Genomic DNA, 109047 nt, shown 5'->3' on the forward strand with positions numbered 1-109047 from the left:
ATGGACAAACGAGATAAAGACATTTTATTTCGTGAAGTATGGTGGTAGGAAAGTGCATGCAAAGTGGAATTCTTCTTACATAGCTTTCAAAAAAAAATCCTAAATGTCACAAGGGAATGGGAGTTGAACCAAACATCTGAAAAAAAGGCAACACAGTTGCTCTTTATTATTTAAAAAATATGAAAAAATAGCCCACTCTGATGTCAAACTGGAACTATTTTTTTAAGATTTAAAATTAGCATTGAACAGTCTGTTCTGGGAGCCCCTGGTTTTGGTACAACATTTTTTTCTGCCACAGACAGTACTGGTTTCACTAGCTTTGCTTTCCTTGCTTCAAGTACTGTAGCTGTTCAGTCAGGAATGTAAAACTAAAACGAACAACAGTGAGGAGGAATTATTAGGATTGTTTACAAATTTAGATTTGCATGAGGGAGTGGAGATGTTGACAGTTATACTTTAAGAATCAAGCTACTGCAGCTGGATAAACATTTATTGGATATCTCAAGGCCCTTCTCTCTCCCCACCCCCACAACAGAGAATGAAGCAAATGCAAGTCCAAGCTAATCTGAAAAATAATAGAACGGCTTTCAACAAAACCTATTTATCTATGAGGTCAAAAAGTCTCAGCCTAGTTACGCTCCTAGATAGGCTCTTCTTGACAATATCGTCATACTATCTAGGAGGCCAGGAGTTGTAGTGTTACAGACCACCCAGAATTATTGCTCCCACAAGGCGATGATAATGGTGGTATGATTTCACTGCCTGCAGACTTGAACTAACCTTTTAATAACTTGAGTAGCCATGGGAAACATACTGCATTGTTGTGTTTTACAGATCACTTTTCCTGGATGCCTTTTAGCTACCAATAAAACCATGTTGGTAGATGGAAAAAAATAAAGAAAAAATATTATGTACGTAAAGAAATAAAGAACTAAAGAAACAAGCTGGTATCAGTGTACAGAGCCTAAGCAAAGCTAGCTGTGATTAATAAATAGATTTTAGGTTTTTAGGCTTCAGTATGTTTGACGTACCAGAATTCTGTCAAACTTCTTATAAAAGTATAATATCTGATGTTTCTTATGATAAGAACATAACAGTCTGTTCTCTGGAATAAAATCTGAATGCATCCCAAATGCAAAGGACTCTCTGTTTTCTGAATCTCTTGGTAAAGCCTATAGGGCCTTTGGGTGCACCAGAAATGTAAGTCAGAGTACAATCTAGAGGGAATAACCACTTGTGAATGCTTTTCTGAACATGTGTTGAGGAAAGATCGTAGAAATGGCTTCCCATAAATCTATTTCAATTGCTGAACAATCTTCAAGCTGATGGACAGTCCCATACGTAGGTCTGATGTAAAATAAAGCAAGCAACGTTGAGAATGTTTTTTGCAGAGGTCAGATTTCTATTCCTGCTTCGTCTTAAGTCATTAGAAATTGTACTATATATTTGAATTGAAGCAGGTTTGGCTGAAGAAATAAGCAACTTCCATGGGGAAATGGCTGTGCACATGGAGATCTGTTTGTATGAGTGCTGATTTACATACTCACATACCAGTTTGCATAAGGAAAGGTATTTGGGCCCCGCTGTTCATAAATATTGCAAGGTGCATTTAAGTCTCATTTTCTTCATTACTGTTTGAAATAGTCTGCTACCATCTGACTAAAGCTGAAAAATAACATAATCTCTTTTGTCTTAATCTTCTTGCCCTCCATGCCCTCTCAACAAATCTACCAAGTTAGCTATGAATCATATTGCTTTGCTGATAAATCTTTGATGTCTACAAATAGATTACAGATACGGTTATCTTTCATTTTTCATAAAGTTGGGTGGATCACTGATAGCAAATACTTTAATCAACTTTCTTTCTCTCATTTTTTTAATGGTTGTGGTTTATGTTTGGAGTATTTTTCAATGCATTAGGATGTAGTGACTAACACCTGTATGCTTTTGGTAGGTATTGAGTAAGTGTTTGTTTCATTTGACACATTTTCAATTCTGAATGCTGAAGTCATATCTAGTACCAAATGGGAATGATGCCATCATTGTTTTCCCAAGAAGCTCCCAAACTTCTGACTGCAATTCTACTCTTTGAGCTGTAGTTCAGCATGAACACAACTACTTGCAAAAATACTAGCTTTAACTGGATTTCTTTTAGGCTCAAACAAGCCCTCTGTGATTGTACGACCATACCTGGTGTCATGAACCCCAGTGTATGAAGAGTTGCCTTAAAATCTGCTTTCTGGTGGCTATTAGCCTTGATACCTGGAAAAGCACATGTGGTGGACGAGGAGGCTATGAGTGCTCTGTTATTTCCCTCCTAGCTCCTTCAAGTGACTTTTGTACTGAAAGCTGTCAGAATTCAACCCCCTTCATCACCTTCAGTTATTATAAAGGTGAATATCAGACATCATACACCTCTCTGAACTAGCATCTTGGAGATATAGACAGATAAACATTAACTGCAGATTATCAATAATGTATCAATATGGCTAGAAACAGGTTTTATTTATATTAGAATACTGTAAACTAAAGCTGTCTTTCCACTGTCAGTGTGATCCACTTTGAACACAACAGATCTTTCTGTTTACCATTTTGCTATATATAAACCTTGTCATGGAAACAGAGATGTTTGTGTGATTTCTTTTTCACTTTATCGCATTAGTCATAGATTTGTGCGTTGGTGGTTTTTTTTTTTTTTCGTTACCCTGTTTGTTTTGTAAACCGCTGAGAAATGTCCCACTCCTGTTGTTGTTGTTAATTCTGTGTGCAGCGTGCCAGCAGAATGAGGTGTCACTGAAACACTCTTCCCATCTGAGTAGATGTGTTTCACAGCCAGAAGAGCACGGGGTGTGGTGAGCCGTTCTCAGCAGCCTGAGTCATGTAGCCCAGGAACAGGGCGCCTCCTCCTCCATTGATTTGGCAGCATGTAGCCCTTGTAACATCTCATAGAAAAAGACCTATAAAAATAGGAATAAGCTTGTGGTGCTTGTCCAGAGATGGATGGTTTGGGCTGTACTTCTCCTAGAACTGATCTCTAGAGAGAACTATAAGACTTTTTGTACTTCATTTACTGGATGAAGAGGGTCTTTAGTTGAAGAAAGCTCCAGTTACTTGGTCTTCTTTAAAAACTGGCCCAAGTGCTGTCCTTTGAGAAAAGGCAGGCTGTGACACAGTGCCATCTACACCCACAGTGATGATTCCCCAGTATCAGGCAGAGAATCATTGTCTCCAGTTTCTTTTCTTCTTTACTTTCCTCATCTCATCCAAATTCTGGGCAAAGAATCCCACTTTGCTTATCACATAACATGCACTGGCTGGAGGCACCTTGAAGCATCATGCGTTTCCTCTAGAGTTTTAGCCCTAACTTCATGGCCCTTCACAATTCAGCTGAATCTCCCTGTGCAGTTTGGTAATATCCAGTACAGCTGCATCTGGCAGAAAACCTGTGAATTATTCCTCTGTGTGAAGTATTCTCTATTGTTGATGTGTTGCTTGAAGTCTTAAGAAGTATCCATGTCTTCCAACTACTAGTGATACTGTTCCCTATGTATTTTCTTCCAAAGGGGAGAGCTTGAACAGCCTGTTCTGCAAAACAGCAAGAAACATCACTGTCTGAAGTGCCCTGGTAACTTGAATGCAGCTCTTGCTTGGACAGTGCAGACTTTGCATGTCCTGTGATCTGAAACGAAAACCTTTAAAACCTGTACTAGAAAAGCTGGTAAAAATACCCTAAGATGTGAAAGGAATTAAATAATTACTGGGAAGTGTTTCTCCATCGTTGCTTTCTCTGGACCAGCTGAGTTTCTGTTACCTTTTCTTTCTAATTTTGTAATAGGGCATAACTCCTAGAAAATACAGTAGATCCAGGAAAATTGCAGTTTTGAACTTGAGATGATTATCCGTGATCCTAGGGAAGTTTCTGATAAACTCATTCAACTTTTTTTTTTTTTGATGATGACTGTATTCTTTTTGCGCTGAGCAGGGAATGTATTTCAAGCACTCTCTATTGCTTTGCTGAAAGCTCTGAGCAAATTTGTTACTTAGGAGTTACTCAGATGGGTTTTGTGGTTAAAGCCACCCCCAGGACAGGTGGCGATCCCGTGTAGTGTCCTGGATGTCAGTGAGGAAGTAACTGCTGCTTTCACCTCTACACAGGAGGGCTCCTAGCCCTGGAAGAGCAGCTTATTTCTTTCATGCCTTGAAGCAGTACAAACACAGTGTACTTACGAGGTTGTTGTTGTTGTTGTTGTTTCTAATAGGAATTAGATAGAGCCCTTCATTAGAGTTACCTGCTCTGCTGTTGATTTCCAATCCAACAAAGCAGTCTGTGGCCACTCAATTCCTCTCAGAGACAGGATTCATTTCCAAGATGAGATGTGTTTTGTGGTGGGAGTCAATGAACTTCTAAGGGACACAGTGGCTTTCTCTATAGAATTGTCCCAAATAACTCAATGCTGGGCAAGGAATGCACTGATGTATGAACGTCCATTATGTTGCAGTGTAAATGTGCTGTGTCCTCTTCTTTTTGTGACGCATCAGTAGTCAGTATGTCCTCAGGGAAGAGAATACTGTCCTTGAATGAATGCAGTGAACCATAAAGTCCTACCTGTAGGTTTGTAGAAATTAACTTAGGTAGTGGGTATTGCGAGTCTTCCCACTGAACACTTAAACATCGAGAGTGGGCTTTTTAATGTTCTAGAAGCTATTATTTTTATTTATTTATTTAAGGGAGATTTTTGACATTTAATTAAACCACTGTGCAAGTGTAAATATATGAAGGATTTATTTCTTTGGGGGAAAAAAAAGAAAAAAGCATCCACTCTTGTGAACTATTTTAGCACTTTTTTTTCCCTCTGAAACCCTGGTTTTGTTCTGGAAAGGAGAGCTATTTTTATGTTCAGAAATCTGCTATTTCTCTTTTAACCATAAGAGATGCAAGCAGTGATCTCAGTTGACTTGAGAGTCAGATGAAAGTGTCCAAAACATGTGCAATGAAATGTTGTGCTAGGAAACAGCTTTCAAAATTTCATCTAATGATGGAAAACAATCTGTCTTGCCAAACCTTTCCCTACATGTTTAACAGGATTTTAGCTTTAAAAGTCTATTTCTTACTGAAAAGCAAAACAGCTGTACTTTGAATGCAAGGTGTTTTCACGTTTTGCTGTTTGGGAGACTTATATCCAAACTCTTCTGCAGTAAATGTAACCACTTGTTATGTTTCTCTGTTTACCAGATGTAGTATTTTTTTTTTCCTACTATTTGAATTTTGGTGATTTCAGTGTTTCAGCGGAGGCATATCAGTACCTGAAAATGGTCATGTAAACGTGAAAGCTGGATAAAAGACTTAAAGTTTCACCTGGTTTTTATGCAAGGTAGTAATTTGCTCATAAGAAGGTACACTTTAGGAAAATATGGAGAGAATGTGTTATTATTATTATTATTTTTAACACAATGTACTTATTTGCATGGATAAAAAAGTATCAACAGTGTCGAAGGCACAGTGAGTCTGTGTCTGGTAGTGTCCCTTTGTGCAGAAAATATACCTGCTGCACTGGTTCAGAGGTTACCATTAGTTCATGATGAGTTCCATGGTAAAAGGCTCTTCCCAGCATTAAAACAAAGATTTTTGCACAAACTTTGCTTGTGCATTTTGTGGATTTGCTTTGTGCATTGTGGATTTTATCTAGTGATTCCCCATGTTCAGCAACTCATGAATTTGCTAGTCTCGTAAGTGTCATAAATATTCTGCTCTGTGCTTTTGTTTTCAAGACAATAACTTCTCACACAGGACAACCACAGGGAATAAGGAGAGCAGATAAATGCTAAGATTAGAGATTGTCAGGCATTTCTTGGCTGAACAAAATCTAATTGAAATGTATTACTGTGCCAGAACATGCCTGGGACAAGTGAGATAGGGGAAGAAGCACTAGCAGAAAAAAGATTGCTTGTACTTGGGATATGAGAAACCAAGTACATGCAATGTCTGAGTCAAAGCAGAGATTTTTCACTCCAGGTCACTGAAGTTTGGCAAGATCAGATTTGAACATGGGGATCTCACCTCTCAGTGAAGTCCCCAGCATCTGCTGTTTTGTGCATTGTGATGGCCATTCCTGTTTGTGGAGAGGATTTGTGCCAGAATATCTGTACTCTGTAGGACTTGTGTTCCATGTGCTGTGGCATCAGAGAAAAAGAAAACAAACAAACAACGAGATAAAGACCTTTGTAGTTGCCACAGAAGAGGCTTTCTGTCCTTGATTTATTCTGGTTAGGGTTGAGTTGAACTGATCAGTAGATCTAGAGATGGCTTTGAGAGTTTTGAGAGTGATCTCAGTAGGAGTAAATGCTGCTCACCTGCTCTTCGGGAACTACTGGCTGGAGTAGTCTTGGTTGTTCTTCTGCCTGTGTGCAAGCGTACTTCTTTCCTGCAAGCCATGTAATCCTTCCAGTAACTGCCACTGGAAACTTCAAGGAAGAAATGTTTTTCCTCCTTGCTGGGAAATGAGTGAGATAGGGATTATTGTGCTAACGGTTTTCCAATAGACTGAACCTGAAGCTATGGAAGGGACAAGAATTAATGCAAGACAGACAATAAGGAAAATAGATGTTAAATAATAGCAACAAATTTTGTACAGAAGATAAATTTGTGGTTTGTCTCAACTGTGCCTTGAAAGACTTTGTCAGCTGTCCTTAATTGAGGAAAACAGTGGTGTGGAATTATAACAAAAATGTACCAACAACTAACTGTAGCTAAAAACTGTCCCAGATAAGCAGCCCAGAAGTGTTCGCCCCAGGCACTCCCCTACTATTTGCTTATTTTTTGGTTCACTGAGATGAATCACTTCTAGTAGCCTGAAGTTGTACCTTACTTGTAAGTTAGAGTAAATGCACTTATTACCCAGCCAGTTTTGAAGACTTGATTAAGGATGTAAGTGGGGTGACATTATGCTTTGCTGGTAGTGAAGGGACAGCTTGCAGGTAATGGTAGTGTCATTTGACTTCCGCAAGACACTGCTCTCTGAATCCTGGTATTTAGGAATGGAGCAGCAGGAGTATGGTGGTGCCTAAAGCCACCACCCTGTGGAAATACGGATCAAGGCTTTGCTGTACAGAAATTTCCTGTGAGTCGTGCTTCTAACATTTCCTAATAACATTAAAATTGTGTTGACATACTGGAAATCCCTCCTCCTTAACTATCTGCTGTGTGATTCTCACATATGCTGTTTGAGGGTCTCTGCTAATGGGGAAGGAGATCTTGACTTTGGTTAATCTTCACAGAAACTTTGAGGCTTGCTAAAGTACAGTCCTTATGTCACCTCGACTGACTTTCTTCTTTTAAGAGGTATGTTTTCAGGAAGAGATGTCCAGGACAAAATGTCCTCTTGGTTGTCTCACAAGCGTTGCTTTGATACTGTTGTGGAAAGTATAGACCTTGTGTTTGAATTCTGTAAGGAAAAATCACACAGACTTTGTGTTGTAGTTCAGTTTGTTCAGAAACCATCTCTTATGTTTACTAACTAGAAGGTCTCTGCTATACAGGGTTGGTTTTATAAAAGTATTAAATATTACATGTTTACACATTCGCAGGTGTGTTTTTTTTCCCCCTCCACAGACATCTGTTTCTAAACGTTTCTCTAGTGTCCATCACCACAGAGTCAAAACAGCACACAGACGTAAACAAATTATTTCTTGTGATACTGGCAGATGGATACTACTATTTCAGCTCAGTGGATAGGTTTCTTAGGATTAAGCAAGTTGCTCAAAGAAAGACAGTGAGAGAAGGCAGAAGCGTTATGTGTTGTGCTTGCACCCTCACTCCAGGCAGAGTGAGGCACAAATGAGCTATCTGTTCAGCTGTCGGGAACCCGCTCTGCTGTATGGCACTGTCTCCCTTCAAAACTTTAAAATATGTTAGAAGGCTAGACATCCATGGTATCCACAAAAAGACTTGGAAACAAATGTCTCTGTGTGCTTTGAGCCGTACTTATTTTAGAAATCTCAGCTTTGGAAACTTGTTTTGCGCAATTAGAGAAAGGCTCAGGTTTCAAAATGCAGCTCTCAGTCCTTTTGTCAATCTCTTGACTCTCTCTAGCTCTGAGGTTTGGTGTCAGCTTGTACGTAGCCATTATCAAACTGTGGAGAAGTCTTTTTGGTATGTGTGCAAGCCTTGGCAAAATGTCCTGCGACAGTAGGAGAGGTCTTCTAAGAGAAAGAGTTTGTATTTCTCTTCATATAATGCTTAGCTTCATTCCTATGCATTGCTACTACTTATATGATTTCTATACGCTTACTTGCGGAGCTGCAGTGCTTTTTGGGGTGTGTGTAACTATGGGCCATATGTTCTCTTTCCCAGTGTAACCGTGTGATGGTTCATAAACCATTTGCCTATTCAGCTTCTTATAACGAATTCTAGTTCAATTACAAATGATGCTGTACCTGAGAGATTCAGTTCTCTGCTGATGATAGCACCATTACTTTCCTGAATTATCTGGATAGTCCTTAAAGAAGTGTGTGGTACTGCCACTGGCCCAAGGCCACAGCTTAGTAGGTTAAGATTCATTCTTGCATCCATTCTGATCCATAATGTTGCGTGTCCCACCTCATGTGAGCTGGTCAGTCTGGAGGTACCTTGGAAGTTCATGTGCAGAAACTACTTATTGTTCTGAAGCTACAGATAAAGACAGTTTAAAGGACCTTTATAGGCTTTACACTGAGCTCCATGCACATTAGCAAGGACTTCAGAAGATCTGCACACAATTGAAGTGTAAAGGTCCAACAGCACAGCTTTGCACAGCTTTCATTGAGGTGCCTTGGACGGAGGGATTCATATCCATTCTCATCCCTAACGAGAGCAGATCACTCTGCCTAAGTTACATCTGTTTCGCTTTGTTCATGAGGGGAGTGCCTTTCATGTTACCTGGCTAGTCTGCAGACACAGTAGCATTAATGCTGCCTGGATTCCAGTAAATCTTTGGGTTTTACAGTGGGAAATGTAAAGATGTAGCTTCTCCAAGAAGCTATTCATGTAGTTGAAATTAACTGCTATGCTTCTGCTCTAAAAAGATTTTTCCAGTTACAAATATGGGTGAATGCAGTGTATTTGTAATACAGTGTAAGTTCTGTCTTATCACTGCCCTACAAGCAAAGAAAGCAAGTGGCAAATTCATAGTTCAGGTCAGCAAAGGTTTGTGTATGGACAGAGGGGCTCTCCAGCGTGGAAACAGTTTGTCATTAGTGACTGCCAGGGAGGCCAGCGGTTGTCCACAGGGAGGCAACATGCAAATGGCTGAAGGGAAGAGAAGGATTATGGTGGGGAGATCCCTGTAAATGAGCAGACAGTGACTGTTGCTGGCAGGGAACTTCAGGAATAGTCAGGTGCGCAAGCAGCAGTGGCTCCCACCTGGCCCCTGTATGGCATGTCACTGTCACGGGCACAGTTGTAGGGCTTAGGTCCTGCTGAGGGCGGCCAGATGTGCTGGGAGAGGTGCAAGCAAGCTTCCTGTGGCAGACAGCAGACACGAAGGTCATGTTGGCCCATCTCGCTTTTGCAGAAATATGTTTCTGGCCAGCACAAGGCTGCTTGCTTTGGCTTGAGTGTGTGGCAAAATGCATAACAAAATATTTAGGAAAAAAAGTAGGCGTGCACCTGAGCACAAATTCTTAAAGCTCTTACAACCTCATCCATCTAGAGTCCAGCTCTGCAAATGAAATCTTTTTGTATGCTACTGGCTTCTTGAGCATGCAGCCAGTTTTCTTGTGGGTTACATTTTCATATATTTAAGCTGTAGCTATATAGACCTTTATGTATACACTTGAATTCCTTTTCCCTCCATTGTATCGTTCCAGAGCTTGAGGGTATAGCAAAAAATGAACACGGAGAGGAGAGTGTTTCTTGGGCTGTGGGTTTTTATTTATTTATTTTTTACTCCTCAGGAGCCATATGAATCACTCATAACCACGAATAGACTTTGTAAATAATTTGGAAAAACATGCCTTCTGACCTATTTTAGTCCTCCAAGATGGCAAAAAAAATCCCTCAAAACTGCTAAAGTAATCTGGAGGTAGGAGGATTACTGTTTCCCCCTTGCATGCCACCACTGCTGCTCTGGAGACTTTTAAAAGCCCTGAGCGGCATGAAAGGTAGATGTGACATTGTGCAGGGAGCTGCAGATGGTAGGCGCTCACAGGCCCACAAGAGTAAACTTTCTGGGGGCAGCTGTTCTGTGTCACTGCTGTCACGTTGCTCTTTAACAGGAGGCAGCAGTACTGGGAGGGAGACAGTGCTGCGCAGAGCTGCTGTTTGTACAGGCAGCTTCACCCTCAGTCAGTGAATAAGGAGAGTTTGACAAGCATAAAGGGAATCTCGAAGTGCTAACGCATTAATTCATGCCTATGCTTGTTTCTCATAGTAGTACTCCACCATGGGACTGGCTTTTTGATATAACAACTTATAAATAGCAGACGCCAAGGCAGAGGGCTGTCTGGTTTGCCACCATTGCTTGGTGGGCCAGTACGAGCCTGAAAATCTGCTGGTCATCTGCTTTTTCCAAATACCATTGCTTTTCCAACTTCTGCTGCTCATAGGATGAGTATCAGGCTTTGGTGCTCAGAAATGGTGATCTGGTTGTTCATGACATCTATTTTGTTGTCTTTGAGCAATAAGGTGACATTTAAGACATCTCTGATAATGCTGTTCTGTCTCGTGTGTATTATACACATGCAAATGTGTAATACAAGCAGAAATGTAGGTATTCTTTTTTGTAAATTTGGCTGAAGCTTGACAGGTATGTTGGAAAAGCTTATCTCCCTTTAGAGTACAAAATTTGGGTGGCTGCTATGCTGCAGTCATGCCAAAGGGCTTTGCTGGCATTGCATATATAAACAGAGGTTTGGGATGAAACTTGCTTTTTGGGTTAACATTGCTGTTTCTTATTTTTCAGTACTTTATGTAGACTAAATCATGAAACAGAATAAGTAATGGACTGTCTGACTCTATTACCAGTGAAGAGCAGAGTTGTAGGAACTTCTTTGGTTTTGGCCAAAAGGAACATTTGTCTTTAATGTTCAGCATTAAAAATGACACTTGTGAATCCTTTCATTTTTGCTGGTTTGAGAAACAAGACAAACTGAAAAAAAAAGATACCAAGAAAGTTATCTGGCAAAGAGTAAGTTGATCATGAATTAAATTAATATTTCTGTATTGCTAGTACAAAGCTGATGCTTGACACAGTCATCAGAGACTAAATCTGTACTGACTGAAAGAAATCAACGTTTGGGCTTGTTCTTTGACCAAAAATTTGGTTCTATTCACTGAAAGGAATATTCCTGCCCCCTGACACTGTGAGGCAGGAGTCGTTCAAGAAATGTGTGTGTTCTCGTGCTATGTTATTATCGGCTATGTTATACCAATTCCTTTGTTACAGTTTTATTTAAGCTTTTGGTTCAGAACCAAGCTGTAAAATTTCGATAGGAATCTGAGGATATGAGGCAATTGATGAGGTCGTTATTTCTTCTTTCTATACTATAGGGGGAAAAAAAATCTGTTGGATTTTGTCTGAACTGAAACTAGAGGGGGGGATAAGCAACTCCTCTTGTATCCCGTTCCTGCTAAGAGTTGGTCGCTCAGAGGGAGGTACTCACCCTTCCAGCAGTTGGTTAGGTTCCTCACCCAGACACATTTATTTACCTCCTGGTGGATTATGCTTTAAATGTATATGAACACCAGGAAAGCATGACCTGAAATGTGGCTTGTAGTAAATTTTTCCATGAACGCAGTTCAGGAGAGCTTTCCTTCCAAAAGACGTTTATGAACTGTCTCTTCTATTCAAGGCAGAGCTGGCTTGTTGGTGGCTGTGCTTTATTATGTAACTTTATCTGGGAAATGGAAAATTGGGTTTTTCCTCCCTGAAATAACCTCTAAAATGCATCAGGAAAATGCTGCAGTTTCTCTGGGAGAACACTTGCGGGTGCCTCTCTCTGTTAGCCAGCTGGAGCGAGAGCACTGACACCACACTGTCATTTAAGCACCATAATGCTTAATATTTCTCTGAAATGCGTCTGATCCTTTATCATGAGGACCGATTGAAGTGAAACCATTACTGTAAACACAGAAAACATTCCACGACGTTCCAAAGTGCACATTTTTGGCAGCAGTAAGCTTTCTCCAGATAGTTGCCTGGGAATTTAGAAATTGGTCACATCTGAGTCTGTTTTGTGAACCTTCCTCAAATCTGCACCTGCCTCCCAGAGACATACAGAAGGAGAGAGCCTATAGATACTTTTGCTGATGTTTCATTAAAGGCAAATGGAAACAGCCACGTTTTAAGGTCTGGTTATAACATCTTGGGTGGCAAAACATCTTGTTATTTGTTGAAAGTGAACACTTGGGGAGTCAGTAGCGCTTTTTTTTTTTTTTTTTTTTTTTTTTTTTCTTACCCACCCCCCAGAATTACTGGGACTTTTTTTTCTTTTTTTCTGAATGAAACATAGAACTTTCTCCAGGTTACTTTTGTTGTGAAGAGAGGACAAATACTTAATTTGAATCACTGAGTGGGAAGAGGTCTCCTGGTGCTGTTTTTATCAGGCACTGGAACTGATACTGGAGTAAAGAGGGCAGCAGTGAGTTGCAAGTGAGTACAGGAAGGGTTGAAATAGAGCGTGCAGGTAACACAGCAGGAACCTCTTTTGAAAGACTGTTGAATTGTGCTAATAACACTGCTCCAACATCCACAAAGTATATGTTTGGTGGTGAAAGATAGACCATGGCAAATTTCCCTGCAAAATTATTAAAATATTTGTCCATCAAATGTAAAGAGTGATTTTATTTTATTTTTTTTTTTTTCCCAGTAGTAGTATTTGGCTAGTTGTCCTTTTAGATTCAGGTACAGAAACAGAATTTAAAGCTTACTTACAGATTTTCAAAGAGATTAATTATTATTCTAGTTCAGCAGCTCTGGAAATGCCCAAAAATTCTCTTAAGACCTGTATAGGCTTTTTATTACAGGACAATTTCATCCTGGACTGTGGCACTCTGAATTTGCTGTATTATTTAACTGTTATGAAAACATTTCAGGGTATTTGGTCTTGACCCTTTTTTAGTCCCAAGTACAACTTGTTTGATGTAAGTAGCCAGTTGCTGGTGGAAATGAATGCTTTGAAACAACAAGGTAGGGTTGAAAGATTTTTTGTTTCTTGGTGAAGCTTTTTGGTCAGCCAGAAAAAAACAGAGTGGTTAAGTCTGGGTTTAAATCTTTGGATGCAGAAGCTTTTATAGTCCCTCTGGCTTCAGTCAGAGCAAGCACACAGGTATAAACCTGTGAGGAATCAAGAATTTATACTCTTATTCCCAGTGTTAAGGGAGGTATCTCCCAGTCTGTTGTGTCCGTGTAGGCTTTATTAAATGATGCAAGTTCATATGTATTTACATACATGCACACACCCTAAAAAAACAAATGCGTTCTCTCCCATTCTTTGTGAAGACATCCTTTCAAAGCTGGCAGTGATGTAAAGGTGGAGCATCTACTCTTTTTTACTCTTTCTCATATCTGTTTTTTATTATCTGTTTCTAGTGGGAATAGAATATCTTAAAGACGTTCTCTACTTTCTCTATGTTGTGAACACTTCCAAATGGAATTTGGGATCGAGTCTCAGAGAAGGAAATATTGCTTTATAAATACAGAAGGCATCAGTACACCTGCATGACATTCCTTTAATAACAAGTTAGTTGTTTTATGTGCAAGTCAACAGTTGGATTGTATCAGCTGCTCTCCCTTTTTTCTGGCATGAACCTTTATGCTGAAAAAAAGGCTGAAGTTTTATAACAGGTAATGGAGTCTCTGTACAGCGTGGTCCATCTGCATGGCAACTTACAGCAATACCTTTATCCCTTCCCTTGCTCGTTCCCGTTCAAGTCTTCTGACAAAGGCCCAGCTTTATCTCAGAAGGTACAAATAGTATCTCGTTCACACCTCAACTAAAAAGTTGTTCCCATGGCAGCTTCAAAAGCCTCTGGGTTTATCAGTGGAAAAAATGCTTGGAAAGGAGAGATTTAGTACTTAAATTAGTTCTATCAGCACTTTTTTTTTTTTTTTTTTTTTTTGGCTGGGACTTGTTCTCACAGAACTTCAAGCTGGATTATTTGTATTAAACTTCCTGACTGAATTCCAAACAAGTCATCTTTCCCCACAACGCTGACCTTTAGTTCGAGGCCAGAATAATTTTAATTTGTTTCAAGTTTCCTTTATAAGCAAGAGAACAAGCAATAAAATCCAAGACCTGGTTAGCTAGCTGCATGGCAATATATTTTTTAATTCTAAGGAGGAAAAAAAATATAACAATAAATATGAATATTCCATACTGACATCCAAACTGGGCACTTCATGAAAGTGGTTAACTGCAACCTTCTGGGCATCCAGTCTGAAAGCTACAGAAAAATAATGGTTTTAAAGAAAAGTGTTAGGTAACTAACCTGTTTTTAACTAGGTTTATGCCCCAATGGAAGTGTTACGGGGCATATTTCAGGCTTCCATTTGCTGTTTCTGGCCGGGGGTGAAGCAGAGGTGATGTCTTGGGCTGTCATTTACTGAATGCATCAGGCCACCAGCTTGCACCAGTGCTGTCCCCGCTCTCCTGCACAGGCATCGGAGCCCCTATGTGGTGAGCTGGATCAGGTAATTGATCTGGCTGAATGCAACCTTTTTTTTTTTTTTTTTTTTCTTTGTTGGTTTAGTGTTAACCCAAATAAATTCCCTGATCTGCTCCATTGCATGGCTGCACAATGTGCCAGCACATGGGAAAAGGCCAAGGCCATGTGAGGATAGGAGCACGTGATGTGGAGGAAGCACACCACAGGTATTTTATAGCCATGACTAGATATGAGGACAGGCACTTGGTCCTGTGATGGCAAGGAGTAGCTGAGAAATAGGAAGGATTTGACTGAAGCAAATCTTGGAGGCGCCCTGTTAGGAAGGGGAGAGAGCAACATGGCTGCAGAGCAGGAGGTTTGAGGACCTGCAGTGGGATGGGCAGCTCAGATGCCTTTAAAATACCCAGATTTACTTGCTACTCAGCATAGGCCAGCATCATAGAGGAGAGATGCCACAAATAATGACCACTGGTGAATCCATGGTCACTAGCCATGTCTTTTGTAGGGTGTCCTTCTTAATCTTAATTTATTAGGATAAAAATGCATTTCCTGTGTGCACAGTTCATCGGCTGTTTTGTTCTCAGACTTGCTGCTGCCCATAAGTGGAAGTGTGCAGTCTTGACTTTTGCAGAGACTTGGCTTTTGTTCCGGACGCTTAGTCCCAAGTATTTATGGGACTGCAGAGAATGGTCGCAGAAGTGGGAACGTGAAATTTTTTTCAGCACTAGGTGGCTGTATGGAGTTCTGCAGCATCCTGTACAGAAATATTTAGTAAGCTGGGGAATGGACAAAAGCATAAACTTCTGCTTTTTCACACACCTTCAATAGGTTGTGTGGGTGTCTTTTCTTTAACGATGGAATATCAAAGAACGAGGACATTTTCTTTTTATGAACTGATCAATCAGTGGCTGCAGACACCTTCCTCTCTGTGGAGTCAAGGTAAGTATGGAGCCTATCAAAGAAGCTGATCCAGTCCAGGGGCTGGGCTGGGATTGCTGTGGTTGGCTGGTGTGGCTGCTGCTTTTTGCTTAAAGGATTGGATTTGAGCACTGAAGGGGGTGAGTGAGTGTGTGTGATTAAAATGTAAGTAAAATATCTGGTCCTGAGCTTTCCAAATGATCTTGTTGCTTGGAGGCCCTTTGGAGCTCCCAGTGGTCTCTGCACCTACGATTTCGGTAGGTCCCTGACTTCTGGTGATCCTCAAGTTGGTAGCAGAGCTGCTCTAGGCTTTGCTGAAGGACTTGCTGGTGGACCAAGCTTGGAGAGGATGAAGTTGTTGTAAGGCATAGCTGTGCCTGGTCTCCATTGTGCTAGGTGCTGTACGTGGGTAGCAAAGCGTTGGTTTGGACTCCCAAATGTTTTTTGTAACTCTGCATAAATGTTCAAGTGGTACTGCTTTGCAGCCTTGTTTCGTGCTTACCTTTGTTGTTTTAGAAGTTTTCAGCAACACTTCAGGTAGTGGCCAGCAATTTTCTAACCAACGTTATCTCTACTGGGCAGGGAAAGCAAAAGACTAGTTGGGTAAGTCATTGTGAACTGCTTGTGAATTTCTATAATTTATACCTAACAGTGTAAATCTCCAGCAGGTACACTACTGCTGCTAGGGGTGGCTTTGATAGATGTTTACATGTCAGTGTCAGACGTTGGTAGAGAAGTTCTTCCTGTAGCAAAAGTGCCATTATGTGAGGTCAAGGAGATTTTGGCAGTAGCAAAGATTTTGGTGGTTTTTACTCATAAACTTGTAATTGTACAGTTGCAAATATATAATCATTTTTAATCATTTAAATGATTTTAATCTTTTTCAAAAAATCATTAATATAATAATTTTTAATCATTAATCATTTAAATCATTTATTTTAAACAAACAAAGAAAGCTTTTTGCCCTCAGAAGTTGACTGTTGTGATTTCAGATGGAATAATGGATGGGTACAGGTGGTAGCCACTGAGCACTACCAAGCCTGATTGGCAGAGCTCTTGCAGACATCACAGCAGGTGAGGGTGTTAGGTAGGGTCTTAAAGGAAAATAATGAGAGAGGTAACTTTGCTGTTTCTTCAAAATGCCTATTCTTTATAATCGAGAGGCCGTGTTGGACAAAGCATGTGAAAACAAGCAGGCAGTAGCGGAGGGCATCCTGGTAGCTGACAGTGGGGTTTGAGCTCTATCACGACAACTTCGGAGTGGCTGCCGTGTGGTGTGAACCTCTAGCATTGGCCAGGAATGCATCAAAACTCAGGAGGGGAGTGGGGAAAAACATAAATACTGGCTGATACAATCCAAGCCACTCATACACATCTAAATTACTGCCTTGGAATATGTTTAATGGAAAAGTAGTTGGGCAAGAGTTTGGTTTTTGGGAAGAAAAAAAGTCGGTTCATTTTAGTGTCTAATTTTATACTGAAAGCAAACTTTCTTGTTTGCCCTCTGAAGTCAGCAGCAGTATGATGGGTCTCTGGGGGGGCAGCAGAGCTGGCCGGAAGCGGCCTGCCAGGGCTGCTCTGGGATTTGTTTTCTTTTGATTATGGGAAAAATAGCCCGAGATATTTCTGTGCATGCAGAGCATTCTTAATGACTGAAAAATCTGTTGTCAAGTAGGGACAAGGGGGAAGTGCCATCTTGAAAGACAACAAAAATGTGTTTGGATTAGGTCTGAAAACCCAAACAAATTTATTTTTAGTGACTTCCAGAAGCTTCTATTAGAAAAAAAAAAAAAAAAAGAGTTGCACGGCTAAACCTGGACTTGCTGCACTGGAGTTTAGTGGAGTTCACGGAGACATGCAGCAGCAGGCATGGGAAGAGGGTGTCTTCCACTGCCTCTGAGATATTAATTACTGATTTCCTTCACAATTTGTTAGGCAAGAAACATGGCAGAGGGGATGTTATACAACGTGGGGGATTTGATAAGGCTTTGTGCCAGCCTGTGGCTCCAGACAGCCATGTTAGAAAAGGAGGACAGACAGGATGTGCAGCTCTCCCATTTCCAATGGTGACTGGGTGGCTGGCTCTGCCGCCTGCAGAGGGAGGCTCTGGGAAGGATAGAGTATGCTCCACAGGGGTATCTGTTTTGAAATAACTTTGATATTTCCACTGGAAAAACATCCTCTGGTGCCATTCCCATGTCCTTCAAAGTCAGTGCACTTGGCACCATGTGGGAGGCTGAGCAGTGGCCATCTGCTCCTCAAACTGTGCCACTGGCCACGTCACCTCTGGCTCTCCCAACTTCTGTCTTTGATTTTTAGCTCAACTGACTGCAACTTTTTTTTATCTGAGACCCAAACCCCAGGACACACAGAAGGGTGCCTCTTGCTGTGCTCTTGAGGCTGTGTTTTGTTGCAGCAGGCTGCATGGTGGTATCTCTGAAAGCAGTCTCCAGAAGCAGTGCAGGAGTTTGGTCCTTGCTGTCTGCTGTAGCCTGGCAGAGCCTCTGTGCCATTCCTGCCTCCTCTGCTGCCTGTCCTTGAGCACATATCTGCAACTTGGATGGGGAGAATTTCCCCACTGGTAAAATGGGATATTTAGTAAACTTCAGCTGGAGAGGGAGTAAGAAAAATGTACAATGCCAGATAACAAAGCGTGAGGAAATGTACTTACGTATGTGCAAGAGTTGTTATCTCCTGCCTCCAAACAATGATGTTGGGATACATTTAAAATACTCTGTAACTCTTTGCTACTGAATCTCACCGTGGCCTATCTCAGTCTAAAATAAGGTATTTCCACATTACAGCCCTTCATCCTAGTTACACCTCTACATGTGGATATATGCTTTATATGTATGTTGAATATAGTATGTAGTATAAGCAGTAAGCTCATGTATATGGGTTTGGGGATATTGGGGGTGGGAGGTGCTACTAGGAGAAACAAAACCTTTGCTACTTCCACGGGCAGCTACAAAGGACTGTGCACTGATACCACCACAGAGATGCTGGATGAAGCATTAAGAGGCTTTGCTTTTCCTCTGCTGATAGGGACAGCAGCTGGTATGTTACTTACAGTCCTGCTCACCTCTTCTTCACTTATGTTCAATATGGAAGCATTGCAGAGACCCTGCAGCACCCTGTCTACAAATCTGCTTTTCATTCAGGCTATGTGTTCATATGCAAGGCTGCAGCTGAAGTGCTGGCTCAAAGAAAACAGCAGTCTTGGGTACTCCTGCTTCATGCTCCCTGATGGTGCCTGCTCAGCCTGCAAGTGAATTCCAGCTGCAGGAGATCCTTAGACCTGGGATATGAACAGCCACAAGACGTTTGGGAAAGAGCATATGGAAATTACTCACCGCAGTGCGGTATGTGCATCTTCGTATTATCTTCCAGCTTATCACCAAAATGATTTCAGCTCTGAGGATGTTATGATTAATGAAAAATAAAAAAATTCAAACCGAAGGTTACATCATGAAATCTAGCATGCTTTATCAAAGCATTATCTGGCAGTTGCCAGAGCAGTTGATTTAGCACATTTTCTGCTGTCTTACAGGACAAAACGAGAAACATTTAAAAGAAACTTATGTTTTCCTCCAGCTTCCTTCTTTTTGATTCAGTTAAGAAGATGCAGTTGTGCATCCTTTAAGGACTCTCACTTTGTTTCAGAGGCATTCACGAGCTCTTCCATTTAGACATTCTTGTTATTTTTTTCCCATTCTGACAGTGCTTTTGGAAAATAATTGGCCAATTGCATATTACCTGACAGTAAACATACTCACTGTTAAAACAGGTTTTCTAGTTTTTTTATATTTTTAGAGTATGTTTTTTGATCCAGAGCTTGGAAAATGTGCTGTGGATGAGAGGCTACCAGCTGATAGCAGGAAATGCGTTTTTTTGTTGTTTGTTTGTTTTTAAAAAGGTTACAAATTATCTCTCTCTCTCTCTCTATCTATATATATATATAGATATTAATAGAGAATAAAATAACCACTTATAACCAACTGAAGGCGGCTCTTACTACAGCTGAGAGTCTGTCACTTTGACCATTAAGTGTGGTATCTGGTGTGACAGAACAAGGAGCCAAAGAAATAGCAGGTATAGCTTTTATAGGTTGGGAATCTAGACAGCAAGGGATCTATTTGAAATGATATGACATTGCTAGAAACAATAGGATGTATCTAAAGTTAGCATACTGTTTGTTGAACTGAGACTTGCCATTTTGATAAAAAGGATCCTCATGTGACAGTGACCGTTGGCAAGTGCCAGAGTCCTGTCTCCAGCAGGGTGCCACCTTCCTCTTTTCCCTTTTTGGTAAATGCACTGTTGAGAAATGGGAAGTGAATAATGCAGGAAGCTTTGATGTCTCTTTTTTTTTTTTTTTTTTTTTCCTTTTTCTTTTTTCCTGTTCTTTTTCTGCTGTAGGGAGAAGTGAGAAAAAGGAAAAACATAGGCAGGCATGGAGGAGTGCTGCCACTGTCATTGTTTGGGAAGACCGTCAGCATTTCTTGCTGTAGGACACCAGTGCCCTTTTCTACCTCATGCCATTATAGAAGCTTAGTGGATTATTTTTTTTTTTTCCCCAGGATCTGTGTCCACTTGTAGAGGTAAGTGCAGTTAAATGCATGCCTTGCAGGTATCACAGGTAATTCTTGTTGCTCTCTCCCTATCGTTGAAACCAGCCATACACGCTGTTTTTTTTCTTCCCTATTCCTTTGCTGCATCCATCCTTATACATAGTGTGTGAACGTTGCGGACTTCAGGAAAAGGCACTAAGGTGAGACCAGAGTCATGCAACAGCTGACCTTCACAGAGCAAAATTTTTGCTTTATTACTTCCTTTGTTTCTGCACTTAATGCCTGAAGCTTTCAACTGCAGGTTTTAGGTGGAAAAGGACACAGGGAATATTTTTTTTTGTATTAATCTACCCTAATGCCCTATCTGCGGTGGGACGAGAGAGACTCACTTGGCTTGAACCAGCAGAGCTCTTTGCTTTTATCAGAGTCACATCCACCTGTACCAGCTGGGAGCTGTGTGTGTGTCACTGTTTCCTTGCTGTACCTGGAAGCACTGAGGAGTGCCTCTGCATTTGCACCAGAGCAGCCAGTAATTAACTGATTAGTTGGCTTTAATGTTCTTGCAATAGTTTCATGTGCCTTTTTTTTTTTTTTTTTTTTAAAATTTTTTTTGATAGTCCAGTTAGCCACTGGAATCATCACTAACTAATGCAGTACTTTTTCTCTGAGGTGATGACTTACCCAGATGTGTACCTACAAATGTGGGTTTTTGCAGATTCTTTTCATCCATGACACAAACCTCTGAGTTTGGTATTAAATGTATTTCTAGATAGACACGTATTTTATCATTTCTGGCTGAATAGCTTTCCATGTGGTTTCTTAGCTTTTATACAGTTTTTAGCTTGTACTTCTCCTATGCTGTGTGTGAATGTAGTGATGTATGCTAGCTGAGGTTGAGTATTTTCTTCTGATGGGACAGAAACTGACAGCACAAGAAAAATGCAGGTATAGCAGAACATGCCAGTTCCGATTATGTGCTCCTAAAAAATAATATGGCAACTGAAAAAAAAATATTTGCTGTCTCAGTGTTAAGTGAAGACTGGGTGAGCACTCGGTAGAATCTTAATTTTAAACAAGAGGAAAATATTTCTGGTCTTCTGGAGTTTTACCAAAAAATTGCGGTTAACTCCATAGCTTTAAAAATATGCAATTCAGATGTCTGGTGCTGATGCGTCCAGGGATGGTCGTTGAGGGATAGCCTGCAATTTCTTCCAGAAGCAAATGCTGTCTGCTTAATGGGTGACATTTCCATGTTTAGCTTGGGCACTCAGAGAAGGCTGATGTATTCTGCTCAACATCCAGCAGCTCTTGCTGACTTTTTCCATATCTTTCTGAATAGATAAGAAACTTTGAGGGAGGAAGTATGGGTGGTTCCCAAGCATGAGGCTGTAACACCAGCTGGGATCACAGTCTGACAGTCAGCGAAATTCAGCACATTTCAGTATGTTTCAGCAAGACTTCAAGTTGGGCAGCAAGAAGCTTGCAGATTGCTGCCACCCTAAATTGCGTTCAGAGTAACAAGGTCCAAACTTCTGGATGGGAAATTAGCTGTAATTACAGAATACTGTCCTTTACTTTTAAATTAATTTCATAAGTGAAGGTATCATCTGTTGGCATGTTCCAATGTTTAATGTAAACAAATCGATGATTGAAATGAGAATGTTATCGTAAAAAAAAAAACAACACCCCCCACAGATGTTGCCTTTGCAAGAAGACATGCCCGCCAAAAATGTGTGCAAACTGCAGTGCTTATATTAGATCCAAAGTTGTTTGCATCACTTTTAGCACAGCCCTAGTTCCTCATCTTTCTTGGTTTGCTAACCTCTGCTATCTTTTTGCTCCTCTTAGCTGGTGTGAAGGTAAAGGTATGGGCAGCCGTGATCCAGCCAGCTGGTGTCTCAAAAAGAAACCTGCAGCACTAAATGTGAGCAGCTGACTTTGCTGGTACCTGTCTGACTGGGCCACTTAGGAAATGCTGTAGCGGTGGGAATGAGCCTGCAATTCCAGCTTCCTCAATGCCACACCCAAGGGAATATTTAAGGTATTACACATATATAAGCTTTCTTTTTTTAAGCTCTGCTTTTGGGCCTTGTGGAAGGAAGGTGGTGTTGCACTTAAAGTCTTGTCCCAGCCTTACTCATTCTCACTTAGTCTTCACTTATTCCTTGGTCTATGCATTAGTGGGACTAAAAGAGTAACAGGGAGCTGTGCTGAGGACTCACTAGTCTAGCTCATGTATTCCTCATGGTTCCAAGCGGTAGCCAGTGTCTTTAGTTCAGTTTTGGGAGACTTGGCAAATCCTTCTTTGCCTTTATAGCTGCAAATTGCAAGCTGCAGACCTTCCCCTGCAGGGATGGCTGTTAAGGTGAAATGCAAGGCTAGCAAAGACCTCCTGAATAACCTGCATGCCAGCAGATGAGCTGCCATGCATCATGCAAGTTTCCAGTTACACATTGCCCTGTGGCTCAGATGCCACGCCAGGGAGACATGCCACTGCAGAGTTCTGTGGTGCTTCCCTCTGGGAGCTGGGTCCTGACTCATACTCTTCCTGCAGTGAATGTATATTCATTTTCCAGCATGTGTTTCCTGCAAGGAGGCCCGCAAGGGGCAGTTAGTATTTTTAACTATGCTTTTCTTTTCAACCAGGCTGGTTATGGGCTGGCATAAATACTTGCTGCATTAAGAATATGTCCTAGATTTTATTGACTATATTTGTGTCACCCACGTGATGATGTACTGTTAAAACACTTTATGAGCTGGACAGTCTCTGTGCTTTTTTTCTTCAAGGAGGGCATGAATTGCTCATGTTGAATGAATTTCTTGAAGTTGTGAGAAAATAGTGTGCATTTGAAGGCCTTATGGATGTGTAGTACATCTGTTTCAAAGCACAGGCTGTCTTCCTTAAAACAATTGTGGTGTTTGTAATTTCCCATTTTGACTATGCAAAAGAAAAAAGTTGCCCAAGTAGTCATTGTGTGAAACCCACCAGTAAACTTCACTTCCAAATATGAAGTCATGTGTACTTCACAAAAGCCAGTGTGGCTGAGCTGTAGGCAGGCCTCCTTTGAGGAGAGGGTGGCATTGCACTTGGAGTAGCTGCTTGTGAATATTTGGCTTGAGTCACTGGGGGAAAGATCATCCACAGGGTTGGGAGACTAAGCAGCTTAATTGAAAAGATACCTGCTAAATAGAAGTATGCAGAAAACAGGAAAAAACTTATGCTTAAACTCTTTCCCAGGCAACAACTTCTGGACATAGTTGGAGACAAGATACCAGTGCTGCCGATCCTTCAGCCTGACAGATGCTCTCACAGGACCACTGTGTACATGGTAAATGTGACCATCTGTGCTGTGAAGCTGGAGGCAAGAAATAGGCAGAGAGCTCCAAAAGGTAAAATATATTAAAAAACATATATATATATTTGATCCTATCAGAAAGTTGGCCATTGATTCATTGTTACTGTGACTTAGCAAGAAATTTGAGAGAATTCCTTGAAACCAGGGTCCTAGTGCTTAATGCTATGCAGGTTCATAGCCCAGGATAATACTACTCTTCTGGAATACTCCAAGAAATAATAGGAATCTTGAAAAGGAAGTGTTCCTCCATGCCGACTGGCCTACATGTGAACTAGCCAGACTGGTTAAAGCTTAATTAAAAATTGCCAGAGTGGCTAAATTCTTTTCTAAGTGCAGCTGCAAAACATTAGCTGTGGGCATATTTTAGACCTTAATTAGTAACACTTGCACTGGAGGACCAAAATCCTTCATGACTGCAGCTGCAATCAATTAATATCAGTTAGGCATTTTTATAGGCAATACAAGGGTCTCCTGAAAATGGTGTTAGAGCCCACCTAGATTAAAAAAAATACTTACATGTAATAAACTACAAAATCAAAGATAACTACAAAATGTCTTTATTGAAAAAAGCAGATTATAGCATCTAAGGTTAAATGAAACTTCTGACTTTAATATTAAATAACTTAGGATGATAGCAAGTAGCTTCTTCTTTAGATAAATAAATCTACATTTCCCAATTTTTTTCTTCAACAATCAAGGGAATCAAACACTGAAACACAAAACCACAAGTAATTCTAAAGACTAAAAGACAGAAGCACATTGGAAGGTTTTACAAGGATATATACAAAAATAGTTAAACTAATGTATATTTTCAGCATGTAAACTAGTTACATGATATACAAACAGGGAATTTATATATTTCCTAACAAAATAAAAATCAACGTTGGTCCAAGTTCTTGGAAGAAAACTATATTCTTTTAAAGAAAATGAAAATATTTCTCAAATGAAACTTAATTTAAGTCAAATTATACACTCTAGTTACGGCATTAGTTACAGGATGAATCACAAACTTTTAAACTTTTCTTGAAACACAAGAAAGCAGCTTTTGTCTCCTTTAGAGCTTTGGTTTACTTAACTACTCTGGAATTTCTGGTCTTAAAGAGCTCCTCTAACCGTGTTTTCCTTCTGAAGCTCCACCTTACAAAATATATACATACACACATACACACATGCACACAAGTGAAAAGAAAAGAAACCCAAACAACCCCTTTTTGAAAGCTCAATTATCTGAGTGCATTCTTCTGTTTTGTTTTCCAATTATCATTTTGGTCCTTTCTTTGGATCACATCCTCCAGTGCATGAGGAACTCTGAATTGCCTAGGACAGCGTTGTATTGTAGGGACTTTGTAAGACTGCCTTACCAAAATGGAAAGGTGTACTCCTGATGCAAATGAGATCAAGTTGTTATTGTTTTAACTTTATGGAAATATTCTGACAGTACAGAATGCAGAAAAGGCTTCTGATGAACAATCACATCATAAAATGAACTCCAGAAAGTTTACATCTGTGTTGAACTGATTTTATATAAGCATACTCCTTAAGAAAATAATTAAAAGAAGCTTTCTCATTTACATAATTCCCCAGACAGGATGTAAAATGTGAAGAAACTGTCACTAGCACTACAGATTGCAGCACACCATTGGTTTAGATTTGCTTTTATTTTTTTTCTGTTCTTTGATTGAAAAACTGGCAAATTTCATTCAACCTCCAGCTTTTATACTTAATGCTGGAAAAGCAAAGCTATACTTCATTAGCCAAAAACAAAATGGACCTGTCTGTAGAAACTGATGGAACAACAACTGCTGCTTTCTGGTTTTTAAACAAATTACTTATCCTATATTGAAACAGTCAGTAAAAACTTTCAGTATTTACTGTGATGATACTTAACACATTGGAACTGAGTAGAACTACAAGACTGACAAATTAATGTGAAATTAAATATTATTCTGTTCTAAGGCATGCTCGTTTTCAAAAAAGAAGAAAAGGTATTGTATGTACATGTTAGATAGTGTGCTGACCCTTGAAAAGTAATGTCAAACTGGAAACTTAACCTTGCCCCTGACTGGAGGCAAAGTGCTAAGGAAGGTGCTGGCAGAAGACTGGGCTAAATGCCAGCATCATCTCCTCCTCTGGCCACTGTGATTTTTAAGGTTTTGCTTTTACAATGGTAGAGCAAAGCATGGTTCGGTACAGCAAGTACTGTTATGGGACGGCTTGCTCACAGGAACAGACCCAAACCTTCTCTGTATTTTAATGATTGTTTTCTTAATTTGGATTCTTTAATATGTATCACAAAGACAAGTAAACATAAGTACCTCAGAGCTAGATGTGGGCTAAAGCAGCATCTTTAAATGGAAAAGTATTACATCGCATCTCAGGCTAAAAGTTTATCCTGAAGGTCTGCTCGGTTCCATTTCATATTGTTTGTAGTAACCTTAATGGAACTGACCTAATCATACAATCTAATTTAAGACAATTTTTTTTCCTTTTCTAGAATTTGCTGTTTGGGCAAGAGGCACATGTATTTCTGCTTCCCTCTGAGGCTGGTTTGGTGACTACAGACAAACAGGTAATACTTGCAAATGCAGAGAAAGTGTGCATGCAGCCAGTGCCCACTCTTTGGAGGGCAGGCCTCTTAGGTCAAACTGTAGGAATAGGGCACTAGTTGCATTGTAATTCCATTCAAAACACAGTTCTCACATTAAATATGTTAATTTTAAACATATATTAATAAGAAAATCACTTTTTAAAGGAGCATCTGACTTGCCAAGGAGCATTCAATAGAACAGGTTCATCTAGGCCAATGGAAGTTTGGCAGAAGTTCAGAAAACATACCTTTTGTTCCTTACTAACAGAAAAAAATAGTTCACAGGAATTTTTCCTGCCTCCTTGCTCTCCCCCACCCCCCCAAGGAAATTCCAGACTATCAAAAAGTTCTGTTAAAGGAGTTAATTATTCCACTTAGGAATTAGTGTCCATTGGATGCCCTTTGTACTGCTCAAGAGCACCACAAATGGCTTTCAAAAAATCAATGGAGCATAAGAAACTAAACTGCAATGGTGTTACCAAATAAGTCATTTCATCAGTCTGCATGCTGAATTTAACGTGACTATTTCTGAACAGATTGGTCAGATTCTCGATGTGTTGAAAACTGGCATGGAAATGTCCCAATTTACACATGCGGAGAATCTTGTCTGGTATTTCCACTTCCTTTGGAGCAGAAAAAAAAAAATATATTTTATTGTAATTTTGGATACAAAGACAGCAATGATGGATTTATTTAAAATATAAATTCAGGAAGGCTGGATCAATTCTCATGAGAATGCAAGGAATTTTTTTAAACATACAGATGTGTGATTTGCATGTAAATCATCAACACATGGTAGAAAACAAACCATAAAAAAGATTCATCTAACTTCCTATATGGAAGACATATATTTCCCCAGAGCTCTGAGGTTACTGTAAAAGCTTATGCAAAACATGAAAGTGTGTACATTCTATGTACACCTAATACTTGTTATAAAATACCAATGTTTCAATTGTCAGTGTCTAAATTATTATTTCTGCTAAACTGTATTTTGTTTTCCCGTGAACATAATCACCATAATCAGTTCAAAAGTATATCTAGAAAAGAACACAAAGCTGAAGAGATAATACAAAAAACACTGTCCCCCCCTTTTTACTAACATATCAACACACAATCATAAAGCAGTTGGTAACAAATTCTTGTATAAAACAAGTAGCATGAAGACAAGTATACCTTTGCATAGAAAGGGGCTGCTAACCCTATTAAACAAAAACAGGTTTAAAAGATTGTTTAGTAAGTGCCAAATCATCAAGTTGGTATGAATGCATTCTGAAACTGTGGCTAGACTTGTACACGACAAGCAATTACAGAGGTCTATAACTTCCTTCAATTGTTGTGAACTTGCATGTAGCAATCTTTTAGATATGTTTGTCTGTAATGTGTTTTTCATGAGATGCTTGACATATTTCTTTAGCAAGCAAAATAGTCTTTGGATGACTGTGAAACCATGTAGGATAAAGAGTTGGCCTGGTGCTTCTTCACAGAATGCCATTATTTAACCCCTGCTGAAAATTGCCATTGCTAAAAATGTTTGCTTGCTTCCTATTCACTACCATTGGGAATGTAGGTTTTTAAAACTGTGAGACTGTATTCTCTAAGACCAGAATTTGATGAAATGAGCTAAAATGCTAGTGTTGTTCTTATCATGCCTGCTGCAATATGATAAGGTGCTAACTTCTGGAAATTAATTCTGCACTCCTTACTTTGGTGAAACCTCCACTGAAGAAGAGTGAGTAGGGAGTGCAGAACAGCCCTTTATACCACTGTTTTTAGAATTGCTGCCACTTACAGTTACAACTTAGTGGCACATTATTTGTTCAAGTAGACGGTGTCTCAGTGAAAACGTCTAGATAAAAGAACACATATGTACAAGATCAGAAAGAACCCCTCACCTCTGATTTAAAAAATAAATAGCTGGTTTAGATGGTTATTACTGGGATATCATCTTTAAAGGAACAGGAAAGTCATTTAAGATTTCTGTCTTCTCTTTCAAACAGCTTACTGGTAATGGAAATGTCTTTCAGAGTTCTGTGACATGCATCGGATAGCTTGGAGGTGGATGTGATGGCAATTTAATATTAAGGCGCCTGATATGACAGCCATGACAGAGCAAGTGGCCTTCTAATGGGTAACAACGGTGGCCTTCCTCATCATTGAGCTGCAAGCCACAGTCCTAGAAGAAAAATTTAAATCCTGGGTTAGTGAGTGATTCAGGTAGGTTATCTCATATCAGTGTTGATCTGACTTCTGTAACTATGAGAGCTCCCTCCCATGCCTCCAAAAGCAGCAATCTCAAGAGTTTGTGGTAGACAGACCCTGACTATCTTGTATTAAACAAAATGCTGTTACTGAAATCTGCTAGGACAATCTCTAGAAGTACCCAGCCCAGTTGTCGCATTTTTCTTCTGTTGTTTCCCACTTATCTTCATCTATTAAATGTTGAAGCAAAACAGATAAAATTAGGCTAAGGACTAACCCTGATACACGCTCAACGTGGAACAGGTTAGGAAAAAAAAAACAAGGAGCTCATTCTACAACAAGGCAGTGAGCAGGAATTAGGGGAGTATAAGCAGAGAATGAGAAAGAGGAGTAAGGCCAGAAGGGGAGATAAGGCATATTTTACTTACGTATCAGGACTGAACTTTCATATTATTATTTTTTTTAAATCTAATTTGAATTAGAGAAAGACTTCAAGGCCCATGGTTTGTATTTTTGGTGGAGACACATAAGTATCTCTGGGACTGGCACATAACTACAGGGATGACATAAGTGAACAACAGCGTAGGAACAGAAATAAAAACAACAGAGTAAACAATGATGCTGCCTGCTGACAATTGTGTACACTGCAGCAGAGGTAATCCTGGTGCTCAGTTATCATTGCAACCTTGAGAACATTTGAAAGTTACAGTGGTTTTGTGCTTGGATTTGCTGTTTCAAGAGTTGTAAGTACTTAAAATTGTTACTGTGACCAATTCTGACAAATCAGGGATTCTGAATATGTAACTGAACACCTAACAGAAGAAAAAATGTGATCAAACTGGGCATATAGGTAATTTTAGTACTGAAAATCAATGCAGAGTTTTTAATTGGACTCAAAGTATGATTTTTCAGCTTTCATAGCTAATGTTAAAATCTTTATTTTTTTATAATGCTGAAATAAGAATGAAAACTTTTAAAGTAAGCTTTAAAACTGAAATGTTAGTTTAGAGAGGCTTTAATCAAAGCTTCTGCCAATTTCTATTTTCTATGTGTGAATATATGCTACATACTACCTTTATAGTCTATTATATTAAGATTTAAAATTCAGTTCCTCTTTATAATTTAAAAAATTCAGATATATTACAAGTATTTGGAATAGCTGTTGGGTACCTTTTCCCTGTCCAGAACTGGATTCCTTTTTCTGCAACAAGAAAGTCTACTTTCTCAGTGGATTTCAGTTCTAGAATGAGTCTATATTGATCTGCAAGCCGGCTTGAACTTCACAGCAAATTTTAAGCTGTTGCATAAGGAAGAGATGACATGGAAAAGCAGAAAAGTTTCTGAGCTGACTAGTGACTTTGCATGATCAACAGGTGGTGATGACAAATGGCATTTCATATAAATTCGGCCTTTAAAAAGAATCCATATGAATCCCTCAAAATACTGGTACTAACTGAATTAGCAATATTTGGAGACAGCAGTGACTCAGTGTGTACAGTTTGAGCCTAATTTGAGGATGTTAGGCAGTAACCTACCCCTGTTAACACACGGCTAACCCCCTGATTTCTGTACATAAATGCATTCTGCCATTCTGGGCAGATGTGGAGGCAGCTTGATTTCCTTCAAACTGGAAAGAGAATGGGGAAATGAACAATGAAACAGAACTGAAAATAACCCCCTATTTGGACATTCTAATATAACATCAATAGGCTGGGAGAGAAGGGGAGGGAGCTGTTGTTTTAGGTGAAGCCTGCACAAAGCAATAGATGAGGAAAGGAGGAGGAGAGAAATAGTTTTCCAAAACGCTGAAATTTCCTGTGCCAATTTTTCTGGAATATCAGCTACCTCTGCTGGAAGAAGACAACTAAGAGGATGGGCTCCTCCTCAGGTTTAGGTTCATGTACATTTTGAGAAGCCCTGAATTTTGCTATTTTCTCCCTCAATTGGAAATCTCTCTATAAAATCTTTCTGTGCAGGAGTGCACAGAAGACAGCATGGCTACATTTTTTGCTTCTGGTGCTTATGACAGGCCATGCTGGATGCTATCACAGTTACCACCTGCATGAATAATAGAATGTATTTATCAGATAGCCGTACCTACTGCAAAAGGGAAATTTTGGGTTGATCCCAAATTAAAGGGTTTGTCTCCTCCCTTATGGGATGCAGAGCTAGGACTGAGCGCAGCTCTCCTCCCTCCCTGTGAAGCAAGGTCACTAGTCCCAGAACCTGATCTGCCCCCCCAAATGTTTAAATGTTCTGCACAAAAAGAAATAGCAAGTCACTGGTACCCGTCTCTTTTATAGTAAAAAATCACTGTTCATCCAGCATGGAAAAACTCAGAACCCCTTCCCAGCATAGGGTAATGGTCTTTCCCTGCAAAGGCCATGTGGATTCAAGGCCCCTCAGACCACAGCCACGCAAACTGTATACAAAAAGATCAGGCAAAAAAAAGAACCAGCACTTCCCTCTTTGTTCTTTCCTCATCTACAAGTACAGAGAAAATTCCACTAAAACTAAACCCGGCCTTTGAAATTCATATACTGAGAGAAGAAAAAAGGAACTAATCTGGTGCTACTAGAGACGGCAGCACAACTGGCAGCCTATCTTGTACTCCTTCCTCTGACTCCTTTTGGGAGCTGTGGGGCAGAGCCCTGCCTGCCCAGGCGCGCAGGAACCAGCAAACACACTCTGGGGCGCGAGTCACGCACCGATCAGGAGGATGCTCGCTACTAGCAAAGCCTTGCCGTGGGGGAGCTGGGCAGAGGCACGCAGTGACGCTTACCTCGCAGTGATAGCACTCCACATGGTAGTCTTTGTCCATTGACACTACTCGAATCGTCTCCTCGGAGCCCTGTTGGGGAAAGCACAAAGAAGGTAAGAATGTGTTTTTAAGTGGTGTTTTCTCTATCTTCTTTCAGTGCCCAACTTATAGCTTTGGAAAGCTGCTTCCCAGGAGGATCCCCTCTCCTGCAGAGCAGGGCATGCTGAGGGTCTTGCCCCACTAGGCACAGCACTGCACCACTGCTTTTGCAGTTCAGCAGCAGCACGGGTATCTGACAGAGCTAAGCTGTAGAGGTCCTTTGGGAAGTGTAGCCAAAACTTCATGCTCAAGGGACAAATTTCTCTTGAGATCAAATCATTTTCCAAGGGCACCCAGGATTTGCACAGATTACCAGCCAAACAACATGACTTACTGATTGGGTCACTCTTCCCTATAGAAATCCTGACCTGATCTTTCCAGGACTTCTATTCCCCTCAAACCAGATGGTACACAAATATTTTGCACACACATGTGTCACTCTATGTACCCCATGGAGATTTACATACTAGTCCAGCAGGTAATTACGTGCACAGGCCAAAAACCTCAGCATGAGGGTGGATGTAGTGGAGTTGTGCAATACCTGGCTGAGCCCCAGGCCCTGCTGAGCAGCCCATACCCTTCTTCTAACCTCACAGACTTTCTCTGAGCCACTCTGATGCCTCTGAAGACAGAACTCATTAAATTTGCTGCCCTGCATTGTTTCCAGTTGCAGGCGTGGTCAGAGCATCAGATATGACGTAGCCTATGTCTAAGACAAGCTGTAGGCAAGTTAGCACCTGCACTGCTAGTTTTGATCTAACCTATGAGACCTCCATGGGAAAGAACATGGAGTCTATCCCGCTAACCATCAGATGAGTCAGCAGTAGGGCTGCTTTTTCTTCTCTTTTCTTTTTATTTACTTTTGTATCTAAATATATATATATTTGTATTTATATTTTATATGCTTTATATATATATATAATTTTGTAAGACACAAAACCAAGGGAAGTTTCCATAGGGCTTTTCTCCTTACACCCCACCAGCAGGGCAGGTAGTTCTGTCTCAGCCTTTATAAGGTTTTAAATTATGTGAGACTTTACCATTTAACAGAAAGAATTACAAACGGAAAATAACGTGCAGAGTGGTAGAGGTGGGCATGCTGAGAGGCTCTAGCCCTAAGCTTTACTGGGGCACAGCAGCTTACAGACAGCAAGCTCTGGCTCTATAAACATGCCAAAGAAGAGGAGTGAGATGCTGAGGCTCTTGCTTGTGAATGAGCTGGTCAGTGACCTCAACAATGGGAACTCAGAGGGTCCTACACAAACATCACTGCAGCAGGCAGAAAAGGATTGTCTTAACGTACAAATCTTACTGTATTAACGACACTGCCACAATGGGCTGAGGTTGCAAGCAGCAGTCATTCATCTGACTTTCCTTTTAGCCATCCTTTCTACCTGCTTTTCCACCCCTTCAAGCACTCTTATTACAGTGCCACCCCAGGATGACAGGCTATGTGGCCTTTTCACAGGGTCAGGGTAACCCCTCAGAAGTCTTTTCAAGCTTGGGCATCTTCACACATTCCATCAAAAATGCAAACATAGCTCAAACAGCAATTTTCCTTGTCTGCTAATGGGAGATTCTAAAAATAAACAGGGCTTTACTTCTTGGGTTGTTCTTGGAGCCCTGGTCAGGGCTTTCAATTAAACAAGATTTATAACAGCATAATCAAGACCTGGAAAGCACCCTAAAGATACAAAGTACTATGCTGCATAAGTGCTATGACTATTACAACCTCTGGGAATGTTTGGGAGTGACATTACTGCTGAACTGTATTTAATTTAGTATCTGACATACTACAGCCTCTGAAAGAGGGAGGAAAAGCATCTAATGTGTTTTTGCAAAGTGTTCATATGCCAACAGCTGTTTTCTCTAAAGAGTCTCTGCATGCTAACACGTACCTGTGCTGGTAGAATCGGCTGGTTACAGGAAGCACATTTTGGTGCGAAAACCCTAGGGTGCGAGAAGAAATTGTTCAAATTACATGCAAAGCCTCTCCAAAAAGTAGAACCAAGAGACCTATTCTAACCAGGCCCTCTCATTAGCAAAACGTAAATCCAGGCTTGGAAGCATCTCTAAATTTTTTTGGTCATATTTCGTGAAAAGGAAGTTTACAAAGGCAGATCTACCCCACCTTTACTGCATAGGTCTTCCTTCTAGGCATAGTCAGTCCAGCCCTACTCCCATATATGCCCTTTCTCTCAGCTTTCTTTACTCTTAAAGTTGTTCAAATTTTGCAGAGCACCTCACGACCCAAGGAATGTCACCAACTGACACACTAAGTGTGAAAGGGTCTGATCTGGGCTAGGACCTACTTAAACCAAATACATCAACTGGTTTTATCCAAAGCTGTATTTTATGACAGTTACTGGGCCAACATTTGCTCCATCCTCACCAAGCAGTCAGTTAAACCAATAGGGCTGAGTTTAAAGTGCAGAGCAGAAGGGAGTCCAAAAGCAATCACTTAACCACGAAACATTTTGTAAGGTGAGGCTAAAATCATTCTAACACTAGCTGCTAATTACACGTCTACTGTCCAGTCTAGGTTAATGTAACTTATACTCTCCAGTGATGCGCTACCAGAATCTAGACTTATTAAAGCCAGCAAAACCTAACATCATTGCACAATTAGCCATGTCTACTTCATGTTGGAAATCCTGAAAGCAGTAGAGAAGCAGGCACCAGAGGAATATATCCTCTGACATAACTTGATTTTCAACCTCATCTAGCCCCTGAATGTCACACTAGGCCCACAAAGTGACATTTAAAACTTTAAAACACTTTACAAATGCAAAATGTGAGAAGAGCACTGAGGGACATCACAGCAGACAGAAATAACCCTTTTTATCTGCTGCAACGCTTACAACTATACCAATAATTTAACTTGTATAATTTTTCCAAGCATGCACTGGATTTATTTACTTACGTATGGTAGTCTTTGACACAGTAAATATTGTTTTCCACATCTACAGTGAAGGGGACTCCATCCAAACACTCGTTACATACCACACAGCGGAAGCAGCCAGGATGGTATGACTTTCCAAGGGCCTGCAAGATCTTAAGAGGCAAAACAACAAAATAAGTGGATGCATGATTACATGAGATTCCCCCATCCACTGCTATGTCCGACTCTTAAAAATGACAGTAAGAAACACACTTCAGAATGAAATTACCACTCTGGAGATCTGTCAGCAAGGGGCCGTTTAAAACAATGAGCTTGCTTATTTCTGTGGGTTTCTATTAGGCTCCCAATGATGACAGAGAACTGTGAAAATCAGACTAAGTCCCATCACTTTTAGTTCTGCAGAGCCAATATTGCCCAATAGAAATTAAAAGTAGTTTCAGTGACTACTTCTTGGAAAAATCTGTTGCAGATACAAGTTAGTGAGATACAGAGTTAATTCACAAAATGTAACACGCTGTGACAGAGAGTCCAAAGGAGTCATTATTAAAATCTACAAAGTAAAACAATAAAACAAGCAAATAGATAGCCCTTTATTAACGCTCCTGTTCCACCACAGTTACTAACTAGCTATTTGTCACTGGGGCCCATCAGTTTCAGTTTAAATTCCATCTGTATCAATGGGTAATCAAAACTGCGCTGCCTTCTGCCATGCTGACCTTCCCTGCTGCATTTTAAAGGCTTTAAGGACAGGTTTACGCAGTCTCCTCTAGGTTGCTACAGAAAAATCCCCTCCTCATGGCATCCTTGTACTTACTGTGACACTACGGAGGGCACATCAAGCCCATGAACATGGTTCTGGGAAGGGTTAGACATAGTATCATCTTCAGGCATCTCTCAACACCTTACAGCACCACTTGCATGCAGTTCAGGTATAAGAATCACCTTTGAAAGGTAATCTCAGAAAGTTTCTGCTAGCAAGAACACTCATCTTGGAGCTATTAATAAGCTGGAGATGGAAAATCTCCCCTGATCAAGTTCTCATGGCCATGTAGGTGTTTCTACAGATAAAGTTCAAATCAACATGAAATAAGGTATGGAGCATAGGAAAAATGCGTGAAGTCAACTTAACTTCACCTTTTCCCTCTTCTAACAAATCTCTATAGCTCTCTGTTCAATGACTGACATCAGACTCTGATTTGCAAGCCTGTTCCTACCCAGACACAACTTGTCTGTGTGTGCGTGTTGCTATCCAAGCAGCTACAAAACATGCACTGTTAGCCTGCTGTGGTTGCGCAGCCACCCTTTGCACAGAACAATCCCTAATTCGACTGCACTTTCAGCCTTGAACAGCTTCAGGCTTGCAACCAAGCCTGTGGGGCTGCAGCACGGTTCCTCAGCTGCACACCAGTAATACGACTGTGCAGGCATGTTTGTGTCTGTGCACTCCTGGGGAGGAACACAGAGCAATTAGCCAAATAAGACTGCCTAATTCCTGGAGCTCCCAGAGCTGTTTCCTTTTGTTGGAGCATACTTGCTGATGGAAGAAAAGCAGATGAGCACCTGCCAAACTTCCAGCTACTGAGCTCCACCAACTAGATATTATGGACTCTTGCCTGGCGTTCTGCAATTAAGGGCCAGCTGAAAGCATGCAAGTTGGGATCCCCCTCCCTGCACGACACAACTCTAGAAATTTGCTCTTGGGCTAAAACGAACAATATCCTTGTCCAACCAGTGGTGCCAGGATATGAGCCAGAATCCTCATTAGTGAAGTCTCTGTTCCAGCTCCTACTGCGCCTCCGTGTTGCAATGCAATAGCTACTTCTAGTAGGCACGCTAATGTTCACATACATTTTAAAGCAAAAGGAAAACACTGACATATACACGATCTGCACTTCTTCAATATGCAAGCAATTTCATTTGTTTGGGAATTTTTGCTTAGGAAGAACAGACAAAATTCATCCTACTTTTTCCAAGTGAAATGATGCCAACAGTATCTGGCCCAACCCATGGCTCTTTGATTTTTAATTATAAAAGTAACTCTGACTGCTGGCTCCCTGCACATCACAGTAGCAATAATGGATTTTAACAGACATGGAGCAAGTGACAGAAGGTAAATAAAGCAAGTCACAGAGCTGGCAACAAACTTCAAGACTACTGATAATGCTTCTCTCTTCCTTAGACCAGACTCCATCCTCTTACTATTCTACTGTCTTACACAACACCTGCTTTCCTTTACCACGTTCTCATACAAAGCTGTGGTCTATTTTCCCCTTTTAGTATTTAAATTCCTTTTATTTTTTATTTTTAATTGGCACATGGCAGAACAACAGAATCCCATGATCTCAGGTATAAGAAAAGCCCAACTTCCTGTACTTTAGAGTAATACAACATGAATATATTTATGATACTGCCTCAATTTGAAAAATTACCTTTACAATAATGGAGACAACAATAGTCTGACAAAGGAAAAAGCACGTCTCACAGAGCACTATCCAAAATACATCAAAAAGACATCCCACAGTTAGAAGCTTAGCTCTCTTACCATTTCCATTATGAGGTGTCCACAAACAAAGCACTTGTCTGCTGTTTGCTGAAAACCTGAATACTGTTAAAACGACAGAAAAAACAGGATTATTAGTAACCACTCTTCTAGCTGCAGAAATACCTTTTAAATGAACACCGCGCTGTTTGCCAGCAAACTACACAATAGGTTTGGAAGACTGATTCAGAAAACTTGGTTCTGCTCTTGCAGCGTGCTGAAGTACCAGCTTGGCCTCCTAATCTGCTGTAAATACTGAGCTTTGCAACATAACAATATCATTTAAGAATATGATTTTTAGCTTTGAAGCCTGTTCAGGGAGTTTGCGTTCATTTGGCGTGCTGGAATTAGCTTCTAGTCACTCTTTTTGCTGTGCTAGTGGGGTAAAGTAAATAATTTAGAAGTAAACAGTGCAGGACTGACCTCCTGACTCGCACTCAAACTAGCAACAGGATGCTTACTGACCTCAGTTTTAGGACCTACATTTCACTCAGTACTATATGCAGCCTGGAAAGATGGAGACAGGCCCAAGGACTATTTAGCTACCTTGTGGATACCAAGCTTTTTATCAATGAGACAATTTTAAAAGTCCAGATGGAGGAGCTTGTGTTCCCTGTGATACGAAGCCCAGCTGCAAGCAATGGGAAAAGGAAAGGCTGGGCAGCCTGGCAGCAGAGCCCTCTGGGGTGCAGTCCCTGGAGCATGGCCGCAAGGAAGTACTTTGTGCACTTGGGACCACAGCTCCACATTCCCTCCCTGCACATTTTTTGTCTCAACTTTGTACCTGGGCCCCTAAAGCAGGTCCTGGTTCAGATGCCAAAGTTTCTTTAACCCTATGCTTAGGCACGTACAAATAATATCAAGGTTATCAGGCCAGGTGATTGACCTACCCAACAACTACCCTACAGGAAAGAGACATTTGCTTGATGAACTCCAGCCATGTAATTTTGAAACTGGTATTTACAGTGGCTGAACTTTACCCTCATCCGTACAAGTGCAGCATGTGTACTCCTTCCTGCCAGAGGAAAGGGGTGCCCAGGCACTTGTACGGTTATTTCAGCAACTAGGTTTGTAAGCTTGCCTGAAATGTACTGTAGTCACATACGATAAAAGATGGTGACTGGGAGGATAAGGGCAAACTGGACTCTCCTGACAGAGCTCAGGGTAATTGACTCAGAGCACCTAATGCATCCTCAGAGGCTCAGCCTAACAGAGCCTATGGCTTGCTCCATTCCCCCTTGATTTCGTGGGGATTAACTGTCCCCTCACTTCAAAAGCCAGTGGTTCACAGCCTAGCGCTGCCATATGTTTTTCTTTTTATTGGTGTGAGGGGATTACATATTATTTCACATCAAGAGGTTCGAGGCAAAATTATTGTTGCTATGCAACACAGCAGTTTAGAAGAAAAAGGTCTTGCAGACCCTTTGATGGGCCCTGAAAGTCAGTAAATGATGCTACAGCAGCTCTCACAGCTCTGTATTTGCTATGCACTAAGGAACACGGCTTGTACAATCTGAAGAAACTTTCAAACTTCAGGAAAGAGACCAGAGTGTTGAGGAACACATCCAGGGGTGGCAGTCGTAGCTGGCTACTTCTGGGAGATCCCATTCTGAACTGAGTAATGAAACTGGTGTGCAAGTCTGGACATGGAGAAATGGCTGAGTTCACCTCCCTGATTTCAGGTAGCAGTTTTTGTATCCAAATACTTGTTTTGTTCTTTTTACTGAGGTAGAAAAAAGTCCTCACTACTTGGGATGCTTCTTGGCTGCACTGTATCTGAGTAACCATCTGGCTAGACTATTTCCTAAGGTTGTGAACTCGAGGGTTACTGGAAACAGGTGGGTAGGTCCTGGCAGCGCAGACAGCAGAGGATTAACAATAATACAAACCCAGCTAATTCTAAAATCCTGCTGGAATGAATTTACCAGTACCATCTGGCTGTCATTTGATAAGGAATGCAAAGGAGCATTTACCCAGCTATTGATTAAGAGGGAACGTTATTCCCCAGGAACGGAATGGCTTAGTGGTCAGATTAATGTCATTTATTGCTAACTAGATTGTCATAAATTACACTGTTTGTCAGAAAGAAAGGTTTTGCTGACACAAAATCACTCTTTATATGACTAACCCTATTATATTAAAACCATGATTTGTTTTTAACAAGAGAATTGTTATTTGTCAAACACATCCAGAACTGGATTACCCAATTAAGACTTCGCAAAATGGCAGTAAGTCTACTAGCAGTGATAAAATCTTTCACTGTCCTTCACCACTACACTGTTCTCTTTTCTGATCACAGTATTGATCCCAGACAAACCAGAAACCTCCTGATTCACTGAAAGCTGGGGTTTGGATTAGGCTCTGCTTGTGCTTTAAATTTTCTTGGACTGGAAAAGAAAAATAGTCTAGGATCCCAGCAGCACCATTTTTCTATATGGTGGTTGTACTGTGGACAGTGTTGTGCAAAAGTAAAGAATAAAACATTTTCTCTACATTTTTGTATCTCACCTGTAAACTTCTTTAGAAACCTTGAGAATTCAAACAGCTGTTATGCTAGGTTTTCAATTTTAGAAGAAAACTTACAAAGTCTTAAAATACTAATTAAAATTGTTAACCTCTGTCTTTGAAACACTCGATAACTATTAAGCTTCACAAGCCTTGTGTGTGCAACAAGACAGAAGTTGCGACTTGCTCTAGACAGTAGACAAGGCAGAACGGCGGCATTATCATCCCAGCACACCCAAGAGCCTCCCTGATGGTGGGTTCCCAGCATGGCCGGGTGGAAGAAGCACTGGTCCCCCAGAGCTTGTGAACTACTTAACTGCATGAGAAGAGAAGTTAGGCTGTACAGACTTGTAGTTACTTTCATTACTGACATAGCTGGAGGGTGAAAAAAAAATTTTGGGCATACCAGCCCTTCCTCACAATCTGGAGACATGAAAAGCAGATTGAGGTGAAACAGTGAAATAATATGAGCTGATACGCAAGATCCTAACAGAGAAGCCATACCACAGATACAGTTCCTGTACACATGGTATTTTATACATACAATTTCATTCCAGATGGAAGGAGAACTAGGCTTACTTTATAACGTTTTCAAATGTGCCATTAAAAAAAAAAAAAAGGAACTGTTGGCAGACCAGTAAGATGACAAATACCGACCAAGCTCAAAACTAGACTGGCATGTTCAAAAGGCTACAGACAGTACATACCCAGGACAAATAAGCGTATTTTTGAACTTTCCCAGGTATTCATTATAGATGTTCACTAGGCACATACAAAAACTTTGAAAGAAGTTGTTATAAAACAACAGCTCTGACATTCAAAGCTCAAAATGAAGCATTAGCCTTTACTGTCTTTTCCGTGCATTAGAAATAAGATGCTAGTTAACAAAAAGCAAAGAAAACATTACCATGGAAGAGCTGGTATATTATTTTTCCTGATTCCTCAGTTTGGTCCCAACTGTTTTTTTCCCATATTTACCTTGTCCTTGAATTCTCTTTCAGGATAATAAAATCTCAGTCTGTGTGCAAGAATCTAGACTTCAAAATAAAGCTTCCCAACGATATTCATATAAAATAAGACTCAGAAAACTAAATAAACCTTGAAGTTATGTCAATTACGTCAAAACAGAAAAGTAAAAAATAAAGTAGAAGAACTGGCTGGATGAACTTCTATTTTGTTTGCCATCTACTATACTTTGATTACCAAACAGGCTAAAAATGTCTAATGATTCTGTCCAAGAGTCTTTGTTCCAGTGTATGAGGAAAACAAGTCCCCTTCTGTCCCAAATACTTGGACTGTTAGTGTCCTTCTGTGATAATCTTGGGGTCTATGAACTCTTCTGTCTAATGTGCAATATGTCCAAAAGAATTTAACAATGAATTTTGAGTATATAATGAACAATTATGCATGGAGGATAATCCCACCAAGTACTGTAAGAAAACATTTTTCCTGTCTGCCGTCAATCCTTCAACTGAATCTTGGTTGTCTACCAAGGGTCTTTCACAGCGCGATGTTCTCATCACCATTTTCAAAAGCAAAAATAATAAAAAAACAGCATGCCTGAAAAAGGCTTCAGGACCTTAAGTTTCTACCTTAGGCAATGTCAGATCTTTGAAAAGACATGTCGCTGCTCCTCCTTCACATGCCTAACCATGCCCAAGGAGAGGCTGATGCACTTCCCTGCTGTTAGGCACTCAGCAAAACAAAACCTTCCTCCTGGAAACAGACCCTGGAATCTCATTCAGGCCCATTTTCTTCTTTGATGGGGATGTTCAAAACCTGCTAAAGGTTTGTGCAAACAGATCAAGTGGGTTACATTTCAGTAGGTGTGGCAATTGCTGCCGATGGTATGAAGCTGTAAAAACTGTTACAGCACTGCAAAGTTGCTGAATGTGACTGCTCAGCCTAGAATTGAGATTCTTACCCTTTCATGCTTTAAGGGCTTTAGAGAGGGATGATCAGGAGTTTTTGCCAAAATGCTGCAGGCATTTAATTCTGAAAACGAATTTCTGAATTGGGTGCTATGCTAATAATGTATTCCAACCCCAGGCTGCCTGTAATCCCTCACAGACTCTCTTCTCCTTGGTTTCCCATTAGCAGAGCATCTGTCTTCTCGCTGCTTTATTGTTTGCTCTCTGCATGGGACCCTTAGTACATGGGACACAACAATGCAAGAAATTCATAGGGTCACATTAAAAGAGGGAGAGAATATCAAATTTGGTTTCATGCAGATGGTTTTTTTTTGTTGTTTTACCCACACATCTAAATGCAATGATTAAACTAAACTGAACAAAATGGGGCCTTAGCAGGCTCAGAGATACAGGAACTTCAGAGCAGGTGGCAGAGATTAAACTAAAGCAGAATGGTCCAGAACTTTACCCTTCATCTCGCCTGAAACCCTTTCATGTATCTTCCTGTTGCTTTGTTCTGTCTTGGTGCCAGTAAGGAAACACTAACACAGCAGCATATCTTCGTGCTTCTGTGTTTCCACTTAGTTAAGTTTGAAGGACATGGATAGAGCAGGGAGGGACTTTATGTTCTCTCAGTTTGTTGGGCCGTGCACAAAACACTGCCAAAACTCAGGAATTTAGCTGGTAACTAACTTTGCCTTAGCAGTCAGGCATTTCATCGCCTCTGAGAAGGGAACAGCCATCTACTTCATGGGGAGCCTACAGAGATCCCTAAGTGAGCACTCGCCAAGGATACTTTGTCTGATTAATTATGAGTAAAATGATGATTTTCTCAGCTAGATCTTCCTTGGACAAACTCCTGTGGAAGCTTTGCAGTGACAATGAACAAGAAAGAAACCTGAAGCAACAAATTTAACTCAGCACTGTATCATACAGTGCGAAATCTATGAACTCAATTCACATTGTACAACGCCTTACATTGCGTAGCACTTACACTCTTGCTACGGCTTATTTATTGTCAATGCTACCATCTATTATGCACACTGTGAAAGAAACTGTCTAGAACATATCTTCCTGAAAAAAGTCTGCATTTTATTCTAAACAGTTGTTGAAAGATTTCAATTCAAAACATACAGCAACTAATACCAGCATTTACTACAGAAGTGGAAACACACCACTTTCTCACATGTTTTTTTTTTCTAATGCTCCCATAGAAAAAAAATTAATGCTGTCTGCTTACAAGTGTTTGGCAGGAGTTCCACATAATTAAAAAGAGCTCTAGTTCCTTTTTAAATGTGCTTCAGTTACTGTAATTTATTTTTCAATGCAATATTAAGAAAAAAAGGGATAATCTGAGTTTTTGGATCAGCATCTCAAGAGGAAGTGGGGGAATGACTCTCTGACATGAAATTGACTGGACTTCCTAACGCACTTTCCACAACATGCCACTAGCACATGTGAAGAATGAGACAGCTGCAAGACCTAGTCCATAATGGTAAGTCTCATAAAATAAATAAATAATTAAAAAAATCTTTGTCTTCCTTGTCTATTTTGTCATGGCTCAAAGAGTGATTCCCATGACCCACTTAACAATCCATAACCAAATTCAGGAAACACCGAGCATCTTAGCAAATACAGATCCTACACATTGACATTCATTACGTTTATCTGTATTACCATCTGGGGCTAGGTACTGCCTGTGTATTGCTCTTTTACAAACCCGAGATTTTTCTGGACTCCAGTTGGTCTCCTGTTTCAAAACACCACTTCTCTCCTATTAGCAGCCTACAGTCTGCCATGCCATGCAATGCAGTGTTTGCAGAATTCAGCCTTATGTTTCTCAGCCTTGGTGCCAACATTTTAACGTGGGCTTTAGCTTTAAAAACTTGTCATCTGGGATTAATTCCTGGGGGAAAATCCAGCTCCTCCTGAAGTCTATGGGAGTTCTGCCACCGGCTTCAGTGGCCGTGTAACTTCTTGATGTGGGCTATACAGCAGTACGGTGAGGTACAATGAGAGGTGAATCCAGACTGCCAGCTCTACACGCTCCTCGGGATGACTGAGATAATTAACTCTAAACTGCACAAGCCAATAAGTATCTGGCTATACCCTAAATATTGTGAAATTTGTATTTAAAGCCCATCTGTAGGTTTAATGCAACACTTCAATTCAGAATACCACAATTAATCATCACTGCTGTCAAATCTGTTCGTAAAATAAAACCTGCACCACTGGTATACTATGAACTGTCAAGAAAAAATAAGGAAAAACAATATTCATAATTTTTTTGGCAGGGAGGGGATGAAGCAAGACACACACAAGTAACAACTTGAACCTCACTCCCTCATGCACGGATTACAGAACATGCTATAATCTGTTTGCCGTTGTTTTCAGGGGTAGTGTTTGGGAGCACAGCAAAGCCCAGCGTTCAGGATGCCTTTCACTGCGTGTGCCGTGGATCTGCCCATGTCTGATTAATGCTATCAGCGTTCTGGAACTTGAAGGCACCTCCTGTCCCAGCCCAGAGGGTCAGTGCCTTGAAACTGCTCACAGACTTCCACACATTTCTGTCTACCAGGACTATTACAGCAAATCCCTTTCCAAGCTTTGATTCCGTTATTCTGTTAAACACATCAATAAACAAACGTGTCTGTCTGTCCTTTGACTGGAGAATGCATTTTAATAGCGAGTCTCTGAAATGCAACATCCTCATAAGTATCTAGAACTACATTTGCTTTACAATTCCCCTTAGATATGAAATGGATATAAGCTGCAACTTTAATCATTTACCTTTTCAACTGGAGTCTATTTTTTTCTGAGAGAGTCTCACTTAGCAGTGATGGGCTCTCTGGCTAATGCACTAGCCCCAGTGCTCACCTCCCAAGGGGATCTCCAAACATTTATACTTGCTGAGATGGAAAATCAAACCCCTGACTCCAGCTGACACCAGCTTCCACCACTCTAAATAAAAACTATCTTCCTAGGGCCCCAGCGAGTGGGGCGGCCATTTCCCACACTGCCAGGCTTGGAGAACAGCACGTGCACAAACTGAGAAGAATAGCTTCGTTATTATTAATATTTACATTGCAGCCCTGTATGCCAGGGGCCCAAATTAGGGTCAAGGTCTCATTGTATTTGGTGCTACAGGAGATGAAGGTGCAAATCCTGCTCCCAAACGCCCACCACCCAGCTAGTCCTCCATTAGCATCCCGCCCCATTTCCCCCACTGCCCGCGGGCTGCCTGCCCTCCCCTCTGCCACAGCCTCAGCCCTTGCCTCTTCTGGAGGCCGGGGCAGGAGGCACTCAACGACCATCATGAGGGCTGGCCACGCTCAGGGGTAGGAAGGGCAAAAAGCCAACACCCCAAGGCCTGGGGGCTTTCAGCATCCTAAGTCTCTCTTTATGGTTGGCATGTGCAAAACTACATTTTTAGAGCCTTTCGCTTTGAGGATTTATGGGCAAAGTGACAAATCTTCCCCTAGTCCTACTGAAACGGATGAACAGGTTTAGATGAAACTTTCGACAATAAATGACAGCAGAGCTGGCCAGAGGCACAATCCTGGCATGGAGAAATTCAGCCTAAAGGATTAAATTTGGCAAAGTTGTTAAAGAAATGGGAAAATCTTGAAAGGGGAAGTTTTAGATGACCTTAATGCTACGCACTACAGCTTGTGGTGTCTGTAATAGGCTATCTCCATTGCATCTGAGTGTCTTCAGCAGTGCATTTAGCAACATAACTAACATCTGTCACAAGGTTCATTTTTCCTCTCATCTGCTCCCTGGAGGGAAATTCTCTAATTTCTTAACCTCTGCTGGACCCCCACTCAATAATGCTCATTACCTCAAGAGAAAAAGGAAAAGCCTATCAAAAAGTTTAAAAAAAAAAAAAAAAAAAAAAAAAGAGAAATAAAGGCAATAATAGATCTAAGAATTCAGGCTGCTTTGGTGACACTTTTAAAGTCTTTTTTGCCAAGAAAAACAGTAATTTCTTTTAAATTTCTTTACGTGATATTTGAGCATTGAACACGAAAGACAAATTAAAATTATTGAGCTATTTTTCCTTCACCCTTGATTAGGCAGCAATTTATCAACGAAATGGAACAAGAACACCTGACTGGGATTATTTATTATACAGTAAGGCATTTATTTTTTGTTCACTTCACCAGGAACAGTGTCCTTGTTATGGCTAGTTAGCCATCTGTGTCCTAAAAGCTTTCAGGGAAGGATTAAACGGTCATTTGTTTTATTTCCTTTCATGAAATAACTGTCCTAACAGGGCTGAGAAAAGAGCTGGGTATTGCTGGACTTGCTGCCTTAAGGTGGCGTGAAGACGAGTGACTGCATCTTCCCTCGAGCTAAAGCAAACCAGGGAAAAGTTTTTTATTTTGTTTTCTTCTTTTTTACTGCTCTTTTTATTGTCCAATAACACAATATCACTACCCAAGTGTTCCTACTGGAAATTGCACAGGTTAGGCAATCTCTACACCATGATTAGGCGGAAGTGGAATATCTGGGATTTTTTATTTTTTGTTTTTTAAGTCTGATTCGCTGACCACATTTAGCCAATATGGTTTGGATTTAAGCAGTGACAGAATCTGCAGCTAATCAGGGAACCAGGAGGCTGACAAGTGAAGAAGGCAGAGCAGTGCCATGCCCTCCATCAGTGGTGGTGTCCCATCCCTAATGCATCGATTCGCAGCCCTTCACACAGGAAGGCTGGCACTGTTCTCAGAAGGACGACCACAGCAGTTCCATGTGGCATCTCTTCTCCACCTGCAACTCCACGAGTGTGCCTAAAAACTTCTAGCATTTCTTCCCTGGAAAGAATGAGCAAAATAAGCTGCCTGATTCAGAGAAAGATAATCTGTGCCCTCAGTAAGAGCAAACATGTGGGAAAACTATTTGTTAGAAGAATGTACCTTGCGGCTATTGCCAGAGGTTTTGATGGGTGTATCTGTGCTTTGGATTGCTTTATGGCTCCACAGTGGAAATTGCTCATAATGAATGATAACATCTACATTTCTATAACACCTTTTCCAGAAATTAAAAGCACTTTTCAAAGAAAGGGTCAGACTTGGAATGCTTAACACTAGCAGCTCCTCATGTCACACTTTCACAGACTGATTTTTTTTGAAACAACTTGGTAGACAAAGCTCTCTGGCGCTCACTGTGCTTTAAGTGACAAGTGAGCTCTCCTGAAAAATGTGAGCCGTTTCACCACTGAAACGCAACTGCTTCTAGGGTGGAAAAGACACACCTTGAGTGGGTGGCACCAGCACTGTGCTAAACCTTGAAAGAGACGGTTTAGCCAAGGAGGGTGACCTCTGCTCTTACAGCAGGTGCTGAACACTTCCAAGGATCGGATAACAGCATTTCTGAAGGTCTTGCCTTCAAGGACCATGAATAATACCTCAGTGAATTCAATGTAACACCTTTGGAGAGAAAGAGCTGACCTGAAAGTTAAAGTACCTGGTACCTTCTGTGAGCTACAAAGTACGGTTCTGGAGGCTGCTTCTACAGGAGTTGTTCTGACACAGAGAACATCAGCACTCCAGAAGTAAAATACTGACACACATGGCAAAAATTTAAACTTTTCTAAAAGTTCCAATAAGTAGAAACCCATACATAATATCCATTCTTCCCTAAAAAGTATCTCCATTGGCTGTTTCACAGCGAAAACCAGTTCAGCTTTCTTGCCTTGTCACTGTTCCTGCCCAACTTACTGCAGGGCCACAGCGGGGTGCTGCTTCTTCCCTGTGCCTGGCCCAGCCTCAGGGACATCCCCAGTCCTGCTGATGGGGTGCTGAGGGAGCACCTGGAGCAAACCCGTGAGACACAGAGCAGTAGCAGGGGGACGGACAGCACTGCCCCATGCTGCCTGCTCCGGGCACAGAGGAGCACGTATATAGGCTCTATATACACGCTGCTGCTATAGGACGGGATGGAGGCTTGCAGGAAAGAGGAGACAGCTCTTTGTGAGGGACCTGTGGAGACAGGGCTACAGGACAACTCCAGAGCCTGTTATAATGCACGGCAGCACCCACAGTTCTGCCTCCTTCTGTGTGCTCTCTTCTTGGCCTGCAAAGCGTGCATGGCAGTGGTCAGAGGCCACAGTGCAAGATTAGCCTAATACATCCAAAAGGAAAAACTTTTTACACAAACTCCTACCCCCGTCTTTGACTTTCCTAACTTCCTACCAGTGTACTGACAAAAAAAAAAAAAAAAAAAAGTATGGCATATAAAGCTGCAGTAAGAGTGTTACAATGGAGACTTGGAATTACAATGAAGACTTAAATTCTCAGTTACACAAGAAGCATTTGGCTAACTGCTTTGGATGGAAAACACCTCTTTTTTAGACAGAACTGGGACCTTGTAGTGGCTAGGAACAAAACCTGGGGGCAAGAAGCAGGTAAAATTATTTCCTTTTAAATGCTACTCTGCGGACTTTTCCTCTGACTGCTACGCTTTGAGCTTTCTCAGTCCTCAGGACGCTGAAGTAGGCAAAGGTGTTTGATTTTATTAGAGAAACAAGGTAATTCCTGGTATGCTTGCTATGAGGTCTGCTCAAGGGAAGCTAAAAGAGAATGAATTTACTTTTTGAGAAGCAGCGAGTTTAACACTGGCAGGGATAACATCAGAATTTAATTTATTTTACTGCCTTTTGCTGCAGTCCCTTGGTCTGCTTCTCTCTCATCTCCCTGTGACAATGGGAACCTGCTAAGATGCATCCAAAGGACGCTTGGGCTTAAAAATCGATGCCTGGAATGTCCCAACTGTTCCTCTACTTGCAGAAAATGTATTCTTATCAGGTCCTTAACCTCAGTTTTCTTGAGAAAATCACTGTGTCTCCCTTCAGAAGCCTACTGCAGCACATCTAAGAATTAAACGGTTCCACCCCTTTGTGCCTCCCCCCCCAATTGAATGTTCTCCAAAAAGATGTAGATTTTTAGATTTTTGTCATGTTTAGGCTGAAATTACAAGATAACAGCAACAATCACATCATTCAACCTGGATGAAAGTTTTGGTCATGGGCAAAGTACATTCCAACACAGTAAAAAAAAAAAAAAAAAAAAAAAAAAAAAAAAAAAAAAAAAAAAAAAAAAAAAAGAAAAATCTCAAAGGTTCGAGCCCCTCTATCATACACTCCACCTTTTCTTCCTCTCCCTACACTTCTGCAGAAATGGGGGAAAGAAAGCTGAAAACAGCATGGAAGAACAAATAATTTTCTCTCTTAAAAGCAAACAAAACAGTAACACATTTCAATTATAACACAAAACGTTTCTGCACAAAGTACAATTTGCTCTTCTCAGCAGCCTCCAGCCGTGGTAGGCTGAGAGTAAAGGTAAAACATGTGAAGGCAAATACGGCTTATATTTTAGGACTTTCCATTATTTTTATGGATTGCATTGATGAGAAATGCATTTGTGTACTCTGAACTGCCAGTAACATTTTTGTTGTGGGATATACTTTGAGTCATTCCTTTGCAAAAAGGATGGCCATATTTTCATTAGAAATGGAAAGTTGTTCTGGAAGACCAATGCTTCTAAATGAATGGTATTTCAATAAATAAAGGTGCTGTAAATTCAACATACTGCTTCTCCAATTCATCATCCTATAAGCTAAAATATATCAGTTCAATTCCCAGCCATGCTGTCCCCTTATTCTTAATTATAAATGGTCTGCCACTTATCAAATCATTCTCTGTGTACCGCACAATCCTCACCCTTAATTGCACAAATATTTTATTTTTGGAACAACACAGCTCAGCAACAAGCTCCATTTTTCTTTTCATGACTCAGTCTCTATTAAAGCACACCATTTATAAAAGCTCTGGGCACATGGAGAGAAAATTAGTTGCTCCTCCGTGGCTAACAGTTTTTAGCTAATCACAATGCAGCTCCACATCACTCCTAGCAGAGCAGTGATTAAAACTGCGCCTGCAACAAAGCAACATTGTACACAGCGATGACGTGCTCCAGTCAAAAACGTCTCCCCTCTTGCTGTGATTGGTATTCCCCAGATGTTTGACTTTGAGCTTGGCAGGAGAGCCTTTGTGGCTGCAATTCAAGTCCCAAGCTTGAGCAGCTCCGCTGTGTATTCTCATAATTTACACTTTGTGATGGCTTATGGACAGTTATGTACTTGGTTTCATAGGCACCACTATGGGTCTGATTCCGTCTTCAAGGAGTTAGTGGTAAATGCTCCCCTAATTCTAGCACTGGCAGAAGGATGTCCCAGAAGAGTAAAGCAACTCTCAAAGCAAACAACCCAATATAAAAGAACAATTTGGTCTAAAAGAAAAAAATGAAAATAATGCCAAAAGTCTTACTTACTAGGAAGTCTTCTTCACAGTACACCTTGCCATTGACATTGTAGAACGCTTTTCCTCGTAGTCTTCTCCCTGTTAAAACAGTGTACAGTCAGAATTTTGTACTCTGTTCTGAAACCCAGTTGTTCAGGATGCCAAATAAAAAGCACACCCTGCTGCATGTGTTAGCAAGGCCAGTTCCTGGCTTCTCTACTCCCTGCAACGTCCATCCAAATAAATGAGGATTAGGCTCCTGTCTCCACCCTGCATTCACAAATTCCTAATCAACTAAATATTACTTGTAAGCAAAAATGATGGAACCTAGCTCATTCCAATTCCTGCAAATTTTGAAATCTAAAACCAAGGAAGATTATTCTGGACAAAAGGCTTGTTTGTAAATTGCAACAATTTTCTTAGCAGCTGAAATCACACCTAGCACAGATCCATTGGAATCAGCATCAGTGATGCACTTGTCTCTAAAGGACCACAAACATGGAATAAAGCAAATGGATGAGCCTGTCACCTTTAAAAATATTAATACATTAATCACTGTCACAACAACCACAGCCAGAGCTACCTGTGGTATCAAGGCAATACCATGTGTATATGATGGAGGGAAGGACAGAACATCACACTGAAAACAAGAGATTTCATTTTCAAGCTTGAACATTTTCTATTGCGTTACAGCTGGCTGAACTCTATTGACAATGCTTGTGATCATCATAAACTGATGGCTCCCTTTAGAGTTAAGAAATACTCAACAGACTCCAGAGAGTCCCAAAAAAAAAGAATTTAAAAAAGGAACCCAGAAATCACTGAACCCAACCAGATTTTAGATACGGCAGATCAGATCCCTGCCTTACACCGGAGCTGCTACATTGAAGGCAATGAGATTTTATCAGTGTAAAAGCAGTGAGCGAGGATGGAAACCAGAATTACCCTGACTCACCTTATTTCTACTCTGTGTCAGGGTCCCAGTGACCAAAGCTCCAAAATATTTGGGTGTTCTCATGAGCCATTTGCAGCCTTGGCAATCAGATGGCACAGTGCATACTGTGGGCTGCATACCAGCTGCTGATGGCAATGCACACCAACAACACTGCCAGAGATATAGTGCAGGGAAAAGGGAAAAAGACTGTACTTACAGGTCAACAGACAACCTGTCCCAGGTCACTGCTGAAGCTTTTGTTTCACAGAACAAGCTTGGACTTCTCCAAAACAGAGTAGCTGCACCGTACATACCGCCTATCTGTGAAGGGTTCAACTCTCAGGGCCAGCAAGCTGAGCCAGTTGGCCAAGCACAGAGGGGCAGAAGTGCTCTCCATGGTTTCCATAAACAATGTTGAGGAAAATATGATTAATTTTCAGTGTTTAAAAGTGCCTTTTACACGTTGCCACTGTGATCTGATCCTGGGAAACAGTGTGTGGCACAAAAAAGTTGGGATCTGGGCTGATGCTTTTGGGAAATCACATGCTGCATGTGGTTGTCTGGCGGTTTTACTGTCGTGGCAGAGGGAAATGCTTCTTTTGTGTGCACATTCTTGGGCTGTCGATCTCACAGGCTGCTGTCTCCATACTGCTGGTAGGTGGAGTCAGCTCTTGTTTGTCTTTCCAGCTGCCTGGTAGCTCTGGTGGGGACCAGGAGCCCAGTGGCATAGGCAATGCACTCAGACTGTCAATCTGCTCTGAGGCGCTGAGGTAAAACTGGTCCATGCCATATGTCACAGAAATAAGACACTGGGCCAGGACAGCCCTCAGGGGACCACGGGGCCTCCTTAGGCTGGCACAGGAGCAACCACCTCTAGAACTCCCCTGCTGCTTATCCAGCTGTTCTTAAACCTCTCCTCTGAAAGCTTTGTTACTGCCCTTCCTTGCTCCCTCTTGGTCTTCCTTGCTGACAGCACAGGCTTCTTTCCATAAGTATCTTTACACCCTCCCTATACAGATGCTGAAGAAGCCATTCCCCACTTGACTGCCACATCTCCCAGCTCCCAGCTCTGAGCAGGGCCCTGTATAAAACTGTAAATATGCCTCAGGTGACCTTCAAGTGCTGGTCGGTCCCTGTGAGGACCCGCTCAAAGTTAAACCCAGGTGCACCACCAGCAGCCTTTACCTCAGGTGCCAGCTCCAGCAGGGCAGTACAGATGCCCAGGCCCACCAAGAGTCTCTCAGGTCTCTTCAGCGCCACTGGTTTTTGTGGTGGTGTTGCTGTCCCTCACCACGCCTCTGAGCAGTGCTCGTGCCAGCTGCCGGGCAGTCACGTCCCTGTGGGTCAGTGGAGGCCCAGCAGGCCCGGAACCAGGCAAGGGCACACCTGGCCAGGGAAGGAATCTGCTGCCAGGAAAGAAAACAGGAACTGCTGCCCCGACGCCTTTTCCCAAACAGAAATGAAGGCACTAACAATAAACTAATGTAAAAGGAAGGGAAGGAAGAAAAGGCAAGAGGTCAGAGCAGGTTTTGAAAGGCCATCTGGGCTGTGCCGGACCGGGCCAGGACACGGGGCCTGCCGTCAGGCGGTGGAAGTGAAGCGGCCGCTCCCAGGCCGCAGCCCGGGCTTTGATGTGCTGAGGCAGCTCCTCGCCGTGCCCACACACACTGCCTGCACAGGTGCAGGGCCGGGGCATTCGCTTCAGGTGGTGAAGCTCTGGCCATCACCCTCACCACACACCCATTATGGTTAGAGGCAGCAGAGATAATTAGGGACAAATTGTGAACTCTGCTGCTGGAGGGATCTCTGCAGGAAAGGAATGCCCTCAGCAAGGGCAGGCATCAGCATCTCCTGAGGCATGGCAGAAGGTGAACGAGAACCTGTGTGTCCTGCTTTAGGTCCCAGTGTGCAGACCCTGGCAGCATTCAGGTTGCAGAAGAACCGGGTCCTTCTGTTTCCTTAGCACAGCACTCTTACAGTCAGTGGTCCGAGGCTTCCCTGACCAGGAGGGGGTAGGAAGCCCAGCACCCAAAGCAAACATGACAAAAAGGATGATCTGGACTGGCTCTCAGCGATGCCTGTGTTACCAAATGTGTTTGGCAGCTGACTGCTGGGTGACATGAAACAACCTCACCTCACCCAAGTGCAGCAAAGCTGCGAGTCCTTTCATCAGCCACTGCACAGCTTGTGGGCCACTGCTCACTGATTACACACAGCACAGCGAATCCTCCAACCTGCCAAACACACACACACCCAACCTCCATTTCCACACAGGCAATGTGGTAAAAAAGTCTGCTTTATATGCTCACAGAGCAGCACCTTTCTAACTGAGAAAAAATATCTTTTTCCAGCTGAAAAAAACAAGCTGCCCATTAGGGAACTGACTTGCCTAAACTCATAAAGAAAGCAAGTAGCTTACTCACATGATAATTACTATTATTAGCAATAATTAATATGATTGACAGGCCTGTTACCTTAGAGGAATTTCATTCAGGGATAGCGCAATAATTATCTCATAAACAAGAAGCTGCAAGTTTATCACACAAACAGCATGGCCTTCACTATTCTGGCTTCTACATACCACATTTTAGAAATAAAGGCAGAAACACACATTCCTGGTGCCCTCCAGAAGCATTTGCTGAACGACAGCGCTGCACACAGCCATGAAGCCGTGTACCAGCGGGTGCAGGGCCTGGTAGGCTGGGACAGCTGCCTGAGCTCCATCAGCCAGGCAACACGGCTTCGTTTCTTGGGGTACTGGAGGAACTCCAGGCCTGGGCAGCACCAGCCTGTTCCATGGAGCTGTAGCCTATTACTGTCAGTCAAGCAGAGATTTCAAGTTTTTTCAAAAAAACTCACATTGTTTTAGGCAACTGAGTCAAGTGCCTGGCCAGCTAGACAAGGTACAGACATCCTGCCCACTGGTGCAGAGAACCTGCTGCTTGCTTTTCCTTGGAATGACTGAGCACAGCCAAGTGCGGGTTACTATTTGCTTTCATAATAGTGAAACAGAAGTCAGAGTTTCTAACAAAACTTGAAGCAACTTGCAGATAGCTCATTATAATAATAATGAGCACTTTTAATGAGCAGCCTAGCAGAGGGTTCACAAGTACTGGGTTTCACAAGCACTGTGCTGCTTTCCTCTTTTAGCTGGATACCCACCTTGGCACATCTGCCCTGTCAGACCAGTTTTCGGCAGCAGCAGGGAAGAGGCTCGATTTTAGACCCGACCTGAGCAGCAGTGGGTCAGCCAGGACCACGCAGGGGGATCACAAGGGTCCAAAGAGGGGGGCTGAACACCACCCAGCCTGCAGCCCAGGCACAGACATCAAACATCAGCTGTTACAGGGAAGCCCTTTTTTAGACTCTTTAGCCTCACTTACTGTAGAAAACAAACCTTATGCACTCAAAGTGACAACACCTGCCCACCAACTAACTTTTAAACTGATACCCAGATGTTGATGAGCTAGAGAGCTCCAGGATAACAAGGGTCCATCACATCAGGCAGAAAGCAGAGATCTTCCCAGTGAAGAAGGAGGTGTTTCATGTAGACACTCTAGTATTTAGTAAAAAGTAAGCCAGAAATGACTCTGTCCCAAGGAATGATCAGTGTTTGCAACCAGGACAACAAACATCCAAAAGAAAGCAATCTTTTTGGAATTTTCTTTCGATACATAAAATCAGAAAAGCTCTAGATTTTTAATAAATATTTTCACGTTTAACCAGTTTTTGAGTTTCCGGTATTTAAATGTGTCTAATAATTTCTTCCTACACAATTTTTATGTCCTGTGTGCTGCATCTAAAAGGACAGAACAGGAGAACTGTTACTTTAGCAAGGGACTCAACCGAAAGATTGGGCTTGCAAAAGGAAAAATGACCCACAGTTGACACATGCTGTCCACAACTATTCTCTCCAGTCTCCACAACACTTCGCTGGGTGGTGAAAACACACCAGCCAGGGAGCCAAGATGGGGTAAAACTTTTTCCAGCAGTTTCAAAAGCTGCTCCAGGCCCTCACAGAACAAAATGTGAATCACACCAGGTTTTACAGTCTCAAGGAGAAGCTCTGAGTGCTGAAAATGTCCCGCTCCTTCCCCAGCAGCGCTGAAAGCATCTTCAAAGCCCTTCTGGCCGCTGCTAGCAGCAGGGGATTTGCCTACGGGGAGGTGAGTTTATCAAGTCACAGCCTTCAGTGGTAGATCTCCAGCCTCACAGGGGATGATGCAACCGAATCAGGGGCCAACCCCCCTCCTTTGTAGAGCAGGAGATAGCCACGTCTCACTGTCACAGCATGGTTATTAGACCTAATTACTGTTTGCAGCATGCTTTGAAGTTGAAAAGTGCCAAGCATTATTATAATATTTTAAGTACTTTGATGATTAAAAACATGCAACTGTTGGGTAATAATCGTGATTTACTAGTATTGTAGTGTAAGCAAGTTCATGTGAGAAGTCTGCATTGTCTCAGTGGCTGACGCTACTTAAAAACAAACAGCTCCCCTCTGACATAATGGGAATGCTGCAGCAGCCTCAGCCTCGCCTCCCAGATAACGCCTGGCGCGTTCCTGAGACTACCAACGTGCTGAAAAAACACACCGGCACGCTTCCTCGCCATCGGGAGCTATGCTGGGGTATTTTAGATACATGTGCCTCTTGTAACTGCATGCTGGAAGGTTTCAGCATTAGGCGGAGGGAACAAAGTGCAAGATGACTAATAATATCCTTTTTATTTCTCATGTTACAGCTGTATGGAACAAGAGGCCTGTATTTTACTCAGAAATGTAATTAAAACCTCCCGGTACGGAGCGCAGTCGAAGAGGTCGGCTGTATTGCTGCTACAGATAAGAAAACTTCCTTCGTTAAAGCAGAGCTAATTAAAAGCCTGAACAGCCAAAGCTATCGCCACGGAATATTATTTGAGTACCTGCCATTCCTGTTTGCTGCAGACATGCCTGGGTAGGTCTGACCACACACGAGCACAGACCTCGCCTCTGCCGCTGCGTCTCCCATGGGGGCACGGCCCCCCCGGGCCCCGCGCAGGCAGCAAGGTGCAAGACCAGGCGGGCGCTGCCCTGCTGCGGCACCTCTCCGCCAGCTGCAGGCACAGCAGCGGCACTGAGGACGTGCTCGAGACCCTGGCACAGCCCAGTGCTGCTCCCAGGAACCCTGGTGAGGATTTCCACACTCTCAAAGTTTTGGTCCACGACTCATGCAGCTTTCCGAGCACGTCAGCCCCTGGCTCTTCATGCCTGACTGACCAACGGATTGTGCGTATCTGTTTTATTTAGCGATGTTAAACATGGACCTAATTGCTTGTTAACAGCTTCAGATGCCATCTCTGCAGCAACTGATGGGACACCAGCATCATTATTGGTCTTATGGTAGCATCCTAAGCGAGCCTCTCAGAGCATTCAGGCAAAGTGAAATGTAAATATAGAGGAAGGATTAATACACAACATTTGCTCAAATATTTCACAGCTCCTTAAGAGAGAAGGAAAGTTCCCCCATATTACACCAGAGCCCCATTCAAGTGAAACCAGACTAGTCACAGGTAGCTGAGGCTGAGCAGCGGTTGTGTTTGCTTGCCTGCTGTCCTGCAGCCAGAGCCGCCACTACTTCAGGAAATTCATCACCTCTGGGTCCTATCACAAACTTTGTGCCAGGGCAATTGGTGCCGTGCTATCCATGCTAGGTGCTGCAGACACCATAATGATAGCACAGGGTGCCACAATGGGGACCTCATCCTTAGCATTACACTGAACTCTCAGGTGCAGATGCTGCAGCTTTTCTTGCCATGCAAGGTGCCAGCCGCTCTCTGAAGAGCATTTGTGCACTCTATGAAAACACACAACCACTTAGTTTGCCTTCTGGTAGCATCAGACAGATTCAGATTTCAAAAATGCCGGGTTAAAAATTTAGGTATGCATTTTAGCAACTGAGAAGCAAGGACCAAGAGAACCCAAACATTGAAAGGCGAATGCAATATCCAGCATCCGATCTGTTCTCTGTAAACCCTGAGGCCAGAACACTAGTATGTCTGAAAAGCAGAAGCTAAAATTAAAGTCAGAAGCTGACACTTCAAGAGAAATACCAAGTTTTACAAACCTGGAATAAAACCTTGAAAATATTAAAAACCAACAACCCGTTTCTGTTACATCCTCTACCAGTTATCACAGGATAAAACCGATGCTGAATTTCATCCAGGAGAAGTATTTTCTTTCACTAAGTAGAGGAGACTCATCTGTCCAGGAATTAAAGATGTGCCAGAAGAAAACAAAAGCTTCCAACAGTTTTTATTTATTTGTTACCATTTCTCCTTGACTCACATTTGAGTTTGGGCCTGCAGTTCTCCACCCCTCCCTCTGCTTTATGAGGGAGATCTGCACAGGGATTTTCTTTCCTTGGGGTTTCTGCTACTCCACCCACTTGAAAATGGGGAGCACCAAGGCTGCTTTAGCCCCTGGGTAACTGTTAATTACATTTTTCTTCTCCATCTCCTACGGGGGACTCGCACAAAGCCACTGAACAACCTGAGCACAACCTCTCCACACGTAAGGAGAGCCGGGTCTACAAAGCCCCATGCTGGACCTGCGGCCCCAGAAGCGGGGTGCAGCCACAGGGCAGAACCTCTTTGTACTGGGGAAGGAGCCACCGCGCAGAGCTGTGCTCCAACCCCACGCCCTGCAACTGGGGTGGGTGAAATTTCCATCCCCCACCCCCCCCCCCGGTCCCCTCCTCACAATGCTCAGTTGCTCGGGCTTTGTGAAAGGAGGGGTGAATTTCTAGGGCTTTCAGGGTTTTTAAGATAGAAAAAAAAATCAATGCCAAATTCCTCTGAATAGAAGATACTGCGTGTTGGCAGAAGCCACTTTTCACAGACTGCAGCCGTTTGAAATCTGAAACACTAAAAAGTGGCTACTGTGGATGTGCTGTATTCTTCTTTTCAAAGCAATCTGGCACACAATTTTGGTCCCCGTTTCAGGACCCAATCCTGCATTCCTTTCACGCTCAGACTCCCATTGACTTTAAGGAATGCAGGATTGGATCCTAAATGTGTGCTTTACTCACACAATAGCTCCTCATGGTTACGATCTATTGAGAAAGGCACACTTTAAAAACCATTTGGAATTGCAGGCTCATCCACCAGGCCAGAATGCTTGTAAAGATCTTCCATTATTTCGGGAAAAATGCTTGGTGTGTGAATTACACACACACATACATTCACACATTTTTCTGGTTTCAAGCTGCAGGCACAGCTTAGCTTGAGATGCATCAAAATATTTTGAGCTGCCCTGATAGCTAATAAAGAAACCACGTGTAAATTCAGTTTTCAAAAAAAAAAAAAGAAAAAAGAAAAAAAAAAAAAACTCCAGGGAAAAAGCAAACACTAAAGCAAACATATAAGCAGCTGAATCTTTAGGACGGTTTTTCAGAGAACATTTGTAAAGCCTTTAAAGACCTGCACTGGCTAAGACAAAACAGAGTCTTGCACTGTTATTTTTGAGGATGCTGTAGATTGAGTTACGAGGCTATTACGATGCAAATCTCAAATGTACAAGCTTTTTACTTGGCCATAAACACAAAACAGTATACATTGTCCTTTCAGAAGAAAAGGTTTGCTGCTAAAATAGCAGAAGCCCTACGTAAATAACCAACATTCTTTCTGACTGAGGTCACTGACTTGGCCTATTCAATTCCGGGCTAGTCTGGGATTTGACAATCTAAGCAGGGGAGAGGCCCTTTCCTTTTTTTCAAAAGAATGCTGGGATTTTATTTGAAATTTAAACTCTTGCAAACAAAAGGTGGCATCGTATGCTAGAGGCCTATGAAGGTGGAGTACAGGATGTGTATTGTTTTCTCCCTTTACATGGATTCTTTCAGGAAAGAGTATTCAGAGTCTGTGAACAAATTCTAATCAAATATTATCATCAGGTAGGCAGAAATAGTCAGTTATGAATTAACAGTTTTAAAAAATTAGGGTACTTAATTTTTAAAACTATGGATCCAGGGCAAGTATAAAAAACTGTGTGATGATTTAAAATAATGTATTTAAAACATCTGTAAAAATCTTAACTGAAAATTCCTCCATAGCCTAAGTTCCTACACCAACTCTTATTTGTATGCTAAAAAATTACCTCGCTGCAAATTAGCTGTGACTGCAAAGTAGCATCCTTTTCCATCCGTCTCAGGTTGGTCTGTCCTGAAGAGGCAGATGGCAGTTCGCAGTTCTTCCTCCTGGCTCCTGTTGCCCAGCTCTTGTCTGGGCACTCACAGAAGCACCCCCTTTGCAGAACACTGACCAATTCCTCTCTGTGCCGCTAACCAGGCTCTGCGCTGCCTGCCGCAGACAGCTATGCTAAGCTGACTTTGCAGCTGGTGTGAACCATCACAGCATCACCGAGTTCATCACAATTTATACAAGCTGCAGACCTGCCCCAAGGTACTATCTTCACCAGAAAGAACTCCTCTCTTTGCTATGCGCTAGCTCCCATGTGGTAAAATCCAGATGAAAACAAGGCACTTTATCACTTTGACATGTTTGTAGCTCAAGGTAAACTCTAGACTCTCTTCTGCAGTTTACCTTAACCTGCCATGATGTCAAAATGAAAAACTTCATTACCTTCTCTTGGATTTTGCCTCATGTCAGCTAGCACGCTGAAGAAAACATCCTTCTATCCAGAAAGCACCTCGCTGCTGCCAAGAAGCCTTGCATTTGTGCTCATCGGTTGGTAACGTGTCTTGCTCTGACCACTGGGCAGCGTTCATCGCCACCAAAGTCAGCAAGCCCAGGACTGGGTGGAGAGGATGTGGAGGTACATTTCTGCCAAACCTAGCTGCGTGGCACAAACTGTCAGTCTCCAGCAGGGTTATGTAGATAGATAGCTAACATCTTTTGTTACCTTGCTGGAAAACTCCACCTTTCTTGGCAGGGTATCCACAATCTCTGTGCCATGTTTACTCTACTGTGGAATTCTCTCTTCCTTTCTCTGTCCTCCTCCTCTCCTGTCAGGTTATTTAACCAAAAGGTTACTTAATGCTGCAGGGACTAGAGGATCTCTGACCTTTGGTATTCGGGCAAAGCGTTCCTGTACAGACATATTATAAACTTCATAGATACTTTCAAGCTTCCATATAATTTGCAGAAGTTAAAATTTGGCAGATGTTTCCTTTCTTTCCCCACTTATGTATTTATTCTATCCCATACCACCCATCAATTCCAGGGTTAAGGCATAAATTATTTCCATGGAGCTCTGATAGATGAACTTACATTTAGAAGGAGCTGGTAAAAATGTAAGCCAAGCATGTATTTAAAAACAGAAGTGCAACAGCCTGCACTGATCTAATAGCTATTTTTGGCCTATATGTATTAACTGATACATTAAAACATATTTCTTTATAAGCTAGCGAGCAGACACACTAACAGAGAAATGTAAAATAAAGCTCCAAATGTATGTGAATTAGGATTTTTTTTTAGGGCTGGTCTCACAAATGCAAGTAACATCAAAAACAATTGAAAAGTGACACAGATCACTGGGTAAAAGCCACGAGAGGCCTTCCCACCACCCAACAAGCTAGAAGGGAAAGGGGCATAGCTCTGTCCCCAAGGTAGCTTCCACTGTGGGAAGCTTTCGTGGCTCCATCACAGACCCCGCTTGTTATCAACAATGAATTCAACTTTTCCAGCTGCTGCCTGTGAGCCGGGACTTAAAAGAGTACTTGTCTTATCACGCTATCCCAGGGGTCCCAGTGTCAGCTCATTCTATGGCAAAATGCATCCATCACCAAACCCCAGTCTATTCCAGGCCCAGTCTTCCCAGCTCTGCAGGACACAGCCTTCTCGAGCAGCCCTGCTAGCCGCTACCCACAGAACGTGGTGGGTGGTTTTCATTTAAGCTCCTCTAAGAACCACCACAACGGCAGCAGCAAGGATCCCTCCAGCACGGCATCCTGTCTCCAACTCTGGCCAAGAGTGGAAGCTAAATGGGAAAGAGCATTAGAAGCAGGGCTCGCACCGGCTGATGCGTTCCCAAGAATAACCTCTCTGCTTCCAGCTACCAGCACTTAAGGCCTTCCTGCACCGTGGGTTGCATCAGAACTATTATGTTTAATAGCCTCGCTGGACCAATCCTTCTTTAATTTGTCTAATTCCTCTATGAGCTCATTTATACTCCTGGCCTCCACTGTCCCTATGGCAGTGAGTTCCACAATTTCATTATGCATTGTATGAAGCGTTCCCTTTTGTTTGTTTTAAACCTCTGCTGATCTCAGCTTCTGGTGCTTCCTGCAGAACGAGGCAGCCTCTACAGCCACCGCCACGAGACCAGAGAGCAGCGTTGTAAATCAAACCCTGAAACTTCAGTCTTGACCTGCACCCAGCAGTGGACAAGGTGCAGGCCCACAGACACAGCTGGTATTTTTATCTAGTGGCTTTTTGAAGCTCTGCCGAGGTTCTCATTGTACAACACAGAAGTGGACACAGATGTGGAACCAATAGTCCCTGACTCAGAAACTTCTTGCTGCGGGCGAGCTCCCTGCAGGTGTGACTCAGCCACCACGTTCTGCACGGCCTCAAGTTCAGGAACAGTCTTCATGGAGAGTGAACTGCTCAGAGATAATTTCTACAGGAATAGAGCCAAAAGAAGAAGCCACTGTATTCCAGTAAAACTAAATGGAGGGAAAGAAAAAAAAAAAGGCATTTAGTCTCTTCTGCTATCTGGATATTCAGGGCAGGAATCCACCAGACAAACCTGACAACTACCAGAAGTTAGGTGAATGAGGGCACTGCAGACCCCTCACCATTGCCACCTTCTTGCAAGTCCTTATTCGCTTTTTCCTTCCAGTTCAGCCTCAACTAAAAATCATAGCTTAGCCTGCCTCTGGAGCAGGTGATTGGAAATGTGATCAAGAGCTGGTACAACGAAACGAGTCAGACTGCCAAGTATCACCTCTGCACCGAGCGAGCTGCAGCATCACCTTCTCTCCTACCAGTTTATGCATAAAAGTATGCTGAACACAAGGAGTGGACACAGCCCAATCCTGTGGCAACATGCAACAGTGCCTCAAGGGAGATGAGCAATTTCCCTAACCTATCTTCTGAGTTGTCTCAGAGAAACAAGAATGGATTTGCACAGGAACAGTTTACTTTCTTCCTCCCAGTAGCATCGTATGCGTCAGCACCTCGCTGTGAGTAGCATCAAAGGGTGCTGCTGCTGGACCTAAACATGCTGGTAGTGCTTGAGTTACATCCAACACCAATGGCACCCATGTGTTTGTGAAATGAAGCTCACAACGCTCACACTCTCATTCCAAGATGAATCTCTGCAATAACAGGAGATTGTTGAGATCGGCAGTGCCTACAGATGGCATCTTGAGCAACAGCTTACATTCTTTTCCTCATGTGATAAGGGCAGTTCTTCATGTGGAAAAGGGGAACTACATACATTCTGTCTGAGCACCAAAACTGCTAAGCAATCTTAGACAGGTTAGTACTAGACAGTGGGGAAAATTCTAAATACTCTCAGGATGACAAAGCTTTAAAATGTTCTGCCAGTCTTGAAGCACAGTCTTTGGGTTCAGATTACTTAGCAGGAAGTTTGAAAGAACTGGACAGAGAGACAACTCTTCCCTTGTTCACGCTAGTGAATGATTATACTGATGTTAATAATGTTACTCTAGATTTATTCTGTGTAACTTCAAGCAACCCTTGCAACCATCTTAGACATGTTTTGGTGACAATCTAGCATACGTTTCTTTTGATAAAATACAACTGAAAACTATAATTGTACTGAATTACTGAAATGAAGAGGGGCTTGCCCAGCCAATTCAAAATATAATCAGAAAACTACCCTCCCGAACAGCCTGTCCTTGATATTTTGTGGCAGGCTGAGCCCAGTTTCCTGCACAAGGTCACATTAAAACTAAAAGCACAAGCAGATTCCAAGACAGAGAGCTGAATAGGTAGGACTCCTGATAATACACTTGCTTCTTTTGGAACTCAGGTACAATAAAGATATTGTTCCTTTAATGCTTAGATTTCCTTTTAAGAAGTATGTGAGATTTCAGCCAATTCTCCCCAACGATTAGTTCAGGATGAATGTACTTAACTCGGGATTCAGCTGGAAAGAGCCCAAGTAGATGCAATCAATTTTCCACTAAATCCACTTCCTTCCCTGCTTCCTTACCCAGCATGAGACATCAGCTTGCCACTACAGCCAGTGGTGACTATGATGATGAAAACCTCTGCCTTCACCCATGCTTATATCAAACTTAGTTATTCCCTCTTTTGATTTTCCCTGGTTTTCTGTCTTCTTATATCCCATTCACTCACCCAAACCTTGGGCTGGAACACTTGGGTGGAAAAGCAGCTATGGAGCAAACCACAAATGCATTGGTTGCTGTAAGCACCAAGTTATTCATTCAAAACTGCACAGAACCAGCTGTGGAATTCCACTGATAAATGACAACTTTTCCCTTTGCACATCATTTACCCTAAGGTTTTAATGAGCCAGTTCTGTATGCCTACATCTAAGCTGTACTTTCTCCATGTCTAACACCAAATTCTCTTCACCATCATCATGTAAACACCACAGTACTTCTGAGATATTAGCCACCGGCCACTTTATTTGAGCCAGCCCCACACACCACTGCCTGAAAAACAACAGGGATGATTTGCTACTAAAACTTTAAAAAGGTAAAAGACATCTTTTCCTTTTTCAAAATCAAGGCTTAGAAAACACAATGTCTGGCTCTCACCTATGTGACTTCTTAAAAGTTTAAGTAGACATCTTCCAACCTCATTTCCCCAGTGTATAAACTCTCCTTTGTTGAATAACTTGCAGAAACAGCAAAAGAAGTCCTGCTGGCTGTGTATTCCTCTAAAAGAGCAGTCTCCAAACTTTTTAGATCATGCTCCCCTATCAGTAAAATTTTTTTGAGCATGCACCCCTAATGTACGTATACTTATTTATAAATTATATGCAAAGGCTATGAAATTGTAAGGTTTTCTTCCTGCAACCCCATGGATCATCTAGCACATCCCCCGGGATGCATGCACCCTACTGCTCTGGAAAACACTGGGTTGTTAATCCTGATCCAGCAAATTGTTTCCATAGGTCTGAATTTACACTGCTGCGGTTCCTAACGTCAGGAATCCACTGACTCACTCTAAGCTATTTGCATTATTTCCAGGAAGAGTTTTGCAGGGACCGCAGTTGGAAAAATGACAGGGCAGTGTATCCAGGCAGCCAGCAAGGTAACTGAGGTCCTGTGACTGCATCCCGCCCAACGTTAGGGACATGCCCTACTTGTGATTTTAAATGCACCGATAGACAACCATTTACACACAGCAGACAGTAATCAAAAGTGATTGCTAAATCCATCCACAGTTTTAAATTGGTATTAATCGGATGCTTTCGCTCAGGTACAATTAAAGAGCTGGCAGACCTCCTGTCAGCAGCCACACGCAGGCAAGCTCTGAGTCACCTACACCAAGCCAGCCAGCTGAGCTGGCAGAAGCCAGCAGTAACTGGTGATTTTATTTCTTCTTACAGGAAAAACTTTGTAAGTTTCTTTCCTCAAGTGCTTTACCTATTTCTTGCCTAACTCATCATTCGCTTCTATCGTTATTATCCCAAACAGTGAAAATCCACAGGATTATGGCAAACAGAGCTGAGGCTTTACAGTTTTAGGCAAGAAAAATCAGCCTGGGAAAGGGAGAGAGAAGCAAGCCTGAGGAGGGAACTAGAGCAGGGAGCACTGTGGGAGGCATGCCCTGCAGGAGGCAGGCAGGATGCCGGGGCAGCCAGGAGCCTCTTCCCGAACACGGCCGGGCTGCAGGCGAGGGATGGAAGAAGACGCAGGGGAGGGCAGGGCTAGGGACCAGCCAGGTGAGTCATGGGGGAAGCAGCAATTCGAGCAGGTAAGGATGCGGTTGGCTGGGGCCCTGAACAGAAGGGGAAGGAATTCACTTTTTTTTTGGTGCATCAATAAAGGGAGCTCGTGCAGACAAAGCAGCAGGATGGTGCACAAGGCAGCAGGGCGAGCCCTTCCCAGCTCAGATGCCTCCACACCACCGTCACTTCATGCAATGAACAGGCAGAGGGAAGAGAACATTTGTGAGACATGAAACTTGTTCTCACAAGCCTGCTGCTAATGCCACGAGGCTGTGAGTGCTCTCAGGAGACTCTGGACATGATTTCACAAGGCCCCAGTAACCTCACAACCAAGCTTACCGTGGGGTTTGAACGCATCTCAGAGGCCGTGACTCCATCAGCAGCCTCTCCTACACCCTCCTCTCCAGCTCCTCCCAGACTGCACGAGGCAGCAGGAGTACCTGCAAAACCGCTCAGCAGAAATTCCTTTACAAGCACAAACAATGCTTACTACCGCTGGTAGGCTTCCACATCTCTTTAGTTCCATCACACAAATTAAAATTTAAATGCAAACGTGCTGAGCTACACCTTCACCTGTTACTCTGCTCTGTGGGACGTGGCACAGAGAGGTGGGAGCAGCCTTTGCCATTTCAGCTCGGAGGGCTGTCAAGAACAGCAATGTCATGGGCAAAACACTGAAGCACCTGAGCCTCCACAGCCCCAAACAACGGGAGCAATTACTCTGGCCCAGGGCCACAGACCTGTTCCCTGAGTACTAAACAGCCATGGGAAGAAGAGGTCCAGGTCCTCAGGTACTCGCACAGAGCATTTATTAGGAGGTGCTGGCCCCAGCCAGACTGCTTCACCCGCAGCAGCTCACTGATAGCGCAGCGTATCGCCTTGTCTGCTGGCTGCCAAAGCGCTCTGGCTGTGCTCAATCAGATACCGGCCCTGCGAGCTGCCAAATGGAGTCAATAATCCTATAAATGGAGGAGCACTGAGTGCAGACTGGCCATTGGCCATGAGGGAGGCCGTGGTGGGGTTCTGCTTCAGGTTTGTTTTTAGAAAGGAGTTAGTGCACCTAATTCAGTGCTGGGGGACTGAGTTTGCAAGCATGGAGATTTCTTCCTTTTGTGCCAGTTCAACACAGGGCACCCACAGAGAAGCTTCACTCCAGTAAAACAGGAGTTTCTCATTAAAACCATAAATTAATTCCTTACTATTTCTGGCATTGCATTCATAATTAAGATTACTTGCTTTTTACACAAGAACAGGCTCACCTAGGGAGCACCATCAGTGTGAGTGGAGAAGGCTCCCGATGCTCAGCTGGGAGCTAATGCTGCTGCCCACAAGGGCACTTCGACAGTAACTGAAACTGGATTTGGCCATGAATGATGATAAATCTAAAAAGTCCCAGTAGAAGTTCTGCTCAAAGGTAGGATTTTCAGGAAATGAGATATTTATTGGAATGGGAAAAAAAGCTTTCTGGGTAAGATCAAATATACCAAGTTTTTCCTCCTGCTCTGTGTTTGGAGAGAGAGAAGCAGAGAGGAAACCCTACCTGGGTTATAACTGAGCTGAAGTTTCTTGAGAAGTCTAAGGAAGGGAGGCGACATCCACCACTGATAAATAACTCTGGAAAGTGACCTATAGAAGTCAATTTACCAGAACCAAGCTGGTTGTTTTATAACTGTAAATTTATAAGCAAGCAAAACATTTGGCTCATGTCAAATACCAGGGGTCACCGAAGCACTTTCCTTGGTGCCCAAGGACAGCCCACTGCAGCTATAATCGGCCAATCCTCCCGAGTCCCGTCAGTTAAATGAGAAAAAATTTATGGTTGTTTATGTAGGCTTTGTGCCAAGCCCGTTTCTCTGATAAGCTTCTCTGGTGCATTTGTGTCTCACATCCGATTCAGAGTCCTCTGCATACTGGAAACAGCATTCCTTGGATACTTAAATTAAAAACACAACGTCGGGCTTGGACAGGGGAATGGGAACCCATACACTCAGGGCTCTGGGGAACAGCGCTCGGAAAATATTCTTTTTTAAATCTTGCATTAGTCCACGTATTTAATGACATGTAATCCTCAAAATATTCTTTCACAAATTGTAAATATGCATTATTTGAGAAAGTAATTATTTTCAGTAGCATGCTGCAACAGCTGTATAGCCTGGATGCCAGATATTGCAAGTGGTTCCTCCCACAAATGCATCTATTTGTGATATAATTATTTCAGAATTTACATAACTTGTCACTGAACTGGTACTTCCAACTCAGGATCTCCAATTCTCTTCAAAATATTAATGAAAGCAGCCCAGTATCACTCTTGTGAGATAGGCAGAAATAATTAGCCACATAGAAAAGGTCAGACAGGTTAAGTGATCTGCCCGAGATGACAACAAGGCTGTGGCAGAGTGGAGCAAAACCCCATCCTCCAATTCACAGGGTGGATTTACTCCTTTGTGACCAACATGTTAATGCTTTTGGCTAAAATGCCTCTGTCTTTTGCTCACGTCCACTGCCAGAAGGAAGCTTGAAAGACAGAATGCTGGAGTCTTCCCTGTCCTTTGTCCAGGGACAGAAACGCTGGGTCTGCTGGTGTTTATTTCATAAATGTGAAGACAAACTACACCAACAAACCCTTTTATTTTGTTTTGTACATAGCAAGATTCTGGGAAGCATCAATCCTGGACTTGCAAGTAGTAGAAGCATTTTTCAAGGTGAAAAGCAGCAGTGAAAACCTTCAATCTGTAAAACTATTTCGTAAGATAAAGTTCTGACTGCTTTCTGCTGTTAAACACCAATGACGTTTGGGGCCATACAGCTGTGTCTCCCTTGAATGAAGGGACAAACAAAAGCACCTAAGGATGAGTTGGTAACCTAGCCCGGATAGGAGACATGGACGAGGAACACACACAGTCCTTTGTTGGAGAGCACATGGGGACAAGGACAACAGCAGCAGCTAAAACATTTCCACTTTGCACTGCCTCTGTTGTCAAGAGCTTCATGAAACATTTCACTGACAAATCCTGCCCTATTTTGGCAGGACGTGCAAGGCAGACGTGAGCAGTATGCATGTGGCCGGACATCCTGCCACCACAGTGTGGAGTATCACCAGAAAGGACAGCAAGAAGTCCAAGACTGGAGACAGAAAACAGGCAACATGACTAAGAACAGAATATGATCTGGTTGACTTAGTACAGGGGCAGCTTGGAAGAGAAGCTGTGTTGGTGAGGGAGGATGTAGTAGGACGTAGTGAAGCTTCCATGGCTGCAAAGCGATCATACTCTTGCCTCCTTGGTAAGGGATACGATGGGCTGCCAGCAGTCTGGAGTCTTTAGACTCTGGGAACACAGGGATCCAGGAAAAGCATAAAATACACACAACGCTAGGCAAAGTGGAAAGTCATCGGGGTACAGTGAAATTTCAAACAGTGCCAAGGATGAGGGGGAAGCTGACAATTTTCTGGATAAAGAGGTACTGACAAGCAGTTAAATGAAGGTCTTTAGTAAAGAAATTTATTATGTTCATTTGAAATGAAGAACAAAAGATGCCCACACAGAAATAATAAAGTCTGAATTCTTCAGTTGTAGGGTAGGCACATGCCAGAGCAAATATAGGCAGAGTGAAGGAAGAACTAATCAAGGGAGACAGAAAGCTGGCTTCCCCCTCACAGAAAGGGCACGTGAGAAAAACTGAAGTCTCATTCTTCCAAGACACCAGGAAAAGGATCAGTTAACGTCAACCCACGAAGCACACCTCCAGTCAGCCCAGAGCACAAATAGCGAGCTCCATGCATCCAAAGGACAGGGACAGAGGAACGAGAGATTGAGCCAAATAAGAGGAGAACATGCAAGGGACACACACGTAGAGTGGAGACCAACCACATGAACGTGGATGGGTTTGTGTACACAAACAGGTTTGCACATGAGGCACACATTTACTGGGAGAGGCACCGGAAAGAAACTATCAGTAGTGGGAGGAAGAACTGACTGAGTGCTGAGGTGACGAAGGACAAAACTGATTAACTGGTACATGTGGACGTAGGGTTCATTTATTGTTTAAGGAGCGATGATGATATTAAATTAGAAATTGTTTCAGCAGGCTCTGGCTTTCAGATAAGTGACTGCTCTGAATACTAAGGGATTCACTATGTATTTTACAAAACACATAACCTATAGCAAAAACCTAGATCAACAAAATTAGATGAAGCAAACCCCTCATCTCCTTTGATTTGCTTTCTTTTTCTACTTTTTTCCTCCCTGTTTTTCCCTTCAGTTGTAAGTAATACTCAGAAGTTTCAGAACCTGGAAATAGGAAGCAGAAACATCTGTTGATAATGTCAGTGATTTCCCTGTGCTCTGTTCTGGATTATCTGGATTTCTTCTCCTTTGAGAGATGAACCCAGCAGCACAAGGGAATCTGCTCTCTTGGAGAAATTGAGATGTTTTCCAAGAAAACAGTTTAAATGGGCAGAGGGAAAGGCAAGAAAGAGCAGAATGGAAAGATGGAAAAAACAGCAGCGATCTGGGCTTCTAAGACAATCAAGAGCTGCAGATAATAGATGTTGATAAGGAAACAGGGTAATTTTTGCAAATCTTGTTATGCGAAACAATAGGTGGCATTCCAAACAAAATTACATAAGTGATTAGATTCCCTCTAGTATTTACCATAGCTCTTACAAATAAGAAACAGAGGCAGAAGCCTTCTTAGCATATATTTTTTGTATTTTACATATTTTCCAAACCCCGAAAGGATCACAGGCACTGTCTGTGATTGGTTCCACATTATTAATACAAAAATATTTTGGGAGGAATATATCTATGGTCAGTCAAGCAATGCAGAGAAAAGTTTCCACTATCAGTTGCCAGGCAACCCCCACCAATTAAAAAAACCATCAAATGCCATGGATTTAATGCTAGAATAATTAATAGCAGAATGCAATTAATACCTTTCAAGGAAACAAGGAGACAGACAAACCAGCCACCAACTATTCATCGCATGCCCTCTTATAATCAGAAACGGAGGACTGAAACGTTTCCCATCTCTCTGTTGGCTAGCTACTCAGGAGAGCAATACTGTGTGAAGGGAACTATACACGTTTCTCTTCGAGCATCTGAGGTGTCCCCCTGAAAGCAAGGGCCCAGCACTAGACTGATCAGATGAGTTGCCCTTAAAAAACAGGTCCTAACTTACATTTGAACTAACTTGATTTCAAGCAGCCACAGGAAGGAAAACCTTTCATGACAGAGCACCTATCATCTGTAGAAGGGACACAGTCAAGGGACTGGTCTATCTATCTGAAGGCAAGCACTTCCATCAGCGCTGTGTCAGACCAAGGCATAGCTGAGGCACAAAGCAATAGGCAACGCTGTGAACTACAACTTGAAAGAAAAAAAGGAAAACGCCACAAAAAGCCTATGCCCACAGCTAATTACATTCTACACAGAGGAGAGTTTCCTCCGCCAGTTCCATCTCACACACCTGATAACCCACTCCCCATCCCTTCTCATGTCTCTGAAGCCTGGAGAACTATCAGATTAACAAGGGTAAGATAAAGGAAATATTTTCCTGCCATTCAGTACCCAAAGGTACTCGGGCTCTTACAGGGGCTGGTGTCCAAGCCTGACTGTTAACTACCAGGAACCAAGATTACATTCCTTTGCTAAGACTCATTCATGGTTCAGAGTCTTGCGCAAAGTAAACCCAAATGTCTGAAGCCAACTGTCATCTCTATGACCTGACTGCCCTTTTTTTTTTTTTTTAAAAAAAAAAAAAAAAAAAGTGAGTACCTCCCTTTTGGTGAGTTTTGCATTAATGGGTATGTCTGGGACTGCAGCTACAGACATACCTGAAATAACTTCTCACTATCCATCTTGATAGGTGTTAGAACTGAAAGCACGGGGCTATGTGCAGGCTGTAACTTATCCCAAAGAGGCAGAATGACTCAGGCAGAGTTCTGCACTCCTGGAGCAACGCTGCGAGTTGTCTGTTACACAGCTACACAAACTGCTGTCGTAGCAGCATACGCAGCCCCTGAAAGACCAGTGTTTCACAAACCCTTTTTCTTAACTGAACTCACACCTCTCCAAAGCATTTAGCTTTCTCAGTGAATCATTCCTCAAAATAACCGCCTCACACACAGAGCATCAGGAGCTCCTGCCAGCTCCAGTTATGGCTTGGAAATCACCAAACATTCAGGTGGCCGTAAATCCAATCCGAACACGGGGTCTGAGTCGGGGATGAGTAACAATTGCAGTTATGCAAGTTCAGGGCATCCAGCTCTCACGCTCCAGGCCACGGGGGTCGGGGAGGAATGTTCCCACATGCACAGCACTGAATCACCCGCCAGCTTGTCTTCCCCTAAGCACCAGGTATTAGCCAATGGCTCTGGCAGGATTACAGACCAAAAATCCCAAAATTCCAGTCTGCTCTGGCCTGACAGCATGTGGTTAGAAAACTGCAGAGAGAAGTGTGCGAGGACATGAGCTTCCCAGTAGACTTTCACTGCACAGCAATGTACCCCTTGAAGCAATATTCATTAGCTCCTCTGCCTTACACATCCTCAGTGTTTTTTCTCACCGCTCAAAAGAGCTGCATGGAACAGCGGCAGGCAGATGAACAGATACTGAAGCTACAACTCACTCACCTGAGATTTGGCCACAAGGCACTGAAGAGTTAAAAGCCAACACAAATTTGTACCACTAACAGCCAACCCTAACATCAGTGGACATACAGTACAGAGATCAGATTTGACGCTAAATTGTTTTATTCTACATGAACATTGCATTCACAGAGATCTGATTTAAAATTCCAAATCAAGTATTGGCAATAGTGCAGTCTGGATGCTCTGACTCACACTAGACTTATAAATATGCTGTGAGGGACAGGACAAATATGAATTGAAAACCAAAACAAACCTTCCACTGGGAAGTTTGCTGTTTTATTTTTGTTCAGTTTGTGTTGGTAGTTTTTTGCATGTGTGTTTTGTTTTTAAAAACTCAGCTACCTTAAGATGTTCTGTGCCTTACCACCGCCAAAAGCAAACAAAGGGTCAACCAGGGGCAGCAAATACACAAAAGAACATTTGCAGTGTCACAAGGAGCTTCTCAGTACAAGCAGGGACACAATCAACCTTCTATTAATACACATTTACATACAGTAGCAATCAGTGGCCTCAGCAAGAAGGCAGCTGTTGTCTCCGAGATGTAATACAAGTGTAAAGAAAGGTTGCATCTACAGCCACAACTGATTCCCCTTCTACACCAGCTGGAGGGCATGGGCTAATTCACAACTGTGCTTTATACCTTCAGGGCAACAGTACCTACTGCTACAGTCGTCCCACTTGGACCTTTTAAAATGAGCGTGCTGTCAACCTTCACTGTAATCCTTCTCTTAGAGCTTGTAGCAATGAATTTGGGGGAGTCTGGACAAAGGCTAATGCTGATGCAGTAGCAGCACTGTCGGTAATCAGCTGAACTGTGATACCTTCACGAGCTGTCCCTTAAAATGAAACTGCTGCAAAAAACCCCCATGTGTTCTCCAGTCCAATCAATACCTACTAGGTAAGAAATGAGCTGCATACCTTCGGGATTATACAGTTTGCTTTAGGCTTCTGATTGATCTTGCAGTGATTTCCTGTGCCTTAAAACCAGTGGCAAAAGTGCAAATTAAAGACGAATGGCATGCTCAAACATTTGCCTTCAAGAACAGAATGTGTCCCTGCTTTTCACAGTAAAATACATCTCAGCTTTTAGAGCCTGAGACATCAAGCCCTTAGCTCTGCAAGTACCACCTGAAAGTAACAAATATCAAACTGGTACCTCCTCACCATAGAGGCTTATCTTACTGCAGTTTCTACAATCATTGCCACTAGATTAAAATATCCAGCCTGAAAAGATGCTGTGGATGGCACTATGATTTGAGCATTGTTGCGCCCCCTGAACCCTAGAGGTGCCTGGTAAGTTATTTTCTGTAACAAGCATCAGACAGATCCTATCAATTCCTCCAACCAACCACCCTCACTGAGGGCACAGGTGACCTGGCATTATTGCAATTATCCTTCAGGAAACCCTGCCATGCTCTGAAATACTACCAAGAAGAATTAGATGATGAGCTTTTCAGACATTTTTCAGCTTGTCTACCATAAGTAGAATTTGCAACTGAAGTCCTGCCAAAAGTAAAATTTTACACTTAACGGAAGGGACAATCTACACTGTTGCCTAAATCCATCTCTGTTATTTAAGATTCAGCAAAGCATGCTTACATTTGAATAATCTAACTTATTCAAGCATGTTTAAGCGTTTTGCTGAATCAAGGCCTAAAAAGAACTTTCTCTGGCATTAAAGCTAAAAGAAGATTTGAACCTACATTTAAAAAGCATCCTAAAAAACTTCAGTTGTTTTCTGTAAGAGGCTGAGGATAGTGATCTGCATGTAACTATTTGGTCCCAGCAAATGATCCCATTCTCTCCAGGAATTGTGTGACACATTGACAGGCATCCACAGGGGCAGCACTGGGGAAAGCACTGTGCTCCCCTTGGAAGGCCCAGCATGGCCCACTCTGCCATGCGCTGCCCTTTTCAACCACAGTACCCTGGCAGATCGTCTTTAGCACTGAAACCAAAGTTAAAGAGATACCTAAGGAAGGAGTCTGACTGCCAGAGTTTTGTTCTGACCGTCTCTTCCCATTTATCTGCCTAACAGCACTTGTCTTGCTGAGCTGAAAACACTCACCGCTGAGCACTGAACCTTGGAGGCTCTCCTACTCATCATCACATTTCAGTCTGAGTGGTCTCCAAACCACAGCTTTTCCCAGGAGTGCAAAACACACTTAATTGTTGTTGGTTAAATAGTGGGCTTTTATCGAAATCAAATGTCTTCAGGTATGGATTTTTTCTTCTTTGGTTACTGACTTACTTTCTAGATCTGTTATCCTCAAAGGTACCTGCTGTAGGTTAGTTTGGATCACTCTTCTTATTTAGGAAAAACTGGAAAAAAAAAGGCAAGCTTGTAATCTTTATCTCAGATTTCCAAGTATAAATAGGAACCTGCATGGAAACAGCATTAGGCAGCCACTAATATGCTCCTCTACTCTCCTGTCAAAGGCATAGACCGTAATGGCCAGGAGGAACATTAGTCCATGGGATGTGACTTCCTGCCTAACAAAGGTCATTAATTATCAATTATCACTCAGTTACCTGTGTGTTGAATCAAAAAGTTTGGCTCAACTTGAGACACTTTCCAATGGGACATTTGGTCTTAATTTGAAAGCACCGAAGAACACACAATCTGTCACTTATCTTGCTGTTTTGTTCCAGCAATTAATCATCCTCCTTATATAAAATGTATCTTTGATTCCCTATTTGAATTGTGTGGTTTCAGCTTCCAGAAGAAGTCTGTCTTGCATTTGCCTCTAGTATGCATGAAACCACTTTCTAATGCTGTTTCCTGGTAAAAGCTGATTACAAGCTCTAGCCAAGTTCCTCCCCCTTTATTATTTCTGATACTCAAAATACACTGGGCCCTCATGATTATCTTTTCTCCAGGCTTTTATCACCCACATAACTCCTGCTATCAGATCCTGTCCAGTTTTTCCTCATCTTTCTGAAATCCAGCATCAAAACTAGAGCACAGAACCCTCAGCTGGGTCTCACATTCAAGGTAAAATGAACCCCTCGTTCATAAACTCCAGTACTGTGAGAAGTTCGCATTCAGTTGCTCATACAAGATGTCCAGTAAAGCCTTCTCAGCAGCACATTCCAGGATGCAGCTCCCACAAATGTGACCTGCATGCCTCACTCCCAAGGTCTGGATCTACCACCTGCACTGTCCCAGAAGTTACTGCAACATCCCCATCCTGGCTGTGCTCACTTTGAGCTATTTAGGAGCTGAGTTGAAAGGAAAAACTCTGCTTTTGACTCAGTTGACCATAAGTTTTGATCAAGTATTTCACCTGCTGCTGCCATATTAACAGCTTAGATACCTTCCAGTGCTTAACATAAGAAAGGCCCCACACGTTCCCCTTTCACCAGGATCGTATTAAAGCTTGCAGACAGAAGGAAACCCAAGCGCTTCTTGCTTGCAAAACCTCCTGGCAGATGATAGCTGTGCTCTCCAGCCCATGACCACCACAGCGAGAAGCCCAGAGACAACTTGGAGCGCTGTTTCCTCATGCATGCATGTGTCTGACTCACAGAAAGTGGTGTGAATCACAGAACTCCACCAGCACGGTGGGGTGAGGCAGAGCTACGCTCCAAAAGGGCATGTCTCAAGTCGCCCTCTGTTAGATGTACACTGGCCACACACACCTCACCAGGATGGTCACAGAAGCTCATTGTACTTTTGGATAATTAAGTTGGGATTGTGTTTTGCTGTTAAAATACATTCCCCAGCCCTTACCTATTCTTCTGGGGAGGAGTGTGACACTTGTGTACAGGCCCCTGTGGCAACAAACACACATCCTGACTACTTTTAAAGAGAGTCTGCCCCACAGAGGAAGCTGGAATTCACCCATGCAATTAGGCTAGGTTAATGTTGGCGATGAGTGGATAGATATTATCCGATATCATATTTTGTAATCCTCTGCTAAGCAGGATGCTGAAGCACTTCGTTTACTCTGGGAGCCAACAAAATAGCTACTCATTCAGTGTCAGGCTTGAACAAAGTCATGAGTGATCCCTGAAGCTTTGAGACAAGTTTATTCTAGAACTTGGTAATGGTCCAGAGCGATTTATAAAGGTCACTGAACTCTACGTTCAGGTTGTAGGTTTCTTTAAACAAATATTTACTTATCTGTACATATCTCAGGAGAAAAGACAAGACTTCTCCTTTCAGAAGTGAACTTCACAATGGTTCTTTTCATTATAAACTTACTTAGTTCTATGCCAATAATCTTTTACTCTTTTTCTAATCCTTAATTAATCCTTTTTATAAACAATTCACACTCGGCACATTCTGCTCATGGTAAATCTTTTGCAACGTATATTTATCACAACAAGGTCTTCAATATCCAGGCAGATATTATCAACCTAAGTAAATGTGTGGCCGTATCAAGGAAAGCTACCTGACTCCAAAAATGAATTCTCAGAGATCTCTTGAACTTGGTGGGGAATCCGAGCAGACATTGGCACTTTCAAACAAGACACTGAGGAAGTTTCCAACTTCACTTTAATGCCACCCAACTAAAAGGAAACACTTCTGAAAGTGCTGTCCTGTATTTTCCAAGCCCTGTTTTCCCTGGCACAGCCATGACTTCCTCAAATCACAGAGTGCATCACTCTTACATTCAAATGAAAAAAGGAACCTGAAAAGGCTCTGAGAGTAGCATGGAAACAGTGATTTACCCGCACAGCTTTCCTCTGAAAAATCAAAACATTGTAATAGCTCAAGGGGTTTCAACTCACCATTTCTATTTGTTTCTATCACTTTCAAACATAAGAAAACAATTTTTGAGCACTATATACACACAGAAGTTACAAATACGTGATTGACTGGAGCTGAATTTGCAAATAGAAAGTGAGGGAAAATAGGTTTGGCTGCACAAATTTTACTGTTTTTCTGTAAAAGTAATAAGTATGCATTACAGTTTCATAAACAAGTGATTTAAAGTATGTAGTGCTTATAAAAGCCAGGTTGAAGCCGTTTTGTAAATGCAGCCCTTAAAACAACCAAATACTACTTTTTTGGCCTGTCACTTAAGAAAAAAAAAATTGAACACTTACAGATGGTAAATAAAAAACAACTCTTGAAACCGGACTCCTGCATGGGAATTTTGCCCCAGGAAACAAGCAAGATGAGGTCTCACCTTGCACACTGGTTGCTACAGGAGTATGTATTACAAAAGGAAGCCACTTAATAAGGCTACATTAAGTCTGACTTACCACAAGAGCAGCACGTGAAGCAGTTGGTATGATAGAGGTTACCCATTGCTTGGCAAGCCTGGCTCGCTCCATACACACCTTTTCCACATTTTATACAGATACCTACAAAGAAGAAACAGAACAAATGTTAGAATTCTCTGCAGCTTCTAAAACCAGCTCAGGGCCATTGATTCATGGCACTCACAATACCCGCAAATCAATGAGCTCCTCTACATCAATAGATTCAAGTACTCAAGTCAGCAGCAGGCAGCTTGTGTGAAATAGATGCATTGAAATTAACCCAAAATAAAAGGGGGAAGTGGAAGGGAGGGCAGAGCCTCTGCTGGCGATTCAACACATGGAGACTGAGGCTGGCTAAACACAGAAATCCCAGAAAGACAGGTGAAATCACAAATAGAACAGAAGATCTGCATGGCCTCTGGAAATAACTCAGTTTACTGAAGAAATAATCTAGTGAGATCTTCATAACTAAGTGCTCTACCATATTACATTCAATAATCACTAATGAAACAACCAATCAGGTTGAAACAATCAGGTCCAAAATCAAAACATTTCTTCTCTTTGACCCTCTCCAGAACCACGATACATCAGCAGTGCTGGTCCACGGTGGGAGCCATGCAGCACAGGGAAATGGGTCTTGTCCATTGGATTTATTAATTAATTTTCCACAAATAGTAATAAGCAACCTTGTAAGCATAACCTGGGAGCTTACAAAAACAGAAGAGCAAGGCATTTCCCTTCCTTATGGTCTAAGGGCAAGAAGCCCATCCAGCACTTTTGCGGTGTGGTCAGAAATTCACCTTCACTGCTTGAGCCTGCTCTTGGGGAAGCTGGGGATGCCTCTCATATAGTCTGCAGGAGATCAAAGTACAAAGAGCCAACACAGTGCTGGCAAATTCAGCTGTTGGTCCCACACAGGGCACTCACTACAAGGAGGGAATGAAATGCTGGAGAATCTGTATCCTTCCACATACTCAAGAATGCTAATTTTATCAGAGATGTCCACTGGTCTCTGACTGCTGCTGTACAGTGCATCTCAAAACAAAGCTGTGTGATACTGGAAGTACTACAGCAGAAAAAAAAAGCGTTTTCTGCATCACGCAACTTTTGAATGAAACTGTTGTGCTCATGCTGTTTGAGGCCCTCTTTCTACAGATGCACGCACTAATACACTTGAAAGTCTAGCAAATCAAGAACTACAAAATCAGGCTTTGATCACCTAGAATTTTCCCCTGCTGTGCTGTGAACATTTCACAAACACATGCATTCACACACACACAGAAAATACAAATATTTATATAATATTAATACATTATGAGCTGGTAGAAACTTAAATAGCAAAAAAAAAAAAAAAAAAAAAAAGCCCGAAGTTAATTAAAGTTAACATTGTTAAGATACCAATGTCCCAAGCTAAGCCTGTAACCCTGAACCAGCTGTCAGCTACATCCATCAGCTCACTGCAAACAAAGTGTTGGGAAAATATTCTGGTCCTTAGACAAGCTCAGCTCTGACACAGGACATTGAAATTTCAGCATATTTGTTGTCTTATGTCTACTTATTTATTTGTAGCCAAAGGTTATGAAAAAGGTCTGCTATTTGCCATGAGTTAATGGTTAACTGCTGCTGAAAGATGGCTATTGATTACTGGGGACATCGATTGGAGAATGCATCCCAGCACCTGCACTGCGACCAGCCAGGCAGTCAGAGCAACCCACAAACCTGCTGTGCCTCCTCACGTGCTACGAGCCCTGGCACAACTGTGGTCCCTCCCTGCCTCGGAGAGAGGAGAGGCAGAGCAGAGCAGATGGCCTTCACTTCTGAAATGAGCAGTTTTAGCGTAAGGTCATGATACAATATTTGCCTACTCTTGGTAATGGAGCCAGAAGGGAGCTCTTTCAGAGCTCCCCAGCTGTCTGCACCTTTCTTGCCCATCTCTTCACACCCAATGTTTACCTAAGACAGATGGCTATTGCTAGCCTGGCTGGGAGGTTACACAGAAACCTACCTTCTCCTATTTACGCCTAATTTTACTCCGAGGATAGCAGAAATCCAATCTGTAATTCTGACATCTCTCTGAGTTCTCATGCACTAATCTACTGCAGCCACAAGCCTCTTTGATAAATGAAGTTATTGCCTAATTTCTTTGCCATTGCTCCACTGAACCGTCAGAAGCAAAAGGATTTATTGTGAATGTTAAACTTACATTGGCCTTTGCAGCAAGTGGTTCGTTAAGAGCAGCTGTCAGTTTGTTAACTCATTTTCTCTAAAAGACCAGTCATTAGCTCCAGGAATAAATGACCACAGAGACCATTAGCATACTAAGAAGGCACATGTATAATTCCAAAAGTGTACTTTGGAAAATATATACGCAGCTGTGGTGTGAGCATACAGTGAGCTCATAACTGCCTAGGAAAAGCACTGATTACACGGCTGTTCAGGTCTGGTTTTCCACCAGTCACAGCCCAGACCGCACATTGCAAGCTTGTGAAAGCCTTGACATAACAGCTACATCACTTTTCTTTTCCAGATTTATTTCCAAAGCTTGTTAAACTGCCTGTGAAGAATGTTCTGTTACAGAGCAAGCACGTCTCATTTCTGACACCTCACTATATGTGACTTCATGTCAAGTGTTTCAGCCTTGGTGCAACTCCTTGCCCCTCGCACTGCCTCGACTTGAAGCAGCCATGGTACCTCCAGATCCTTAGCACACCAACTGCTGCATTTTCACCCAGGTCAACTCTCCTACAGCGCTGGTCTCTCTCTTCAGCTGGGAAAAAGACATTACAAGGTCTTTCACATACACTAATTCTGCATAAAGGTTCACTCAGCTGGAGCACAACATTGCAGCCTTCTTTAGCTGAGGTTCCTATCCTTACACAGTATTTAACCAAAACTGGGGAGGAAAAAGAAATAAACCCACTGTGGACCTCAGCAAAACCTCATCAATAAAAAAGCAATGCCAGAAAGAGAAGGAGCTCCCTGAGAGTCCCTACTAGAGTGAGCTGCAGCATTTTGCCTGCACCCCCCTCACCCGTAACCTGCCCACTTCATTGGGCTTGACTGTACCGTACAGCAATAGAGCCACCAGATCAGCAATGCTCTCCGGCTGGCGCACACATTAGCAAATCCTGATAAAAGCACCACAAGAAAATAAGACAAAAGTTGTAACTAGCCTAGACGTGTATTTTCTGTTGCAGTCACTGATTTTGCTCCAAGACCCGAGAGACTACAACATGACACAGAATAATGGGCAAAGGGACCTGCAGCAACCTAAAGAAAACCTTACAGCTATGCAGTAAGCCTGCTGTAACATCGGGGTAAGAGTTCCTTGCAGTAGCCTACACATTTGAAGAAGTTTGGGACCTAGACATCAAGTTCAGGGATGATCTTTCTCCTGACAAGCCTTTGCAGTGTCCTTTTGACCATTCAGTACAGGTTGCAGACTGGTACTTCACATAGATTTCACCCAGATTTAGGAAAAAGGCAGTAGCCAAGAGGTGAGAGGTCCTACATATAACGGCAGATGTACAATAACCTGTTGGCTGGGCTTTGTCCTCATGCACATGCGGAACTCAGCCTGCACCTAATTCCATCCTCACTTAACCTGAGTCAATGCTTTAGCACAACTACAAGAAAAATGGTACCATATGGCCCCCTCGACTTCAGCAAGCAGCAGTTGCACGAGCCAGAGGGAGAATCTGGCTATCGCATTCCTGACAGCGCGCCACAGCTCAGGGATGAGCTGCAGCTTTACTGCCTTACAGCCACACCGTATCTCCAGGATAAGTGCTACATGCTGCCTACAGTAGGAAACAACCATGCCCTGTCGTCAAGAGTTATGGTAAAGCTAAAATTAACAACTAACACATGGCACAGATGAATCCCTCCCTGCCTCTGCTGTTTTGTTCATGCTGCAGGGCTGGGAAGAGGGTGGGTGAAATCTACCCTTGGGCTGCTGCAAAGTCCCATTTTCTCTATTCTCACAGGGAAAGACCATCTCTACAAACATCCACAACAAATTTTCTATAATTTTGGCTTACTCAAGATGTGAGGAATGAAAACCTACAGCCATGAATCAGGAAGAACAAAGAAACTGAACTGCAGCCAGCTGTGAAGGCAGGACTGCGGAGGGGCTGCACTAGCCATCCGTGAGCCGCAGCCCACTGGAGGTGTTTCTGCAGCCTCTCACACCTGGGCAGGTTTTGCACAGGATGTTGTTATTACCTTTAAGAACTGTTCTGCTAAGAAGCTGGGTAAATAGGGAAGCATCAAAGGTGCCTTGAGCTGGCCAGCCGTGCCGCAGCGCTACCTGCCTGAGCTGACAGTGGCTACTGTGCAGACATCCTGGGCTGCAGCAGCTCCGGATGCCGCAAGGTGACTTCAGCAGAGAAAAATGCTCCCTTCCTTCCAACACACACAGGAGGAGGGATGTTCCAATGCACACGTCATCCCCCAGTCAGAGCCTGATAGAAAAAACAAGGCACCTACACAGGACACGGGCAGAGGCTCTTTGCAGCAGGCAGCGAGGAGCTGAGAACCCTCTGCACCCCAGCCCTTGCCATCACTGGGAGCTCTCACCAAAGGGCTTGAATTTGTCACCTAGCCTGGCAAAATTTTCAAGGGTTTGATTACCCAACAAGAAATATGACACATGCAAGTTAAAAAATATACTCTGGACACACTCAGCAGCAACATAATTGCATGAAGAGTTGGGCTTACCTTTTTTGGGATAGATATGAGGGAGCCACCATCTGGGTAAGCTGCCTTACCTGGGGAAGCTTTCCCCAGTGGGAAGATCAGAAGAGATCTCAACTTGATTTAAAGTTGAAAGTAACAGACTGAGACAAGTGGGAAATGCTCAGGTAAGCATTTTGAACTCCCTCCCCAGACACAGCCTGTCCACAGCTGGAGTCCCAACACCTCATGGCCGGGAGGGACCTGGCCCCAGCCAGCAGCACAGCCCTGGTTTGCAGGTACACACACACAGGACTGGAGCAGGTTAAACCAGGGGGGAGAAATGGGTCACAACACCACCTAATACAAGTCCCAGCTTAAGCAAAACAAGACCAGAAGGCTCCTTGCTGTCATTATTAAACCTTATTGACATCATCCCCAACCTAGTTTTCCTCCTCACAGAAAGATCATAAAAAACGTCATCAGTAAACTACTACTCAGGCTCAAAACACTTACATGCCAACCTGACAAGATCTCTATCACTTCTGTGCCCTCATACTGCAGGAGGTCTTACTCAATTTACAGGTTTGGTGCAGAGAACTTACTCAGAAAATGGAACAGACATTCAGTGAAGAGTTTTGTAGAAGCAAACTATGTTCAAGTTTCAGCTCCTGGAAAAAAAATACCTTCGCTCTGCATGTTACTTAACAAGGCTGTGTCTTGCATAGAACAAAGCTGGTGGGAAAGGTCAGAGTCAGGAAAAGAGTTGCTGGGACCAGTTCCAGGCACAGCACTGCAGATCAGGACACTGGAGCTGAGCTTTACCTGCCTGAAGGAATCTGTGCTGCCAGCAGGTTGGCAGGGCTTGGCATCTGCCTATTCCAGCCTGCTTAAATACATCGGCTGTTCTGTTTGGCTGGAAACTTTCCAAGGTTTCAGACACAGGGTGAGGTGATGGGTGCAAGTTTGAAATGACAGAAGGCTGTAGAAATGACTCTGGCACCACCCTCCCTGATTCTGTATTCTAGCAGCTATAAACTCAGCAAATCTCTGTGCTGGTGAATTAAATCTCGGCAGCTCCAGGTCAGCATCGCAGAGCGGGTAATGTCATGGGAGCCGCTATCAGCTCTGATTAGCAGCTGCTAGAAACTGGAAGGCTTTTGTTACTGTTAAAGTCGATCCACCCAATCACACAGTGAAAGCCTGAAGCTAGTACAGCAAATGCTTATTGCTTCATACAGTATGTGAAATTACTGCTCTGAACCATGAAATTACTGACACTATCTGCACAGAGTTCATCCTGCCTTGGCCGCAGCAGGCGTGCCTCTGCATAACTTTCTTTTGTGCGGATATCTCACTCTGCCACGGAGCCTCGCGACGGCACAGGGCATATCACAGGGCTATTGTTCTCCGCAGTGTTGTACTTACATTGACACTTGGTTTACAAATATTCATTCATTTCTCTGCTTCTTGATTTAGTGCATGGCAGTTCCAGGATGATTTATACTTTTCACTTGGCATTTATAGAAGGATCTTTTGCTAGTGAGGCAACGAACTGGAAGACCAAATAGTTCTTGTGGGCTGCTCTGCCTGATTCAGAGCTCAGCTGACTGCTCAAGCTTCATGCCCAAGTTGATAACCACAAGTAGAAGCACAAGGGGACTTACAAATAATTTCAACTGCATTATTGGGGGGGGAGGGGGCAAAAAAAAAAAAAAAAAAAAAAAAAAAAGAAAATGCTGATTCTAAAAAGCACCTTGTTATTACTGGAATTATCAAAGCATGGAGATGTACAGCTGTGAGCAAAGCAGAGCACCAGTGGGAACAACCAACTCTTGCAGGGAAAGTTTGTCTATAAAACCCCTTCCGCATCCCACTCCACCTCCCTAGACACACATCCAACCACAGCTACATTTACAGGGTTTATGTGGGTGCTGTACCACACCTACCTCCAGCTGTTCACCAACACGCCGTGACAAGGCATTACTGTCCCTTTAGATCCACCAGCAGAGCTGGTTGGGTCTGCTCCCAGCCATCCTATTTCACCCCAAAGGGCCCAGGTCAACAAGGCCTTTCAGCTTAAAATGCTTACCTTGGCTCTTTTCACCTGACACATCATGCAGCGTGAACACACAATCAGATCGCTTGAGGAGTGGCAATTTCCAGCACAGTGGTAGCAGCAATCTGATGAAAACAGGCTGAGGCCAGCAAAAACCTGAGCTTGTGTGACTGCTGGCAGGGAAGGACACACTACCGCATCCAGGGGCTGCCTCTGGCCAGGCAAATCCAACAGAGAGGCAAAGGAGTCACGCATACAGTGGGAACAACTTATGCTCCTGAAGATCCTAGTTTCAGCCCAGAAAGATCTAATCCAAAAGCTCCAAAGCAACACCCAAAGCTCCCCTGAGCATATTTCTTTTTTGGAAGGTGGTACATGAGAGTGCTGGTGGCGTTCAGCAAGTCGTTTAGCTTCTGAGTCTTGGCTCCTTTACACAGGAAAGGGGAGCCAATGACACCTATGCAGTCTTCAAAGAAAAGACAGTTAAGCTTTCTGAGATAGCACTGGAGAGATAATCAATTAAATACTTGAGCTCCAAAGAATCTGTACAGCCAAGTTCCGGTGACACTGAAAACACCAGCAGTGCAGCCCAAATACGCTGAACTACCCAGCATGTCAGACCTGGAAACATCAGCTGCACACAGGTCAGGCTGGAGAGACATTTCATTGCATTCTCCTGACATCGCCTGTATGAGTCATCGCTAATATATGGCAGAAAAAGGTCATATATTACAGCTGCCTTCCTTGACATATTTAAAATGGGTTCATGATTAAACAGGGAGACTAGTCGAAAAGTTTCCAGGTGCACTTTTCTATTTTCTTAGATAATGGTCTATTTCCAGAACGAGCATGACATTCTGGAAAAGGCATGACATTATATAACCACATTGGGTTATAAATTCAACAGCTCCTTCCATGAGCACTGCCCCAGCGTTATGCACTGACATCAGGCCCCTGCTTCTACCACCTACCCCGCTAAGGTGCCACAGTCATCGGTGTCACCTTCCAACATGGAGGTTGTCGTTTCCAGAAGTACAAACAGGTTTGCTTAAATAAAAAGCATGCACATAGGTAAGTATGATACAACACTGTTTAAAGAGACAGAACTATTCACTCGAGGAAAGCTGGAAATCACCTGAAAACCTCAGTGACCTTAAAAAAAAAAAAAAAAAAAAAAAGCCAACAAACTGATTGGAGGTTTAAGTCACTGCAAGCGAAGTGACTCAAGGATGCTTTCAAAACATGTTGGGGAGGGTGGAACATACCTTCCTCTAAGGGCATCCAAGGATAGCAATTTCAGAAAGTCATTTGCTGTAGGCTTCTCACACCTCCAGCTCATGAAACATTCTAATTCTACAATACATGTAACTATTCTGGCAAGTCCCATTTTCCCTGCCCTGCCTGCAGTGCAAAGCCTAGTCCTTCATCAGGCAGTGAGGCACAGGGAGGAGCTCAATGCTAGAGCAAACAGCGGAGCTCCTCTTCCAGCAGGACAGGAAGCCTCTCAGACCATAAGAAAAGCGTGCCTGATCTAGCAAGACAAAACCCCTGAAGACAGCTGGTCAAATACAGCACTGGCAACATGTAAACAGGATATTCTAATTTTGCTTTCTTCACCTCCCTGTCCCCTGGGAAAGAGTAACACTAAATGCTATATATACAGGCTCATTTCCTTCCTATGGATCCAACTGGAAATGAAAAAAATAATCCAAAAAGGAACATACCACCAACATCCACTGCAAAATATGAGTGAGTCTTCTACAAACCCAGCCAGTCCCACACATTCGGCTGCTCTCCAACAGAGACCAAAGGCAGAAAAGTAGCATTGTTTAACTCTGTGTGTCAGTCTCCTGGTTGCAATGATTCTTCCCAGAGGACAATTCTGAGCTTTGCATAACCATGCTAGACCTGAGCTCAATTTTCATCTTCTGTGACTTGCTCTCCAAAGCCAGCCAGCACTGTTCAGACCCTTCAGAGTGAGCAAATCTCACTTCACTCCATAGCAGCCTGTCCCTTGAAATGGGCAGTATCGGTGCAACAGATGAGGCCATGCTCCAGTGATGGAATAGAACCAGCTTTACAACTCAGTGCTGTATAAAAAAGAAGCTACACAATGTGAAGTACTGATGGCTAACTTTGTATTGGCATGATTTCTGCTAGGTCAGGTATCAACTGTCTGGACTGCTTTGACTTTTTGCTGGATCAGGTATTGCCTGTTCTGGATCAGGTAACAGCCTGCTCTCCAGCAGCTGGCATGAACTGCAGGGTACGTGGTCTGTCTGGCTAATTCAAAAGAAATGTGAACACACGATCTACGTCCAGTCTAGCACTGTTCAACGATCCAGGAATGCACAAATATCACACTCAGTAACATCCCTCTTTCCCTGCTTTGTCTCTCACTGTCTCACTCATCTTGATGCAAAATGGGAACAAAGCGGATATAAAAGGACAGAAAATGGGGATGAAGAACAGAGACAGTTTCCCCAGATGAAAGAGCAGGGAAATGGACCTGGTTACAGCATTCAAGTAAATTGTATGCATACTTTGGTCTGTGTTCACCATCTGTTCTGTACCATCTCTCAACTAGTGACAAACCATCATCCAGAATTACAAGACCGCAGGCCTAGAACCTCGCTTGGCTTTGCCACCACCCAACTTTTATATTGGCATGGACAGACCGATGGCAGAAATGCCTGGGCTCCTCTGCAAGAACTGGGCACAGAGGAGAAGTACAAACCGCTGACCGTGTTGATGTGACAAAAGACAAACTCCAACTACAATGTGGTTTTGGCATAACCTACTCTTTTCACCACCTGCCCACTGCACCTGCAGCCAAAGCCCAGCCCACCACGTCTACAGAGAAACCTGCAACTACTTACCAAAGTGCTAAGCTGCTTCTGTTAAAGAACACGTGTCCTGCAACAGCAGCTTGGCACAGAGACGGCTGATGTCGAAGTCTATTTGCTTGAGGGATGAGAGGAATTCCCTTCAGAAAGGATCCCTGTGCAGAACACTGGTGAGCTGGTGCCTAGTGAGCACTGTCTTCACAAGGCAGATGTGGGCAGCTGCCAGACAGCCCTTGGTGCTGGGGGCCCGACCACACATCACGGCAGGCCTGCTCCAGAACTAGCACCGGGGCTTTCTCCACACTTACCCTATATCCTCTTTTTTAAGCCAAATTTTAGAACAAGGACTCCATTTCTCATGAAGCAGGATGTCAGGCAGAATCAAGTCAAAGCAGTGAGCAAGGTGTGCGCCTTCTCTCCCAGTCCCGCCACACAGCACAGCACTCCGCTACCCAGACAGCTCCCATTTAGTGAGCAACGAATCAGCTCCACCGATGGCCACCAGACAGGAAAGGAGTTATAGCTTCACTTGTAGTAATGCTTACAGAAACACTACTAAAGCGCAGTGGAGCAAACACCTCTCAGACAATTACTCATTAAAACTATTTAGAGGAAGCAAAAAATGCAAAACCAGGGAAAGAATGAGCAGACAGAAGAGACGGAAGGGCTGGAAAGGCAATTTTCCACTTTGTTAGTTTCAGTAAAAATCTCCAAATAAATGTGATCTTACATAGTTTATCAGTCAAACCTGCCCTCTGGAAAGGTTACACAAAGTGGTGAAATGTTAGTTAATTATGTCTTAGAGGACCAGCTAAGAAGTAACAGAAATGTGTAATCCTCTCATAATTAAAATAATAATGAAACTCACCGCTTAACTGATATGAGAAGGCTCTATTCATAGCAGCTAAAAGGAACATTCATTCCTCTTTACATCATCCCTTCAGTGGTATGTCTTGATAAAATTTTCAACAGCAGGTGAAATCACTAAAAATTGGAACCTGTGAACAAGTTTCCTATCTGGTTTTAATTAAAATACTCAGCAAAACACAGAGGAGAGATAGAGAGCAGTAACCATTTCAGCTGAGCTGTCTGCTCATCGTTACAGAGCAGGTGGAAACCCCACCAGTGCCGAGCACTTCCCTATTAGAGCAGGGGTTCACTTTAGGATCATGAAAAAAAGAATAAAAGATAACTGACAGCTGATTATGATCAACATAGTAATTGTTGGCAGCCTCTTAAGTTTCAGAAGGGTCCACCTAAGAAGCAGGCACTACAACCACCGCTGCCCAGACTGGCTGAGACCAGGTCAGTCATTCAGGACTGGCATGTGTATCTCAGTTGCAATGCTCACTGTCACTTGACAAACACTGCAGCGCAAATGAACACAACCTTCCCTTAATTTCAGGTAGGTCCTTCTGGAACCTTTCCTTTCACTGCATCCACTAAGAAATATATTTACAAATGTCCCCTTAAAAAAAATCCACAAAACTCCTTCTGAAAACTAGCTAAAAGAGGTAGTGTATTTGGTTTTGTTTTCTTATTGATTACTAGAGCCTTTGTTTCCAGATGAATCCAGCCTCTTCTGTAATTATATCCATGGAAATAAGGGGAGCTTTTACTAAATCAACGAAGAATCTCCCCACTGGGCTGTCTTTGTCAGGTTAAGAGCAAAGTCCAGTCATTACTAAGCTGGTGCCTACATGTTCCCTGCCTCTCCTACTGGTGCTTTTGAGAGATGGATTTTATTATTTTGGGAGATGAGTTATTTGTCCAGTGTATAGAAGGAATCATTGTTTAACCTCCATTAAGCAGATTCTGTTTCAATCTAGTATCACCCACAACACATCTCCTCTAGTTGTTGTCCACAATAGCCAAGAAGAGAGATGTCTCCTCAAACCAAGCAAGAAAAACAAAGCCATCAGCACAACTGGTTGTTCCCAAGTGATTTTCATCTGATAGCTTCAATCCCTATGTTTCCTTACACCAACTGACACATTGCAAAGATGGAGTGTGACATAGGAGTTCGCAACTTACACCTTACCTCCCCCCCAAAATGAAAGCTATGTTCCTCTATAGTGCTAGTTTTAATCTCAATCCTTTACTTGCTGAAACATAATTAATACCCAAGCATCTGCTAGCAGAAGGCCCTTCAGCTCAGACCTGAAACACTGGGTGTCTCCCAGCCACTGATTTCTGTAGCAACTTCTTTTCCAGTACAATATCGCCCTGAGCACTATTTGCTATTATTTCTAAATGACCTGATCCAAGAGCCCTTCAAGAAGAAAAAGCTTGAAACATTATTCCTATTTAGAATTAAGCATGTGGACTGCTCTCTGCTCAGATCTACACTCCAACCGTCACAGAACAGCCTTACTTCAGCTCTCCCCCAACACAGAAGTCAGTGCCCTGGTGCTGAGCTGCAGGATAGAAACCAAAGACGGGACTACTGGGTACAAAACAGTCTCACTTGTGACAGCTTGTAATAACCATTGGCTAAGAACACCAATTTAAAAGTTCCCCAAATGCACACACTTCCCGTGACTTCCCTGCTCTGTCCCTACCCAGGGCAATGGCCCCCAGCAGCTTCCCAGCTCGCCTCCCCACCTGCAGAGCAGGGCTCGAAATTCCCTGCACAGGCACAGTGTGCGGACTGACCTAGTTGGAAATGCAAAGCCTCTAAGCCAAAATACTCATTATTCATGGGGTACTTTGTCCAAAAACTGAAAGAAACCCTGCTTCCCCCCAGACCTCGTGATGCACCCTTTCTCTGACCCCGCAATAATGCACCTCTGGGCTTCCCCATTCTGCCAGTCCTCAACCAAGCCAAACACCCAGCAATTTCAAAGGCAGCTCTGCTCGTGAGGGACTCCAAGACTTGGCCTAAGCTCAGGAGCTAAGTTTTTTTCCCCTCCTCTTTCACAAGCTACGGAAATAAGTTAGACCCAAGCGAGGCAGGGTGGCCAGAGCAAGGCCACCATGGCACCCAGGGTGCTCCTTCCCCACCGGTGTCAGCCCCAGCAGGCAGGGCCCCTGCGAGGTGAGAGCAGCAGCAGGGAGAGGCAGAGCCTCACGCGCCTGGCACCCCAGGAAGCTGCCTTGCAAGTCTGCACTTGGAGTATCTTCAAAGTATTTTCTTTGTGAGCAAATGCAAATTAGCCTCTGGGGATCACCTCTTTCTGGGCTGGTTCTTCACCAGCCTGAATTCCTCCCAGGTGTGGAGCACGAGTTGAGGAAACGTTTTCCCAAAAAAGTAATGTCTGTTTGCTCTTACACCCTGTGTAAGGCTGCTCCAGCCAAACCCAAGCTACCTCTTCTCTTTTCTCCTATACCTAAGAAGTCAGGGAGGTAGTGGGTGTTTTACATATGTTTTGGTTGTTTTTTGTTTCAAAACACCACCACCACAGCATGGTCTGTCTGGCACTCCTGAGTCCTTGCAGCCCCCAGCACAGTGGCTCTGTGAAGCTGCAGGGCTATGAAGGACTTGGTCAGTGAATTATCACGTCACCACCCTGCCAGAAGCTGCAGCAAGGGGCAAACCTTGCTTTGTATCTGCCCTGTGCAGCAGTCACACACAACTCCAAGCCCCAACAAGCACTCAACTTGCCTTGGTTTTCTCTCTTCTCAACAGAGCAGTGACCCGAGTTGAAGACGCTGCTTGTGCTGGTGCCAGGAAGCCTTGTGCCTCCCTTGCAGGCCTAGCGCAGGAATGCTCTTCCTCTAAGCTCACGTACAAAAATAACCTGTGGAGAGTCTCCTTCCAGGCCACACAAAGCAAGGAGCTTCTCTCAAACTGGTTATGAAACAGCATTTGAATCCACACCTGATTGCCTCCAAAACATCAGGAAAAACTAAGCATCACTGAGCAGGACCACTATTTTGCTGCAAAAAATGCAACCAAAGGAAAAAAGGGCACTAGTACCTGGAGCCCTGGCAGTTCCTTTGCAGCTCACACATCAGGTGACTCCACGTGACCACCTGCAAACCAGAGACCAGCATCTCCCATGTCCATACACCCATCAGCCATGCCCATGGCTATTCTTCTGCTCTGTGCAACCTCTTCAGTGAAATGTGAAATCTATTTTTCCATCAAACATTTTTTTTTTTTTTTTTTTTTTTTTTTACCTTTTCATAGTGTTGCAGTGTTATTTCAGACTCCGCATTCAGCACTGCTTACAAGAAATTCCCATCTAACACTAAGCTGTCCACAGTCAAACTACAACTCCCCTTGAGGATGACTGCAAAACTTCCAAATGTTTCAGAGACTGACTGTCAAAATACAGAGCTGGTAAAAGGTTTAAAAGAGAGGGTGGCTGGGCATAATAAAAACACATGAAAACGCTAGATGTGACATCCTGCTAGCAATATGATGTTGTCCTGGCCACTAAGACAAAGTTACCCAGCTCCAAGTGTTTGCTCAACAATAAACAAGCACCTCTGAGAAACTGCGACAAAAGGCCACACAAAATCACTGCAGCAGCTGACAGAGGACAAACAGGGACAGCAGGGCAAGAGGATGCTCAGAGCCCCCATTCTTACCAGCCAGCAGGACTCACTCTCCACATCCTAGCCCCCACGTGCAGCTGAGCAGCACCATCTTACCCTGTCCGTGCAGGTCTGTCCTTGTTATGCAACAGCACTACGGAAAAATTGGGTGTCTCATGTTTTTTTCATAGTTAAGTCACTAGGATCTGCACTGACCTAGTGCTTTTTCACTGGAGCAAACACATCACAATGTGAACCACTGCTGACTTACAGGGCTGCACCACGGAGGCTCAGCCCGCTCTGGCCAGGAACAGGTAAACCAAGCCAACACACTTTCTAAGAATACCAGCTACTGACCTACACTTCAGAAAATTTCATGCTTATTTCTCAAACCAGCTCAAAATCTGGACTCCAATGCACTTGATTGTTGCACAGCTCTGTTTTCTATTGAGTGTTTAGATCTGGGAAGCATGGCTTTGATTAAAAATGGGCAACCCACCAATTACAGAGAATTTTCACATAACTGCTTGGCAAAAGAAGAGCTGCAGCAGCATTAGCCATTCATTAAAACTTCTCCTTTGCCTCTGAGGACTTAGGTGTTTCCCCCCAACTATCCCCGAATATTGGGATGCTGAAATTTAATAACACAGCAACTGCCACAGCGCGGAGACAAACGCTGAGACACAAGATTTTACCACTTACAGATCCTTCTGCTTCCCGGTCTAATCAGCAGTTCTCTAAGTCTCAGCTGATGTTGGGCTCCAACACTTTTCGCTGCCTTATTCATTATTTTTTAAACACAACAAATAACATTCTCTTTGAATTTATTTAACCCTGGAGAGGTGGGGAGAGCGACAGGTGAGTCAGTCCACGGGGACTGTGGATCCATCGCTGCTGCGTTTCATGTCCGTGACAGAACGGGCAGGGCAGCAGCACACAGCTGGCTTAGCACGCTTCAAGTCGAGGAAACCATGGCTGAGTGACAAAGTCTATTCACTATCCCCCTGCTCAGAACCATTCCCCCGTGATTATTTTCCAATCATTCAACATCTGGCCCAAACAAATGAATTTGAGCCAGAATTTCACAACAGGAGCAAAGACACCAGAAAAAAAAAATCTTGCTCTGAAAACACCGAAGGTAACGGCACATGCACAATGCCAGGGAAACGGGATCAGGCCACAGCAGCAGAGACCTGTCCACTGCCTCAATTCAATCAGGTCAGCACTTGATGAGTTAAAAAATAAAAAACCACACTTCTCCTCATCAATACCACTTTTTAATAAAGGTTTCCCACCAATCACACCCTGTACACGTACTAAGTTTTGCAAAGGCCAGGCACAGATCCTGCACTCAAACGTTAACCTCAGATTAGCAGAGTTTAGTTTGGGACACGCACAAACAGCCGCCTGGCCCTGTGTTTCAGGTCCAGCACCACACCATGCTGACCCCTCCAGGGACCTGCATTCAGAACCGACCTTACCTGAAGCTCTGTTGACTGGGACCACCGGTACAGAGGTAACATCTGAGGGGTCAGTGCAGCAGAATCTGCTAGTCCTGGAGCTTCACTCATGGGAACCCAGCTCTGTGCAAAGCATGTGCTTTGGGACAAGGCTGCCGCACGGGAGAAAGGTTTATGCAATGACTGCCAGCACGCAATGGCATTTCCCATGCCTGGGAGAGGCCACAGGGTCTCCGTGGACCACAAGAAACATGATCCAAGTGAGCCGGAGCAATGCAAAAGCATCTAAATCTGCACAACTGTCAAACTGAATTTAGGAATGGCTTCTCTTTATTTTAACTCTGATTTTTTTTTAATTTTTTCAAGTGGCCACATTAAAAGGGAGAAAACATCTTGTTTTCACTTTCCAGAAGTTCTGCGGTGTTGTAAGTGAAACTGTTCACCAATTAAACAAATGTTTGGATGGCCAGGAAACCATCTGAGAATCCCCAGCAGTTCTTCCACAATAGCTGTCTACTTTTCACAAAAACTGTAAATACGTTCTGAACCGAAACACATCTTGTTTGACCAAATTCTTAGAAAAGCAATCGTGCAAACCCAGGCCTGACCTCCAGTAACCTGTTAAATACCTTGCCATTGCTCACTGCATCCCTTCCCTAGCTATTTCGTGACAATACGTGGTATTGGTATTCTTTGGATTTGAAGACAACCTTCCCTGCCCTTCTCCCAGTAACTGCAAATACCTGTACTAACCCTCACACCACATGCACCTGCGTGTTGCTGTCTGCAGTTAAAGGCATTAGAATTAATCATCTCCCCCAGATACAGCCATGGGTATTTGTGGTGTTATTCCAACCAGGTCATATCCTTCTTCACAGTCATTAGACTTATCCCTGGAGTTCGCTCATCTTTAGTACTAATTTCTCAAGTCAGTGCTGGAAGCCACGTTCAGTCCAAATTTACTTTTCTTATGGAGTTAGAGCTCTGGGTGACCTACCCTGGCCAAGAGGCACCCTGTCACTTGCAGAAACTCAGTTCTCCCTTTGGTAACTCTACTCCCAAAAATTCCTCGCAAGGGCACCCACCAGCAGAGCCTGCACCAGCCCAACCCCAAAGGCAGCAGTGCTCACAACAGGGTGCAGAGCCCTGCTCAGCAGGGACAAACAGCAGGGTTTGGGACTGGGGAATTACCTCTGCTTTTGCTGTGTGTGAAGCAACAACATTCTCCTTAGAGGAGCCCAAGGAGCTCTGTCACTGCTGGGTATATCATGTGGACAGGAATTCCCTAAGCCATGCACCCCAATAACCAAGCAGAATGGTCACACAGTGCCTCGCCACCCACCTCGCCCAGGACTTGGAGCTGATGTGGTTGTTGTAGAAGAGGCTCGGGCTCCTGTGCAACCAGACCCCTTCTTCCAAGCCACACAGTAGCTGCCAGTTTGCCCCCTTCTCAGGGTAGAGAGGGTCAGGGCTCAGAGCCACCCCAAGCAAGACAGCAGCTAACCCGCACTTGTCAGACACGTGCACCACTGCAGCCCGACCTAAAGCTTTAAACACAACCATCTACAAGCTTTTGTGCAAAATCAGCTGAGGGGAACTCTAACAGGATCTCAAATTTGGAAATAGGTGTCACTAGCAATAAATCCCTGCCCCATTTGAGCCTCGCAATGAAAGCCCCTACATGTTTTATATGCACAGTAGTTCTCAGCTGAGCATTAAATGAGTGTTTGGGCTCTGCTGTGCTGTTGTGCTTTTCTTTCCCCTTAATGAGTCATAGGCCTTTTCTTAAAAGTTTGCTGGAATACATAAACGTGACATTGGAGATTTAGTAAAACCACTCCAAGAAGCAAGGAATGAAGTTTCAGATGATGTGAAACTCTCCAGCTGGAAGAGATACACAACACTTGGCCGTTTTGCTGCGCTCCTCTGTCTCACTGCGCAGCAACAAGGCCACACTGATAGGAAGTTAAACAAACACAGTGAGGTTAATAGGAAGAGATAACACACACCACACCAGAAATATCCACTCTGATGTAGCAAGTGGGACAAAATCCACACCCAGAGATGAGATCCACACAGGCAAAGTGAAAAATCACATAAAAATCCAACCCAAACCAGATGTTTATTGAATGATTATTAGCACGGCTGCTAATTTTAAGAACTAAAGGCTGGTCCTGCCCCCAGATAAGCCAACTGGAATCCTACCGCCAGCCTTGGGAACCATCACACCCCTGGAACAATCTCTGAGGAACAATCCCAGCCCCAGGTACCACTGTCCTGTCAGCACTCAAACCTTGCAGGCTGTTGAACACAGCCCTCCAATATGTGCGTTTTTAAGCTCATACTACAGCTTGCTGACACCACGCGCATTCCTGTATTTCTTTCCTTTCTGCTGCTGCAGTTGTGCTTTATGTCACACATTCCCACCCCTGCCAGAGAAGAGGCACTTTGTGCGGGATGGGCATAAATCAAGCACCATTGTGCTCCCAGCGACGCCCAGTTTCTCCAGCCACAAATTAAGAAGTGATTTTGGACACAGCTAATGCTGACAGCAGAAGTGCTCCACCTTGGCACGCCACAAGACAAGATGTGTACCTCAAGGCACTGCAGGAGCGGCTGCACCCCCTCTCCAGCCAGCAGCACAGGGGATGCATGGAACAGGGTCCCACGGGATGCCAGCACCTTCACCCTGGTACAAACAACTGCCCCAGCGCCCGGCTGGCAGCCAGCCCTCCCCTCACAGCACCGAAGGACACAGTGGATTGCACCCTCGGCAAGTGCCTGAGCTCAGTCCAAAACAAAAGAGATGTCCCCAGCGCTGCAGGGCTCTGTGCCCTGCCAAGGAAAACCCCAGACCACTACTCTGCCAGGACACCACAGTGCACTGCCCTGTGGTAGCTGGGATAGGCAAGAGGCCAAGCCCCCTTCCATTTTTGCAAATATTTCTTGGTTTTAGTAAAACTCAACTTTCTGGATTAGTGCTGCTGATTTATTTTCTTTCCATTGCTGAACCACCCTTTAAACCATCTGAAAAATGACTTTGCCAGGATTTTTGGTTTTAATCGCTTGAGCATTTGGAAAACTCACTTGCTTTGAAGGCCTTCTAAACATCCAACATGGCTGCAACAGAGGCATCTACGTCCTAGTTCATTAACTATGGATACTAACGATGCCCGAAGGATGCCCAAGATAACAGACTGGTATCTCTGCTGCTGCCACCATGAAGCAGGAGCACGCAAGCACAACAGACATCCTCAACACCCACTTCAGAGTTACCTCTTCAGTGGAAGATTTCTCTCTGGGTGTATCACTTTGACATTTAAAAGCATCAGCTTCACCTTACTGCAGCCACTTTGACAGCTACCTGTTACTCCAAATTAGGGCCATTTTCCTACTCTCCAAAATACAATTTGATGGATTCTGTGGCTGCTCCTGATTCACCCACCATGGTGTACAAATCTCCAGCGCATGATCTGACACCAAACGGGGATGCCCACACATACAATCCTTTGTGGAGGGTCAGGTACAGAGGCTAAGTAAACAACTGCTAATACCAGCCAGGATTATTTTGACTTGGGATCCTGCTTAGGATGTTTCCTTAACCCCTCTAAGAAGGCACACCTGACCATTTTTAGGGGCAGAACACAACACGGGATGAGAAGGGTGTTAAAAGCCTGTTGTTACTTCTGGAAATTTGAGTGCCTCTTACTTGAGGAATGCAATAGGAACACTGGAGCTTGTGATAGAGCCCTAAAACCAGGCAGATCTAACAACTTGCTCGCTGCTTTGCACAGCAGCCCCAAGGCTCTACAGTCACCAGCAGGGCAGCGGGCTCCAAACCAAAGCAAACTGCAACATGGGCTCCGCTCAGCTCTTACCTTTCTATATCCTCCATCTCCTTTCTGCAAGGCTATTGACTTTGCAACATGGGAGAAGTTTCTTTTTGCACGCATTTCAAACCTAAACAATCTCCTTTCCTTCAGATCCAGAAGACCAAGTGGATCACCCTGTGGTTTAAAACCAACCAGCTGTGACGTCCAGAGAGGTACACGAACACATTTCCTAAAGCATATGGTGACCGGGAAGGGTGACCACTAAACCAGGGCCTACCACACCATGGCAGCATATACACCTGCACCAATGCTGCACGGCACATCCAAACCTCTCTAATGCTGAACTTATCTGTGGCAGCCCTAACAGAAGACATGGCAGTTATTGCACAACACCATCATTCCCTGCACCCAGTGCATCTCTAACACTGACTAAACCGAAGATGAAAAGCACAAACAACAAAAACAAGAAAAAAACAGTTAAACAACCCCTCCTATTCAGAGTCAAGTTTTCTGCTATTGAAGGTAAGGAAGCACCGCCCCAGTCCACAGTGCATGCTTCTGTGCAAGTTATAGACACTCAACCTGCCACATATGGTTATTGGTACCCATATTACAGACATTTAGTACATAAAACTGTACTGCCTGATGCCTTGGTGCAAGACCAGTGACAGGAAGAGAACTCCTGGCAGCTTTGAGTATCCAGGAAAAAGGACAAAGCTCACTGTGACAGGCTCGGTTGTTTCTCACTGTGGACTAACAAGCAGGGTATGAACTCGCTGTATTCTGCCTACCAGATGTGAAACAAGGGGTGAGGTGGCAGTGAAGGGGTGGGAAGCACCTGATGTGTAGCAGAGGTTGGGGAAGGCACCTTCACAACGGGCACTGCGCAGGGGTGCAAACACCGCTCGTCTCCCCAGACTGCACAGACAGAAGACAACTCACTGACCCCACACCTACGTAGTTTCACTGCACTTTTTCATCTTGTTTTTAGTCCAAGATAGTGAGACAATTACTAAATCAATTCTCGCATGGGATCCCACCACCCTGACCAGGATAGGCAGACAGCCCTCGTTAGGCAATGGCTGCAGCACAGCAGGGGCTGCCAGGAACACACAGCTGCTGCCCGTGCCCCTCTGCAGGCTCTCCTTCCATTTCTGACAACACCAGCAGAGCCACAGGACAGAGATCTTGTCTGAAACCAACATCCCAGCCAGCGTGACATTTCCCTGCCCGGCAGATGACAAGTCACAGGTTTACAGTCAGTCCCAAAAGGACAGCTCTGACTTGGACGGGTACGCCAAAACTTTCTTTTTCAGCACCTAGACATCAGCCCAAAGGTTTCTGCAAAGTAAATAGAATTTAAGCCAGCGCCTGAGCTGCTGACGTTCCAACACCCACGAACGTCCTGTTGACACCTCAGAATGCACATTCAATTTTAAACATCCCCAAAACACAGCTTTGGCAGTTTACCTCATTGCATACAAAGCCCATCTGAGAACAGTTATGGAACTGAGTGAAATTACTTTTTTATTGCTTCTGTTCTTAGCGTCTGCCAGTAAACTGAGCACGCTTACTGAACCGTCAGTACCTCGGGAGGGGACGGACAGGGGCCTCAGGGGGTTTAGGATAAAGCAGTTTGGGAAGAGGTAGCTGTACCTGCTCCCCCTGCAACATGAGCACAAAAGCTCAGTTCTACCCACCTGTGGGACGCTGCCAAAGGAACAGCCTCAGCCTTCCTGTGCCCTTTGTCTGCACCCTTGGGTCAGCCCCGGCCATCTCATTCACCCCATCACAGGGGTGAATCCGGAGCAGCTCACAGATCCAGCCCAAAGCAACCCTTCCTATCTCCTTCCTTTTTTGCAGGCTTGCTTTTCTCTGAGCTCAGTGAGCACATGTGGCTGCAACATGCTGGTGGGAGCACTTGGAAGTGGCAGGGTGCTACTTCTCAGCTGTGCAACTGGGAGCAGGGCAGGCGCAAGGCACTTCTTGCAGCATTGCTGCTTTTGGTCAGACTAAACCAATTGTGTAATGACATCTTCCTTCTCTCTACAAACGCACTGAAGCCTGCTGGAAGGAAGAGTGGGATGGAGAAGGTGAGGCAGCAAAGCTCCCTGCACAGCACTGCTCAGAGCCAGCTGCTAGCCCCCAGATCTGCTGGGACATGCCATCCAGTTCCTCTCCAATGCTCACACGCTGTACGTGCCCTGATCACAGGAGGACACTTCAGCAGGTCCCCAAAGGCAAAGCCAGTCCCACAGGGGTGCTCTGTCTGGGCAGTGTTACTGAAGGACACTGGTTCTTGTCCCTTCTCTCTGGGTCCTTCTACTAACGCTCCTGTGTTCTGACTTGGGGCAGACACCTGATCTCCAGCCACCTTGCACATCTCATTCCAGAGGAGGAAAGGGCAAGCGCAACGGCAGCAACAGCAGCTTCATCGTGTATTTATCTGCCCCAGAATACAGGCTGCTTCTGAAAGGGAGCAGTGCGGTTTGGGAGAGCCGCCAGGACTGCCAGCACAAGCATGGTGAGGGGAACACCCAGACTGACCCACAAACAGAACGAACGCAGGGTACAGTTATTCTTCCTCCAAACAGGACTGGTTAGTCACTTGACCTCAGATTTAAAATAACTCACTGTCCAAATTTTGGAAGTTGTATTTGGACACAAGACAGAACACAGTGGTCTGCAGACAGCACCGTGTGGAGTAGCCCTCGCTTTGAATGGACAAAGTAAGAATCACTGTATTCTTTCCCGGGGGCAGGGGGGTGCAGAGAACACAGTAAAATTACATCAGTGTCACCACATGAGCATTTATTCACCAGGCAATTGAGCTCATCTAATTAAGGAGCATTAAACCATCTGCTCTGTTGACTATTGGCTTAACATTTCTGTTCTCCATGGGCACCACAGGGCACTGCAATTGCCTTCAAAGCATGTCAGACACAAGTATGTGTGATGCTAGAAATTAATGCATTTCTGCTTGCTTCTTTTTACTAACATCAAGAACTTCTCAGAAAAGTCAACCTAAATAACCTGCTCCTGTACCTGTCAATAAGCAGACTTCTCCTCATGCTGGTCTTTCTCCTTGTCTCTGTCCCATCAGCCTGCAGTTGTACCAGACCAAGCCGTCAGCCCTCTCTTACAGCACCCCAGTTTTCTGGATTTCATCTACTTCTAGGGTGCAAGCTGTGCCAACTTTCTGCTGCTACAACAAATACCTACGGGGCAGCTGGTACGCGTGTTCCCAGACAGAAAGGCACAAGCTTGCTGCCGACCCGACACAGGACACATCTGCCGAGGCTTAGGGCATGCTGCAACATGTTGTGGGAGAATATACATGCAAGTAGTGACACTCACAACAGGTAAGTCCTTATAAATAAGTAAAACCCACCCACACCACAGATTCCTGAGGCTGCTCCTGGAGCCCCTGATCACACCCAGCTTCCCTAGCCACTGGAAAAACCTTGCAGAGGGTCAGGACAACCATAAGATATGTTTCTTACTCAAAATGCCTTTTAGTTCTGTCCCTCACTGCACACCACTGATATTTTGAAGTTAACATTTCTTGGTGTTAGCACATTAATTAATCCCCCTCTACCCCCATGCAGCTTCTGCACATACTCATGAGTGACCCGTTATTGACCTCACTATTATTGACCCCAGCTTGTGACGGGCCTGCCAGCACCTGAAGCCCCTCACCAGGTGCAGCAAACCACCAGCTTTCTTCTTCAGCCCCGCACAGGATGGATGGAGGCACAACAAGGCTGCTGCAGTAAGCTGGCACTGTATTCAGCCTCCTTTGTCCAGGCACAAGAGCTTGTAAAAACAATACCACCGCAGTTCACAGAAAGGCTTTCCTAGTAGGAGAGGGCACCGCTCGCTCAGCTACCTCAAGCGATCTCTCCAGGTCCGTCTCACTACAAGCACACAAAGCCCTGCAACTCCTCCCTCCCGCACAGAGCACACTCATGCTACACCAAAAGCTACCTGGAAATTCAGTGTTTAAATCATGGACTGAGGTAACACGTGTGTCCATCTCACACAACACTTGTGTCACTCACGGATCACACTTTCAGCACCCAGCCAGCACACAAAGGCTGAGGTACCTGGCCCCTCAGAGGCAGGGGACTCGGCAGCTCCCACACCCCGGGCCACTGCTGGGTGCTGACTGACCCCAAGTCCCCCACCTCCCCTGGCCTTGCTCTCCCTCCTCTGACAGTAGCTACCCCCCCACAGAGCCCTCAGCTCCAGTTCACCCAGTACCCTGTTTGCACCCAGTATAAAATATAAGACACAGGAACTTGACATGACTACAAAGCACCTTCACGTGTTTCAAGAAGTTGCTTTTGTTCTATAAAAAAGCACTGAAGATACTTAGATTACTACCACAAAGTTGACACAACCTCACCAAGGACAGACAGGTCTCCTCTCCCCCAACCTCCCCTCACGTGCCAGGGATGACACCAGCCCCTACCAGACTCATGCGCAGCACAGACCTGCAAGGCCTCACAGGGTGGAAACAATGCTGGGGATCCCACAAGCACTCCAGACTAGGATAACGTAAGTGAATGTGGCACTAAAACTGCTTCACCAGCCAGGCTCATCCTCTTTAACAATTTAAACACTGCAGATGGCCTGAAAGTATGATCACAAATATCACAGCCTCAGGGAGGCTGAACTTTATCGGTGAAAGCAAATGAGCAAGTCAGCACAAACCCCAACAGCTGCTGTAACACTTCAGACAAGTCTCATGGCCACATTTGGAAGGGGAAGAGTCACAAAGCCTAGCAAACCGTGCAAGAAATAGAAGATTAAATGCCAGGGATGAGGCAAGGTGCAAACGCTTCTGACACCAGTTAGAAAGACAGTATCTGTGGTAAAACAGCTTTGTCTTGCAATGACCAGAGACTTCAGTGGGTAACTGGCCCAGAGCAGTTCTGGGTATCACACACCTTCCCCAGAGCTAAAACCGCCCAGCTCCAGGCAGGCCCCAGACACCATCACCATCTAGCCACTCGCCCCCTCCAGGCCCTACACCCTGCCTCCCCGAGCGGGTCACTCACCGAAGTACTCCTTCTTCATGTGCATCTCCAGCTCCTTCTCCAGCTCCAGCGTCAGCGCCTCCAGCCTCCTCTCCGCCTGGCTGGGGCCGCTGTCCCGGCTCGGCGTCACCTGGTAGGGGAGCTTGAACTTGGGGGCCGAGGCCGAGCCTTTGCCGGGGCTGTAGGCGTAGGGGGCCGCGGCGTCGGGGCCGGCCCCGCCGGCCGGGTGCTGCGGGTCGTGGCGCGGCGGGGACTGGGCGTGGATCTTGTGGTAGCCGTCGGGCAGCTCGGGCACCGCGCAGTCCTCCTGCAGGCCGGGCCCCAGCAGCGAGGAGCGGGGCGAGGGCAGCTGCAGCTCGGGGTAGGCGCTCATGGAGCCGCGGGAGCTCCGCGAGCTCTGGCTGGAGATGCTGGAGCGGGGGCTGACCACGGCAGCGCCCTGCACGCCGCGGCCCTCGGGGGGCCCGCAGAGGCTGGAGCGGGGGCTGGCCACGGCCAGGCCGGCGGCGGCCGCCCCGTCCAGCTCGGCGCCGCCCGGCGGGCCGTACCTGGAGTCCGAGTAGCTGGAGCGGGGGCTGGTGGGGCACGAGTACTGGCTGGCGGTGCTGGAGCGGGGGCTGGCGTGGCGCTGGTCGTAGCCCATGCTGATGCCGCTGGTGCGGTTGCTGCTGGGCTTGCTGCCGCCGCCGCCGTCGTAGCTGGTGAGGCTGGCGCGGGGGCTGGAGTGCTTGCTGGTGTCGCTGGCCGTGCTGGCGTAGCTGGAGCGGGGGCTGAGCGCCGCGCCGTCGTACTGCACCAGGCTGCCGCGGGGGCTGCCGTACTTGTCCTGCCCGGGCACCACCAGGCTGGAGCGGGGGCTGGAGAACTTCTCGTAGGGCAGCGAGCACCCCGCGCCGCCCAGGCTGGAGCGGGGGCTGGAGAACTTGCCGTGCTCGGCGCCGGGGCCCGGCGAGGCGGCGGCGGGAGCCAGGCTGGCCCGGGGGCTGGCGGCTCCGTACTTGCCGTCGGGGCCCCCGGCCGCCCTCCCGCCGCCCTTGGCCACGTAGCCGCCGTCGTAGGCGCCGGCGTAGCGGTAGCCCTCGGCCGAGTAGCGCTTGCCCTTGTCGGGGAAGCCGCTGTAGCAGGGCAGCGCCACCTCGGAGCGGGTGCACAGCCCCTCCTCGCAGCACGGCGGCCCGGCGGCCGGTGGCGGCGGCTCGGCGCGGCCGTTGGCGGCGCGGAGCGGGGCGGCGGGCGGGTAGGCTTTGCCGCAGGGGGCGGCGGGGAAGGGGAAGGCTTCGGCGGGCGGCGGCGGCGCGGCGGTGCCGTTCATCTTGCGGCCCCGCTGCTCCGCCGGCATGTGGGCGGCCAGCACCCGCTTGGTCTCCTCCAGGTCCGGGGGGAGCGGCGGGTCCCGGCGGCCGCCCCGGCCGTACGGTGCCTCCGGGCAGGGCTCGTAGAGGGACAGGTCCTCCAGGAGCTTGGTGGCCTTCAGTGCCATGTCCTCCTCGTACTTCTCCATGCTCGGCCGGAGCCCGGCGAAACTCTCTGCGAAGGCGCAGTCCGGAGCAGAAAAGATTAAAAAATAAATACAACAGCAAAAAAAATCAAAAACCCGCCCCCAAAAGCAAGCTCCTCGGCGGGGCACAGCCGGCGGGACGCGGCTCCTTCCCCGGCGGGCGGCCCGGGCTGCGAGCAGGCTGCGCGGCGATCACCTCAGCGGCATCCCGGCTCCGTGCGGCTCGGTGCGGCCGGGCTGCCCGGCGGCGGGCGGCGAGCGGAGGCGAGGAGCCCCTGTGTCACTTTCCAGCCTTAAATAAGTTGCTGGGTCCAGTCAATGGCGCGCTGCGCGGAGGAATTTGCGCTCGGCGGCTCCCTGCCCCCGCCGCCCCCGGCCGGCCGCCCCGCGGCGGGGCCGCGGCTCCGGCCCGCACCCCCGGGCGGGGGCGAAGGCGGCGGCCGGTCCGTGAGGGGCTTGGCGGGGCGGCCGGCGGGGCGCGGGGCGCGGCGAGGCAGGGACTCCTTTGTGTGGGGCAGGAATGCGAGGAAGGAGACTGGGCGCTGCGTCCCGCTGGAATGTAGTTAATGCCGGAGCCAAACAATGATTTGCACCGAGTCAGGCGGGGAGAGGGCGGCCGCGGCGGCGGGGCCGGCGGCTTCCCCTCAGCGCGGCCCGCTCCCGAGCGCCGCTGCCCGGGGCTGTCACCGCCACCGGGCTCGGCCGGGGGCTGAGGGGAGTCCCCGGCGCTGAGGGGGGGTCGCGGTGCCGGGCGGGGGCGGCCGCGGCCCCGTTTCCCGCTCTCGGCCCTGACTGGAACTTTCGGCCGGGGCGCGCCCCCCGCGGGCAGGGGCTGAGGCGCGGCCGCTGCGAGCGGCTCCCACCTGTGCCGGAGCCCCGGCACCTGAGGGCTACTTGCACTCCCTGTGGCTTCGTTTTTAAATAAATAAATAAATAAAAGCACTACCGAGACGCGATGAACGCTCCGTGGCCCAAAGCAATCTGTGAATTGACATGAGCTTGAAAAAAGCGTGCTGCTGTTTGTGCTACTTCGCGAAAGTTTATCTGTTGATCCTGTAACAAACACGGCGCTGCTTGGCATTTACGTTTGTATACACGCAGCAGTCTGTCAGAAAACACCACCAAACGGACTGCTGAGCTGAGACCTCCGATGTGAAACGGTAGCCTACAGTTTTTTTTTATAAGTACAACTCCCTGACAAGCATCAGTGCTGATCTCAGAAACACTGGTGCAGCCCAAGCAATAGGTACCTGAGTGGTGTCGATGCAACGAGAGAAATATATTGCAAGTTTGTGCTGCAGGTGCTCTGCTCCTGCCAAGAACATTTTATCCTGTTATCATACCTAATTAAACATTAAAAGCAACTGTGTACTCGAAAATGTCCCCAGCTGTGGAGGGCAATTGATTGGCAATCTGTTTGTTTGCATGTGCAGGATGGTAGGCAAAAAAAATATATATAAAAAAAAATCTAGCAAACCATCTAAATGTGCAAAACCAGCCCTGAAAAGCAAACCTGCTAAACATGGAAGAGGCTGTTCGCTCTTGATGTGAACATATGTGTACAGATGCAACCCCTCTTGGGAGTCAACAACGTTTTCCCATCTCCAGCAGTCTCATTACACTTTCTGCTGGTGTCACCACGTGCTTCCAGAGGTTACTTCCTAGAAGGTACGTCTTACCTCTGTTTTGCAGGTGTGTGACAGCTGAAAGCACCTCTTGCTGTAGCACATCCTGGCACGTACTGCTGCGGTTCCAAACAGCACAGCGTGGGCCCTGGGCGATGGCAGCAGAAGCCTCCTGGTGAAGGTGCCATGGCGCTGACCTGGATCACAGCAGCATTTCAATTCCCTGCCCCGTTCAAGCCTTGTGCTTTCTGGTGAAGCTGTTGACAAAGACACTGATCACAGAATCACAGAATTGTCTAGGTTGGAAGAGACCTCAAGATCATCAAGTCCAACCTCTGACCTAACAAGTCCTCCACTAAATGATGCTGTGTCTTCCACTGATGATGCTGTGAGCTGTGCAGTGTGGGCACATACCCACCAAGATCAAACAGAGGTTCCTTCTGCAGCATGTGCAGAAATCCCAGTTAATTTGGGTGCTGAGCCAGCGACTCCTGAACCAAGTTCACCAAGGGCAGTGGGCATCTCACAGGCTGCCTTCAAACACATGGGTGCTGAGCTCTTCCATTTCTGGTTCCTGGGGCCTTTGCTAGGATGATCCGTCCTCTGACTAGCTCTGGGTTACTCACAGACGGTTTTTATTAGGTTGTCTTCTTGTGAATCTAGGAAAGGCTCATGGACAATCTGGGAACTTAGGCCATCAGAGCACCTATACAGAAAAGCTAATTTATTATATATATTTTTTTTTTGTTAGTTTGTTTGTTTTTAATTTTGTTTCTCAACAGTAGGTAACTCTATTATTAATCAAACAGGGTGTGTTGAGCATATCCTGAGGGGCTCTGCCTGTGTGCTCACACAAGGAAAGATTTTGAGCATCTGTTTTTAGGAGCCAAACAGTGGGAACTGCAGAGCTGATGCTGTGTGAAGTCAGAAGCATAAGCTCAAGTGGAGGAGCTTGTTGTCCTCCCATAGCTCTGTCTTCTAAGCCACAAATAAGCCCTTGTTCTGCCTCCAGCACAGTCTGATGCTGCTGCTGCAGCAGGTTGCAAGTTCCTACAATAAGCCTCTTGGTATGTAAGTAGTTAAAGCACGTGCTTTCTTTAGTATGAACTCATGGGAAAAACATACTGGGGACTGAGAGAGCCTGGGGAATCTACGGAAATAGCCCCTTTTAGTAAGCAATTTGGATCAAACAATAAAAATCACTTATGTTTACTGTTGAAAGCTTATGCTCAATAAGTAAATCCTCAAAGCAAGGCCCAATCAAGTCTGTTGCAGCCCTGGGCCAGAGTATTCCTGCACAGTGTTCCTGTCTCAGCCCTACAGCAGGGGCAATACTACAGACCCGCTCTTCTCCAGTAAATCGTACTCCTGTCATACACATAATGAACATAACATTTATCCACACTATAGCCACAGATGTAGCCCACATGGGTGAAATAAATATGTTTGCAGTGGTACATAACACACTCGAGCACTGCTGCATTTCTCATAGAGGACCATATGTGCCGAGCTGTGCAAACAAGAAGTGTAGAGTTTAAACTGCTGTCGCTATAATAAGTACCCCCATCATTCTCCTTACTATTATATAAAAGGAAAACCAAAGTACAAGGCAATTACAGCTTGACAGTCCTGACATGTTTTTCTCCCCAATTTGTTTAAATAAATTTGCTTACTATTAACAACCAGATGTAAATGTATATATTGCAAAAAGACTCGTGCAACTAACAACATGAGCTATCACAGAGTATTATAAAAGATGAACTCCATTTCTTAATTTGTTGTGGTAATCCTTGTGTCTGATTTTGAGTTATATCAGTAAAACAGATATTAAGGAAAGCCAGCTGCTTCTGTTAAATAAACTCCTTTGTTTAAGACTTAAAGGGAGCAAAAAAGCCAGGTGGAGTTATTGATCTGTGAATATCATCCGGCTGGGCCTCACAGGCAGTACACTTCTGTTTCTTCTAATTGCCAGTGCCTTCAAGAAATGCTGGCCAAACCAACAGGCAGGGAAAATTAATGGTCTGCTGGGGATTTTGTCTCCCTGAGTTGCATACAGCTTATTACCAACAAAGCAGAGAATCTGTAGATATAAGAATTTACTGGTAAAACCTTGGGCCTATTGAAGACAATGGAAAAAATCCCACTGTTGCAGCATATCTTATGTCTTTACTGTGACAATGTAGGAAGGAGTTTGTTGTCTGACTCATCAATTTAACAATTTAAAGCTGCTATGCAGATTTGCATGTTGATTTGGGTGCTACCTGACTTTTGCAAATTCCCTCCTTCTTTCCCATAGTGAGAAAACAATGAAATCATACTCTGAAATCCCCAAGGTAAGAAAGACTTACAATTATGCAGGTTCCTGTTCTCTCCCAAGTTTTGAAATTGATTGGTTTCTTGGTGAAGTACATAATGAATATTCTTCTCCTTTTTTCTATTCTGAGCCTGATTAAAAAGAAATAATTGTGAAGCTCATACAAAAATTACATTGAGTAATGTATTTATTTTGAGAGAAGGGACTGAAGATTTTGTTTTCTTTGAAGTTGTAGTTGTATTGTGTTTTATAGTGCTTTGTTTTTTTGGGTCTTATATATTAATTTGTATTGTGATAACTTTAAGTATAAGCAAGCTTGTTGGAATATGAAGTTTGGATGTTGATATACATTAATATTTGGGTGAATTGACTGCAAATAACGTTAATTAAGGTTATTCTGGCTCTCCAAAATAATTTAAAGCTAGACTAGCCACTTGACTGGAAGCAGTAGCCTGGGCAACTATTTTTACACTATGTCAGGATATGAATGAAAACATCAAAATTACTTAATTGTTTTATTTTTAGGACTGTCACTGTACCTTAACTTTTTTTTTTTTTTTTTTTTTAAATACTCATTCGCAGATCACAGTTTTTGAAAATTGGAATTACTGAATGTGTTTTAGGGCACCATCTTCTGGTAGACAGAACGCAGTGTATTTGAATGGCTACCTTTGACTGCTAGACACAACTATTTAAAATATTTTTCACTAACACTACTCTGCAGGCTTACGGGTCACTTCTCATTCTAAATCTGCAATAAAAAACTATTTAACATTTTTTACATTCTTCGTATTCATTGCAAATGCAGCTATTCACCATGCTGCACAAATATGACTTGGGACAGACCCTGTAAAATTCCAGTCACAACAGCCACTTTGTGAACGTGCTATGTTAGACAGACAACATATGTCTAAGCACTTAAGATTAATGCACCATTTATGTATCTTATTTCTTTTATAGCTTCATCTTCTACTTCTCTTACTTATTTCTGCTTTTGGCATTCCTGGCCACAGCAGCTTATTTGCTCATAGCTGAGAGACTGCACACAGCTTTAGTCATACTTCCCTTGCAATCAGAAGACATAATCACTGTATATTCAAACACAATCTATTAGCTTAATAGCAGCTATTACATATGCATAAATACATAATTTATTTGGCCAGTACTGTTAACAGTGCACCCACTTAATACATTTAAGTAGTTCTTAGTTACGTAGATTCTTATTTCAGACTTGAAAATAAAAAAAACAGAGACTTCACAGACCTAAAATTTATCTTGTGCTAAAAACTAAGTCCTGACGACAATATTGCAAACCATGATCCAGGGGAAAAAACAAACAAAAAAACAGACTGCATTAACACATTTAGTAAAGAAACAGAAACACTGCATGAGGGGCAGACTGCTATACATGTCCTTCTGTTCTGTGCTGCTGAAAAATACCAGACTAACTGTATGTGCCTTTTTGTACCACGCCAAGAAATATAGAAGGCTATGAGCATTGACCTCCTGACCTCACAATACAAGGCACTCCAGCTATGGTGAGAAGAAAGGGGACATATGTTTCTTGAGAATACCAATTACATTTACCTTGCATGGTATTTTCTGTATAAGACGGTACAGAATGATAGCTGCAACACTTGTTAACTGAAAATAATAAACATATTTGCAAGCAGTAAGGAGCTGTTCCATAACCAATAGAACTAACGAAGGCTGGTCTCATACAGGACTGTATTCTGCATTCTTTGCGTTCTCCAGCTTGTAACCTTTTCTCCAAATCCCCAATAACAATGCAGTACTGTCACCCCCCTTTGGCCTGTAGAGCTCAACCACTGCGACAGTCTCCAGAATTTACCTGAGCCCTAAGACATTACATGCAATACCTTCAGGTTCCTCCCATTAATTGCCTACATTCCTCAACAGACTTGTCAGTGTTCTTCTATCTCTGGCACTCCTCTACAACACCTTTAATTCTCTTCCAGGTCCACCTACATACAGCTTTCTCCGTGTCCCCTTGATAATATCCATAGCTCCTGGCAGCTTACCAGGCTTCTAGTTAGGTATCTCAGCTGCCCTCTTTCTTCCCAGCACACTCCTGCTAACTCCAATCACTACTTAGATGGACAAAATGTGGCAGGTGTGTGCTGCACCTAAAGGCTAAGTGTTACCACAGAAGGACTTTTGTGGGTCTCTATGTCTAGAGCCACTTACTTGTAGAATTGCAGTATCTTCGAGATTGCTGATGTAGTTGCTTACTGTTTGCAAATAGCTTCATATTTTGTTGGAGGGGACTGGTTGGGGAATTCCTTAAGTTTCTTTTCTTTAGGAAATCATACTGAAAATTTCTCATTTTTCTCATGTGAATGAAGCTGCATGCTGATGAGAGAGATAATGACAGGTATCTAAAACAGTAATTTCCTACTGTTAATATAAACAGTTATCACACTATATCTAGAAGTACATTTATTTACTTGATCCCATACCTCCTTTATAGAAGAATCAAGGCCTCCAGATTACAGCATTAAGTTGCATCCTCCCAATCCCTTTACCTGCAGGCATATACTCTTTGTAATCTTTTTGTTTAAGGGGCTAACTCAGAAATAATATCAGGCAAGCAGCAAATAGATGACTGACTTGTGTAAGATTTGTTTATTACTTTCATCCTAGTTTCTGCTTTCTTCTAAGTCCAGTATTTTAGATGCACACAATTGAAGACTTGTCCTTACAGCTGCAAAGAGAATAAATAAAATGTCTCTATTTAAAGGGAAAGAAACAGAACAGGGTGGGGAATTTATTTTCCTTAATTCAGTGTGTTCAGTTTTCTAATCCAAATTTAGAGCTTTGGGACAGTGGAGAAACAGCTTGAAGCATTCAATATTAGTGGTATATTCTAACTCAATGCAGGCCTATTTTATCTTCTGGGATCTAATAAATGGCTAGCAAGAGGTCTTTGTTGTAAAGGTCACAACCTGAAATGGCACATCAATCTGCCTGCCAGCTGCCAGAGCCTATAGGTCAGGAAAGCATGAACATCTCTATTTTTTTTTTCCAATATAACTACTTACTACCCAGACAAAAGCAGTACAGTCACATATCTTAAACATCAACATGCAATTGCTTATATAGCTAAATTCTATACTACCTTTCATGCTGCAAGCCAAATGATGATGCCTATTTTAAAATTCTCTGTGGTTCTCTAAAACTTAACCTAATCATTGTCCTGCAATGGTACCCCCCAT

The 109047-nt window shown here is 43.9% G+C and overlaps 1 protein-coding gene across 1 annotated transcript; it reads right to left on the reverse strand.

Moving 5' to 3' along the window:
- Positions 1–24031: 24031 nt before the first annotated feature.
- Positions 24032–102526, reverse strand: WTIP (WT1 interacting protein). The gene is made up of 8 exons (XM_082770073.1): positions 100396–102526; positions 75979–76080; positions 49322–49389; positions 36577–36639; positions 34056–34186; positions 33031–33082; positions 31055–31123; positions 24032–28246 (listed from the first exon to the last, which is right to left on the reverse strand). Exons 1-8 carry the CDS (start codon positions 101873–101875, stop codon positions 28094–28096), a joined length of 2118 nt encoding a protein of 705 aa, XP_082626199.1. The 5' UTR covers positions 101876–102526; the 3' UTR covers positions 24032–28093.
- Positions 102527–109047: the final 6521 nt, after the last annotated feature.

The sequence above is a fragment of the Aythya marila genome (genome assembly GCF_965140915.1).
Source record: "Aythya marila genome assembly, chromosome: 12".
Lineage (NCBI taxonomy): Eukaryota > Metazoa > Chordata > Aves > Anseriformes > Anatidae > Aythya > Aythya marila.

Excerpts from the sequence above, each read along its gene's own strand:
- WTIP (XM_082770073.1), bottom strand. The coding sequence starts at position 101,875 with ATGGAGAAGTACGAGGAGGACATGGCACTGAAGGCCACCAAGCTCCTG. Across the intron at positions 49,390-75,978 it reads CTTCACGTGCTGCTCTTGTG|GGAGAAGACTACGAGGAAAA; the intron begins GTAAGTCAGACT and ends CTGTTTTAACAG. Across the intron at positions 31,124-33,030 it reads AGCCGATTCTACCAGCACAG|GGCTCCGAGGAGACGATTCG; the intron begins GTACGTGTTAGC and ends TTTCCCCAACAG.